The 141,113-nt window shown below is 45.6% G+C and overlaps 6 protein-coding genes across 7 annotated transcripts; 4 read left to right on the top strand and 2 right to left on the bottom strand.

The window, feature by feature from the left end:
- The first annotated feature begins 5,213 nt into the window (after positions 1–5,213).
- On the top strand, positions 5,214–17,506 carry SLC25A48 (solute carrier family 25 member 48). Of its 2 annotated transcripts, none has more exons than XM_086471072.1 (7): positions 5,214–5,259; positions 7,205–7,248; positions 10,600–10,671; positions 11,262–11,514; positions 12,780–13,028; positions 14,191–14,324; positions 17,384–17,506. In XM_086471072.1, exons 1-7 carry the CDS (start codon positions 5,214–5,216, stop codon positions 17,504–17,506), a joined length of 921 nt encoding a protein of 306 aa, XP_086327198.1. The 2 variants fall into 2 exon arrangements, with proteins under 2 accessions (XP_086327198.1, XP_086327199.1); XM_086471073.1 differs by having other exon boundaries at positions 11,262–11,528; positions 12,797–13,028.
- A 9,463-nt stretch (positions 17,507–26,969) lies between these two features.
- LOC104347706 (uncharacterized) lies at positions 26,970–29,306 on the top strand. Its single transcript, XM_009952815.2, has 5 exons — positions 26,970–27,077; positions 27,171–27,215; positions 27,319–27,345; positions 28,096–28,224; positions 29,199–29,306. The coding sequence occupies exons 1-5, from the start codon at positions 26,970–26,972 to the stop codon at positions 29,304–29,306; spliced, it is 417 nt and encodes a 138-aa protein (XP_009951117.1).
- Positions 29,307–53,042: 23,736 nt separating this feature from the next.
- On the top strand, positions 53,043–58,060 carry LOC104348515 (F-box/LRR-repeat protein 21). Its single transcript, XM_009953819.2, has 4 exons — positions 53,043–53,441; positions 54,886–55,008; positions 55,703–55,874; positions 57,250–58,060. Exons 1-4 carry the CDS (start codon positions 53,067–53,069, stop codon positions 57,891–57,893), a joined length of 1,314 nt encoding a protein of 437 aa, XP_009952121.1. The 5' UTR covers positions 53,043–53,066; the 3' UTR covers positions 57,894–58,060.
- A 3,174-nt stretch (positions 58,061–61,234) lies between these two features.
- On the bottom strand, positions 61,235–65,736 carry LOC104348514 (myeloid protein 1-like). The gene is made up of 7 exons (XM_009953818.2): positions 65,691–65,736; positions 65,087–65,219; positions 64,078–64,229; positions 63,412–63,582; positions 62,542–62,656; positions 61,826–61,977; positions 61,235–61,425 (listed from the first exon to the last, which is right to left on the bottom strand). Exons 1-7 carry the CDS (start codon positions 65,734–65,736, stop codon positions 61,235–61,237), a joined length of 960 nt encoding a protein of 319 aa, XP_009952120.1.
- A 6,247-nt stretch (positions 65,737–71,983) lies between these two features.
- On the bottom strand, positions 71,984–74,530 carry LOC104348516 (leukocyte cell-derived chemotaxin-2-like). Its single transcript, XM_009953820.2, has 4 exons — positions 74,479–74,530; positions 72,958–73,051; positions 72,670–72,815; positions 71,984–72,150 (listed from the first exon to the last, which is right to left on the bottom strand). The coding sequence occupies exons 1-4, from the start codon at positions 74,528–74,530 to the stop codon at positions 71,984–71,986; spliced, it is 459 nt and encodes a 152-aa protein (XP_009952122.2).
- Positions 74,531–105,001: 30,471 nt separating this feature from the next.
- On the top strand, positions 105,002–127,452 carry TGFBI (transforming growth factor beta induced). Its single transcript, XM_086470765.1, has 17 exons — positions 105,002–105,117; positions 109,516–109,614; positions 116,401–116,465; positions 117,352–117,509; positions 118,497–118,661; positions 119,159–119,305; positions 119,994–120,135; positions 120,702–120,914; positions 121,058–121,195; positions 121,440–121,585; positions 121,753–121,889; positions 122,409–122,539; positions 124,451–124,575; positions 125,533–125,635; positions 125,833–125,912; positions 126,291–126,315; positions 126,475–127,452. Exons 1-17 carry the CDS (start codon positions 105,002–105,004, stop codon positions 126,525–126,527), a joined length of 2,043 nt encoding a protein of 680 aa, XP_086326891.1. The 3' UTR covers positions 126,528–127,452.
- Positions 127,453–141,113: the final 13,661 nt, after the last annotated feature.

The following is a 141,113-nucleotide window of genomic DNA, read 5'->3' as shown; positions in this document are numbered from 1 at the left end:
CCCAGCCGCCTCTGCCAGGGAAACTTCCTGCTCTTTCAAGGTCTTATCAATAGCTGCTGTGTCGAAAATGAACCTGGGGGATGGGAGAAAGGAGCATGAGTCACAGCTGGCTGTCTCCTCCTGACAGGATGGAGAAAAGTGCCTTTTCTTCCATACTGTACCCGCCTGTTGCAGCATTGCTCTGCTCTCGGCTTCAAGCACATCCCTACCGAGCTTGTTCATCTCAGCCAAAACCTCCTTGGCTTGCAGGAGGGTCAGCCTTGCCTGGGTGGGAGTGTGGCTGCAGCTCGCCAGGCTCCAGATGTTGCTGCTTCTCCCGCTCTCCAGAAATTGTGGCAGAGGAAGACCTCGGTACACTGGAGAGGGCTGTTACAGCCCTCAAGCGAAGACGTTGGATGGTGCTAGGGGGCTGCTCATGGAACACTTGCCCTGACTGCTGGCTGGTGCTCAGCCAGGCTGTGATCCGGGGGGATATGTCGAATGTATCTGGGAAATCTCTTGGTCTCTCTAGGCTGAGGGTAGCCTGTCCTGGGAGCTCTGCTCCAGTATTATGCAATTGTATCAGCTGAGTCTTGCCTGCAGGTCTGGACACATAACTTCTCATGGGACATCAGCACTTCAGGCATTTGTCAGAGGTGTTCCTGATATAAAAGCATGAGCAAATGGCTGATGAAAAGACCAGAAGATTCTCCTCACTGCCCAAGTCTTCCTGGGACACTATTCCTGCAGTAAAACCTACCCAGGTCCTGGGCAAGGAAGGGCAGAGAAGAGATCTGCAGCTGTTCAGAGTGGGGCTCTCCATGCCTGTTTCCTGTGTCTCTGTAGTCCCTGATCCATTTTCCACGCACACTCCTGCAGAGAAAGCACTCAGGTCTTGCTGCCCACAGAAAGGAGCTTGTTTGGTAGCTCCTGGAGGGGATAACTATTCCTGCTATGTGGCCCCTGATATGTCTTCCTGCTGCCTAAATCCCTCTAATTGCTGTAGCCCTTGAAGTCCTCCTCTTATCACTGCTCGGATGTTGCTTCAGGGTGTTTGTGTACATTGCTTTTTAATTTACTGCCCTCTGCTTAAGGGATTCAGCCCCTCAAAGAGACACCAAGCGTTAGGCCCAGATGACCAGTAACTCCAGCCGCAGCAGTGAGGTTTAATGTTGTTGTACTTGTATCTTGCCCAGCAACTTAAGCCATTGTATGTTATTAATAGGTTAATATTTAAAGGGAAGTTATCCCTGGAGAAGCTGAATTTCCAGTGAAATGCATCCTAGCCCAGAAATCTTTTACAGCCGATCAAGAAATTTATAATCCCCTTTCATCTCTAACATATTGTCCCTGCTAAGTTGTTTCTTTAATTCCCAGAGTGGTTAAGTGCGAATCTACCACGAGTTACTGAGTCTGCCCCAGTCCCTGCACTGCAGTGCTTGCCCAGAGAAAAGGTATAGCTCCTGGTAAGATGGTGGGAAATTTCTTCCCTTTTATTAGTAGCATTAGAGACCTGTTGTAGGAAGAATATAAGCTGGTCAAAAGAACGTGGAATGGTGAAAAACAACGGGTTTGTGCTTGAGGAGGAGGCAGAATCAAGAGTGTTCAGGGTGACACAATCTCCTTGTTCCCCCCTTGGCAGGAGGAAGACGATTCCTCATCCCTAATCAAAACCACACTCATCTCCAGCTCTTGTGAGCAGCTACAAGCCCAGGCTGGGACACAGAGCAGCAGAGGGGATGGATCCCTTCCCAGTTCTCCATAAGGCACGGCTGCCTGTTTTCAGTAAAAGGAGATCCTCCGTCAGCTGGAGATGGAGGTGTGTGCACAGGTTTCAACGAACAGCAGTGTGTCTGACACTGTCGGCTGAGGATAAGAGCCACGAGCTTCTCAGCCCATGGGCAAGATTTGGCAGCGTGCTGAGAAGTATTTTTGAGTGCAAAGATGGCCCTGCTAGTGACACTGCCCAAAGCAGTGGGTCCCAGTTCACTCCAGTATAACAGCAGTTTGGCAAAATGCCTGCAGTCAGACCAGCAGCGGCACAGGTTTGCTTGTCCGTAACCACCGAAAGGTGCTGCAGTCTGCGTGGAAATGGCTCATCTGCTCCCAGTCCACAGCTGACAGTTGTGATAAACTCTCTTTTTGGGTTGCTGCCGCTTCACTTTTGGGGCAAACACCCCCTCACAAACTACAGAGGTGCAGGGTACCGAGGGGCCAAACAAATATTAACCCCTCCGAGCTTGTGCACGTCTCTGCCCGCTCTGGGGCTCGTTTGTAGGCTGTGGGCATTGCTAACAGCAGCCGATGGCAAGAGCCGTGAGCGTCCTGCACCCCTGCGTGCTGCTGGGGTGAGTGTGTCCACAGGTACAGCTGCAGGGGCAGGACAGTTCACCTTCTGTGTCCACCCTGGCTTCTCTGCCCTCCTCTCCTAGGTGAGGAGTCATTCACAATACAGCCTACGTAACTTTTGGCTTCAACTCTTGGTTCAACGTCTCACAAAGACCATTTCCAGTACTCTCCCTCAGTTAGCAGATGTTCTGAATTTGGCGTGGAAATGTGTTACAGCCAAAGAGAATTCGTATGATTAACGATTAATGCTTCCATCTAAATAGTTACGTCATTCAGCCAGCTTTTCTTCTGGCTTTGCAAGAAAATATGCGTGAAAACTGAGGACAATATCCTCTTTCTGTATTACTGTATACATAGAACCACATTTCTTCTACAAAGAAGAAAGCAAATTTATTTGAGAAAACAAATAACTGACAAGCTTCCACAGCACTTGTGCACACATGTTGCCTCCAACACTTATCCAGGACCGCAGCCCCTCTGAAACCCACGCTGCACCATTAGAGACCTGGTGCTTGAGGAAAACCCTCCTCATGGAGAATGTGCATTGTTATATACATTGAAAAATCTAAAGTTTCAGATGTAGATTATCTGAGCTGATAACCATGCCCTTAATATCAAATTTCTATAAGCAAGTTCTAGACAAAAGCTCCCTTCAGCCAACTCGGTGATAAGGTTTCTTGTGTATATGTGCATGCACATAAGGGGACATTGTTTTAAGGTCTTTTTGTGGAAAATATTCGTTTATCAATGGAAATTACAACATTAATTATTTAAGCAAAATTTTTAAATATTTGTATTTTCAGCCAGTATTTTGGCACTCAGGATTTCTTGCTTATGAACTATGAACATTTTCCATACTTACCACAATATGTAGACAAAATACATTTCAACAAAACACAATCTGGTTTTCCAGGAAGGCAACGCAGCAAACCTGATGCCTCTCTTTTTAGAAAGCCTCCAAAACCGACCCAAGGAACCACTATCTGCAGAAATCTGACCTCTATAGAACAAAATTCACTTTGGGCTGTAGGAAACCACAGCCAGACGAGACAGATGTATACATAGGGTGGTGATGGGCCAACGCATCTCTTGCAGAGCAAAGTCATGCCCCTGACCTGCTCTCGTGGAGTCGCTGAGCACAAGGATATCAGTGATCTGGTTAAGGACCAGAAGGATGTCCCGCTATCGAGTGGCTGGGTGCTATTCAGGCGCAAGACATTAGATTTACTGATTGAACGTGCCACACAGGAGGCACAACAGCCAGGCTGGATCAAAATCAGGTATTTACCATTCAAGAAAGAGAGCCCAGTCTTTGGTATTAATCAGAAAGGTATGTTAGGAATTGTCAGAAAAAGGTCTGGGATCAAAACAGAAAATACCTTTATGCTGCTGAGTGCCTGGTTCGTTCCTACTGCTTGTGGTTCTGGCTGCCCAGTTCAAAGAGTTAAAAAAAAAAGAAAAAGACGGAGGGGTGAGGAGGGTGAAAAGGAGTATCTTGCATGAAAGGGGAACTGGGAGTTGGGATTTCTGGGAAAGACAGGACTGAGGGAGAAGCAGGTGACAGAGGTATAAGAAAATTCCGAATGCTATGGAGAAGAAAGGGCGTAGGCAGCAATTGTTCATTGCTTGCCAAAATACCGAAATTGGGGATACCTCCTGAAAAGATAACACAGAAATCGGGGGTATGTCCCAAAAAGATGAGGCAGTGTGACTCCAGTGAAGCAAACGGACATGCTTTTCAGTTGAGTAAGGCTGTGTGAGTTACATTCTCTGTCTCTGGACTTGTCTCTTTGAGAGTTTATAGCACACTTCCCTAAAGCCCCCTGAGTTTTCCCCTCCACACAGAACCCCCCTCCCCTCTCTCCCGGCTGAAGGGGTGATGCTGCTTTGCCCGCTCCTCGTCGCGACCCCCCTCCAGTGCAAAGAGGAGCCTGGTCTGACCCCGCTCACCCGGTCCCGCAGGAAACACCCGCGCTGCCCCCACCGATCCCCCACCCCAGACCTGACCGGGACCCTCCCCACCCCGGCCCCGGCGGGTGTCTCCCCGCCACCGGCCCCTGCGCGGCGCCTTTAAGGCCCGGTGCGTGATGTCACTCCGGTTGGAGACACCGGGCGGCGGGCGGCGGGGCTGCCGCGGGAGCGCGGCTTGGCGGGACCCCTGCCCGCTGCGGACCCCTGCCTGGCGGGGACCCTCTGCCCAGCGGGGACCCTCTCCCTGGTGCGGACCCCTGCCCGGCGGGGACCCCTGCCTGGAGGAACCGCCTGCCCGGTGCGGACCCCTGCCTAGCGGGGACCCCCTGCTCAGTAGAGACCCCTGCTTGGAGGAACCCTCTGTCCGGCGAGGACGCCCTGCCCGGTCCGGACCCCCTGCCCGGTCCGGACCCCCTTTCCGGCGGGGACCCCCTGCCCGGTCCGGACCCCCTGCCTGGAGGAACCCCCCCTGCCCCGTCCGGACCCCCTGCCTGGAGGAACCCCCTGCCCGGTCTGGACCCCCTGTCCGGCGGGGACCCCCTGCCTGGAGGAACCCCCCCTGCCCGGTCCGGACCCCCTGCCTGGAGGAACCCCCTGTCCGGCGGGGACCCCCTGCCTGGAGGAACCCGCCTGCCCGGTCCGGACCTCCTGCCTGGAGGAACCCCCTGCCCGGTCTGGACCCCCTGTCCGGCGGGGACCCCCTGCCTGGAGGAACCCCCCTGCCCGGTCCGGACCCTCTGCCTGGAGGAACCCCCTGTCCGGCGGGGACCCCCTGCCTGGAGGAACCCCCTGCCCGGTCTGGGCCCCCTGTCCGGCGGGGACCCCCTGCCTGGAGGAACCCCCTGCCCGGTGCAGGACCCCCCGCCCGGTGCGGGACCCCTGCCCCGCCGACGGGACGGGCTGGGCGGCGCAGCATGGGCAGCCTCCAGCTGCAGGACTTCGCGGCGGGCTGGGTGGGCGGTAAGTGGTGCCGTGGGCTGCGGGCGGGGTGGTGGTGGGGGGAAGGCAGCAGCGAAGTGGGGGGATAGGAGCGTGCGTGGGAATGAAATCCTCCGGGTCACCTACGGTCTGTGCCTCCGACCGGCGTGCTCGTACCAGGGGATGCGCGGTTTGCTTGGCTGGGCTTTGGCTCAGAAGTGCAGTTTAATCCAATTTCCACGGGCGGGATACTTAAAATGTCAGTATCGGTACGTGTGATGCTGCTGTGCGCCCACAGGGCGGGGGGCGGGGGGCGCTGCCAGAGCCAGCCCGCAAGCCCCCGGCCCCCGCCGGCTCTCCCGTCCTTGCTCTCATGGCTGGAAGCACCGTCGGGCTCGGAGGGGAGCTGCCGGGGCTCGCAGGAGCCAACCCCGTGTCCCCCAGCCACATACACCCCCCCACGGGAGAGGCACCGCCTGGCTTTGACCCCGCGATCCCGACAGGGCAAACAGGCTGATGGCCAGGGAGGGGTATTGACCCCGTCTGCTGAAAATGCTGATCGCAAACACCGAGAAATTAAGATGCCAGAAAGAAAAAGAAATGTGAGGATCTGCAGAGGTGCCAGCCACGTAGTGTGTCTTACAGAACCGTATTTAACAGCTGGTAGGGGGCACAGCCAAGCTGCCCCACTCCTGGGGTGGGCTGCAGAGGGGCAATCGCAGTGCCAGACCAGAGCTCACGCCAGGCTCAGGAAGGGGTGTGAGATGGCTCATGGATCCTGACCGGCCAGAGGAGGTTAACAGGTTAGCTGACTCAAAAAAAAAACACCCCCAAAAAAAACCCCAAACCTCTGCCAAAAGTTTACGTGAGCAGCTGATTTTTGGATGGCGGCAGCCCGCGGAGGGTGTGCAGCACAGGGTCGCTCCCTCTGCCCCGCTGACGCTGCGCTATTGCCACACACCCCCAGGAGCGGGACAGGGCATCTGAAGAGCCACCAGTGCTCAGTGTTGGTGGCAGCAGCCAGTTTTCATGCATAGCACAGGTTAAGGTCCAAGAGGAAAGGGGACAATTTATAATACATTTTTGAGTAAAGTCATAATATGTTGACCAAGGACATGGTACCCTTTTCGGTCCTAACGCACTACAAGTGAGAAATTTCATGTAGTCTCTAAAGGACTTGGGGACACTGGTTTGCACAGAGATGCTTGCAGATGAGGAAGCAGCACAAACTACTCATCTCTCCACAACTACCCTAAACCCTGCCGGTGGTGTTTGCCACAAGCATACAAAACCACATTGTGGCAAGGCACACGGGCTGCACCATCCTCCTGGAGAAGGGGGAAACCAAGCCATGCTCTGCCCTGCCACAGGGTGTCCTGGCAGTGAGCAGCGTGGGTAGGTGGGCAGGATGGTTAAGGGGAATGGGCCAGTTTCTCCCAGAGAACCATGGGGAATGAGTCTGGATGGGATGGACAGATTGATACAGAGCAGGATCCTCTTTGTCTGAATCATCCCTGACACGTATCTCTACAAACTGGTCTTAAAATGGCAAAGGATAGGGGTTTCCAGTTCCCATCAGCAGTCAGCTCTAGGGCATCTCTATCTCAGCCAGGAGAAAGGATTTCCTTGTGCCTAACCTGAATCTCACCATTTTAAGGCTAAAATTTTGCATGAACTTACAAGAGTGGAAGAGGAGTTGTTCATGGACAGGATATAGGAATACAACACCTCCTCCTCTTGCTCAGATGCCTTTGAGATGTTAAATTGATGAAGTCCAGGAGACTATTCAAGGAAAGATGTACAAGTGTTCCTGCCCAGCTTTTACTGGTTGTCAAGAGTCAGGGCACTGTGCTGAGCATTGCTCTGGCTTGGCCCAGTACAACTGTTCCTATGGAAATCTCATCTCCTCCCCTATAAACACATCACCTCCTGTCCCGTCATAAAAGCTTCTTCAATGTTTTGTGTAATACTTTGCCTTCATCCCCAGGAGCTGCCAGCGTGGTTGTGGGCCACCCCCTGGACACGATCAAGGTAAAACGCTCTCACATCACCACCCAGACCCCCACCAACGGGGAGGTGGCCTCTTTCTAGATGGTGCTTCAAAAGAACTTCACTTCCCCCATCACCCTCTTTCTCTCCAATGTTAATTTTGAACAAAAAACTAAAAGAACTGGCTGATATATGCAAGTTCCTCCAGTGAGGATTAATGCTGAAAATTTAACCTGACCTTAGTTTGTGTGGTTTACCGAACAGTTCTGCTGATGTTTCATTGAACTTTGCCACAGACAAGTATTCAAAGGGCAACAGGGGAACTGTATTTGTTTTGCTGCAGGCACATTTTTACGTGTTTTCCTAGTGCTCTGGCAATGCTGAAATTTTATCCCAGGGCTATGAGATGCAATATATGCTACTCCTGCAAGACAATCATTCCTCAGAGGGAAGGATGTGGAGATGTGACATATTTGCTAGCCTGATGCAGACAAGCCCATGCACACACCAATACAGCCTGACACAACCACGTTGACCATCTGTACTGATGCAGAGATAGAGAGGAAGACCCTGATCCTTTCTTTTTGTACAGTGTGACAGGCATCTCTGGCCAGCTGCTTCACCTGCTCTGCCCACATGCTCTGATCTGGTTCAAGCCGTGTTGCTGGCACCAGGCGGGGCTGTCAGATGTGGCAAACCCAAGAGCCAGCGGTCCTCTTTGCACCTTAGAGACCCTTGGAGGGTGATGGGGAGGAGGCAGGGTCCACGCCACATCCCTTCCCCAGCCATCACAGTCATCCCCTCGTACACAGACGGCTCTCCTGGGATCAGGAGATGGCATGCCAGCCCTATGCTTTCTGAACTGCTAAGGTGGTATCAGCCCCAGGAGCATTGCTGTGCAAGGACGGGTGCAGACCCCATGCGGGAGGAGCTGCAAGGCTGCCTGCACCATCCCTGCGATGGGCAGGGCCAGGGCACGGACCAGGGTTGCCAAGGCAATCCCCATCTCAGGCTGGCCATCAGGGCGTCGTTGCCAGATTTGGGGGAGTTTGGCAAGAACTGAGAGAGGATCCTGCTGGGAAGCATTGAGTTTCTGGATGCCGAGAAAGAGCGAGCCCATCCTTCAGTGCTTACAAAGACAACTGTCAGGCTGGCCCCTCTGTTGCCCTAGGCTTTGGACATGTCCTGGGAATACCAAGTAGGCGGACTTGTTATCTTTCCAAATTTGGGGGAAGTGGAAAGGAAAGCTTTTATCCAGCACTAAGCCAGCAAAGGAGCAGCTCAACAGCATTTGCAGCCTCCACGGGACGGGGGGTCCTTCCCCACCAGGAGAAGAAGGCAGGACTGCATGTGCAGTTGGGTGGGGTATGTGGTATCCACACCACAGTTCCCATCAAGCAGGCCTCCTCCTTCAGCTGGCCCCTTCCCAGTGTCACAGCATCCATCAAACCCAAGGAGCTGTTTTTTTCCAAAGCCTTGCAAAACTCTAAATAGTTTTACATTTACTCACTTTTCATCCTCCACATTGGATTAATTTCCCCACTTTCTTCAGTTTCTGGGTGTCACCCAAGAGCCCTGTCACACTAATTAAAATGTAACAGGAAGGAGAAGTTTCCAGAGGAATCTCCATACCGGTATCAGTTCACAGAGATGCCAGCAGTGATTTCAGTGCTGGGTGTTAACAGCTTAGTGAAGGGGCATGTGTGTGAGGACCAGGTTGTGAGGACACTCAGTTGCCCTCAGTTAGTCAAAAAATTTATTAACTTGAACTTCTGAATACCTGGTTACTGTGTAAAAGAAAAAAAAACAAGCCCACAGAGGCAAAATGGAAATGTCTGGGCTAAGGGTTCAGATGAAGCCAGGAGGGAACACAGGGCTGTGCACTGCGGTCCCCCTGTCCTGGGGTGCAGCCAGCCTCCCCACCAGTCCCCCCCGGCCCTGTTACCTCTGGCGTGAGTCATGGCGTGCACCCGTCTGCCCCCACGGCCCGGGCTTGCCTGCGTTGCACAACGCAGGAGCCGGAGCCGGCATCTTCACGTACCAGCTTGTTCGTAACGGCTCAGTAAATATTCTGCTTTTGCTGCTGCCTTCTCCGTGGCCTCTGGCCAGGCACAGAGCAGAGTGGCGGTGCTCGATGCGTGCAGACGGCTGCATGGAGCAGCCCCAGGGTGAGGGGTGAGCCCGGGCTTCGGTCCTTCCTGCTCCCCGGCCAGGGTGCCACCACGGCACCCCACCAGCCAGCCTCTTGCAGGGCTCTGGACCACATAATTCTGTCATTCGACCTGCTATTTGCTGTCCAAAAGCTCTCCCCAGGCATAAACTCTGGAAAACGCACACTCCTTTGGACTTTAAATTCCCCAATAAAATTGCTGCTTCACCCTGGTGTAAGTTGGGGCTGAGCCACAGGAGGGGACCAGGCACTGTCCCTCTAGGCTTTGTCATTCCTAGCAGCAATGCTGAGGGACAGGACCAGAATTGCTGTCCCCATTCCGTAAAAACATCCTTGACAGAGCAGTCAGTGAGTGTGTTCCTACCAAAAATGAGCTCTGGCCTCTGCCAACGTTCGTTGCTGAAGCCTCCGGTCCTGCGAAGCGAACAGCACTTCCATTTCCTTGCACACCTCTAAGCCTAAAAAATGCATCTCTTGTTAGAATGTTTTTAGCACAAACTTGTGAGCAGCTTGAGTGAAAGATGATCTAAATGGTTGGGTATATATTTACGTGAGAAGGGGAAAGTACATACAGGCTTCGTTGTGACTTATATGCCGTTTCTCACAGCTGTTGTAGGCCTGTTGCCGAAGGCGTATAACCATTGCATTCCAGAAACAAAATGTTTTTGTTGGAAATGATGTAAAAATGTATTTTTGAGTGAAGCACGGAGCATTTCTGAGATGGAGCTGAATTATTTTGGCTCCTTTCAGTATTTCTGTCCTAAAATCCACCTTGGACGAGAAGAGCCCTGGAAGCCTCCCCAGGGGAGATTTCCTCTCCATCCTTCAGCCACACATCCCAGCCTCCACTGAGAGGCCCCAAATGGAGAAGACCACATCACTCCCCAGTTTCCACATAAATCAGAACCTTGTCAGTGACAGCACCGCACACCAGCAGTCTGCTGTGACACTGTGCTGAGCCAGGGTAGCCGGTCTGGACTCGAGAGCAGTTTGACAGTCATCGATTCCAGATGTTGCAGAAAGCTTCAGACCTCTGAGGTCCCATTTAGCCCTGCTTCTGGCAAAGTTCAAGGAGGGTGGATGCATATATATCTTATTTTATTGCTCTATTTTCTTTACAACTAAGGAAGGATTCGCTTTCAAAGCAAAGTACACACTGTTTACGTAGCATGAGCTTTCACTGTGCTGGGATTTTCATTGCATTTCCTGAATGTATTTTGCAGACTCGTTTGCAAGCTGGACAAGGGTATGGAAATACACTCAACTGCATTCTTACTGTGTACAGAAATGAGTCTGTAAGTACTTTATCTTATTTAAAATATGCTGGTAGAAAATGCAAATAGATAAATAGATAAATACATAAAGCGATTATACAAAATCACTGTTGACACCAGCAGTTATATGAAGACCAATAAAGTTGGTGCAAATGAGCCTGCAAATCCCTGCAGCCTTCTCTTGCTTAAGTCTAAGGTAACTATCAGTGACTCCTATAAGGAAAAGACAGATCCCTGGCATGGAGTGATGAATGACACTGCCCATGTCTCTGCATGGGTCAGGGTGTTACATCCACAGTGGCTCTTTTGCCCCTACCTGCCGGCAAAGACCTACTAGAGGTATTTTGCTGACTTTGGAGATGCCAGGACAGAAGCTGTCCATAAGAGGGACTTTTATGTGGGTTCCTGTGCTTTCAGCACACCCTGAATTCTGTACAATCTTTAAAAGTCTTTAGCAGTATGAATTAATTTTCATTTGCTCAGCACGTGCAAATACTTGGCTCCAGGAGATATCTGGGACTTGGATTTGCATTTCTGGCCTGATAGACAAGTTGGGGTTTATGCTGCTTAGTCCCGTTCACTCTCTAACTCCTGCTCCCCTCCCTGGGTAGTTGGCCGGCTTCTTCAAAGGCATGTCCTTCCCGCTGGCCAGCATCGCCGTCTACAGCTCCGTGGTGTTCGGCGTCTTCAGCAACACGCAACGGCTCCTCAGCCAGCTCCGCCACAGAGACCCAGCTTGCACGCCAGCACTCGCCGATGTGGCTCTGGCCAGCATGGTGGCAGGGTTCGTCTCCGTGGGCATCGGCACTCCCGTGGACCTGGTGAAGATAAGGCTACAGATGCAAACGCAGCCGTACATCAAAGGTAGGAAGCAAGAGGTTCTTTTTTTCTTTCTCTGCCAGTTCTTGGTGTCTACCAAGAGCTTTAGGACAACTTTGCTTAAAGGCCCGGCTCTCTTCTGTGTTGTGCCACTGCAGTTGAGCTAAAAATGCTTCCTTCTGCCTCAGGATGGACGCCATTCTGCTCACCTCAAGGGGAGGGTTTTTATCAATGACATTGATCAGATCTCAGATCTCTGCTGGCATTTCCAGCTGACTGGGATCTGTAACAAACACAGGGGCAGGTCTGCAGGTCTGCTCAGGACCAGGAGCCGCGGCAGCTGCCTTCTGTGGGGCAAGAACAGTGAATCCCCGGGCTATTGGGTTCCCTGGAGATCCCACCAGCAGCACCATGGCTGCCAGTGGTGATGCCAGCTCCCCATCTCCTGCTGCACACTCTCAGTTCCACGTACATTTGGCCATCAACACCTCTCTGTTATTCCACCCTCCTTAGTTCAAAAGCAAAAATTTCACACGTACATTTGAAAACCGCTGGCTTATTCAGGGCAGGTTTACAGGTAGCCCAGGTGCAGGCAAGATGGGTCAGGAGGGGCTGCTGACAGGACGGCAGTGGGCAGCTGTAACCTCTCCAGAAGCTGCAGGCAGAAAGAGCTGCTTCTGCTCAAGCCAGCAGCTGAATTTCATCACAGGCCGCCAGCATGGAGCAAACCCCACCAGAGCACGTGCACAGCCGAAGGAAGAGACGGTGCAGCTTCAGAGCTGAACAGCTTGGATTTCAGCAGTTCAACACCTTTCTCATGATTATAGTTGTGGTGTTTAACTGTGAAATAATGATATTTTTGTAGTGCTTTAATAAAAGAATATTATGTCCCTTTTTAAAACCCTCCATGCAACTTCGCGACCACATGTCCTTTCCAAAAGCAACTTGGTCTACGTGGGAAAGGCCAGACTCTGAAGATGTCAAGGCTTTCAAAGATGCAGCTTGGAAGCACATGTGGTTAAAATCCATGAAAATTGGGCACATAGCCTTAAACTCATTTGGAAATCTCACTGGACACATACCTATTGGGAGGCATGCAATGCATCTAAGAAAAATCTGTCCTGAAGTCTCTAAAAGTCTTTCAGAAATGGACCTAAGCCCTCTTTCTTAAAACTTTTTTTCCCATGCTACATACTGATCCCAGCAAGACAAAATGGATGGCAGCGATTTCTGTTTGATGGTGATGGGCTCTTAACATGAGTTCTGTAGCAATACATCTATTACAACAGTTCTATCTTCTTTTTTTGCAGCAAACATTAAACTAAAGCCCACAGTTCCTGGATTTCCTGTGTACCGAGGCCCAATTCACTGCTTTAAGACAGTCCTACAGAAAGAGGGGATAGCAGGAATATACAGAGGCGCAGGAGCAATGCTGCTGAGGGATGTTCCTGGGTACTGCCTCTATTTCATTCCTTACACGTTTTTCTGTGGCTGCATCACCCCTGATGGATTCATTTCCCCTAATCCCTCCTCTGTCTGGCTGGCAGGGGGTGTAGCAGGTAAGCACCTTTTTTTTTCCCACAACAGTGGCAAAACAAGGACAGGAAGGTTCCCAGGGCAGATCACGGGGGTAGCTCAGGTGCCACCACATCCTCCTGGTCACCAGGAGAGGACACGGGGCTGAATGACCTTCCTCCCGCAGAGGCAGGTCCCCTGGCACCACGGCTGTGCTTTATGACTTGGCAAACTTTATGGAAGTCGTGTTATCATCAGATCTTTATCATGCTCAGCGTCAGTGGGAAGGAAAACAGCCAGTGCCTTCATCTCCCTGGATGTCTTAGGCAGCTTGCATATCACCTTGCCAGTGATACACGGCAGCCAAGATGCCTCCAGAAGAGGACTTCAACCTGTTGGCTGCCCACCAGGAGGGTGTGCACCCTACCTGCATGCAGCAGAAGCAGAGTTGACTGTTATTGATCATCATCATCTTCTTTTTTCCTGTGTACACCTGCCAGTAAGACTGGCATGTGTGTCCCCCACCATGCATACATGCATAAGGTCACCCCTACACCCACTCCCCGTTTCTTGGCCATTTCTAAATTGCAGACCCCTAAATGCAAGTCAGGTAATGATTACAAAATGCCCTTTCCGTTTCTCCTGCAAATAAACAGAGCCCTGGCCCATCTGGACAGCTTCTCTAGTATGGCCCAACACTCACCTAGGTCCAAACAAACTCTTGTCTGTCCAACTGGGCCATGGCGACGTATCTCAGCTGTCTGGAGCCTGATGCTGGTTGCATGAGATGGACCTGCCTCTTATTTGCATTCTCAGCTCAAACTTTGCTTTTCAGCAGTATTATTTGAGGACTCCAGTTTTTCTGAAATCACCCCAAGCGGCAGCTTCCTGCAGCTCAGACTCTTCCCACGGCACATCCATGCTCCACCAGAAGCACGGCAGAAGATGTATTTGCACCTGCAGGAGCACCTCCTGGGCTGCCTGCATTTGATTACCAGCGTAATCCCCAAAATCTCAGTGCTTCTTCCAGGAACAGGGAACTTTGCTCCAGGAAATACTGTTCCTGTGCCTGAGCAGGGTGAATGCCCTGAAACGAAAATCCCATGAATACGATGCGGTAGATGAGAGGTGAATTTCTGAGTTCATTGACCTGCAGCCACGGAAATATAGACAAGAAATTGTTCAAATACTTCTGCATTTTTCTAGGAGTCATCTCCTGGGGGACTGCTACTCCAATGGATGTTGTGAAAAGTCGACTTCAGGCAGATGGAGTTTATTTGAACAAGTACAAAGGGACCCTTGACTGTATCTTGCAGAGCTACCAGAACGAGGGCTTAAAAGTAAGTGCTATTTGAAGTAAAATCCGGGTGTTAGGCACTTAATTTTCAATTGGAAAATATGATGGCTGTTACAAACCTATCTGCAGGGTTGAGAGACAGCTAAAGCTGATAAATTATAATAATGACAGCAGGTAATTATAGTGCAGATCCTTGCTAAATCATAATAATGAGAGTAATAATGCGCATTACAGCAATACAAAATTAATGACTGAGGGTCACAGTCTGCTGGTGCAATTAACTTAAGCTAACACTTCATGTCAGTGCATTTAATTGTGAATATGATTTGACTTATCATAAATCAGAGGTAGAAAATCTTGCCCCTGTGCTTCTACAAAATGCAGAGGCCAAATATTTCCCATTGACAGCGAAGTGAATGGGAACCGATTCCAGCAGGACCGCGCTGGCACCCCGGGTGTCTTTGGTTGCCTTGGGCAATGCTTTGGTGGAACTGATGCTGCGTTTTGCACTGCCCACCCTCATTTTGCACCAAGATAGAGTTGATTGAAAATGTTCTCAAATCAGAATTGCTTTGGTTTCAAATGTGAAGAAGGGCTGCATGCCAAAAAACCTTATCTCCTTTTTCTGACTTTGTCTATTAGTATAATAAAAGATGTTTGTTCTACCTGCAAACTTTGCCTCAGTTAAATGCGAATGGCAGAGAACCAGGGTTTGCAGCTTTGTTGCATTGCCAATGCATCGTTATGAGAAGCAACGTCTTCTGATATTGAACTAAATCTGTATTTAAGTTGTCATCAAAACCTCAAGTGGGCTCTTAGCTCCGAAGTATTAATTTTCACATTCTGAGGGAAAAAGAACAAGGTACAAAAAGAAAAATAACCAGCAAAATCAGAAGTCAATGTGATTTAAATATTTGTCAACACGCCACTATGTTATGTCAGCCGTCACAGGAGCCTGCAGTCTGGTTCATTTTTTGCCACTGAGTGAAAAAAGTCACAGTCATATGAAGCACAGGCACCTGGAGAGATGCTAAAGACCATGCTCAGACAGTCAGAGGAGGGTCAGGGTGCCCCAGGCGCTACGCAGGCCACCTGCCCTTCATGTTCAGTTTGGCATGCAGTTTCACAGTAAAACTCAGGGTGGCTGAAAAGGGAATTTCCATGTGTTTTCCCTTCTCTCCCCATCCTCATCCTACCCTCCTTGTCCTGCCTGAATATTAACAACTAATTCAGGCACTTAGTTTTTTTTGTCTGAGGTCTGAGCTGCTTGCAGTTTTTCTGCTCTCACGCCTGGCACCTGGACCAAAGCCGGCAACAGGATTGACTAATAGTTGATGGTGAGACTGGATCCTTCTCTCGTCAGGAAAATCTTTTGATATGTTGGCAGATATACAACTGATAAACAGCAAACCTAGGTCTGGATGTTTCCATTCTGGGACAAAGGAACAGCATCCGCAGTGCTGAAAATAACTGCCTGATGTACACAAAAAAGTGTAAATGTAGCCCTCTTCTTTCTTCATAGTCAGGTGTGTGCACTCTGTTGAGACAAATTGATGCCTCTTTGCTTTTCTTTGTAAATCATTATTATTTAACTTGGCCCTCTTGTGTTACTTTACGGATACTGCAAAACTTTGAATTTCCTCCCAGAAAATTCTATCTTTCCTAACAAAATAAACCACCCCAATGAATCAAGTAATATCCTAAATATCCCAATATTGTAATTCCGTGTTGCAAACTCCATCCTAAACTATGTGAACACATTTTGATTCTGTCTTGTACAAGTCAGCACCATGCACTGGATTTATTGGATACAAGATATGGTGTTTAGCAGAGCTCAGTATTTCAGGGGGAATGCTGGTTAGACACTTAAATCTATGGGCTTCTGGTCTTGGAGCCGAGATCTTCCACGCTTTCTCACAGTAGCCGTGGGAGCTTTGCCTTTGTAAAGTCTGGAAGGGGGCTTGCTTTGCTGATGTTACTTTTCATGTCTATTCTGAACTTCTGGTGTTTAGATTAGAGACCACAGTGATTAGCCTGGGTGGTTAACGGAGCGCTTTTGTGAGAAACAGGCCTGCAGAGACACTCCCTGCAACCATCATTGTGTAAATAGGCTCACCCCAGAGCGAGTAGTTTGTGCACACCCTTGCACATACCAGGCAACAGCGTTGGTAGCGAAGGGGGTTTTCAAAGGGAGACAAGCCCACGCCAGGAGCGAGGAGTGACAAGGGCCCCTCTCCACTTCCCAGAAAGCACTTTACTGTTCAAGCATTTAAAAGCCACACAGCCTTTCACTCTTTTAAGTGCCAGCATCCTTTCAAATATATATATTTATATATATATATATTGAGCAGAATGAGGAAGCCTGGCTGTGGATATTTATTATCTTAATGAAAGAGAACGCTGGGATATATATGAGCACCAAAGCTTGACCTTAGGAACACACATGTGAAAATATCAGCTTCTATTGAATATTTTTCCCAAAGCCAGTGGTGAGAGCTAGTTCTTCAGCAAGATACAGAGTAAGTCTAGTTTTCTGTTAATTGAGAAATTCATTCTATGCTCAGAGGTGAAACCTGCAAAAATAGTCTGCGTGGCACAGTGCCTGCATTTGGCTGGGCTGGCTTGCAGCTGCAACGCTCCCTCTCCGCTTCCCAAATGTCTTCTGCGCTCACAGACACAGCCCTGGGAGCCAGAGCATTTGCTGCAGGAAAAGCAACAGCCTTCTTGTCCCCTGGGGTTTGCATGGTCTTTGCACAGGGAAGGAGGGACTGTAGCTAGGGAGGACAACACGGTAAGATGTTTCAGGTTTCTTCCTTTCTGCTCTACACCAGTGACATGAGGCCATTTCTTTACCCTTCAGCTCTTGTAGCTCTTGCTGGCAGACACCGATGGGGTCCCATAGGGAGCACAGAGCACAAACCAGTGACTTTTGCCATTGCGTTCCCGTTCTCCAGACTTCAGCAACGACCGGCAGTGAGAGCATATCTTCTGAGCAACCCAGATTCGGATCTTCAGAATCCCACCATGACTTCATTCAATGTTTTCTTCTTCTTAAAACAGCCAGTGTATTCCTATGCTCTAACCTTTCTCCATCCCCAACAGGTCTTTTTTAGGGGCATCACGGTCAATGCAGTGCGAGGATTCCCAGTGAGTTCAGCCATGTTTCTTGGCTATGAACTTTCCCTCAAAGCAATGAAAAGAGAACAAACTGAGACCAATCCTTAACTTCCAGGTCAGCGCATAAAGACCCTCTAGCTTTATTAAAATTAGAGAATTAATATTTAAATCAAATGGAGTTGCAATTGTATAGATCCTCTGAAAGTCAGATAACTTTCATGGGTACCTATACCTGAATAGTCAAAGACTTTTCCAATTTGGGTCTGTGGGATCTGGAGCAGACAATAGATGTGCCAATGGATTTTGGTTTCATTCCAGATGTCCCGGAATTTCACTGCAACCTGTTCTGATTGTTCTGATTGTTTTGGTTAGTATGAATCAGAAGAGAAAATTTGAAAGGAGAATATTCTGTAACATTTTAAAAGTTCTGAAATATCATTCTCACTAAAGTCCCTGCACAGTATCCTTTCCTCCCCTGATCCATCCACAAAGACCTGAAATTAAGCCCTTTCAAAGTGTCTTGACTATCACCTCACAGTTTTACTCTTTCCCTCATAAACCTAGGGTTGCATAAAGGAGCAGCACTAAAAATATCTGATTAAAGAAACTTTTTTAGCAGTTACTCAAGATTATTCTTGGCAGTCTTTGCTGGTTTCTGCAGTACTTCATAAACCTCCTTCTTTCTTATTTCAAAAGTGTTGTCCAGAAGACCTGAAAGTCTCCTACTTTCCTGAGCCAAATCAGCAGTGTGGTGTTGGTGAGAGCTCAGCTGCTCTGACCGAAGACTCCTGTCCTGCACCTACAGCATCTACTTTCTCTTCTGCCACGGACTTAGTCCCTGGAGGACTCCGAAAACTGCACCAGCTCAATCAAATCCAAAGACCATTTTCTTACCAAACCTTTCACTCCGTTGTCTAAGAGCACCTTAATAATCCCCACGGTGGTGTTGGGCTTTTTCACCAATGACATTTTTCCCATTGAGCTGAGCGAACAACTTACTTCCCTTACCCTTGGGTGAGATACACCCAAACCCAGCCCACCCAACACCAGCCGAGCGAGCGTCTTCTGTACAACACTGCGTATAATGCTCGTCTCTTTTGTGAATAAGGAAAGGAGGAGGTGTGGTGGGTGTGCAGGTGCTTTTTGTGTAGGAAGTTCTGGATTCCCACCAAATCCTAGCTTGCTTTCAAGGATCAAAGAAATGGATGACTCCACTCATACGAAAGAATACTCGTGTTTTACATCACAGAACTTTCCAGTTTGCCACAATTTAACACATTTTCATGAAAAAGTGTGAAGGGCTTCAACAACTTCAGTTCATTATCCAAGGTATAAATTAAATTAGGGAACAGGAGGATGTTAAATTCAGAGACTAAGCTACTCCTTCTTTTCAGAAAATAATAAAACAAGTCCGCATTTCATATAGAAGGCTGCTAAAAAAAAATAGGTTTAATTTCCCTAACTTGCCTTGTGTAGCCCTCCAGGGACCTGTTAGAGGTATCTCATTAGGCCTCCTGATCTCCCTGACATGACAGTCCAGTTTGCCAACTGCCAAATCCTGCAGACGTCATTTTGCAGCCTCGAGAGACCACCACCAAAGGAAGTCTCTTTAAGGGATGCAGAGTTTATCCCAAACTATCCTCCAAAATACATGGGCCAGTTTCACACCTCCAGCTCTTTGCTGCAATCCCACTGAGAGAACTGGGGCAGACCCAGGTCTCTCTTTGGTCTACCTCAGCCTTTCAATTAATCCAAGACCTTTTACGTCATGATTATTTTTGTTTATGCTGTTAAATATCTCCATGCTTTATTTTCTAAGCATGGAGCTTCTGATGCCAAAACCCAAGAAGAACCAGCTCTGCTGGGACAAAAGGACTCTGGTGGCGCTGGCAGGAGAGGCTGAGGGGTAACAGCCTTGCACGCAGAGGGATGTGTGGCATGGGTGAACAGTCTGGGGCAACACTGTCCTCTGAGAAATGTATGGTTCCCTCCATCTTCCTCTGGAGAAGAAGAGCTCTAGCGAAAAAGCTCAGCAATGGCAGTTTTAGCAGATGCCCTCAATACAGGTTTCTGAAGACAATCTGGAGCAGCTGTCCAGCCTTCCTCCAAAAAAGGAGGAGAAGGAAAGAAACTCCTATGTCCTCTTCCCTGGATGAATGGAGGAATTGGTGACAAGACTTGAAGACCTCAGCAGAAAGTGACTAAAAACTGGGGTCTGGAGCAGTGCTCAGAAATGGGGTCCCCACCCTTGGGCTCCTCTTCACTGGAGCCCGAATTAAAAACCGAAGCGTGGCTTCCCCCAAAACTGGCCTTAAAAAGTGGGAGAAACAGCTGGTCTTGCTTCATCTCAGGACTTGCAGGCGAGGAGGCTCACAGTGTCTTTGAGCTTAGCAAGAATACAGGGAACTGTTTTCGATAAATACATAAAATTGATGAGCCTTCACATGAATATTTGTTGCTGGCTGCACTTAAGGATTCGTCCTTTCCATGTTACCCATTTTAATGCTTATATGTAAAACGTGTTCTTTAGATGCGTAATATCTTATGTCTCCCGGGACAATACTCAGGGAGACTGTTTTTTCAGTGCAAAGAAATGGTGTTGCTTATCTGCCTACATTATGTAAAATGGATTATGAATTAATTAAACTGATGAGGTTTGCAACAAGCTGTGTATCTTAATGAACCCGCCCTCACGGTGCCCGAGTTTGGTCTGTTCAGTGGCCCCCTGGGTGTAAAGCCCTGATACTCACATTGGAGTTGTATGGTGATTTTTCCTGATACTCTTCATCCAGTTAAACCTGTTTTGAGATGGATGCCCAGGATTTACTCGGACAAAACTCTCACGTAACACACACCTGCCAGAAGGAGCTGTTGGGGAGAGCTGTGGACTACCCAGTGTTGAAAGGGAACAGAGGGTAGAAAGCTTTTAATATAAAAACATGTAAAGCAAGTGGGATGTGAATAAAAATCTTTGGCCACATGATGGCATCCTCGTCCGTGGCAAGGCAGGGCCATGTGCCGCTCGCTGGAGCTGCCAGGCAATCTCTTTCTGTCTTGCTCCACTCAACCCCGAGTCCAGGTTTGCTGCCAGGCCAGGACACACTCCGTTCCCAACAGGCAGCCCCACATTGGGCAGCGTGCAGGTGATTTTGGGGTGACCCTGCCCTGCCAATGGCTTCCCTAGCCCAGCAGCGCAGGAGGCAAGCCCTGGACGCGCTGGTTAATCAGTGTATCGCCCCGTTAGCATTCGTAGACAAACCACGAGTGAGGCAAAGCAAGGCCAGGCTGGAGCACAAAGGTTTCAGGGTGACACCAGCCCTGGCCATTGTGCAGGAGGTCAGGCCGATGCTGGATGAGACACAGCACGGTGGGGACAAGCAGCTTTTGAGGCACTGCACTTTGTGGTATGGTTGTGCCCATCGCTGTGATCGATCACAGCAGATCCCTGCACAGGGAGCCTGATACATAATTTAGTCTTGCTTTTGAAGTAGTGAGTCTGTGGCTGTGTCATCAAGGAAAGAGGTTCCAGTGGTGGGGTTGGGTGATGCCACAGCAGGTCAGCCCCATGTCTCGAAGATGAGGGATGGCAATTACAATTTGTGCACACAGAGACTTGACACGTCTGTGTCTTGTGAGTGATTTTCTTTGTGATATATCAAATGCATTAAATTTTAGAGATAACATCCACATCATTATCCATTGATAGAAATTAGGATCTCTAAGGAATCCTCTTCGGCTACCTGGTGTGGGAGTTTAAAACAGTGCCTTGCCTGGCAAGCAAACAGCCATACATACAGCTGATTCAAATCCCCTGTATGGGGCACTGATGGCATATGTTGGCAATTTTGACCCTGAATTACACAAAAGAAAAATCTCCTGTGTCAACGGAATTCAGGATCCAGACCTGCTCCTCTGTCAGTGCTGTGGCCATAGTGACCTGCCATCGGTGGCATGTTCCCCAGCACCAGGCACACTGGAGTGGGAGAGGCCATCTGCTTGATAGCTTGTTCACAGATGCTCACAGAGCCCCACATTTCTAAGATAAATGGAGTAAATCCTAAAATTGATAAAAAATCAGAAGGGAGACCAGAAGGACCAGGGACACGTACGTCTGTGCTTTTCTCGCCTTGTCCTGACATACTCAGACCTGTCATGCCTCAAATAAGTCTGTAATTGCCTGACTTTCATGTCAGCTGGTGGTGTTCCAGCTCTTACAACACCCCATATTACTTAATGAGATGCTGACTGTGTAGCTGTTTTTCCCAGTTTATACACTATGTAGGGCTATGGAGGGGAAAAAAGGTAAAAGCAGCTAATTTCCCTATTTGAAAAAAAAATGAACAAACAGGAACCAATTTCCCAGTGAAAAGCTTTTCTGGAAAACAGACCTGACCTGGAGGAATATCTTTGGTGCTGGGAGAAGCTTTGGGATGCCCATGGGGTGGGAGCAGGCTGGGGTTGCCCTCCGGCAAGGGGGCAAGGAGGAGGCCACCTCACCTCCCTGTTTCTGCACACCCGTTGCCATTGGGCACCTATAATGCCCATGAGTCCTTCTCCCAGGCAGGGTGCAGCTGACACCCCGTGCAGGAGCTCGGCCCCAGCGGTTCTAGCACCTGCTGACGCCCTGCCTGTGATGGCTCCAGGCCAGGTCGAGATTTTCTCACACCTCGGGAGTCCTTGCCTGGCATGTCCGCACTTCAAGGGAAAGGGAGATCACAGTCTCCATCTTGGTTTCTCTTTTTCTGCTGTATTCTGAAACAGAGGAGTAGGTGACGTCTTTGCAGGCATTAAGAAACACATCTCCTTGGTTTATCTGAAGTTCTTCATTTTGTCGTAGAGGTTGTTACAGCACAGATTTCTCTCCTAGACATAGCATTCATGTAAGCCAAGAAGGCCAATGCCTGTCTTGTACCCATGAAGAAAAACATAGTCAGAAGAAATGGTGAGATCCAAGGAGACATGTGGGAAGAAGTTCAAGTTGCTAAATTGAATATAAACTGCACAAGAACATCTTCCCTTCTCTAAAGCCATCTTCTTCCCATATAACCTCCTATAGTGATGCATAGACTGATCACTGCCAACTTAGACAAGTAGTGTGTAAAGTATCCTTCCAGAGACAGGTTCCAAAAGGAATCAAGCCATGCAGTGAGGGGAAATTTAAGTAGTTACACTGACTTTCAAAGTGGTTTTTCTAAACTGTAGATCCTGCAACGGCTCCAGAATCAGACATTAACCAGCCTGTTAAGAGCCATACATGCAGCAGGAGAGTATCTTCTTAAGGGGGTCTCAGAGGTCCCATATGAGGTTTCACTGTAAGATATAAAATGCTGGATACATCAAGAAATCCTTTCATAGTATAGATGAAATACTAAGGGTACTGGACTGTAGAACACCAAATCTCTGAAAAGAATACAAAGGTCCTCTTGAGTGATAGAAGAATCAATGGATAACCTTGGGTCACAAGGAGAAACATTTGGAGAAACAAGAATCTGGCAACTGGGGAAGCACAGGCTGAGACTTCCCTGCTGCCGGCACCCGGTGCTTCAAGACTGGCACCTATAGCCTTGCCTGCTGGAAAACCACCAGGACTTACACAGCTCATCTTCATGCACTGGCCTGGCTCAAGGTCTATTCCCCCATGTTACAAAACATTTTAGCACTAATGTAGCCTTCTTTACACATAGTATAGAAAATCCTGCCAACTCTTATGGAAGAGGGACAGCCTATTCTTACTCATGCAACTAGGTGTGAACCAATATCCGTGCTTATCTCGTTATTAAACTGTGATTGCCGTATTTCAATCAAGCAGTCTGCACGTGGTTTTTCAATGCTTCCAGCATGAAAGGCAAACTGCAGTGAAGGGCTGGCTGGTGGAGGGCTCCAACGCAGCCATGAAGTGAATGCCTTGTGCTCTGTCTGTCCTGCATGTTCAACCTTCCTCTGCATGCTGCGCTGAGAGGGAAATCCAGCACGCAGGGTCATCTCACAGTGGGACAAGCAAGGAAGGGTGAGTGGACTTCTGATCTGAGAGCTCTGCAGTGTTTCTCTTTCCTGGTATGAAAGCTGTTAGGCCCACAAAAGAGGATGCTGAAGTGAAAGCAATGGCATCAGGAAAACCTTAAAATACAAGAGAACTGGTGACCTGGTGGACAATTCCTGCCGTATTCTGCTTACTTCTGGAGACTGTTAGTTGTGAGATGCAATTGCAATATGTGCAATGCCCAGCATTGCTGGCACGTTGCTGTCAGGGCTTTTTCCTTTTAGATGTCTCAGCTCTTGTTAAGTATCATTGCAACATGGAAAGCTTGGCTCCCCTGCTAGAAAACCCAGGAAGGCTCCAGTGACTGTACTACTGCACAAAACAAGGATGACTTGCAGCTCTGAAGGTCCCTCTCAGGTGCGCTCCCCCACCTCACAGCTCCTGAGCACCACTAGTTTTGGTTAGTTAGTTTAGATGGTTTAAAATTAATTAAAACTCTTCTGAAAGTAATGGGAGCTCCATTACCTACAGAAGCTAATGTGAGTCCTGAGGACGTCCTGTGGTCCATGCTAGGACAAAGCAGAGCATGTGACTGTCAGGAGGTGCCACTGCCCTCTTCAAGCTGGCATGGGAAACGTTCCCTGAGATCATCTGGATTTTACACCTTTCTGTCATAGGCAATCTTGCTATTACTGTGCTATGGTTTACCCTGTTGTGGAGGAATTAGAATGACCCTATTTTCCTTTACTTCTACACTAGCATATGTCATCTTTACCTAAAAGAAAGGGAAAAAAAATACTCCAAGCCACCTTATCTCTGAAAAACTAAACTATCAATAGCATCTCTTCATTTGTGGTCTTTGCAAACTCTTACATCTTGATCAGCGTACACAGCAAATGTAAAACAAGCTGGTATGTTATCTTGATGTTTTTCTTTCACAGGGACTCTTTTTCCCTACATTAAGAAAACCCAAACTGTACAGAGTTTCTTGGAAACACCACGGTGGGATGCAAACTGTCTTATGAGAACACAGAAGATCTGGAGGTTTATGATAACCAGGTTCAAATACTGATCTGGAAATTGGATGTTTGTGCAGTATTTTTGGTCAATCAATCAATCTATCATCAAAATAAGTGCATTAAAAGAGAATATATACCAATATAACTGCTGCTCTAGCAGCTGCTTGAACCAACACATGCAAAGTTCTTTCTCTGCCAGTTTGACTTCTGGTGATTTCTGATTCACTGTAAATTGAATACAGCTTCTCTGGTGACCTATTTGCCCTGGAGCAACAACAGCATGAGGTGGATGTCACTAAGCAATCAAATAGAAACTAAAATATGTAGAGATAAGGCTGGCACCACTGGCAGATAGAGACTGCGAGGAGGAACCGCAGGCTCGGGAGCAGCTCTGGAAGCTCTGCCATTCTGATTTTCAACTAGTAACAAAAATACAGATCTTGTCCTTCTGGGCTATAGGCCTGGGGAGAAGGTATCTGATACGCTCACTGTCCAGTGAACATAATTACACCTCATGTATGGAAGGTCCTAATTATGTATCTTGCATACAATTTATGCTGCCAATCGCTTTCACTTACAGAGCATGGCAGCTGCATCGAGACATCAGTTCTTAGGTGATGAGGCCGTAGAGACCCTGCTATGTATATTGGACTTTGTAAAATCCTTGCAAAGACAGAGCGTAGCAGTTACTGAGCAAAATGGGATTTCTAATGAACATACTTTCCTTAAAAACAAGAAGCAGTAGAATCTCTTGTCTGTCGTGAAGAGCCCCTTGCCCCTCTCTCTCCATGACTTGTTACTACATTCCCGGCACAACCTTGGCTAAATCAAAGATGCTTGTGAATTCTTTCCTTTAAGACCATGTAAAATCATTTTTTCAACCATCTGAGAAACCAAGTGTGCCATAAATGTTACACATAATTTATTTCTTTCAGGGATTTATGCTTCAAACTAATTGTTCTAGCTCTTGCTGTGAGGCTTTCCTGGCTGAAAGGGGGCAGCATGCCCATTGCTTTGCTTGACCAAAAAGCCGTTTCCTCAAGACCTACCTTTCACAGAAGTGTCTTTATCGCTTTTCAAGGAATCACAGGCTCTTGATCACAAATCAATTATTTTAGCCCTTCTCTATCCGCCCAGTGCCTTGAAAGATGCCACTGCCTGGCTCACGAGTGCCACCCCTCCCTGCGATATACTTTTGTGCATCTGTTGATCATAATGTAACCTGCTGCCAGCTTTAACTTGCCAAGGGAGGGTCTCTGGCTTTTTCTAGGTATTCCCTGGGGCCTGTGTGAAAGCTGCCTATCGTGAGGCACAATTCCCACACTAAATCACATGAGGACATACTTCCAAGAAAAGGCAGGGAGCATCCACCTCAGCCTAGAGTATGCAGGCAGCACGGCAGGGGCAGGAGCAGCAGGCAGGTCCTCCTCTGCTCCCCTTGGCATGTGGGCAGGCAGCAGAGCCACGCTTGGCCACATCAATCCTTTCCTGATAAGCAAATGCCAGAGAAAAACCAGCAAATTGCAACCTGATGTTTTCTCTTTCCAGGACAGTTTCCAGAAGGATCACGCTCATCCTTCAGCCAGACTGAGCAGCAGAAGGGTCAAGCTTTTGGAGAACATCTTTGAGGCATAACAGGATTTCAGGCATAACAGGAGGGAAGCTTAAAAGTCAACACTAGGGATCTAAAAGAAGTCTGAAGGGCGACCACTTGCTCTGTCAAGGTGTGCAACTTGAAAAAAAGGAAGCCTCTGCAGTCAGAGAAAGCTCAAGCAGACATTCAACCTGATTTGGTGACTCCATCTGAGAGAACTTCCAAGTTAATGCCATTTTGGTCACCTAGGACTACCTTTGCATCCACTCCTTTCTGCTTAAAAGGGAACAGGTGGGATGCGACATTGCAGTTAGTGTTTGCACCCTGAGGGCCCGATCTTCAGCTGCACACGGGTGCGCCTGCACTCCACAGAGGTGGGATCACAGTCAAGGACTATGGGATTGCTCTCTGGATGCAGCAGCTGTAGTTCAGCGTGACAGCTCCTCCAGGCACTGCTCCACTACTCTGTCCATTTGTCTCTCTGCTCAACAGACCCCTGCAGTGTTAGCAAGTTTCTTTGAGAAAGGTCCTGCTTTGAATCCAGGGGGAAGCCAGCTTGCAGCCTATCAGTTTGTCTTCTCAGGAACTTTGGCAATGCTGAACATTATTGTCTCTTCGCTTTCATGGAACTATAATTTACATAAGCACAGGAGACAAAACCCACATCTGAAAAAAAAATGCTTTTTTAGATTTTTAACCATTGTTTCCTGTTTGGGTGTGATATCATAATGTTCAAAGTAATCACTTCTGAGGAGCATTTGTGAATTTCCACAGTACTAAAGAAAAGTCACGGCAGTAGGTGACTCAATTCCACGTTTGATTTCTCTAAAATGCTGTCCAAGTTAGTGGGAAAAAATAGTGGGCACCTGGTATCAGTTTTATAATTGGGTTTTTCCATATTAGAATGGGAATTTTGTGAAGACTCAATTAAAAGGAGCGTCCTCCTATTCTTCTGTCATCCATCAGACTGAGTTGCACATGAACGCCAGCATGCTGTCATACATAATCTTCTCTTGTTTGCTGCTCTCTGTGCAGGCACAGAATTGCAGTTTCCGTGAAATTATCCGGTATACAAAACTTCTGCTTGTAAGTGGCTGTTTAGCACCTTAATTCTGTAAAAATGCATGCTTGTAAAGTAGATGATAATAAATACCGATTTGTCACTTGTTATTCTTTCAGGAGGAAAGTTCTGTAAGTTGCCCATGTAGGGAGACAGCTGTCAGTGTGAGTACATCCCTTTTGAGAATATCATGAAACTAAACAAATATGTACTTGTGTGCTGAATGCCGGCAATGCTGGATTTAACAGTCACTCTTTTCATTTTCAGTCATGTTCATGTCTTCCCATTGCTGAGGTAAGTCTATTTTTTTTTTAAGCTATTGTAGTTGTTAAAGAAGATCAGTATTAACCGAGTTTGTTAAGTTTGTTCACTTGGCTCTTACATAACTTTTGCTTTCGCTTATGAGGAAGATTTTAATACACTAGAAGCAGCAAAAATGAGCTTGATGAATAGCAGTGGGGAGGGAAAGCAGAAGTCCTCCCGGTATCAATGGGAGGTTGGTCTAGGTGACCTTTTAAGGTCCCTTCCAACCCAAAACATTCTATGATTCTATGATCACTGCAATCAGAACAAAGCCCAGAGTCTGGCAAAAGTCCTCTGTGGGCTTGACTTACAAATCAAAAGAAACAGGCTCTTGCCTTGAAAATCTCTGCAAGACCTTGTTTCATGCTTAGGTGCCTAAACACTGAGTGAGCCTGGTCAGGCCTCAGATTCTTAGCTCTAGGTGTATCCAACACTACTTCAGTTTTGTAAGCCTCCTCAGATATGGTGAAACCCAGCATTAGCTGAAACTATACTTCAAAGAGGTTATTTTTACGGTTTGAGGTTTTCTGAGAGATATGACAGGTGTTTCTTACAGCATACATGATGATTTGGTGTTTGACATCTGCCCTCAAAGTTCTGGTACCAGTTTTCAATAGAATGCAAAATATATGTTACAATTAATTGTGACATGCTGCCATGTTTAGCAATATATGTTTCTTCTTTCTGTAGAGAAACATAAAATTGCATTCTAGCTTTTCCAATCTCTTCTTTGTTTAACAGCCTGGCCATGAATTGGCATGCTTTGTGGAAGGAACTGAGCACATGCTGAAAAACAACATGTCTTCCAACACAATAACTGCAAGGCTTAATCTAACCTTTCAGACTCAGCTGGGCAGAAAACTCTGTGAAGTAAGACTTTTCTGACTTTTCTATAGGTCTTTATCTATCTTTTGCAAAAGAAACAATTCTTTACAATTTAAACATTTGTAGCTAAGTGTTTGCTTAATTTCAAATGTGTTTTAAATACTTATTTTATGCAGGAGCCAGATACGGTAGCTGTGACATGCATAAGGCAATGGAAGGTTATTAAAATTGGCAGAGGAAGCAGGGAGATGAGCTCTGCCCCACTGTGCCCTCTCCCTTCTCCAAACCCCTTTAGTATAAGGACCTTTCAACACAGATCTCTGGGAAAGGAGCTTTATTTAAATTGCTTTTCTATTCTCTTGTCTCAGAATGTGTTTCTCCACTAAACAGTAATGATATAAAACCAGACAGTAGATGTGCAGAAGCTGCGTGGCTGGGGACAGGCAGGCAGAGGGACCCTTCTCTTCTGGAGCACTAGTGCTACCTAAGCTGCAGTTTCTTCAAGGATGCTTGGGCATGAAATACTGCTGTGACCTGCAGCATCTTAAACTTGTGCTGATGCTCAGGAAGGCTCCTGGACCCCCAGATGCCTTTTCTGAGGCAGCGAAACATCCTTTATTTGCATACCGAGCAAAACCACTGTGTAACTCCGCGAGATGTGGAAGATGCTGATGCTGCAGTGTCTCGAGCTCCTTTAGGCTAGCTTCAAACTTGCAGGGGGAATGTTGTTAGAATGGCATTGCAACCCCAAGCAGACCCACTGCCCCAGTATTACCCAGCTTCTCCTACAGCTCTGCCTGCCCTGTTTTCCAGGTTGAAAGAGCCTAGTTTAAAGGACAGTCCAGTTGTCACCATGAAAAGCCACTCTTACAGTCACTGCTCAAGGAACAGTCCTTTAGGAATTGTTTTTGAAACCCATGCTTAGCTCCAAAGAATGTATATTTTACCTGTTTCGTATAAGTCCTTTATTTTTTATAAAATCTTTGGTAACCCCATCTTTGTTCTTTCTTCCACCACAGAGCCTGGCACGTGGTGATCAATGCCAGTACAAGACCAAGGGAAATGTGAAGGAGTTTTTGAATAAAATCTTGAGAACCTATCAAGCAATCAGTAAACCCAGAGCTTAAAAAAATGTTAAAAAAGCCTTAAGAAAACCCAAAACTCTTCAATAAGGAGGGTGAACAAAAAAGTTATTTATTGTATTTATTGCTCACCTGAAATATAAAAGGTAGAAATAATAACTGCTAAACCAATAAAACCACAATATACCTGAGCACCAAAAGTATTCAAGAGTCTTCATTTTATATGTTTTGTACTTGGTGAAAGGTTTGAACATCCTGTTTTCTTATCAGTGGGTGTTAAAATGCTTCTGCAAAACTCTGGTCCAATTATTTCACCCATGTGAGATGTTACAGCAAAATGCACATTCTGACCACTGTATGGCACCAGAAATATTTGTGGACTTGGGATTCAAGCAGAAATTCTGCTCACGCATGCTCCTGGCCTTCAACAGAATAAAAAGGCTCATTAACATCCATAGATCTTACTGAATCTATGTCAGACCTCGAATTTCCAAGTATCGCTTCACCAAATACTGATACTCAGTCTTGCTAATATTTTCCAAGTGCAAGTCCAAGCTATATCAGTCTTTCCATGATGCTCTGCTTTTCATACCTTTGTGCGTGCAGCTCACCAGCATTGTGTCTAGTCATAATCCATAGCAAGCATAAAATCTGAAAAATGTTGATTCATTTTTATAGATGAGCAAAGGAGTTCCCAGGTCCTAGGACTGCAGAGAGCTGTTCTAACCTGTGTTTTCAGCAACTGCAAGGAAAAAGAAAAGTCTTTGTCTAATACTTTTACTCCCAAAATTACTTCATTAGATTTATTAAATAGATATAGTAATTGTGAAATTGTGGCACAAGCAAAAGACACACCGTAAATCAGTTCTACCCAACAAAAGCTGGCAGGAGTCAAATGTAGTCATTCAGCTTCCAGTCAAATCACTTCTGCAAGACAGTAATAGGAAACTCTTGCACAGAATTTGAAAAAACAGCTGAACTTAAAGACATATCTGCAAGATATCTTATCATCTGATGCCTTGGTTTGCAATCTGCATGACAGAAATGATTGTTGTGTGCTTAAAGCATTCAGTGCAGAATTGTGCAACCTGAAATAAGTGCCTCCAGGGCCACCTATCACTGTACACGTAACCCCTGTGTCTGTGAGCTGATGCAAAGTGTTTGCTTGCAGTGCTGACCACCCCCAGACTCCTGTGATCTAGAGTCCTGGGAACATGGTTGTCCTTCATCCTTGAGTATTTTAGCCCTCTGCCTCCCCACAGGCATACTCGGATTTTCTCCGTGGGGCTTTAATGCCCTGTAAGGCTTTGCAAGCCCGAGGGCAGCCCTGTGAAAAGGGCTGGATGTCCCCTGGCAGGACTTCATCACTTCAAGATCACACAACATCACTTCAGCCAGCCTGGGCCAGCCCCTGAGCAGATCTGGGACCCAGCAGATGCTCATTGGCCTCTTGTCTCTCTCTTGAGTTTAGTTCACAACAGGGCTGTGAAACTGCCAGAAGAAAAGAAAAGGAAACTAATCCATTGAGTTACATAGTTACTGTAAGAACTATCTTTTTCTGTGATCTCAGTTATCTTTCTCTAGCAGCTCTCTAGCAGGACGAGTCATACTACACTCTGATGGAGAGGATGTGGCAAAGGGCAGGGGGCACAGAGGGGGTGAAGAAGGTCAGACATTTGGTATACAAGATGACTTGTCTGCACAAGTCGATTATATTGTGGAATAGATGAGGAATTGAAAATCAACTGTGATTTTAGGAAAAAACCCTTCTTCCAACCATTCAAACCTGGCCAGGCGTCCACGGCAAGGCACATGCTTGTTTTCAAGTCTATACAGTTCCACACTTGCCTTGCTTCTACAACTCACATCAGAAAAAGGTTTGCTTTATGATTTCTGAGGCAGAAACCTCAATATCTGAGGATGCACGACAGCAGTGGCTACTTTCTGCAAACTGGAAAGTAACACCATTACCTCTGTACACAGCACCTGTTTCTTCAGGAATGTCTGTCTCACAAGAGTCGAAGTGTTGGAAATGTGCAGACCAATTCTATACCACATACCACCACAATTACATGACTTTCCCCATTAGCATGAAGTAATGCTGAACTGTATGCTATGACTGACCCAAAAGAGCAGGAGAAGCTACTTTACTCTTCAGCAAGGAAGAATTCTCCCAATCCTGCTACACCAGCCCGCACACAACCCTTACTTTGAAAGGTTTTGCTGCTGACAGCAGTCAGCCAGAAACTGATTTACAAGACCTGCTGTTCCACAGTAGTATTTTCTTAGTTTGGGCATCCACTTAGTAGCATGGCTACAACAAAACTTCCAGCGTTGTCTTCAGAAACCTGGCTAGGACAGCTTTATATGCTTGAGTCTCCACTACAACACTCATCAAGGCAGAAGTACAGCAGCAGAGCCAAAGCTCTTGTGCTCCAGTCCGCTATCCCTGATTTTACATAACTCCATGGCCTGCTGCAGGACAAGCCCAAGCCCTAAGCAGTGTCAATGATCTAACCAGGAGCTGTCTCCAATGACATACGGGGGACGCTCATTTAGAAGATATTTTTAGAGGCATGAGAACAGCCCCAGTGCATCTGGTATGTTCTTGTGTTTTCCTGAGCCTCTTGCACCCCAGTAAGAACAAGTCTGGTATATGCCATGCTATGGGAAGGAGGGGCACTGGGCTGCTATTCAAATGCTTCCTAGTCATAAATCACACTTAATATTAAAAACAGTTTTATATATTAGCATAAGAAAGCTGATCTTATCTGGCTAATGCTCACAACACCCTCCTGAGGCATGTAGACAAGCCTTACTCTTCTAGTTTTACAGCAAAGGAAATAAGAGTTTGGTGAGATGGAGAACTCATTTCTCCCCAACACTCTGCATTTTACAATTGTCTGAAGACTGATAGCATTTGCTTGCAGAGCTCAACACACACCACCATTTAACATCGCCAAGACATAAATGACAGAACACATCAGGTGGCTACTGGGAAGTCTAAAGCCAGAGTAACTACGACTTCCAGTCTTGTCTTCCCCCAGATAAGCCTATATGTACCCACAGCTGGTTATAGCTCCCTTCCTACCTTCTCTATTGGTCTCCCACTTTTGATTCAATCAACTAAAGAATCTCCAAAAGTTAGAACTAAAACTTCCCAGGACTTTTAAGTGCATCTCTCACAAAAGCAACCATGGTGATCTATAAATTATAGCCTCTTCATGGACACATACTCACTCTAGTGTAAGTTGCACACCAGGCATCAATTCAGACAGCAATTTTTTGTCCTCTTATATAAACTTCTGTAAATAATCCTAAATGTTCACACTGCTGTTACGAAACACAAGACAAATGTTGTCTTCTTCCTGCTGAGACACAGAATGGATTATAGCTAATCAGCAGCAGCATGGCTTAGGCTAACGAGTGAAATGGCTGGAGGCAAAACGCTCCACTAACAACCTAGAATGACATAAGGGTCTTTTCTCCTGATACACATTCGAGCTTTAAAAATCAAAGATGCTTACAAATGAGCAATGTGTCTGAATTGCTTCTGCTATCTTAAATCTAGTAGTGTAGTAATACATGAAACAATCCTAAACTTATAATCAGGTTATCATCTAGAGAAAGTTACAGTAAGTAAGAAACTATATTAAAGACATTTTTCCATGTAAAATCATAAAATCATAGAATCACAGAATGGTTTTTCATGGAAGGGACCTTAAAGACCATCCAGTTCCAACCCCCTGCCATGGGCAGGGACACCTTCCACAAGACCAGGTTGCTCCCAACTCCATTGAACCTGGTCTTGAGCACTGCCAGGGAGGGGGCAGCCACAGCTGCTCTGGGCAGCCTGTGCCAGTGCCTCACCACCCTGACAGTGAAGAACTTCTTCCTTACATCAAATCTAAATCTTCCCTCTTTCAGTTTAAAGCCATTACCCCTCATCCTATCACCACAGTCCCTGATAAAGAGTCCCTCTCCAGCTTTCCTCTAGGCCCACTTTAGGTACTGCAAGGCCGCTCTAAGGTCTCCCTGGAGTCTTCTCTTCTCCAGGCTGAAAAACCCCAAGTCTCTCAGCCTGTCCTTACAGGGAGGTGCTCCTGTCCTCTGATCATCTTTGTGGCTTCCTCTGGACTCACTCAAGCAGGCCCATGTCCTTCTTATGTTGGGGACCACAGTGTTGAATGCAGTACTCCAGGTGAGGTCTCACCAGAGCGGAGTAGAGGGGGAGAATCACCTCCTTATCAGTGAAATTTGTTTTTACTCATGTCAGAAATAGCAGTGAGATTTGTTTTTACTCATGTCAGAAACAGCATCATCAAAAGGCTTCACGAGAAAACAGAAGTCCTTTATTTGTTTATTGCATTCATATTGCTAGTTTTTAATATGATAACTTTCAGACTAAATATACATCCAAGGGTAATAGGTCAACAAAAAGCCCAGGAGCGAGGGGAGTTTCCCCTGACTCCCCACAAAATTGGAATTGTAAAAGAGTAAAACAAGAGGGAAATCATGACTTAAGAGATGCAGATAATGATCAGCCTACTTGTGACTTTGCGAGCAGCTTGTGGGAGAGAAGAGAGATGTTCTGTTCAACATCGACTACAGGCAGGATATAAATCAGCCATTGAGATACAAGATTGTTCCACGGTGGCAGAAAAAGTTTCTCACTCTCATTTTGCCGTGCCTCCATACGCCTTACGTCATAGTATTAAGTAAAATGCAGTAGACAGGAAAGCATGAAGACTTAAAGATCCCCATTGACCACAAGGTATTTTCAGCAACCTAGTGCAATTAGAAAGAAAGGCTATGGTGTTTACAAGGAAGGAAAAGTGCAAACACACATTTAGTCATCATCACCTATTCAGAGGCAAGCACCCCTAAAGACTAGTTTCTTTAGCACATCTCACAATGATTTAAGAAAACAGGCATTTACAACCCAGTGATCCCCTTCATTGGTGGCTGACTGAGGCAGCAAAAATTGTGGAACAGTTTTGGGGAACAGGGAAGGGGGATTGAGGTGTTTTAAAGTGTAGTCCGCCTGCACCTTGCAAACTCTGTGATATTGATGGGCCACGGAGGACAAGATGGGCAGGCAAAGTATAATCTAATGCAGCTTTCACTATTCCAATAATCCTCTTACTGGTCTATGTGGCATTAAGAAAAGCTCTGTCTATATAGCACATATTCTGCATATTTCAATATAATGCCCCCATTTACACGGGGCATGAAAAGTGGCAAGAATCTAGCAGACTATTGGGTTTGGTGGGAGCTGCCACTCAGTGTTGCTGCTGGAGCTGTTCTTGCCACCCTGCACCAGCTTAGATTTGTGTCAAACCTCGGAACAGACTAGAAGACCAGAAGATCCTGATGACTCCTGCAATTTTTTTTTCCCTGCTAATTGCCTCCTGGAGGGGTCCAGTGGGTAGAAAATGTCTGGGCGTTGGAACAACCTGGTTACGGGGAACCAGAGTTTCCCAGGCAGTAAACTGAGAAATCCCCTTGCATGAGGGGAAACCACCAGGGAAGTGGAGCAGTGTGGGTGAAGCAGGGGCAAGAGGTGCCTACTGTAGGAATGCTGTGCTGTCAGCCCCACAACTGCAGAGCACAAGGCAACACCAGCTACCGAAATGAACAGAGAACTTTATCTTACTCTTATTTTATACTTATTTGATATAAGGCAGAATGAATGAAAGAATGAATGAGGAAAACCTCTGAATGTATACATGAGAGATGCATCAGGAAATCGTCAGCAGAGGCATATGGAAGTCTAGTCTGATACTTGTTTGATACTAGAGATATTTTATCAAAATGACATGTCCCAGCAGAGGTCACTCTCTTGAATACAAATACCTTAGGAAGACCTTATGTACTAGAGTTAAAATACAGACAGAATTCCTGCCATAAGCAAAATAACTGAAGTTACTGGCAAGTAGACTGACCAAAATATCAACAGAAGGTCCAAAAATTCTCCAGAGAAGTGGTCATTAGAAGATCCTGACCAGTGCTGACAGCTTTCCTACCTGCTGTCCCCAGGAGGCGATCTAATGACTAGAAAATACTTGGGCCTTGGGAACAACCTGGTGGTGATAAAGTTTCCCAAGCAGAAATCATGGGGCTGAAAACTGTCCAACCGACAAATAATCCTTTGTTTTCCAGCCAACTCTTCAGACAGCTGGGTGAAGAATGGAACTGTACCAGCATTGGGTGCCCTCCGTCAAGTAAGTTTAGGTTCATCATGAAATTGTACTTAACAAGTTTTCAGTTTTTGTGTTCACAAAGGGCAATTATTAAAGGTACCTTTTCAATCAAGACCCAGGTAAGTACTTGTGGCAACATGCCTCATCCTCTCCAGAGTTATCAATAATGAAAGGAAACCTGGTATAAATATGACTCCTTACAAGTCGTGTCTGACATGGAAAATATAATGAATGGATCTATAATGACTTCTTACAAGATCTAACTGAATCGTTTTCATACTAAATATATGATCTTAATGGTTGTGTCCTCAAAACAGACATACTTTCAAGGTCACTGGAAAACTTATGGAAATGTTTTTCATTTTCAGCAACTGAAAAGTAAGGAAAAACTCCTATTTTTGAAAGAGGTATTCTGAGAAAAGCTTAAGAGAATTAATAATGAAGACTAAATGATTTTTGTTCCCATTCAATTTTTCCTCAGTTTCTTGGAATTAACCAAACACTGCCACATGGTTCTACAGTTGGCACTCTTCTGGCTCCATTATGAAATGAAGTTCAGTTATCGCCATGCTTTGGTTTTACTACACACTTTGCTAACAATACATTTGCAGTCACCCCTACCAGAATTCCTGATCAAGGTGGAAGACCAGTTATTGCAGATTAATCCGCAAGGATGAGAGCGCCTAGAGCCCAGACTCACAAAATAACAGTATCCTATCACATACTCTTTTCCAAGGAGGACCATCCAGTCCTGTAATTTGGTTATAATTACCACAAAAAGACACAAAGACACTAATAAAGGGCATCTAAAAGTATATTAAGGCACAAACCAAGTCCAGAATCACCAACAGCACACAAAAATATAGCAGTTAAAAGGGTCTTCGCTTTTCTGACAGTGTGTTTGTGCTTACATCCAGGTTACGGTACCACGTGACAAATCCTGACAGCATGAGACATGTTCATGATTGTACACCTGCCTCCAGGTCTAACCTAGTTTTCTTGGACTAAACCCAGACTTTTAAGATCTTCAACATTAGATTGTGCAAACTTTCTTATCCTCACCGAAAAATTGTATGCAGGTGTGGTGCAATTAAATTAATAATTAGATTGATAAATCAGATGTGCAGATTATAAATAATGATTAGTTACACGTAAGATTCTCTTAAAAGTTTCAAGACTAGCAGCCCTACTATCTGTTAAAACTGACAGATAGCCATGTGATTCATGGCTCAGTAAGCAAGCTCAGGTGAGGAAAGGTGCCTTCTCCTGTCTACAGTGTCTTTTCATAAACAAGAATCAGCTTAGCAGAATCCACTCTCTGCTTCTTGAAACTTGCACATCTCTCCAAACATATATTCCCAGATCCCAAACAAGACACCTAACAGTTCTTCTAGGAATCAAGCCTATGGCACAGGGCACCTTCTCTTTTCTCAAGGGCCCCAAATTCATTGCAACACATCACCGATGTGTGGCCCAACATCCACTGCATCTGTAGCAGTGCCACCAGCCACGATGGGGATGTTCTTCATGACGCTGTATTTGAAGGGCAGCAGTTGTACAGAAAGAAGACTTGAAGGGAACTGAGGAACTCACAAGGTCAGAGGACAAAACAGACAATGTGCAAAACTGACATGATAATCTGAAAGATAAACCAATCAGGACTGCATTCTGCAACTACTACGCTATTATGTACGTCATGCTGGCATAGTGCAGAGGGTTTGCACCGCTTCACAGCCACGGGATAAGCTAGAGGGCCACAGATTTGTCCTTGAGACAGCAGTGCTTAACAAATCTGTGTGAGGGACAACACACACCCCAGGGGTGAGACATAGTTCACTTTCACACAGGAAGGTTGCTACTGATTCCTAGGAAACCAACCACCCTGAGCATCAACAACTCAAATATCAATAAATCCAGATCTAAATCCAGCTACCGAACCGTCAGGGGGTACCTTGTAAGCTGTGCACAGGCTGTCTTCTTTAGCAGTTGGACAGAAACAGCAGCAAGGTTTCCAAGGAAAGTTCCCATGCTGTGCTTGGTTCATCGGGGGCATTTATTAAGTGTTTTCTTGAAGTAACTTGCAAATACATTAGCAGGATTGCTGGCCAATTGCTTGACCAGTGGGAACATCAGTGTAGGAAGATCAGGTTGTGGAGTTTCCTTCTCTGGAGATATTCAAAACCCGTTGTGGTGGGTTGACCCTGGCCAGATGCCAGGTACCCACCAAAGCCGCTCTATCACTCCCCCTCCTTAACTGGACAGGAGAGAGGAGAGGAAAAAAAAAATAACAACAGGCTTGTGGGGTTGAGATAAGGACAGGGCGATCACTCAGCATTTACTGTCACGGGCAAAACAGACTCAACTGAAGGGAAATGTAATTTATTACCAATTAACTCAGAGAGGAGTAATGAGAAATAAAAACAAATCTTAAAACACCTTCCCCCCACCCCTCCCTCCTTTACCCGGGCATAACTTTGACCCCGATTTTCCTCCCTCCTTCCCCCCAGCGGCACAGGGGGAAAACAGGGAATGGGGGTTGGGGTCAGTTCATCACACTGTTGGTTTCTGCTGCTTCTTCCTCCTCAGGGGGAGGACTCCTCACACGTTTCCCCTGCTCCAATGTGGAGTCCCCCTCACGGGAGAAAATCCTCCATGACTTCTCCAGGGTGAGTCTTCCCACGGGTTCAGTCCTTCATGAACTGCTCCAGCGTGGGTCTCCTTCATGGGGTGCAGTCCTTCAGGAACCGACTGCTCCAGCGTGAGCCCCCCTCATGGGGTCACCAGCAGCAAACCTGCTCCAGCGTGGGCTTCTCTCTCTCCACGGGCCACAGGTCCTGCCAGGAGCCTGCTCCGGTGCAGGCTTCCCATGGGGTCACAGATGCCTTCAGGCATCCACTTACTCCGGCGTGGGGGCCCTCCACGGGGTGTAGGCAGTCATCTGCTCCACCGACCATGGGCTGCAGGGGGACAGCCTGCCTCACCGTGGTCTTCACCACAGGCCACAGGGGAATCGCTGCTCCGGCGCCTGGAGCATCTCCTCCCCGTCCTTCTTCACTGACCTTGGTGTCTGCAGGATGTTTCTCTCCCATATTCTCACTCCTCTCACTCGCTGCAATTCCTGCTGCGCAACCACTTTTTCACTCCCTTAAATACATCATCACAGAGGCGAAAAACGCTGTCGCTGATGGGCTCGGCCTTGGCCAGCAGCAGGTCCGTCTTAAAGCCAGCTGGCATTGGCTATATCTGACACAGGGGAAACTTCTAGCAACTTCATACAGACGCCACCCCTGTAACCCCCCGCGCTACCAAAACCTTGCCACGCAGACCCGTTACACCCGTCTGGACGCGTTCCTGTGTGACCTGCTCTAGGCTAACCTGCTTTGGCAGGGGAGTTGGAGCAGATGGTCTCCAGAGGTCCCTTCCAACTCCTACCATTCTGTGGTTCTGTGAAGATGTGTGACGTTAAGTTCTGAGGACAACATTAATTCTCAGGTTAGAAAGCTCTGGATTTATGGGTTTGTTTATTTATTTTAGAAATGTGAGCCTTGAGCAGTCTGGATACAATCCACACTGCTGCCACTGGCATCTAGCAGAAATTGAAAATTAATTAGTACTTGAGTCTTCTCCTTTAATGACTAAAGTTAACAACCAAACACTATGCGTGTACATTCAGTTCTGAGACAGACTGCAAGTACAGTCAAGTTTTGGCTGGCAAAAGGTGAAAGGTGATCCTGGGCTCAAAACACAGAACGTTAAAACCAAGAGCTGCCCAAAACTAGTGGTGAGAGTAATCCCTGCTGGTCAGGCTCTGCTGGGAAGGAGAGAGTTCTGCTCCGTCCCCGTCCTGACACTGTAAGTTAGTATTAGTTTTGAGATTTACAGAACTGCAGCGTGGGAACGGAGACAAGCCACAACCCATGAGCATATACCCGTGAGTGTAAGATACATACCCTCGAGTATAAGAAAGTTATTTCTGGGCCATTTTAATGGTCTTTTCTGCTGTCATGCCTGCCATTGTTATTGTTCCTTATTTCTATGAATGGTTTCCCTTCTTTGGTAACTAAAAGGCTCGGGTATATAAATATATACAGATTTATATATGCACACTTACGTGTCTCACACACACACATATCCTAACATATTCTCTTTCTTAGCCGGCGGCCTCCTCAGAGTTTTAATACAAAAAATAAATCATAGAGACTGATATTTGAGTTCCCTCTTGTGACCAAGCGATGCTATAGCAACACCTGAAAGTAAACGCAAAGTATTTATTTAAAAACGCAGACCTCTAGAGAGCAAAGAAACAATTCAAATTGCAGAGAACACGTCAGTTCTGCATTTTCTTGTTCACTGGCCACTGATCTAACATTTTCAAAAAATATTTTACACCACCTGTGCATAGTACAGAAAAGAATTAACAGAAACGTTTCTCTGGAAAAAATGGTCACAAATACGAATCAAAAAGGAAGGTAAGGTTGCTAAAGCTAAAATTTTATTTTATCTATGCATGAATCCTAGGGTGCACAGACAAAATCCAAAGAGAGTAGAGGAAACTGGTCAAAATCCCTTCTATATGCTTTATCAGTGTTACAGTTTTCCTTTCTGGCAGAGGAACCACAACAAACCCACTTCTTCCTCCTGCCAACTGGGCGAACAGATTTTCTCAAATCTGTGAAAAAAATGGGCACTTGCCAGCAGCAGAAAAAGGAAATGCAAACATGAAGAGAGCATGAATGATCAAAACACAGGGTTGAAGGGGAACTTAAATGGTCATTGAATCCCTTCTTCTGCTCTGAAGCAGAGTTTTGTATGTCTAGACCACCCTTGACCAAAATTTGGCTTGGCTGCCCTGAAATCTTCCAAAGAGAGTTCCGCAACCTCCACAGGTAGCCTGCCTGAGCTGTAACTCAGCTATAAAACTACCAAGCTTTTTCTAGTATTAAAACACAAAACATTTGCTGCTACTTCAGCTGCTAACTTATTATCAGTTATTTCTATTAGCAGCTATTTTTCTGATCAAATCAAATCTTCAGCTGTCTACTTTGGACAGCCTTAGTCCTCTAAAGTTGGTGTTTCCTTCAGTGTGGAAGGCATCTCTTTGTTAAAGCAGGTAATCAGAACCACAGTCACTACAGATGACATCTTAAAGATAATTTATTGTGTGCTCAACTCAAAGACCTTTATCAGAATGTAAACGGATACAGCCATTTCTGAAGATTTCCTTACTCAAGTCAGCCACACTGTGGAATTTACCAAATAGCTAATGACATAAAAAATCTGAATCAGAGAATGTCTTTTCTTTTTTTTTTCTTTTCCCAAAAATGGTAATCTATGTATCAACACCAGTAAACAGAAGTTGAATTAGCTGGCAATTTATTTTTAACCCTACTCAGATAATATTCCATCAGAGGATCAAACAGCCTGTGCTTTAGGGATTAGCGGGCAGTTACCTATCGAAAGTGTCAGGGCACAAACACATTAATACCCTAATCAGTATTAACGGCCCTGAGCAGCCCTACCTGGGGCCTCCCCCACACCCTTGCCCAGGGCCCCAGGCACCCATTTCACCTCAGCCCTGGCCCTTTCATCTCTCCCTGAACGATGCTGGAAGAGTGCTGGCCTCCAGCCACTGCCGCCCCTGTGCCTGGCCAGCCACCCTGACACGGCTCGCCCTTGGACCTGCCTCGTCACCAGGGAGTTGCCCGATGATGGGGACTCTTGGTTGAACTGGGCTGCCATCTCCAGACCTGCCTGGATGGCTGCGGTACCGCCCCGGCTCCCTGCCAGCCCTTGGGATGCTCTGACTGAAAATCTATTCAAAAATTTCAAATGATTGATCATTCAAATTTCAATGAATGAAAAACTGGTCTCTGCTAGTTACGGGATGACATTTATATATATTTAATTCAGAGATTAAAACACATTGGTCTAATGGGATTTTAATAAGATGCCTATTGTATAACACAGGAATACAGCATCTCCACTCTACATAATTTATTTTCAGACAAGTTAAAAACTACTAATATGCCTTTGTTGTGGCTCTTTCCACAGGAAGTACAAGAGCATCTGTATCAATAATTTTCTTACAGTTGTTCTGCAGTTTAATGGGCACTGTTAACTGCACCTATTATCAATTTTGTCTGAAAAACACATGCCTAGTATATCTATAAACCAACTGTAATATACCATTTTATATGCTCACGCCATCAAACAAAAAGATAGGATTACAGATACTTGGAGTTACTCCCTTTAGTGAATCATGATTATTTCTGGAGAGATCGTATTAGACTGTTGCTGCATTTCTAAAAGGTTAATATCTCACAAAGATTTGTCCATTTAAAACCATGGTTTAACTCTTTCTTATAAAGGAAGGCATTTGCAAACAGGCAGATAAATAAGCTACCTTTTTCACTAACTTTATTTCAGATTCAGTGTGGATTATAGAAACTTTTACAAAAGAACATGGGCGATTTCTGTTCTCAATACAGGTTGTTTCTTGTTGCCTGCCTGTGCAGCAGCTGGTGTCTAGCAGAGCAGCTCACAAGCCTCCAGCAAACATAACACACTAACCTACTTTCCGGGCATGCTCATCATTTGCCATTCTAGTCTGCTCAGTTCAGTTTGAAATTGTTAGAGCTGCAGTGTTTGATCACAAAGTTTGAGCGTTTGGTTTTTAAATCAAGAATGACGCTGTGTCACTGTGTTTTCAATACTGTTTGTGAAATACAGGGTTCTTTCTAAAATTAAAAGGAGCAGCTACAACATCATACTTGTTTGGCTTAGCATAGTGATAAAAATGCAAGCACTTCCAGAGAGAAGCAAGGCTGACCCAGAGTATCATTCAGCATGGAAATGATGGTGCCTGTGTGAAACTTTGGCCAAAGCCCAGCACCACGGCCCTCGCTGTTGTCTTTCCAGAGCTCAAGACAGCAAGCGTGCAACCATGACTACCCTTTGGTTATGTGGATTTGTCAGAATCGTGGTCATGATGAAAATGAAGCAGGCCTTGCATTAAAGTATAGAAGTCCTGCTGTGAAATTCAGTTATGCCAAAGTTAGCATGCCAAAAAAGCTGGTAGTGATTTCTCCTTGTGAGAACTACCTGTATGAACCATTGTTGTACAGCACAATATACTGCATGGCTTCCTACTTGATCTGAAAATAAACATCCTTGACTTTATTGCCTTCATATTTTTCTTTTCCAACTCTCTCCTCTCACTTCTGGAGTCCTCCTGTTGAAAACTAGTTAAGAAATGGACAGTAATATCAAGACACATGTCTTTAAGTTTTCACGCAGTTCTTGTAAATCATCCAAGCGCATGGTGACCGATTCTGATTTGACACATGTTCATTCTTTGGTCTCGGGGAAACTTTTGATTTCCTGAAAGCTTTCTTATACAAATTAACTCATGGATTTACTCAAACTTTTTCTTGATTACTATCTCAAAGCCAATGATAAAAAATGTGAACATCACTCTCAATCAAAGTACAGAAAGAATATTTTACGAAACATGCGAAATATGCAAACTATTCCTGCGAGCACCATAAACATGAGATGTGAGTAGAATACCTCTTTCTGTAAATCTGTCTCCAAGAGAGAGAACCACAGGCTAAGACTGACTTTGAGTGGCTGGATGATGTGCGCAGCGCACAGCAATGGGTTAGATAAGGAGGGCATACATCCAGCAGTTCAGTCTGCCTTCAGCTCTTTGCATCTTGTGTATGTGCTGAAGGATCTGGAGAGACAAGCAGCAGCTACCTGTCAGACACCTATCTGATACCTGGGAGATGAGTAGAGGATAGAAGCTCCTGGTGTGAGCCCATGTTTGTGCTTATTTCCTTCCAGTACTGACAAATCCATAGCTGATTTTTTTTCTGCAATGATGAGTATAGCTGTAAAGTGCAGAGAATTCTTCTGTACTATTCTGCACTTCTCTGTTTTCAGGTAGGGATACAATATGTCTCTGCCAGACTAGATCAAAAGAAAAGACTCTTCTATACAGAAAGCTCAGCGATTAGTCTATATGAATCTTTCTAAAGTACATTGGAACCTGTTCCTGTACAGCAGCCCAAAGATTATTGGCAATGCACCAAAGAAACCCATGACTGGTGGATTTAGATACCAGCTGCAAATCTGCATTAATCTCTGTTTACAATCTATCCTCTATCACTGCCTACTGATAGTAACTTCTAAGTTAAAGGTGTTTCTTGTAGCAGTATTTACTGAAAAATTAGTTTAAAAACACATACTAGGAACAAAAGACTTAAAAAATGCCTGGAACTTAATCTCCTACATCCTTTAGGGGCTGAATAAAACAGTCGAGCAACATATAGGTAAGAGAGGTTTTGGCAGATTTTCTAAACTAAATTGATTGTGTTTTGTCATTCTGGAAATTGTGTACTTTGAAGATGTCACTGTCACAGGATGAGAAATATTCCTTTCACTTTGTTCCATTAGCCCTTCAACACGCTCATTTTCTAGTTTTTCAGATCTGTGTGACGAAACTGTATGTTGATGTTACACAAATACTTGGTTGCATTTTGCCAGCTTTGCTTTTATATAGGGCTGGTACAATCTACCACTGAAATGCTTCACATGTTTCATAATATCTCTTCCAAAAAAAGAGGCCATAAAGGCTTGTTATTGGTTAATTATTTCTATATGCAAGAGCCAGGAAATCTGTGGTTATGTTTTGTAGCAGTTGGTAATAAAAGCTCAATTGTTCAGATATAACCAGAGTCATAAAGAAATACTGACTAGTGATGAGCTGTTACGTAGTATGTCTGCAGAGACAAAATCTGCAATTTTTTAATTATCCTTTAGGTAGTAAATTAAGAGGTGTACTTCTGGCATCTCCAGTTTGGACTTAGGATGCAGTGCTCAGCCCTCTGTCCTCGGCAGGGTGTTTTGAAAAGGCAGGCAGCGAGGACACACACAGCAAGCAGGGAAAGCCTTGTTCAGAAAGGGGCCCTTTCGGGCCAACAGACCGCTAAAAACCAGTAAAAGCTGCTCATACTCCATCTGTGTTTAAAGTGTGAGCACTCGGTAGGGAACTGACCACCCTCGCCTGGCTGGCGCTGTCCTTCGGGGAGGCAAGGGGCAGAGATGTGAGGCTGCAGAGAGAGTGTGCTGCTCCCGTACGGATTTTGGGCCTGGAAGCACCGAGCTTCTCCCCTGCAGTGCCAAAGCGCTGCTTCCCAGAGGGCTCCCCCCAGCTCAAAGGTTTGGGGTTACACGCACTTCACACCAGGAAAGGAGGTACAGATCACAGGGCGGAGCGGGAGACAGAGCCAGCAACAAGGGCCTCGATGGGCCTGGCCGGGAGGAGCTGCTCTGGAGGAGAAAGGAGAGGGCAGGTGACCGGGGGCAGGGTCGCTCCCTGCCTGGCAGAGAGGCACGATCGGCTCCGGAGCACCGAGGGGCTCCCCCTTCCCGCCCTCCCCATTTTAGCCGCGGGGCGAGGTTCGTCCCGGCGTGAAATGGCGCCTGCCGTCACGTGCCGCCACCACCGCCACCGCTCCGGGCCCTCGCACGGCGCCTGCGCGTTGGGACGGCGGGGCCGCTGCAGGGCGCCGCGGGCTCCTCCCCTCCGCGGGCGGCGGCGTGGCGGCGGCGAGGGCGCTCGGCGGGCCGGGAGGCTTCGGGGCTTTTGGTGGTGCCTCCCCCCTGCTCTGCGGCTGGCCCGGACCCTGCCACTGCGAGGGAGCCGCGGGGAGGCGGCGGTGAGCGGCGGGGCGGTTTGAGGGGGGGGACGGGACGACGACGGGGGACGAGACCGGTCGTTGTGCGGTGGAGGGAGGCCGCGGGGTCCCCGGGAGGGCGGTGCGGGGCCGGGCGGGCAGCTGCACGTTGCGCCTGGAGACCTTAATTCTCCCTGAGCCGTGAGGGGGCCTGACCTCAGCGGGGCTCCTGCGTACGTAAACCCTCGCCCTCAGCCTGAGGGCAGGTCACCGCCCCGGGCCGCGGTCAGGGAGCCGGCCGCCGTCCCTCCCTCCCTCCCCTCCAGGAGAGCTGCGGAGGACACCTCCGGGAAAGGTAATACCTTGGGCTGAGGGTTCAGGGGAGGCTGAAATTCAGAACCCCTCGGTGCAGGAAGGATTTGTTGTGCTTTACAGTCGGGCTGTGCCCTCTCCTGGGTCCCCTGGCTGGCCCCACGCAGGCTGGGTGTCCGACCGAGCGCCTTAGGAGCGGGGTGCTGGGGATACTCGGGGCTGTCGGTTGGAAAAGCAGGTTCTTTCCTAATGTGAAGAGCTTGCATGGCTTGAAAGTCGGGTCGAAACATGTTTAGAAAACCTGTAGAAAGAACGGTTGGGCTTTTTTCTTTCTGCCGTATAATGTTTGGGTAAGCCGTCCAAAGAGCTCTTGAAGAGCTGTGGAGCTTCAGATGTGTCATTTAGTAAAACAAGGGAAGTCTTGGGTGTTGTTCATCGTCTAAAAGCTGTTCAAGTGGGGGTGGCTTGCTTCTAAAAATAGTGCATCAGGAGAACACGAATTTTGCCACCCAAATAACTCTTAAAAAGTGACAATGTGTTTGGATTTCTTCAGATAAAGCTAGCGAAAGCATTGAGATGTTCAGCCGAGTGCTGTTATTTTCTAGGTCTCTGAGGTTTTGTCATAAACATATTAAAAATGTGATAAATCCCTTGAGAGAGGGACTCGGTTTTGAGAAAAATGAGGATTGATTTTTTTTAAAAAATAAATAATCCTGTTCAGAAGCAAAAATGCCACCCATTAAAAGATCACGGTGCCCTAAATGAAGAAAAAGCTTAATCTTGGAGCTCATCACACTGAAGGACTAGATCTTCTGAGACTGAAGCTTAAAATGCGTTTTTGATCTATGTTTTGAAACATACTTTGCACTTGAGTTTGCGGCTGCATCAGCAGCTGTGACAGCTTTCCAGCGCTGCCTTTGTTGTGTGCAGTGTTTGCTGCTCTCAGTCCCCAGATGGACTCTGAATTCTTTAATGTTGTGAGAGGGTGACCTTGATACTATCACCGAACTGGGATTTCTTAAAGACACTGGATAATGTGACAAGTATTTAAGCTGTTGAAGGCAGATCCATAAACATTATTTTCCAAGTGTTGGAAAGTTAAAGCCTAATTATCATGATGCTTGCTTTATCCCAGTGTCATTCCAGTCTTAGTTATTTAAAAGGCTTCTTATTTCTCATGAACGTAATTTTGCTGGATTTGTTTCGGTTTGGGATTTTTTTTTGGCTGTGTCTGTTAGAAACCTGATTTTATGGTAGTTTATTAATTCCTACTGAGTCCTGGTGTTGAGAGCCAAAAGAGGAATCTACAAATCAGAGGAAGCAGTTATTTCCTTGTGGCTTGAATCTGTGATATGTTGGGTTATAGTAATAAAACCTTTTTTGCAACTGACATTGTAGTGTGGGAAGTAGTGAACAGCCTTTAGCTTAACTGCGCTGCTGCTGACCACTTCTCAGAATCCCCTGCTGAGACCCCCGTGTCGTGGGAGAGATTTTAATGTCTTAATTTTAGCAGAAGTTTACAGTTCTGTTACCAGGGTAAGCTGCAGAAACAGTTATTTAACTTGAATTTTTCGGGATCACAGGACACTGAGGGCAAAGAGTTTGTAGAGCGCCACAGCTGTATAGGGTAGTGCACCAATGTTTGATACTTTACACGAATGAGGATATGAATATATTTGATAAACCTCATCAGTTATCAGAGTGTTTCATTTCAGTGACTGTGGTGCTGGTGTTTATCCTTGATAATAATTTGGGTAACTCTACCTTAGACTAACGATTCACTGTTATTTACATAACAGGCTTGTATTTGATTTCAGCTCTAATAACTAGTTATTTTTTTTGTTATAAACTTTTCTGCTTACATGAGCTGATGTGGTTTAAGCTGCTTTGGGTGGTTCTTGTGGCCTTGAACATTTAAAGGAAGCATCATTAGACTGTACACCTGGTTATTTTTTTTTGTTAACAAGAACTTTCAGAAGCTTTTTTTAATATAGTATCTACAATTTTACTACTTTTATCTGCAATCTAAAAGTATAAACTTTCTTCTGCACTGAGGGGTTCTAGGACAGGTCTGTGAATAGTCTGTGGTTAGGAGGGGAGTATTCGGCTATTATAGGTAACTAGTCCAAACCTTTGTGAAATTCAGAAGCCAGCTGAACTAGTAGCTAGCCTTTATTGACTACATTAGTAGAACTGTATTTGATACATTTCTTACCATAAAAGGATATTATTCCTTTTCTTAATTTTCAGATGTTGTTTTACTGCTAACAATTATTTAGCTTGCAGCCACACTGAGAAGCATGGGGAAGAATACTGAAATCCTGAATTTAGAACAGATGGGAAGGTGTACCTTTCCCTCCCACACACCCCCTTGATAGGCAGATCGTGAGGGTAGTTGGCACATAAAGGATAGAGATGCCTTGATAGTTTATCATGAGGAAGATTTCAGGGTTTTTTGGTGTGCTTTTTAGAAAAGCGAACTTAGGGATATTCTTGGGGGTAAAGCTTTGAGTGATTCCTTATGCTGGAAGACGCTGAAACACAAACCGGGCTGTAATGTAATACTAAAAGAAAACAGCGCGGAGGGAGGTGGTTTGAGACGCCTGCCAGGTCGCACAGGCTGTCATCTGCCTGCTGGGAGCTCGTAAACAGGGAGGAGGCTGCGGGTGGTGGGTTGTTGTTGATGGGCTGCGGCTCCTGCCTCGCTCCCTGCCCTGTGACTGCCTGTGCCCAGGGCTGTACCGGGGGGTGGCTTCAGGCGGCTGCACGTTGGGTGGGAGGAGGCTGTGCCATGTGGCCTCTGTTTGGAGCATCTGTCACGTAGTTCCTTAGGCCAAGAGACAGCCTTGCCGATGAAGGGCAAAAGGCAGGAAGATACATTTTGGGTTGGTTGGTTGGGTTTTTTTTCCTGTTTTCCATGACTCTTAGATTACATTAGTAGTTCTAGACAGTGTTGTTTAGCAAACTTCACTACTAATGGTAATAATAATGCAAATGTTGAATAGCTTCTTTTCGTTGGGCTGTTGGTCAGTACAATGTAAATGAAGTTGCAGCGCTTGTTTCCCATCAGTTTTATACTTTATCTGACCTCACATTTCTATTGATGAGACAGTATTTGCAGTGTGGGATAAGCTAGCTGGTGCCCTCAGGCTCCCTCACTAAAGCAAGAAAATACATGACTTGATGTCAATGTATTTTCACATCATTTTTGTGTGGGATGCAATACAAGGGTGATGTGTTTTTTCAGAACTAATGAAGGTTTTTGTGGCATTTTATCTGGACAGGAGGGGAAAACAGACAGATGCTTGTGAGTGCCCCATGGCTGCAGCTGCCTCAGTTCATTCATTTATTGCCTATTGTAACTTGGAAGCATTCTTTAGGTAAGAAAGCTGCGTCAGAATATGCTGTGCAGTTTATAAACTTAATACACTTCTGTGCTGAATCTTTAAATTGCATCTCAGTGTTTTGCACGCTCAATTATGATGTTATTTATGAATCTGTTTACATGTGTCATTATAAACCTGCCTTCTATGCGTTAGAAACTGGCAGCACTTCCGCAAATGAGCGTTACATGCAGTGCAGAGTTAGCAAAGGGACAGTCTGCTCACTTCACAGGAGAACGTGTGATGCTTCTACACTGTGTGTGCAATGCAAGACCACCATAAATTAGAAACTTCTTCAGATGCCCTCTACGAACAGAGTTATTAATATATATTAACTTCAGAATTATAGACAGGCATGACTATGCAGCTCATTTTTATGCTGTTGCTCAGCTCACACATGAGTACTTGCACAGATTTCAGTACTTGAGTTCGATTTTGCGTAGGAGATGGGGGCTGCTTCACTTGGTGTGTTCGTAATTAACACACAGACTACACCTGTCTTAAACTTTACAGCTGTAAAGCTGATATTAGCTGTGCAGTTTTTCAAAAGGTGATGATAGGACCTGGGAGAAGCTAAAACCTCTCCCATCTTTTAAAGTAAAATAAAAAAGTTCAGTGTTAGAAGGTTTCTAAAGGTGTTATTACTGGTTGAACACAATACTTCATAACTATTTTCAGTTTCTAAACTACTTTTTCATTTCAAATCTGTCATGATTTAGTAAGATTTGTGTTGCTGTTCCTAGAGCTTTCCATTAAACCATCTTCAAATAATGCAAGATGGGTAACTGAATTTGGAGGGCTTGGGCATACTTTTTTACAGCAGACCAAGATACTCTTGTACTAAGATACAGGGTAGGGGTTTTTTATTAGTATATGGGAGGATATTCATACACCATTGGTATGTTTTTCCAAATAGAGTTTAGTTAGCCAAAATCCTTTACTATTTTGTTTACTGTCAAGATTGTCATGATGTAGTAAGCATACTTTGGAGTAAAAGAAAGTAGTATTTAAAGCCAAGAGTCCTTAAATTTTGAAATATTAGAAGTCCTATCTTTAAGTACAACTATTTTGATTCCTCTGGTTTTGGTATACAGTAAGCTGAAAAAAATTAATGTTTCTTGTCCAGGTTTGTAATTGCTTTAGGTAATATTCAGGAATCCAGAGGTGTGTCTGTGTTGTATAAGAGTACTGATGTGACTAAAATTGTAGATGATGCAAAAACTAGATTTGTGCCAACACTTACACCTTCCCATTAGTTAAATTATGGTTTTCAGATAAAGTTTGGGAAAACGTAATTTGTCACAGTTTGTTGTTGTACTTCCACATCTGCCCTGCAGTGCAATGTGTACTGTTCATCTTGCTCTTTGCTCCAAAACTTACTTTAGTCCCTCCTGTGGGTCTCCCAGATGTTGCAGGAAAGTTTTTCTTTGCTTGTTGGCTTCACAGGTCAGTTCATCTTCTGGGACCCGTCCCTGCCTTCCGGGTAAGGAATCCATGCACACGGACAGGATGACTCAACAGTGGGATGGATGTTCAGATACCAGAGAGGTGCTGGTGACTTGACAAGAACTTCCACATTCTTTGGAGGTATGTCTGCATGTAAACCTCATTGAAGACTGCCTGGATTGTATCACATGGAGCTATAACTTGGGTAACTTCAGTTGTGTTTTTAAACATACACTGTTCATAGTTTAAGTAATCCCATTTTCACAGTAAATACTAGGTCTTTGTGTTTGGTGAAAACTTTGTGATCTATAACCAATGGAACCTTTTTTGGCTTTGCATCCCACACTGAGTAATACAATGTCATTTTGCTGGATTTAAAGCATTGTGGTACAGAGTGCTAAAACCAGAAATTCTAGAGTTATCGGGTTTAAAGGCATGTAGTGACATGAATGAGTTATGGCCGTGTTCTGTCAGCAAGAGCGTGGATACTGGGTATGCCCTGCATACCTTGTCACGTCTCTTCGTACGTCTGGGCTGGATATGCTGCATCTGGTCCATAGCCTGGGCTGTGGTTTAGGGGAATGCCCTTTCTGGTAGTTCTCAGGTGCTTAAAATTCTTTGTGGGAGCCAAAACAGTACCCATGAAGCTCAAATAAGAAAGTGAAAATTTCCATTTTTATCAGAAACTTACCTTTTACTGAGATGTTGCAGATTTGCATGGGAATAGCGAAAGCATTGAGAGCTTTCTCGGATGACAGCATCTGTTTAACTTCTTTTTTTTTTTTTTTTTTTGTCTGGACTTTAATTTTAGGAAATAGCTGAATTTGTAATTTCTCGGGGGGGGGGGGGGGAATATGTAAAAAAAAAAAAAGGCAGGTATTTGACTCAAAAGGCATTTAGCCTTTGCTAAATTTAGCAAGGCTGAGCAACTGAAGGAGAGAGTTGTGTAATGGTTAATTACTACATCCACACATAATGCTTTGGAATGCCCATTCATTGTGTGACTTAAAGCACTCAAAAGTCATAAAACATGGTTATGTGTTTAATAATTTGATAAAATGATCTAGTAGCAAAATGTTTATTCATGCTGGGCTCGCATCTTCCTTACATTAGTAACACTAATGTGGTGTTTAGAAATACTGCTTTGTTTTGGAGCATATTCTTCATTTTCTTTGACTTGCTGCCCTTGCTTGTTAGTGTAAGGCACATGTGTCTATTCAGGGAAGAAAAACTTCTGTTATTAAATATAATTTAAAGAGTGTGGCTAGTTTATCCTTCTGCATATATTGCCTATCACTGTTGTAAATGGAACTTTGAAGAGACTGAGTGGAGATGTCTGATGACTGCCAGAATAAATTGCTTGGTGATTGAGATAATTTGTCAGAAGGACAAACAGTAGCAAAGCTGGTCGTATGAACAGCTCTTGACTAATTGGCCAGGTTGTTCTTTCCCAGTTGTCCAAGAAGCCACATGCTTTTTTCTTTTTTTTTTTTTTTTTTTTTTTCATAAAAATGGAGTTACACTTGCATGTCAGACACATCAGCCAAACAGATCAAGTTTTATGAGCTGGGGAAAATGCCAGATACATTTTTTTTTTAATAGGATTTTAGCAGCTGTTGCTGGATTTTGGTGTTTCTCCCCCTAATGAAGATACTATGGAAAATTTTCAGTCCAGAAGCAGCATGCTGTGAGGGTTGCCGTGAAAGGCTGTTCAGTAAAAACAGACAATGTGTTCTGCTTGTTCTTGAAGAATGCCTGGTTGCTTTGAAAATTGAGCTTCAGACTGGTTGGGAAGAGATAAGGTCTGGCTGAACATCTAATATTAGGGCACTTGACAAGGGGCATCATCCCACTGTAAAATGAAGTGGCATTTGAAACAGTTAAGACAGTTGTTGAGAATTGACTGAATAACAGAATTCAGTCTAGAATAGGCTTGAGTAGATTGTGCTGCTTCAGCATGTGAAAGCAGAGCTTTGCCTTGTAGTGCTTGTTTCTGAACTCTGGCTCATGAGGCAAACATTCCTCAGTGAAGAAGGTTTGTGCAGTTTGCTGTATTCCAGGGTCACTGTCACTTTCTTCTGCTCAAAAACAGCATGCAAACCTTACTTTGCCCTGTTTCTGTAAGTGACCTCTAAAGGTTTTTATTGTTAGTTGTACAAACGTTTTTCCCTTGCCTATTTTAAAGGAAAACAAAAAGCCAGCAAAGCACAGCAGCAGGGGAGGCAGGCAAAGCTTTTGAATCTGACTCTTCTGAAGATGTCTGTTCAAAGTTCATCCATGTTTAAAAAGCGAGTTTATAAATTGGGTTCTGTAGATAATAAAACTCTTCTAGAAGTCATGAGTAGATTTTGTAGTTTGACTGCTGAGTTTAAAGTTAAACAGACACTATTTGCTATTGCTAAACGACATTGCTGTTTAATACCTTTTTTCCTCCCTACAAAGTACTTTATATACTGTGAAGTACTAACATGTGAAACTACAGTTGGTAAATTAATAAACCCAAGTTCTCCAGATTCAAATTGAGTTGTACAAAACAAAAGGTATTGAGAAAGAAGGTCCTTGCTAATGTCTGCACTGCATATTGACATAGGGGCATACCTTTTTTCATAGTAACATGCTATACTTAAATTTTAATAACTTGTTGTCTCTTACTGTGCTTCTCCTGCCTTCTCTTCCTTCCTCCCCTAATGGTCTGTATTTTTACAGAGACCTACTGTATGTGAGACCTTTCAGGAAGCTGTGCAGTTTGAATACATCAGACCGTTCCAGTACCTGAAACTCATGATGAAGAGAGCTAAGCAGAAAGCTGTGGTTGAAACTGAAGCTCCTCAAACATCACAGAAAAGCAAAAAACAGAAAACTTGTTTGTATGGCTCAGTGTTTGGTGAATCTGACTTACACGCCTCAGTGGACTGGGGACGCCTTCCGCACCATGTTATTCTGCGTGTTTTTCAGTTTCTGCCTTTAGTAGATCGAGCCAGGGCCTCTTCTGTTTGTCGAAGGTGGAATGAAATTTTTCACATCCCAGATCTCTGGAGGAGATTTGAATTTGAACTTAGCCAGCCAGCTACTTCTTACTTAAAGTCTACACATCCTGATCTCATTCAGCAGATTATCAAGAGGCATGCTGATCATCTGCAGTACGTCAGCTTCAAGGTAAGTCTTGGATGAATGGAGGCTTGTTTTGTCACGTTACTGTGCTTAATGCATGCAGCTTCTCCATGTCAGGGGGCTCAAGTGTTGTACCTGGGAAGTCTTACATTTAAAAATGCAAGTACTACAATGATTGATTTCCATGCACGCACACGGTTTCCTTCAGTTTTCTGCGCTGTAATCTCTACAAAGTGAAGAAAAAGCTAACATCGTGCAACATAGTGCTGAAGATTGATTGATAGGTTTTCAGAATATACAGAATACGTAGTTTCTGTGAATCGGCATTAGTGGCAATCTGAGTACTCAGCAGATTATTGTGCAGATAAATATTTCTTACGCATGGAAGCGTTTGAGGGAACAAGTTTGTGATGTGTGTAACTTGTTTGCAAAACAAGGCTATACAGTGAAGAATGTCTTTAATTTCAGAACCATGCTTTGAATAGGTGTGAGTGAGGGAGGTGCTGGGCCTGTACAGTCAGGTAATTGACATGTAACAGTAAACTCGATTTAAATGAAGGCTATGTTTGTACTCAGGACTGCATAAATGCCGTCATCTTTCATTTGAATACTTGATACTCTGTTTATCTGGGAAGATCATAGTTGGAATTACAGGTGCTTTGTTCATTTTTTTTTCAGAGGATACCACAGTTCTAATCTGTGAAGGAAAAGCAGAAAAAAGGATTGATACTAAAGATAGGATGAAAATCTGAAGCTTGTGTTTTTTCCCAGCACTGTTAGCAGTTTTACATTTGGAGATGAGATAGTGAGATTTGTTTGCACAGCAGTTCATGGATAATCAGTTATTAAATACCTGTAACTTCTCCACTTCATGTACCTGATCGTAATGAACTGGCTGGCATTATAACGTCTTAATGCAACTTTTATGCTTTTTCAGCTACTCTTTTATCAGCTACTGCAGAGGAGGAAGGTGAGATGAAATAGTGATTTGGCTAAAGTTAGTCATCAGGCTTAGAGATTAATTGAGAATCAGTTTGTTATTCAAGATGCAGAGGTGGTGTCCCTGCAGGTAAGATGGATTAGTTTGCTGGGGTATATCTAGGCTTTATCAAGCCTCTTTTTTGGCTCTAAGAGTCTAGAATTGGCATTTTAAAAAATGCGTACACACCACTGTCTGTCATCAGGCCAATACTAATTACAGTTCTTTAGGAAGGCATGAGGTTATTTGAAGGGAAGGCTTGATTTAATCTCTCTCTTCATGCTAGAAATACCCAGCACTCATACTCAGGAAAAGTTTCTAATAGTAACTTGCCTGAGCTCTTTTCTTGTCTTGAAGTTTCTAATTAACGTTGTGCCATGTCCTTATAGTAAAGGCGGTCTGGCGCAGTACAGAGGAGTGCGAGTGGAACTTGAGGTCTTAGGTATCCATGATACTGTTTTCTAAATAATAATAAAGAATGACTTCAATATTTTTAAATTGCTTTTATAGGTTGATAGCAGCACTGAGTCAGCAGAAGCAGCCTGTGACATCCTTTCTCAGTTGGTAAACTGTTCTATTAAGACACTGGGTTTGATTTCTACAGCAAAACCAAGCTTCATGAATGTCTCTAAGGTAATGTTCTACAAATGTAACTGGACTGACTTAAATCACTCTTAAACCGCTTGAGCTTTTGTATTGTGGTGTTACAGTTGATGGTGATTTTTATGAAACAATCTTTATTTATTGGTGTATCTTTAATTTGTGGCGTCCATTAGTATTAGGAAAATAATTGAACGTTGATTCCATTCACTAAATTTAGTAGTGCTGATGCTTGTGGCATGGAGAAGGGCAGTAATTTAGAAGGCTTGAGTTTCCTCATTTCTACGTTAAAAGATACAGTGACCACGTGCTGCAACATATTGTTAAAATATTTGGGAGATTATTTCTTTGACTCTAGGTTGTAGCAGAGTTACTTTCTGGAAAACAAAATAAATACCACTTTTCTGTAGATAAATTCTAGATATTTTAGGCTCATCAGTGTGTCCACTGATCCCTGTTTTGGTGCAGTGAAAAGATAAATCAGAGTGGATGACTTAACTATGGAGTGTAAAGTTGACTTTTGTCACATGCAGCAGCACATTTTTGAACATAGGTTTCCTATGTTCATGTGCAAATAAACCTTTCTTATTACACAAGGAGGGGGATGCCTAAGAAGTGATTATTTTTGTACTTTCTGTGCATGCAAAACCTGAGGTTTAGATGCTGAAATTCTGCCTGTCTTTTTATAAGAAAATTTTTTCCCCCTCCTTCCAATTTCTCTAAACAGGCTCATTTTGCTTCAGCACTGACAGTAGTTTTTGTGAACTCCAAGTCATTATCATCAATCAAGATAGATGACACGCCGCTTGATGATCCTTCCTTGAAGGTTCTTGTTGCTAACAACAGTGATACTCTAAAACTGCTAAAAATGAGCAGCTGTCCTCATGTATCACCTGCTGGTGAGTAGTGAATATTTAGGAACATGCGGTAGTAAAATATCATAAAAACAACAGTCAAGATTTAGTTTGAAACAAATTATTCATGTAACTTCTAGGGCTCTTCTTAGTCTCTTAGCAGAGGCCTTTTATTGACCTAGTCTTGGCTCTGGGTGGTTGGAAGGGGGAGAAGCATAATGCCTTTGTGTTACTGAATGGGTTGGATTAACAAAGGTGGAGGTGCTCCTTGCTTGACTGCGTCTTCTGGAATCCTGGGGATTTTTTTTACGTTCTTAGCTGCTTCAGAACCTCTGATGATAGGCCTTGAGGAGGAAAGGCCTCCAAAATTAGTGTGCAAGCCTTTAGCACATGTTCCAGGGACTGGATGTTCGCTGCCAGCTCTGCGCGAGGGTAACCGAACGTGTGCTGCTTCATGTGTGCAGCTTGTCAGCGTGACTAACTGGTATTCTGTGGGAACACACAGGCGAAATCCGTCATCTGTGAGTCAGCTACTGGTTGGTGGGATACAAGAGATGAAAGCAGTTGTCAGTAATTGTTTTGCCAAGATGCTGTGAGTTTTACCTACTGAGCAAAAGTGTTAATGCTTCGAAGTTTTATTAAAAAACTGTGGAGCGTATACAAATTTAAAAACCTAGACTGAGAGTCTTCCAGTTCCTGTAGTGCCCTCGTGTGTGCAGCTCTGGTAGTATGGACTTGCTCGTTTTAGCATAGGTTGATGCAGGGCGCGCTCCCTTTGAAATACAGGCTTGCCAGAACGTTCGGAGGGCTTTTGCGTCCAATCTCACTTACTTTTCTCCTGAACGTTGGTGCTAGGGAAAGGGAATCCTGGTCTGGTCTCTTTTTTTTTGTTTGGTTTTTTTTTTTTTTTTTTCCAGAGTCCACAAGAGGTGATTTAATCTGTGTACTTTGTATTCCAACAGATGAAGAGCAGTTGTGTTGTTTGTGTCTTAATTCAGGGAAGGGTCTGTTTTCGTATAGCTCTTAAACTAGGTTGCTGGTCGTCACTTAAATAGGATGTTTAGATAAATGCTGAAGAAAGGAGTATTAGGGAACAGTGGCAGCTTCAGCTGAATCTTACCTCATTTCAGTTGCTTCTTCAAAATTGAGGAAATTCTGCCCAGAGAAGGGCGAAGAGGAAGAAAGATAGGCAGATCAAAGAAAAATGCAACAAGTTAGACTTGCTGCTCCTACTGATAAGTGTTTTATCGCCAAAACCCCATAAAAAGATGGGAGTATCTAGGACTTTATATTTCGTGGGTTTTGGATATAGGTGTGACTACTCAAGGTGATAGAACTGGTACTTGCTTGAGCTTTACAGCAAGCAGCTGGGCTTATATTCACTTTTCATTTTACAGAGTAATTTGTTTTTTTTTCTCAGGAATTCTTTGTGTTGCTGACCAGTGTCATGGACTTAAGGAGCTGGCTTTGAACTACTACATACTAAGCGACGAACTGCTGCTGGCTCTTTCAAGTGAAAAACACGTTGATCTTGAACACCTTCGCATAGACGTTGTGAGTGAAAATCCTGGACAAGTGGAATTTCACACGATTAAGAAGCAAAGCTGGGATGCTCTTGTTAAACACTCCCCCAAAGTCAACATTGTGATGTATTTCTTCTTATATGAAGAAGAATTTGATGCTTTCTTCAGAGAGGAAACCCCCGTTACGCACCTTTACTTTGGTCGTGCAGTGAGCAAAGCAATGTTGGGTCGTATTGGCATGAACTGCCCAAGGTTAATAGAGTTGGTCGTGTGCGCTAATGGCCTCCAGCCTTTGGACGACGAGCTCATTCGGATCGCAGAGCGCTGTAAGAACTTAACAGCAATGGGACTTGGTGAATGTGAAGTAACTTGCAGAGGTTTTGTTGAGTTTGTAAAGATGTGTGGGGGCAGGCTTACCCAGCTTTCTATAATGGAGGAGGTGCTGATTCCAGATAATGACTACAGCTTAGATCGGCTTCATTTGGAAGTCTCCAAGCACCTGGGAAGAATGTGGTTTCCTGATATGATGCCAACATGGTAACTTCTCTACATTTGGGAGTAAACTGGTAGAATCAGGGTGTTGCTTTCTATGCAAATAAAGAATTTAAACAAAATGTAAAAACTTATTTCCAAGATTTGAGTTTTTCTACCTTGAGAACCTCTAGTAGTGTAACAGCAAAACATTCTAGGATGTTAATGGTATATTGAAGTAGAAATTAGATAAAATGTACTTAACACTTCTGAAAGTATGTCTGTAGTTTACAGATGCTGCAAACTTCAGTGAACTTGGGCTTCTCTGAGCTTCAGTTTAAATATTCTATTCACATTAAAGATTTTTTTTTTGTCCATGTCTTTGTTTAGTCTTTCTGATGTGGCCAGAAGGGGTCTAGAGAAACTTTTTTCCTTGAGCATATCTCTGTGGGAAGCTGGATACACCTTGGAGTTCAGTATTATTTGTCATGAAGTTTTATGCAGCTATTTTCAAAATACTCATGATATAAATGTAAAAGCTTGTACATTAAGCCCAGGTTACTCAAATATAATTTAGCTTAAACTCATGCTATTATGTTAAAATGTTGTGGTAAATGAGCTTATGCTTACAAAAAACCTTTCCAGTTTTTAATTGCACTTTAAATATTTTTGTCAGATAGCTAAACAGTAGACACTGCGTTGTGCAGTATGTTGGTTTTCTGTCTTGTGTGTGAAACGGATGGGAAAGAGACCTTGTTAAAATTGGTGATTTTCAAAGTTTGGATCTAGATTGATCGCTTGGGTGAATGACAGAGAACTTTGAAAACTGCTGGAGTATAAGGCATAGCTTCTGGATTTGGGAGAGTTCAGGTTGATGTCTGAATGCTGGTCCATGCTTTCACTATGGAGAGATAAGAAGGATCTCATAAATATGGCTAGTGAGAAGGAAGGATCAGGTGGACTACAGTTGTCTTTGATCGCTTTCTATCTGGAATCTTGAATTTGGAACACTTTAGTTGTTTGCCAGTTACGAGGCTGAAATGGCCTGTAGTAATCTTGCCTGTGTCTCAGCTGTGCTGTAAGCCACGATTTCTAGAGTAAGGGTTGCTGGAGGTGCTCCCGAAATTCTTAATTTGCAACTATTCAACACTTGTTGCTATTGATTGTTTTTTGAGGAAGAAGATTTTATTTTATTTCTTTATTTTCTTTAAAGGGGAAAGGAATGGTGAGTTGGTGTGAATTAGAGTATACATTTTTATGTGGATGTTTTGCACACTGTAAACTGAAATGCATTGTATACAGATTTTGCTGTAATTATTTTCATGCTGCAGTTGTTCTGTTTTCCTATTTATAGACTTTTTATAACAAGTCTACATTTGATTTGCTGGTGGGATTTGTCACATCAGATGAAATGTTAGTTTCTTCCACACACTACTTTACTGCAGAAATAACAGCTAAAGTGTTAAACCACCATTGTCTTGGACAGACTTGTTCCCAGTTGCAAGCTAAAGCATTTAAGGTAACATATACTATATAATGCCTGTCTGAATCAGTAATGCATTATTGCCAGTTGCATAGTTCAGAAGCATCTGGCTGGTTACTAGCACTTGTTACCCAAGAACTTGCTTCCATAATCAAGGGGATCACATTATCTTTTAAACAAAAGGCTGAAATATTTCTAAACAGTATTGGCTTTAAGATGTGTGGTTTGCTTTAAATGTAAACAAAATAAAATCATCTAATATGTGCACTGATACTAGACTCTTATCCATCTGTTGCACCACATCCTCACGTTAGAAACCATCACATGACAGTCTGGGGAGAGGCAGTAGAAATGTTTAACCCTTGGATTATGGGAAATAGTCATTGTCACTTCATGTTCTTGCCTTAAACTTGAGGATTCTTGACATGCTGAAACTAAAATGTAGTGTGAACAGGTCTTGTAGGTTGTCTATAAGTCCTGGAGCCCTTCATGTCTTTAGCCAACGTAACAGCATTAATGAAGTAGCAGACACTAGTGGCTACATGCAGAAATGTAGTTCAGGGGGAAACTGTTAAAATGATTCTTTGAATATTGTCCCTCTTACTAAAGCAGCTTTTCCATGTAGCCGTGAATGTTAGCTTGCTTCAGCTCCCAGCTTCTAGAAAGATAGGCCTGCATTTATTAGTGTTGTGGTTTTTGATGCAATGATTTTTGTGTGTGTGTTCACTCTAACTGATCTTAACAAGTAAGACTAATTGATACTTGAGTTTATAACTAAATGCCAACAAAATTGATGTGTTGGTCTCAACTGACGTACTGATTCTTCACTGGTAGTGTGGGAAGCTAATTTTAATTGAAAGGTAACATCTGACATTAGGTTAATGTTGAATTTTATAGTTTTAGTGTTAAGATTTGTTTAGTGTTGTGTTGGTGCCAATACATGCATCGTGCTTTGGGGATGAGTGTCAAAACACTGCCCTGTGCCAAGTAGGATAGTTCTTTTCCTTCTTAAGTAGGTCTTCCTGAACGGCTGCAGTGGAGATACTGCATTTGGGAAGAACCTGTAGATGGCTGCCTGGGCTTCCTCCTATTCCTTGAGCGGCTTCCTCCTATTCCTTGAGCGGCTTCCTCCTATTCCTTGAGCGGCTTCTCCTTCAGAGCTCTGCCCTGTCCTCCCTAAGGCAAGTTTTGCCTATAAAGTAAGACTTTTCCTAGTTTTACTGTCCTGCAAAGGCTTCCAAAAAACCCGTCTCCGAGGCGTATGAGGCAATGATACGGTTTGTTAGAATAACTAAAACCCTGAAAATGGAGTACAGAATTTACACCTGATGTGCTGAGGAGATTTGTAGGGTCACCAAAAAGTCCACGTTGCAGTAAGAAGCAAACCGTAATGCACCTTTTCTGCCACATGAGGGGGTGAGCTAGTTCTCATGCTTGTTGATTTTTCAGACTATCTGAGAAAGCTAGTGGTTACTCATTGCTAGCTTCCAGATTCGCTTGTAAATGCAAATTCCAACAAAAACTCGATTTTTTTTTTTTTTTTTATGTGGAGTCCCTTTTACCGTTCAATAGAGAAACTGATTGTTCTGGCATGACAACTCCAGACAACATCTTTTATGCCTTGTGGAGTCTTTCAATAAATTTCACTCTAGTTTTCCTCAGTTCAGGTGCCTTCAAAATCTAAAGTAATCTTGTTCAAGGCATGGTAAAGTTCTTCAATTAGCCTAAGACACAATGTTCACAACAGTTACAGGTACTTAAAAACCAGTACCTAACTGGAACATACATTAATGTTAGCACCTTGCAGTATTATGTAAGGCTCAAAGTACTGAATCAATAATAATATAAATTGTTGTTGTGCATGAGAAGAAAAAACAACTTCTGGATGCTGAGTTGAATTTATTTGGAATGCATGTGAAATTTCCATTTCACTCTCTTTGCCCTTTCCCCCTTTCGAGATTGCTAGTAGGATCCGAGTGATTGCAGTTCTCGACGTGAATGTGAGATGTGATCCCAGGAAATACTCTTTGCATTGGCAACATTTTTCCAAGGATTTGTCCCTTAGAAATTCTACCGTGGTATCTGATGGGATGGATGCAGACTAGTTTTACACAGAAGCCTGGTGGAAACAAGAGGAGGGAAAACATCAGATGACTGAAGCATTTGTTCTTCTGTACTAATTCTGTTTCAGAAGTAACACTTTCTGTCTTGTCCTTTCCACTGAGATAGCAAAAGTAGAAATACCAAAATAGCAAAGACACTGTTGTCATAAAAATAGAGGCAGTGGTTGGAGTTGTTGACTTGGTGGAGGGGCAAAGATGGGAGACAGGGAGAAGGTGGGAATTCCTGGTTTAGGGAAGAGCTTGAAGACATTCTCCAGAACTTGTTCTGCATGTAAATGGATAGAAGTTGCAGTGTATCAAAACATGTGCCTTGCTTAACTGCTTGGCTAGCTGCAAGGTGACACATCCTATAGGACCTCAAACCAAAGAAATACTAAAAGGAAAATTGCTGTTTACCTGCTCCCCTGATTTGGACTCCATCATCAATGGCATTTCCATTGTGGAAGATTTTAATGGGTCCAGAGAGCTCGCCAGAAAAGGGAGCGTACACGGTTGCTCCGTCAGCACAGATGACATCGACACCGACGTGCTTTCCTTTACCGTTGCGCCTGAAAAATGCGTAATTAGAGAAGTGTCTTGTGAGGACCGATGTTACATAGAGATGGATCTGAGTTAGCATGGTGCCAGATCTGGAAATGGGTTGTTTGTACTGAGACAGCGTTGACGTAGTTGTCTGGCTGAAGAATCTGTTGGTGTGGATGATGTAATGTCATCTAGGGTTGATGATCTGTTAGAGCTGCAGTTTTGCAAATCTGAGAGGGGAAAAAAAAGCCTTTCTTCCAAGCCTTTAAACAGAACTGTAGAGTCACAGAAGTGTTGGTTGGCAGGTACTGTGGAGGACATCAAGTCCAACCTTCCAGTTGAGTCAGGGCTGTTCCCAACACCAGGTTGGGTCAGGCACGGCTTAGTCTGAGTCATAAAACCCCCCAAGCACAGAGGTTTTATGAACACTGTGGGCAGCCTGTTCTGGTGCTGCGTCACCCCTGCAGTGAAAATGTTCCCTCATGTCCAACCAAAACCTTCGAAGCTGTAATTCTTAAGTGGATTAAACAGAATTCAACTCTTATTTCAGTAGAGGAGCAATAAAACCCGACATTTCGATGATACAGTACCTTGGAGCGCCGTAGTATCCGCAGCCGTACCTATCGCAGCCTCTTATCTCGTTTGTAGGATTCCCAGAGCACAGCGCTGCCCAGCGTCCGTCTTCTTGTGGGAACGGTGGAACAACTTTGAAATACAGAAACACAGCACGTCAAAGTTAACTTCTAGGTTCTGTTTAAGGCGTTGCATGTTTGTAACTACTGTGTTTTATTTTAGTGAGGTAGGAACATACTGGAATTACATCCCATGTGTTTTGTTGGATGTCTGCTCCACAAAATTTGTCATCCTTTAGGAAATGGAAATAGAATGTCCACCTAAGACTGGATTGTAATGCTTCTAGATTAGGGTTATCATATGAGGAACATGCTTTAAAGACAAAAATTCAGAGTCTCACCGTTCCTGGAGTGTAATCTGAGGGATGGGAAAAGACTCTGTTATGCCCAGGCTGATGGGACTGGACTCCTCAAGTCCTCTCCTCCGTTACTACTGATGTAGTATTTCTATTTACAAAGAATCTCCCCAAAGTCTGTGAGGATGCATTACTGAAAGCATTGCTAGCAGCTGACAGGGTACAAGCAGAAGAGATGCCCGACTTTTTTTTTGCCGTGACTTGGTGCTGCCATGTCATGGTGGCGGGCAAGAAATACAACTTGGTGAGCTGATGTGTTCTCCTTCCTGTACCACTGTCTGCAGCCCTGTAACGCTCTGTTATAGTGTGGATTTTCTTTCTTTTGGATGGTGCTGTCGGGGAGAACCAAAGACAGAGGGGACTACTGCTGTTTGATCTTGTTTTCCTTATTTGAAATTAGTAACTTCATTTTCACTGACGGTATTACTGACTCTGTTTTGGGGGGTTTTATTTGGTTGGGTTGTTTTTTTACCAGGTGTAAGCACATGAGTAGGATCGGAGTGGTCGCAGTTCTCAACGTGGATATGAGAGATAATGCCAGGAAACACTTTTTGCATTGGCAGCATTCTCCCGAGTTGTTGCCCTCTCTGGATTTGGCCATGGTAGCGGATGGGGTGAATACAGACGAGCTTTACACAGTAACCTGGAAGAGATGGGAGAGGAAGCGAGGTCAGGAAACATCAGCTGCATCTGCTCTTGGGGTGAGCAAGAAATGTGGTCAAGGTGCCAACAATCCTGAAATCAAAATTACTTGATTTGCTATGGAAAAGAGGAAAAGAGGGAGTTGGACAATAGGGACAGGAAAACATCCTCTCAGCAAAACTGAGAGCATAGTTCTGATAGTTTATTTTTACTATTTCCTTTTTTTGATTTTTGGGCTGGTTGTTTTCCTGCTACCTGGTTTTCAACTCCTTTCTTCCCTCCTTTCCAAGAAAAGCGTAGGAAAAGGACTGCATCCTGCTGCTGCTGACTTCTGATAGTTCAGAACAGTAGTGTAGTTGTGCTCCAACATAGGAGCTAGGGAGGGTGTAAGATAAATCAACACTTGGCTTGAATTGAAGAGCCACAGAAACCTTCCTCAAGTCAATAAAACGCTTACTTGTGCATGTTTCACAACATATCTGCTGTTTTTACTTGCCTGATCCCTGGATTTGGACTCCATCATCAATGGCGTTTCCATTATGGAAGAATCGGATGGGTCCGGAGAGCTGGCCGCTGAAGGGAGCGTACACTGTCGCTCCGTCGGCGCAGATGACGTCCACGCCCCCATGCTTTCCTTTACCGCCCTTCCTGAACACATAAATATGGAATTAGAGAAGTCTGTCAGGCTTAACAGTTAACACAGTGCTGTACCTGAAGGTTGTCGAGTCCTACAATGAAATTGGAAAGAAAGTGGATTCGATCCATCTTTTTTTTTTTTTATTGCAAAAGGTTTGTATTACTCTGGCCGCATTTAAAGAGGGATGAGAGTTCAAATTTTAAGCGTATTGTTAATTTCTCCAAGTTCATAGATTATTTCAGGCTGTTAAAGAAAAGCACCCCTCTTCTACCCTAAGTACATAAGTGTGGTGTAAAATAGAATCTTAAGTTTTGCATTTTCTCTTTTGGAAATTCCTAAGCTGCACGATGAGGACAGACACTTCTTATAGCACCTGGGAAGAAGAGGAGACGACAGGAAAATGCAGGGAAGGTAGGAATCATTCTATGTATGAAAGCATTTTTAAGGGAAATGTAACCTGTTCTGTTACGAGGTGCCTACTTAAAGACAACGATGCTGGCAGACCTTTGTCTTGTGTAAGTTAAACTACTTAGCTTCCTGTAGGCGGTTGCTGAATGTTGGTTAAATATCTGGTCTGTAAGCGACGAGAATAAATGACACAAATCCTTTAAACACTTTCCGCTTCCTTTACTCTGCTAATTTGTGTAATGGCCTCGCTTCTTCCCCTGTGCATCAGTTAGTAGCAGCGGTATCACTGCGCTTCTGCGAGATTGCCAGGTAACGTCCCAAAAATGAGTAAGAGGTCCCGCAGCCAACAGCCTTCTCCTGCTCTAAGTGTTAAACTCTGCCCTTTCTCCCCTGTGACCGTTTCATTTGGGAAAGCAGCAGCGAACCGCGCTGCTCCAGCCTCGGTGCCCCGCGGTGTTACCTGTCAGCGCCGAAATGGCCACAGCCGTATCTATCGCAGCCCCGGATCTTGTTGGCGGGATTCCCGCTGCAGATCTGGGCCCAGTGTCTGTGCTGCTGTTGGGGCGGGTGCGCGTCCAACTGCTGGGCAGAAACTTCATGTGCAAAGGAGGAAAATGGGGAAAATTCAACCATGTTCTTAGACAGAACAACGGAAAGTGTTAAGGTGCAAAAAAAAAGGGTATTTAAAGAGGAAGGTGAGCTCATGGGAGTCTACAATTTCAGAAACTAGGTAAAAAAACATTGCAGAACCTCCTATCTAGATTTGATCGCTTTATCTTGAGGTCTTATTTCAAAATATATTAAAACATACTTAAAAAATACACTAAAAGCAAAGCTATAGATAAATATTTTTAGTATTAGTTTGTGAAGTAAGTCAAAGTACTTTCATGAAACTTCTAAACCCTTCAATATGTGACTGTAATGCACACCTAATTCCGTATTTTGTAATAGTTATATTACCATAATTCTTCATAAAACTTGATTGATAAAACTTCGCATTGATAATTCGTTAGTGTCTGCCTAAACCCAGCCAAGACCGACTGCAATCGCCAATCTCAACTCACCAGCAACCACCAAGCTGACCAGAGCGACCAGACTGAGCGCTGACATCTTGTGGCTCTTCTTTGATCAGATCAATAATGTTGAGCAGTAGCTGCCTGGGCTTTTTATGTGGTTTTTGGAAGCCCAAGTCTGTTGTCTTGGCCAATCAGTCTTGAGCAAAGTCCTACAGCTCCGGGCAGAGGGTGTTGCCATATTAGGCACTGAGGATGTCTGCAGCCTCCAACAGTTGTTAGAGCTGGTTGGGAAAGACGGATCAAATAATTGGTCTCTTAGCACACAGTAACGGATGGAAACGAACGATCCCACATTTCAGGAAGCTCTGGTTGAACTGTTTCTTAACACCTTTTCTTCCCCCCTCCTGAAGCAAGGGTGTGCTGAGGCCAAAAATGGTAGGAACAAGAATATAGTCCAGAGGATTGAGCTGGAGGGAAAAGATGGGCAAATCTTCACGGTGGATGTAACCACTTGTCCTTCGCTGCTCCTTCCAGTACCTCCTCCCCAGGGCCCATTAGAGCTTTCTAACAGAGTGACAGAGAACACATGAAGGTGTAGTGTTTGCTGTAGCATGAGTATTCACTTGGGCTAAGAAACACAGAAGCTTTCTCATGGACTCATGTCTCTCTTCCCCTTCAGCTGAAATGATCACCTAGCCTGGACTTAAACCCATGAAGTGCTTTCCCTGAAGCCCTAGTTTTTGACAGCTAAATTCTTATTAAAACATTTTCAAGTTCTGAAACAGAGTTGCAAACCCAAGTTGTATGCTATAACTGACATGGAGTTAAAAGATTTTAGGCTTCAAAATGATTTGCTTGATTTCAGCTATTGCACTATTAAATGGGCTCCTTAGTGTCTCTTAATCCTTCAGCTTGATTTTTCTGCACTACTTACAGAAAAGCATTGGATTTTCTTTATGGACATGTCTTAGTTAATATGAAATTTAAATGGGTCACGGTTCTTTCACATAAACTATCCGATATTCCAAGTTACAGAAACCTCTGGAAGTCCTTCAGGCTTTATTCGGAGGAGAAACAGATGTCTCTCTGCCCCGCTTCTAGTCTGCAGAGAGCATCTGTACATTGTGTTTTCTGAAAATCTCCATGGAATAAGCAGCTGGAGACAAATTTTTCACTTATGGTTCCAAGCATTTTTTCACAGCCGATATTTAACCCCCAAACAATCTTTTAGCCCTCCCTGGGGTTGTTACAAGTGACTTTGCTGCTTTCTCCCCCACCTTGCCAGAAAGAACTGCTGGTTTTCACCCTTGTAGCCACCAAGCAAATATTTACGTAAACGTTATGTCCCCACAGTCAAGTTTTGAGGGGGCTTTTGGTTGTGATTTGCTTGAAATAATGGAGTCTAGGCTTACGAATGACACAAGGTGCTGGTAAGAGCTCCCAGTGGGTATTTGGGATTTGGGGATGCTGCTTACCTCTGAGCTGAAAATGGGGTATGTGGGTTTGTGTGACCCTTGCCAGAAACAGCATTCGTCGCTACAAGCTGGGAGAGCTCGTGCAACGTTCCTTCCAGCTTTCCAGGCTTATTCGTCTTCATTTGGTAAAAGCTTCTGGCAAACCCCCTCAGCTCTCCTTAGCAGAGAGAGTCAGCAAGGGAGGTGGTATGGGTGGCATCTTTCAGTGAAGATTGCACAGAGGCAGTAAAGTGTTTCTGAGCTTGGCTAACCTGATATTAGCTGCTGTTCCTCCTGGAAACAAAGCCATTTGAAAAGAAAGACTTTATTTGGATGGTGCCTGGCCATTCCCAGGTGAGGAGTCTCCAGTGGGGTTTCTGCAATAAAGACTTCTCTCAACCAGATTTTATTTCTGATTTATTCCTGACTGCTAGTTTGCACTAGTAGAGTTTTAAATATCTCATTATATAAATCTTAGCTGGGGCAGACCTGCCTTCAAAAAGCTAATGATTTGTATGGACTTTGTGAACTCACATGCTCCTAATTTTACCAAGAAAGGAATAGCAGCACCTCAATCTACTCTACATAGTCTTGCGAAGGAAAGGCTGGGTGTAAAGCCAGCCAAGCTGGTAGGCAGGAGAAGTACATCTGTGTTACAGGTGCACAGACACTGAAGAAGCTTTTCTCTGAGTCCTGTTTTGCAGTCTGGTACTTTGTAAAATGGCTCTAAGCTACCTGTTCTTTATGATTTTTTTCCATCTCATTTGCGCTACAGAGCTGACTCCAAATTGCTCCTAGCTGGGTACATTTTTTAATATTTTCTCCATAAGAGATCTTAACAACATTGGATCATGCTCTGTTCTTTCTAAAACATGTCATTTGCTAAAATAATATATCTAATGCACTTCTGGCAAAGTATTCTTAATAAAGCGGTATTCAAGTGTATGATATTGCAGTGGAGGTTTCCCTGCATGTTCCCCATCTTTCCTGGGTGAGCTGGAAGCTGCAGACCTCTCACCTTGGGCACGAGGAAGCTCTGAACCAAAGTTGGTGGGATTCCTGTGTTGCGCAACGGAGATGTGAATGTAACAGTTGGCAGGTACAGTTGTGAAAGACATGAACTGGCCACTTGGCACACACCAACAGAAGGATATGGAACAACCGGCCCCCGGGAGCTGCGCTTGCACCATTTCCTTCCCTGTGGCAGCGAGTGGGCAAGGAGCCGGAGCCAGCGTGCAGCGCTGCGAGGAGCACACGGAGAGCAGGGGGGCTGGCTTGGAAAGCGCTGGCTGCTTTCTCTTGCATGAATGGTGTGAGTTCCCTGTTTTGCCTCTTTTGTGTCCATAGGAACTTCCCCTGGCTGTTTAAGTCCCTTCGAGGTCTTGTTATGGACTGAGCAAGAGCAGAGCTGGCAAATGCGAGTGTTTGGGCTGGTATCAACAGGCAGGGAATGAGTTAAGCTTGATGCTGTCTGGAAGAAATCTCTCCTTTGCTATTCAGCCTTTCCAAAGATACGGTGATAAGTTACGTAGTGTTTCAGGAGGGTCTGCTGCCAGTTACCGGGGGTTTTGGGTAGAAGGTACCTGCTATGCATGTGTCCATAAACCTTGCAAATGTTAGGCTAGTCCTTCTTACCATTTTAATTATCTTAACGTTATCTCTTAATGAGAAAAGTCAGATGGTAAAATGATGAAATAAGGGATTTGGAGGAAAAAAGCCAGAAAACTGAGACACACCTGGGCAATGGTAGGTGGACCCTTGTGGTGGAAACATCAGCAAAAACCAAGGGCAAACTCTGAGCCAGAGCCCATCCAGCCCCCCAGCCCAAGCCTGTGGTTTCCTTCCAGCTGTGCTGCCGTCCTCCTTTGGTTGCCTACAAGTGAGGGCTGGTTTCTCCATCATTTCCTTTATGCATATTTCAGCTCCATAGGATTCAACCAACGTCCAAAAATCGACAATTCGGTCCATAAAGTCCTTCTGCTTTGCAACTGCTGTGGGGCTGCAGCCCCCGTGAGTTGGATAAACGAGAGCTGCGCATCGTATGTCTTAGTAATGTTACAGTATCATAACTGTGGGTTTGCCAGGCTTGTTAGGAGGCAATAAAAAAGGTAAATCCTCTTTCTAGCTGTATTTTACAGAACAATTGGCTTTGTCCTTCTTGGCTAGCCGTGTGTGTTCAGCATGGGAGCAAGTCAATGCTGAGCACTCGCCTCCCAGCTGATCTGTGTGCAGTATGTTACTAAAGAACCTTAAAAGCTGTTTCTCTGGAAAATGAATAATATTCTTTGTGCTTATCATGAAAAACCAAATTATGATTTAAAAATTAACTGTAGAAGAATTTACTTGTGCAATTAGTGGCACAGGCTTTCACAGTGAAAATCAAGCCGGCACAATGTAAAACAAATTACGCTCGCTATTTATTCTGATCGCTTGACGAGACTCAGATAAGAGGAATTACGCTGCAACAATTAATTAAGCTTGGTGTACACGGCTTATACTGTAGTAACGCTGGAGAATCAGTAGGTTGCGCTAGGTGATCAGCCCAAAGGCATGGCTGGGCATGTCACTGAGCAGAGGGGAGGCTGTAGGAGATCCGAGGGTGTTGCCTTTCTGCTTTGCGAAGCAGAAGCTGAAGCTGAGCTGGTGCGCAGTTCTGATTGAAGGCTCCATCTCGGATTTGTTTTGCCTTTATTAACGTACTTGCTAAGCTTGAGTTAGGCAGGTTTTAACAGGGAGGATTGAGGAACATAAAGTCTGTTTGCTACCAATGTCCTGTCTCATGTGGAGGACAAAGCTCTGGCTGAATCCTCCAAAAGTCCTTCAGTGCGGGGAAATAGAAGGGTGTAGTGTAGATTTGGGTTGCAGCCTTAGGCAGTCAGTCTGGGACCCTGTGGTACAAACTTACAAAATAAAAGCCATAGCAAGGAAAAGGACCCCTGCAGAACTGGTGCAGAAACAAAGCAATTCCCCGTTGCCCGAGTTTCCTAACTCTGTTCTGAAAAGCCTAGTTGCCCCTGTTGCTTCCCCCAGCACCCTTTCCCCTCACCTTGAATATTTCTAGAACTGTGTATTTTACCAGCCCTTTATTTCCTTCCCAGACCCAGCTACAAATTGTACTTTCCCTTCTTCTACAGCCACTTATTTTTTCACTAGACTGAAAAGATTTACTTACACTGTTTGCCCCAACTGCTCTGTAACCTAAAATAGAAAGTGGTATTTACTTTTTCTTCTCTGGTGCTGGGTGAGAGCCCCAGCTAAAATAGGAATTTTTAGCATATGGCCTCTACCTCTCTTAAGCACCTGCATCCTGCATCCCTGCAGCAAAGCACTGCACCTCCTGCGCTGCTGGGACAACTCACGTTAAATAACAGCTCCCTGAAAAGGTTTGTGCAACCAGCCTGGGGGACAGACCAGAAAAGTGCTGAGTGGTTGCCATCAATGTGCAGGTGAAAATGTTGCTTTAGAAGAGCAAAGCCGGTGTGTTGGCTGGAGGCTCAGAGCCCTGCTCAGTCAGCAAGGTCAGCTCAGTCTTTCATTAGTATTTACATGGACAAGGGGGACCTTGATTGGGACCTTCCCTTTTTAAGCATGAGAAGTTGATAATTGGGTTAAAACCTGGGATTTTAATCAAGCAAAACTTAGGTAGGAGGCTTTCTTTTCTGCAGGTAACCAACTTCATGACAAAAAAATTTAAAAAAAATTGTCAAAACTGGAGAACACTGGGACTTTTGCTGAAATGTTTCTGCTTTCAGTATAAGGGAAAGGGTTTTTTTTCTTCAGCAAACTCAATTGTATTGACTCGCTTTCAATGTCTGGCTGCTATCTGCCCCTGCAGGTTTGGACTGTGTATTTATACGGAGGTGCTGATTTTTCATTCATAGCAAAATTAAAGGTGGAATGTGGGGAAGGTGGACGGGACATAGCGGGTTAAGCTCTTTCCACAGACATAGCAAATATCTTTCCGTAGCTTTTTAAAAGAAACCAATCTGCTGTCAGGTCATACACAGCTCCCACTGAAGCAGCTTCCCTGCTTGTCTGAGGCTGCAGTTGTGTAAGTAAATACGTGAGCCTGGAGCACTTGTAGAGCACTTTAGCCCTTGGGACTCCCAGTAGCACATTGGTAGCATTGGCCTGAAAGCCTTGTCCTGTTATAAGAGCTTCTTGTCCTGGGAAAGTCTTCAGCTGATTTACTAATGGAAAGAAATGCCTCACTTGGACAAAAAGAAACCTGGGTGTGCCAAGGCTATCCTGAAGCAGGAGTCTGGGGAAAAGGAATGAGTTACTTCATTAATGTTGTTTTATGTTTTTGGTGATGGGCCCCAGGAAAGATTTGGGTTTCAGCTTTGTTTGGGTTTCAGGGTTTTTTTCTCCCCAGCTGCATTAAAAAAGCAGAACCCAGCCCAAACTCTGTGACAGCACCAAAGAAATTCAAAGCAATTTGTAGTGAAGCAGCCCTTTAATAATGTGATTTTCCATATGCAGGCTTAAGCGAAATATCTGGCTTATTGAAGAAATCTTCGTGTTTGGCTGCAAAGAGAGCAGAGAAGTCCAAGACAAGTGAGCTGCAGCATGGCTTGCTGAGGTGCTGCTGAGTGTCATGGATCCCCCACCTCCTTGCCCCTCGCCCGTTCCCCACTGCTTCAGCCTTCACCGACCAGTGCAATGATGTGCAGGATACAATAGCAGCTTTAAAGCACGTGTTATACCTTACTCTGAGTCTGTTTATGTTCCAATAACCACATTTTGTTCAGGGATGCATTTTGGGTGGAACAACCGTTTGAGGCTCAGCGGCTTCCACTTTACCAGGGTGACTACCTATGCCTGAGCAATTTAACGAATACACAAGTGGGAGGCTGAAAGCTTTGCCCCTGATGTGCAGCCACCCGTTTACAGGTTGGGAGTAGGATCTGTTAAGTCGCAGTTCTGGATATGGACATGGGACGTAATTCCTCGGTAGACCCTTTGCATGGGCAGCAAGATGCCAATTTTTTCCCCCTTCTTGATGGGGCCGCTGTACTTGACAGGTTTGATGTAAAACATCTTAATGCAGAATCCTGTTAACAGGGGAGAGAAGAAGGGGAAACTGTTGCTCCTATGAAATGGTTTAAAAGCCTGGCAAAGTCACAACGTTCAGTAGCAAAATACAAATGGCAATAAAATAATAAGAGATTCAGTAGCAGAAAAAGTTACAGAAAATGCTGTGATGGCCCTATAGCATCAAGGAGAGAGAGTAGGATAAGAAGTAAATTAACACGGAGGAGTGTGGGGAAGGAGGTTTAAGTGGGTAAAACTGCATAGGCAAGTCAGAGGCTGTTCCTTTAATTATCCAAAATGTGCAAAGGGACCAGCTTCATCCTTTGACTTTTTTGATAGAAGTGAAACGCTGTAATCCCTTCAATCAATTTTTCTGCCTTAACAGACCCTGAATTTCAAAGTTACAGTTTTCACTTGGATTCACATGCAAGTGCACTGCAGTTTGGGTTGGGTTCATGATTTTTGGCTCATGTTAAAGCTCTATAAATGAATCAGAGTGTTTTGCAATCAAACTTTTACGTATCTTTCAGCTCTGGTACCTGATCCTGAAAGCTGGACCCCGTTGTCGATGGCGTTGCTGTTTCCATAGGGCCTGGCCTGTTTGTCGATCTTCCCCGTGAAGGGTGCGTACACCACCGAGCCGTCCTCGCACACCACATCCACTCCCCTGTGCTTCCTCCCTCCTCTGAGGAAGAAGAGCAAGGTGGGTTAGCCTGTGGTGGGGCACCTTGCCAGCTAGAAACCCTCCTCTTGCCCATTTTTTCATGCTTATTTCTATTTTAAGAAAGTTTCATGCCCAGCCATCTCCTGTCATCCCAGCCCAGGACCTGGGGTCATTGTATCCACCGCAGCCCTGGGAGTCGCAGCCTCTGATTTTGTTTCCAGGTTGACTTGAGCAGATTTTTGCCCATTGTGCTGCAGCTAGAAAAGAAGAAAAGAGAAGAACTGAAGATGAAACCCACAAGCTGGAAAGGCGATTTCCCAGCTTGTGTTGTTTAAACAATAGCAAGGTCCCTTTGGACCTTGCTGTAACCACGGATCAGGCTTCAGGGAACTAGAAAGTTGTTCATCTTTTAACGTAAGTTAATTTTAGAGATTAAATGAAACAGTACTTTTTTTGTCTTATGCTTTGCCCAGTGATGTTTGAGGGTACTTAAAGCAGTGACTTCAAAGCAAAAATGCAGAACAAATAGATCTGGAGGGGACGTCGTGCAGTGACCCACTCCTCTCCCATTGCCCAGGGCAGCCGTGCTGAGCTGCCTTCACGTGGCAGGCGTGCGGCTGGAGCTACAGGGTGTCTTTGCCTGGAAGGTGACCCGAGCCACCCAAAATCCTGGGATACTGAACTGTGACTGTGAAAAACAGGGCTGGGAGAGACCCACTGAGCCCATTGCTATTCCCTAGTGTGGGACCCAGTCAAAAATACAAGCTGTACTTTTTCTAGTGGCATTTTCTGTCTCGCACTGTTTGAAAGTAGCAGCCAGTAGGGTAACATCCTCTTGGTTTTCATTCCAGACTCCAGCTATCATCACCCACAGACAAACCCAGGCTGATCCTACGGCCCTGGTGATGCCTGAGAGAGGAAAGACACCTATTTATAGGGGTGAAGGGGGGAAAGGCAACCCCTGGCTCGGTACCTTCTACACGGCTCTCGCAGCCCTGCTCCCTCCACCAAAACCACTAGGGTTTCCCGGGGGAAGCTTTAGCAAGAAGGGGGCTGGTGTAGCAAGAAGCAATGAGGTGAGGTTTATTCGCGTGCGTGGCCAGCTCAGCAGGCACCATCATCCCCACTGGGCTCTGGAAGTATAGGCAAACAGGGGAAATGGTGTGCTGGCACTGAAGATCTGGTGCTAAAAGGGTGCAGGAAATCTCTAACGCCTTTCTCAAGCAAAACAGCCCTTTGTTCTAGGTAGGCTGCACTTATTTTAATGAGTTGGGTATTCTTTGTGGAATCAAAGGTGATGACATTAAACACAGAAACATCTCTGGGAACACTCTATGCTCAGTGGGCTGATCTTTAAGTAGAAGTCTTTTAAGAAAACAGGCATGCTGTTAGGAATTGATATGCCTCAGCTGGTTCTTCCTTATTCAATCAACGTTATTACTCCAACAAAATTTTGCCACAAGTCTTTACCATATCTAAAAAGGATTTTTCCATGGAGGTCTCTACGCAATGGGAGAGGAGTTATTTTCAAAGGCAAAAAATGGCGGAAACCAAATCAGTTTGTAAATCCTTACAGATATACTTCATTAAAAAACAAAAAGAAGCAATCAAAACCCCCCCCCCCCAAAAAAAAAAAGCAAGCAGGTTCCAATGAGCAATGTTTACTAAAATTCAGCTAACTCACCACTGGAGATCACAATCACAAGGATGACTGCTGTGACTCTGTGCATTTTCATGTGCCTTGAGAGCTCTGCTTTCAAAGTGAAGGGTCTAAAATACTTTGCTTTCTATTTATACAACCCAGCAGAAGCTGCATCCAAATTTTTCCAGCCAATCAGAAAATTTATGTGGCTTCAGTTCTTTTGCTCACAGATTCAGGCCAACAGCAAGAACTGACAGCAGCCCTCGAGGTGTTCCACCAGCCTGGCTAATTGGCGGTGTAGAGGGTCCAATTTATTTAGCAATAGCAGCTACATGATTTTTCTTGGTTTTATTTACAACGAAACGACGCATATTAAACCCAAATTTTAAGCACAATTTGTAACTATTCCTGCCGGTTGCACAATCCTGAAGTTTCGCAAGACAGCTTGGGTGGAGAAGGGGAAAAGAGTTCAAGGGAACTTACAAAAATATCTGAGCAGATGGACACCTTGCTCTCCCAGCATGGTTGTTGCTTCATGGAAAGAAGTTCAGCCAGGTGGACACAGCTCTGCACCATGCGTCACACCCAACCTCACACTGGAAAAATCTAATTAGGTGATCTGCAAAATGAGAACCTCGCACCCCATTTTTATTTGAGCTTCATTAATGCATCCCAGATATTGCCATGTTGCTGATGATGAACCTTCAGCGTTAGCAGTGGGAGAGACACATGTTTACAATCTTCACGGTGCCTGAATGGAAAATGTTATAAACCCTATAATATTGTGGCTGAGTAAAATTACAGGAAACTGAAGAAGAAGAGAACACTGGAGCACGAACAAGGCCACCTCGAGTGTTGTTTCTGGGAAGGGAGGGAATGCAATGCCCTGGTTTACAGCCAGGAGCTGGAAGTTGTTTGTCTTCTCGGCTCTTTGGCCGCACAGGCTGTGCCACTGGGAGCCATTGACTGTTTTGTTTCTCTGAGGATTAAAACCCGAGAGCCCAGGTTAGATACAGCTTCAGCTTGGGGCTCTCAGCCAGGATGCTGTGCCCTCGCTGTCTCTCTTGTGTGGCACCAGATGGGTGAAGACTGGCTTTACACCCCAAACCAGAACCAAGAACAGTTCTGCTGCATAGGATTTAAACTCCATCTTTGCTGGAGATGGAAATGTCCGCTGCCAGTGGATGCTGCTGAACTGAAGTTGTATTTCACGGGAAAAGAAAGTGATCCCATCAGGATGTCTTCAAGACATGTGTGCTGCCTTCTCCTTTCCCTTTCTCCCAGTGAAGTATCATCCAACTACATCATGTATGTCTGTCATACAGTAACAGGGACAGGGTAACAGCTTGGCTGGGACAGAGCCAGCACCTGAACCCGGCTGAAGCCTGGCTGAACTGGGCTTCACAGCCTGGTGGAGCCCACGTGAGATGTTTCAGCTTTAGACAACCCACTGCAAATCAGCAAGACGAGGAGGAGAGTCATGCTGGTCCTGATACACAAGGGGGTTTAAACCTGATGCTGCCTTCCCACCACCCGCACTCACATGTGAATTCCTGAATGAGATTTTTCTCCAGAAGAAACACTCCTGGTTCACTGTTTTCCTGCTCATCAGATATTACATGTGGAGAGGGGGAAAATCCATTTAATGGAAACATTTTGAAACAATAAGTTTAAACAGAGTATATAGGGAAATACATGACAGTACCTACCTCTCTGTGCAATGCTTCTCGTGCCTCGGGCTCAGCTAAACCAATCCAGATAAAATAACATTATGTTTGTTTGTTAATTACTAATTTTGTTAGAGACCTACCAATCAAGATCAAGGAGGAGAAAAGAAGGAGTGAAGTAATTCTGTGCATTTCCTCAGAAGCTCAGAAAATGAGTTTTTTTCCTAATACTGTTACTAATAACTATCCTGAAGGCCAGATACTTTCTCAGCTTCAAGCTGCACACTCAGTCTAGTGCAGCGGAGGTGAACATGCCGTGGTGAGATGCAACAGGAAAACCCACCAGCTTCAAGGGCATTCTTCATACACAACAGTAAGGTCTCTCGGCTGTCAGCCCATGCCATCTCCAGGATTTCTCTGATCCACAAAAGAGCAGACGAACAGCTAACTTCTGCTCCTGTCCCCGATTAGTGGTGTCACCAACACATCTGGCCATGCAGACAGCAGAAAACGTGCACCTGCTCTTGTGTCACACTGGGGAATTTAGGTTAAGAGCTTTTTGGAAGTCTGGATTCCCAGGCTGCATATTGGTTTCTCCAGGGTCTTTTAATAAACTACTGCCTTGCTGCCTCTGGTGTGTGGAAGATAGGAAGACTGCGAAGGTCTGCAAAGCGTGGCTCCCTGCACCTCTCCATGACATTTTTTGGCTTTGTTTTGACTTTGCTAACTGAGTTGAAAAGTTTTTACAGAGCTAATTGAGTGAAATAAACATGGTAAATTGAGTAAACTAAGCATGGTAAATTATTTGCTGGCATTTTACATTATACCCTGAGATAAAGATCAGGGAGGTAAAGAGTGATTAATGCAGATTTTCGGTGAACTGTGCAAGAGGAGCGGGTACTTTCCTCACCTTCTCTGTGCCCACTGTGCTGCGTTTCACGGAGGTTACAGCCTTATTCTGTCTCTGAACAACATTCCAAGGATGAAACAATGCACACAACCCTCCACTTTCTTCACATCTTGCTTGTTGCTAGCTGTAGCCAAAGATTTTTTTTTTCTTTGTAGAAAAACCGGTTGCAGAAAGGTGGCAGCGATTGGCAGTTACTTAATTTTGCATTGATGGCAGGTGTGTGAAAGAGTTAAAGCAGGACAGGGGAGGCAAAACCAAGAGCAGAGCCTGTGCCATGCAGGCAGTGAAGGGCTCCTTCATCGGGGAGGAGATGGGGAAAACCCTGCAGGAGGTAAGTGGGGCAGGATGGGGCTTTTCCTATCTCACACGGTGCTGGGAGCCACTGAGAAATAGAGGTAAAATGTGTGTGGGAAAGGCAACCCTCTTTAGCAGTAGCTGCAGAGCCTAGATAGCATGTATGCCTGGAGGGGAAAAAAACCCACAAGAATCCCCTAAACACCACAGTTTTGTAGGCTCTGCAGGACACCCTGGGGTTTATGAATACCCATTCTGCTGCATTTGGGGGTAACACGGGGGAGGTGGGTGTCTTGCAAAGAGGTGAATAAGTAGCGAAATAGTAAACTTGCTCATGTGCGAGTAAGCACCACGGTGCAATCAAATTAAATGTAATTTGAATAAGACTAAATTGAAAAGACAATGATGTTAAATCCTATCTCCAAAACTCATCAAATTCACTAAAAGCAATTTCCAAAATTGTAATCATGCTGGGATCTAATAAAGTTTTCATTAAAAAGAAAGTGTTTGACTCAGCCTGTCACCTAACACCATTAGGTTTTTTTCCCCCCTGTTACAGAAGGGATGCAAATAGTTTCTGTTTTACCAAGTACCAAGGCATGACTGAGTTTGTTGGCAATGCTCTAAAGGCTGTGAATTCCCAACTAACTTATACTAAAAACGCTCTTTGCTCCTCCATCCCACCCCTTAAACTTTGAGCTTTTGGTGACACAGGTATGCTGACGCTCACAGCCTGCTCTGGTTTTTGCTTTACTGGGATTACATTAGCCTACAGGAGCCTTCTCATTTTCTTCTATTCACTAGTTGGTATGACCTGAAATACATAAATATGCTTAAAAGACCTTCAGATTCAAATAGAGTGAAATCCTGGGTAGGTTACAGTGAAGAAGAGAGGGCAGTTTGGTTATCTAAATATCAGGTTTTGGAAATATCCAAGTTTTGCAAGATTGTAGTTTAATTTCTAACATGAAATTAAGGGAAGTAAGCCCTGAGGCATGGTACTGCCGTTGTCTATTATCAACATCTTATTTTTCCTCTTTTTTTTTTTTTTTTTTTTGATGATGGCAAATGCCACACATGAGCCAGGAGGCGATGAGCTGTAACTCCATGTGGCAGCACGCTTTCCCTCTTGCTGTGCTGGGTTGTGTTGCCCATGTTTCCTAGAGACTGCCAAGCGCATAGAAGAGGGCCCGAATCAGTCAAAAAGCTGTCTATGTGGATAACAGTTTATTCCTTCTGTTAATTATGCTTATTAAAAAAAAAAAATTGGAAGAACAGGGCACTCTAGAGAGCACTCTGGTGTCCAAAAGCAGCTGTTTCTTCTGCCTCCCCTTCTCTGAAAACATCTTGGACCTTTAAAGAAACAGGAACTATCACCAAAAAGTCTTATTTTGATTAGTATTATTTCTTATATTTTTAAAAGGGAACATTTTTGTAATTAACATGTATTAGATTCCTGAAATGCAGCATCCAGCCCGTGTAATGGGCACCGAGGGAAAGGATGGTAATGAGACCCAATTTAACTAATGAGTGTAATTTAGGGAGGCTTTATTGCAGAGTTTCACAGGAAATACTTCAGAAACATTCAGCCTGTGGAAAAGAAGGGTTTTGCGGTTCCTCAAAAAGCCTTGCTTCAATCTGTAGAAGGACCTAGTGGGTTTTTATTAGTTTATGTGAGCAACTGAAGATGCCGTGTGCAACGATGAAAGTGCACTTGTCTCTCCAGCGCTTCCCCAGCCGAGGAGAGCTGCCCCCGGGCTGTCCCGAGGGATGCCCCTCCAAACCCCGGCAAGGGGCAATCTTTGACTCTCTGCACCCAGTCCTTAATTTACTATGTTGCTGGCTTTAAACCCTGCAGTTTACTGGGCACAGCTGCCTGTTGGTTCTTGCAGAAAAACATTTCTTTGGGGTCCTGTGTACCTGTCCCTGAGGCAGGGTGCAACAGGACAAGCTGCACAACCCTGTGTCCCTTCCTCCCCGCTGTGGTGTGTCAGCCTCAAGATGCCCCTTGGGGCCCAGGGTAATGGTCACTCTCTGTGTCTTCTCCATCAGTGGCCTCACCTCTGCTCTTGTCCTTTGCTGGGTTTGGGAGTATTTGGGGATTTACTTCTCTTTCTTCCAAAAAAACCTGTTGAGCAAGAGCTCATGTTGGCACAGCTGGGCTTACCCAGGAGAAGCCTGGTCCCAGCCAGGTCTTGACTTTTGGACACCTGAGAAACAGGGAATGGCATCACTGACCCTCCAGAGCATAAAGGTGTTCAGGAGATGAACTGGGCTGTGCAGGGGACGGTGGAAATGGCTGAGCTGCCACTGCCCTCTGATGGAAAGGAGGCGAACACAGTCCTGCCGAGCAGCCCGTCCTTATCGCCCTGAATCCTTATATCTGTGCATGCAGATAGAGATAAAATCTCTCACTCTGTGCATATATGTTGGCCATCTGTACTCCTCCTTCCCTGATTAAGGGAAGCCCAGCCCCAGTGCTGGGGTTTATGGGGATGCTCATCAGCATCCGCTCACTGGGACTGGCGTGAACTGGTATGTGCAGCCACTGGCTGCTCAGAGGTACTCTGATACATTTTCCTTCCTTTTTCTGCTTTGCATGCGCAATCCCTCCCACGTCCGTGTGCTGAGGAGGGGGTGTGCGGTGCAGAATGAGTCCCTTGCCTCCCCTGAGGACATGCTCTGTATCTGACAGGACTTTCTGTCAGCAGAGGTTCGTGGGCAGAAATGGAAAAGTTGCTTTGCCTTTCCTTCATTGCACTGTCTGTTTGTCCCTGCACCTCCTGCCATCCAAGGTCGTGCCCTAGCACCTTTGCTTTCATATGGAAGAAGGAAGAGAGACATTTATCTTACCTCAAATAGTTTAATTCAAAATCCCAAAACAGGTCTTGTGGTGCCCAGGACCCCGAATCTCCCCTGTCCAGGTGCCCCAGCCTCCAGGATCAGCCCACAAAGAACTTCTTAGTATTTTGGCATCAGCAGCACGGAAAACTGCAATATACTGGATATTTAAGTATGAAAGCATGCAAAGATGGTTATAAAAGTGATACAGCTGTTGTGGTGATGGTTACTGTTCTGCGTTCAGCAGACTTTCTTTTACAGTGTTGCTCGATTTTGAAAAGCTGCAGACAGAAAATGTGGTGGAGTCGTCGAGACTGGTTTTGCTGACAGGCAAAGGCAGATACCACCTATCCCCCTCACCTTCGGGCTGGCAGAGCCCTGCCCTCCCTAAAATAAAGACTGTGTGGGAATGGCTCCTTAGCAGGTCTCTGAATGGAAACCATATAATTATAAACCACTGTCTAGCCTAAAGCACTGGTAAGTGTTTAAGCTATCATATTTCCATGGCTTGTTCAAGGGTATTTTTAGTGTTGGTGGAAAAAAGTTGCTGACTCTAGGTCAAGTAATCCCTCCTAAAGTCTACGGTCCTGATTCAGGAAAATTAACCATTTGTTCGTTATGATGAAGCCTCTCCCCCATCCTCTGTCCAAGCCTTTCCATGGAAGAGTATAGGCCTGGAGGAAGAAGATGAGCTTGCATTAACGATCAAAGTCTGCTGCTGCTAAAATGCAGGTCTGTGTCTAAACATCCTTTCTCTTACACACTTCCATTGCACATACCTGCTTTTGCCAGAGTGGAGGCAAGCAGTGAAGGAGCTGCTCCCAGAGGCAGTGCCTTGGCTGAGGCTGCTCACGAACCCAGCTGTGCAGCAGAGCTGGCTCAGGAGCTTTGATTTGTTTGGTTTTAACACAAGTCACTCGGTAATGATGGGAAGGCATTGTTAAACTGCTGCTCACCCAGCAAAGAAAAAAGCCAGAAGTTGGGAGTTGGTGCGGTGTTTGTTATCCTGTTTGTGTATTTGGTCATTTGTTGCTCCAAGGTCACGGCTGATGGTCTCTCCATCGTGCCACTCTGGTCCCTGGCGCTCAGGGCTGCGTGGAAGCCCACTGAAGGAGATCTGTGCATAGGGTGAGTGGCTGGGCCCGCAGGAGGAGGAAAGCAGCAGGGAGGCCACGCTGGCCAGCACCACGGGCAAAGGGCTTAGCCTGCTTTTTCATAGGCGTCACGGAGGAGCAAACTTCCAGGAGACATCTGAGGAGGGTCATTGGGGGATGGAGAAGAGCTCTTCTGCACGCAGCCAAGCAGGGGACAGGACAGGGGACCGGCTGAAGGGTTTGCAGTCGGCAGTGGAGGTGAGCGATGCTGGCAGATTGGAGGTGGGTGCTGATGGCTTGACAGTACATGGGAGATGGCCAGTGTAGGGATGAGATGTGAAGAGCCATGAAGAGCCTTGAGATGGATAAAAATCAACGTGTCTGACGTAAGAGGGGGAGCCATGGAGAGAGGAGTGATGTGGTTAGGCTTACAAGCCAGAAAATGAGCCCAGGCTCCTCTGAGTGATGAGACAACCTCTGTTAGAGCCACGAACACTGAAACCAGAGCGGATGATTGAAGTCACCCAAACTGTTTTTCTAGTTCAAACTAGAATTAATCTCATTTAATCGAAATGCTGTCAATGAGTATTCGTCAGTAACTCTTTCTTCTGGGCAACTAACCCCAGAGTTGAGGACATGAGCATGTCCAGGGTCCCCCTCATGAATTTGAGGTGTCACGGCTGCTTTGCGATACCTTAAATGCCGCTTCCAGTGGTATCAGCCCCCCTCTGCGGAACGTGTACTTCAGGTTTGATAACTATGCTGCACCATTAAGAGAGGGTTTCTAAATAACTCCTTCTTGTGCCATTAAATCCACAGTTTACTCCCTGCCCTTGTATTTTATTGCTTGGGTTGCTGATAACTTTCCTGTATGGCTTCTCTTGGAAAACAGTCTTTCCTGCTAAGCATTTCCTTCCGTTGGCCTGTGAGGGTTAATTAAAACCTCCCTAGGATTTGTTGCTTTGATGCAATGAGGTCTGGGGAAGCTTTTTTTTTCCCTTTGAAGAAAGAGTCGAGTGCCTGCAGGTAGTCCGCACGCTCCTGCAGCTCTGATAAGAGACTCCTACTTGTTTGCAAGGTCCTTCTTGGACACACAGCTTTGGTTTAGTCGGTTGTATTGTGAAATGGGGGAGACCTGTGGCTCTGGAAAACCTCATGGACTAATGGTTTGTTATGGAAAACCCAGAATGCTTTATCTCAGACCAGGGTTATCCAGCTCAGGAGCTGGATGATGCCTTTCAGTTTTGCCCCGTTGCCCCTCAGAAGTAGACCATGTCCCACCAAGACCTCTGTGTGTGTGTGTGTGTGTGTGTGTGTCCGTCCAGCTCACACACACAGGGCTGTGGATCCCCAAAACCTGGTGCGGGGAGGGGGATGCCCTGGGCCATTTTGACTGGCCGGTGGATGCTTCTTGGGCAGCAAGGGGCGTTTGGCCCCTCTGGTGTTTCTGACCCAGATGTGCCCAGACCAGGAGTGTTGGATGCATCTCCCCCATTTGCTCCTGGTTGCTGCTGCAAGGCTGTCCCCTGAGCCACTTCGGATACCTAGGCTAAAAGATGTTTAATTATTGCTGAAAGCAAACTTGTCAGCTGCCCATTCACTCCTAGTCACAGCAGATGACAGATTTATTATTCCTGGTACCCAGAGCACAATTTGCACCACTGGGCATCTCGACCTGGGAGGAGAGCTGCTTTGAGCCGTTGTGGTTTCATCTGTGCTGTACAATTGGAAAGACATCTTCAGGAAAATTGAATTTCTCGTGTACAGGACAACCTATAATGTATGCAGCTTGTCTCGTTTGTCTAAAGGACTCCTCTGGGCAGTGTCCAGCAGAGGGTGCAGTGGCTTTTCGTGTCTGCACAGCTGGTTTTCAGGGAAAGGATGTCTTCATCCCTCGCTTCTGTTTATTCATTTTTTTAAAGGGAAAAAGAAATTGCAGGGCCCTTTTGCTATCTGAAAACTGAAATTATTTAATGCCCGTATCAAAACCAACCTCTACTTAATTTTAGAGAGAAGTATAGCAATATTACAGTTCATTCAGAAAAGACTCTTTGATATCTACTTGTGCGAAACGATGGTCAATAGGCAATGGACAGGAGGTTTATATGTGTCCTTTTATATTTAATTCTACATGCTTTCATGAAGCCTTTACGTAGCAAATTGTGTTGGGGTCGTTAAAGTTTTGTAATGCTATTCAGGGTGTGCTTTTCTCAGTGCTTGTAGCAAGGGCAGAGTATCGCTTTCCCCATGTTACAAGTTCTTGGTATTGCAGGTGCCACAGGAGAGCGTTATCTGGTGGATCATTTGAATCTTTAGGCTCTTGCTTTCAAAACGCACATACTATGCAAAATTAGCTCTCTTTCAAATCACGTACGAAACCTCTCCCAGTGCTCAGTTCCTGCTCCTTCCAGTGTCTGTATAGACTGACATGAGCTTTTTCCCTGGAATAACAAGGAACTTAATACCACAATTATGAAGCCCTCCTTTGTTGGACAGGGTTCAGAAGTTGCTTGGTTATGATCCTTATATCAACCAATCGTGAATAATTTCTCTGCCACCAAGGGTCAGCCAAACAGTGCCGGAGAATTGCCAAGGATCAAGCGGTTGCTTTGGCCAGAAAAGTCTGGTTTGATGCTTTTTTAAAAACAAACCAAACCAAACCCACACCCCCCACACCCCCCCCCCCAAAAAAAAACCAACCCCAAACAACAAACCCAAACGCTGGTCCTGCAAAAACCCAGCAGGCGTTTTGCCCCTGCCCCTGAAGGTGCAGTGCTGGTGTGAGTTGGGCAGCCTCGCTACGTGCTTGCCCAGGCACACTGCTGCCTTTGTACACCAGTGCCTGGTAAGAAATGGCAGAGGATAATTTCACTGGATTACAGACCAAGGCTTGATGCTGAAGGCTCAGTTGATCAAGGCCTTGTTATTCTCGTAGCAGTGGACTTTTGTGCTGAGTTCACCCACTGGCAAGCGGTGTGACACGAGTGCCAAGTCTCCAGAAGGTTCCCAACCCCTCTGTAGTGGTATGGGGATTTATTTATTTTATAGTGCCAGTTATGATTGACAGAAATTGGCATGGGGATAATGAGAACTGCTGCAAAAATGATCCGAGGGTTTGCAAAATGTGCTCTTTGCAAGCATCCAGCATGTAAAGTGTACATCTCCAATGGGATCAGGCTTTCGTGGTCTTTAGCGCAGCCTAATTGGATTCAGCCTCCTAATTCATGTCCATATTCTCTTCATAATGAGCTACAGATCTCATGAAGATTATTGACGGGATGTCAGTGAGTGTGTTGTAAGCAATGCACCAAATGTATTCCTCTTGCAAAGGAAGAATGAGCCAAGACCTCGGCAATGCTGTGGGCTGGCTGCACCCAGGCAGGGCAGCCCTCATCGCCTCGGCTGCTCTAACAGCCATGTGCATTCATCTAATGAGGGCCAAAAAGTGATCGAATCCCTGCAGGAGCTACACTGAGCAAATCAGCTCCCGTATCCAGACCTGCTGCTCCCACTGACATCTTAGGGCCATGCCAAGGGCATCAGCTCAGGTCTGGGTACGGCCTGGGACCGTGTCCTCTCCTGCTCGTGGCTGTTTGATTTATGTATTTACATTGACCTGTCTCTAGACATCACTAAAGGGTTTGCTAATGTGTTTGAAAAGCCTATTATTACTCTAAAAGGAGAAAATTTGGAGAAAATTTCCTCATTTTATATGTGCCAACATGATCCTTGCTGTTACCCCAGGACTTGGGCAGCTTCCACTGAACCTGCTCAGATGTGTTGGGCTCGGACAATCTGGCTGTAAGTAAGAGGCCCAAATTCAGTAGCTCCTTGACACTGTTCTCCTGGTAGACAGAGAAAATGAGTAGTTTCTGCTTTCTCCTTTCCTTCACCATGAATGGGCTGAGAAATTGGGTGAACTTGCCACATTTCTGAAAGATGAAACCAGCCAGATGCTGGTCAGTAGTCCTGCTTCCCCATTACTTCTGCAGTGAGTCAAAGCTGACCCAATAGGAAGTGGCAATATTTTAAATTTTGATGGTCATTTCTCTGTGGAAAGTCTGTGAGCCCTCCCTTTGCGGGGATGTCCATCCTTTGAGGATGTCCCAGAAAGCTGGGGCAGAGCAGTACAGAGAAACCTGATCTCTGTAGGAAGATGGCATCAAAGCAGGTTGGGATGAAATGGCAGGGGGCAAGATGAGATCCATTCAAGATGGATCAGGATTCACTCATTTCTCAAATTAAACACTTGTTTTTCTTCTTCCTTGGCTTCTGTGGCCCCTTGGTTCAGAGTGGAGCCATGGCATGTGAGTGCCTCAGCGACTCTGTTCCAGCAAATGCCCCATGGGATGCTCTGCATGATTTGAGATCCGATGGTGTTTCCAATGGGAGAAGGATCCAAAAAGAGTATGAAGACCCCTGAGAAAACTTCCTGTGAGGTTGCTTACAGTCTTGAGGAAACTCAAAATCTTATTCAGGCATGGGAGGAAGGGGAGGGGAGTTGCTCTTCTGCAATGAACTGGAGGTGTCAGCTTGCCCTGGGCAAAAGGCTGCCCACTGCTGAGCTCTAGCGACAAACAGTCCTGAATAACCATCAGCCAACTCTTGCTGGTAATTAATAGGTGACTAATTAATAATTGTATGTTGGAGCCTGTAGTGGGTATTTCCCTAATGACCAAAGCAAGCCAAAGCCATAGCGTGCAAGCACACTGACTGAGCTGCATCCTGCTCTCTCCATCCCTTCAGGGAAGGCAGCCTCACTCCACCGGCTTGCTGTGCTTCCTAGAAAAAAGTTCAAATCCTAATTTAACAGCATATATTTTCTTAAAAAATGATGAAGCTATGTTTTCCTACTGAAATGTTATTCCACCCCTCCCTGCAAGCAAGCCTTCATTTTTGTTCTCTTTGAAAAATGCACATCTTGTTTCAGCTCTGTCTCTGTCCTGGTCACCATCTTTTGCATTTGCAGTTAATTTCCTACTTCAAAGAAAAACAGAAATGTCTTTGATTTACTAGATTGGCTAAATTCAATATCTTTCCCAGAAACAGTGGCTCAGTGTTTCCTAACAATAAGTTTAAACTTTTGAATGATATAATTTCCTCACTTCTGACACTCATCAAAATCAGCATATTGTATCCAATTTGGTCTCCTTCATATCCCTGTGGCAAGCTCAGTGTAAATTTTATCCACTTTAAACAATAGTTGTGTTTGCCACACGGTGTCCTAAAGCTGCAAGGTCTGATTCGTGATATGAATAACATGCACAGTTGGACACCTACATTAAGTATGTATGATGAGATCACTTCCAGTAAAACCTTGAAATGCAGTAATGTGAAAAACATCTGGTTGTTGTGCGTTTGATTTAAAGTTGGAAGTCTTGGACAAAGGGACTATACATTTATTAATGAGTTCTGTGCTTTATGGAGGTTTCCATGCAATTTACTCATTAGACTTCAAAAGCAGGAAACTATACAACCTCTTGAATAAAATTAGCTTATTAGACATCAAAAGTAGGAAAATACACGATCTCTTGGTTGAAATTAATTATTGCACTGTGGGTTTTTCAAAAGAAGACTGAATTTAACGTGGCAGGTCCCTCCTATGAACCCACCACCGATGCAATAGGTGTGTGTGTTTACGCCAAAACAAAACAGGAACAAGGTTTGGACATTGGGAGTTGGCCACGCCAAGCCATGCCGATTCCTTAGCTGGAGATGCTGGTGCATGTACGAGGGGTAAGGCCAGAGGAGGGGATCCAGGGGCTCCCACGGCACAATCCTGCAGCCCTTGCCAAGTGTTTAAAGCCGTGTGGGGTGGCTGCATGATGTCTCTTCCCCAGAGCGAGGATGAAGCATTCTCTCTCCCATCACCCCTCACCTGGGTTGGTCGCTACCATCACCTTTGTGCCCTTGGCAGAGCCTGGCAGGGACCGGCGCGGGGCTCAGCTGCAGCCCGCTGCTCCAGGCAGTCATGCAGGAATGACTCGGTGTCTGCGTCTGCCCAACAAAAACGTACAGTGTGTTTGAGGCGTATCAGTAGCGAGCCCTGGTAACCATGGAAATCCAGCTGTTTAGCAAATTGTAGACAGGAAAATTCAACAAAGATGGCCAAGGAGATGAATTAGAGCTGCCCCTTGGCAAGCACGGCATAGAAACTAGTGGCTTTTTCTTTTTTCTTTCCTTTTTTTTTTTTTAATTTAAAAAAAAAAAAAAGTCCGCATGTGAAATTTCTAATTTTTCATTCATTGTTGACTGTCTGCTCTGAAACGTGGAAAATATTTGCTGGGGTGTTGCAATGTCTCCCACGTTTCGTTTGCGTTCCTGCCTCGCCTTGCCAAGGTGGCCTCTCCTCACACCGTGGGCGTCGCTGTGACGGGGTGTCCCTCTGCCCCCTCCTTCTCACAGAAATGTGCTCTTGGCAGCCCCAAATTCACATGCTCTGAGGGCAGATCCCCAAATATGGGGAAAAAGTTACTGGAAATGCTGCCAAGGGCCAAACTGACACGCAGAGGGGCTGAGGAAGCGTGACCTCTTCGTTTGCCCATCACAACTGGGTCCCTTCTTTATATATAGAAATATTTATATTTGACCTTTCTGTTGATCTCCCACTGTGCCCAGTTCCTCACCAATGTCCAGGTATGGCATTTCAATCATTTTTCAAATGTGGGAGCTGCAATGGCAGATGAACTCTAGACTGGAAAAATCCAAGAAATGCGGATTTTGAGATATCAGTGTTTCTGAAATATTTTTGTGGTATATTCTCTCTGATGCTGCTTAAAGTTGCATTAGTTTCTGCATTTTATTTGGTGCTGCTCAGGATTTTGCTGCATTAATCCATAGTTTCTTATAAATTGCTATAGATTTATACACTATATTGTGATTTTAGTCCCCATAACCTCTGCCATAGAGAAACACCGATGGCAAAACGATACAGCTCTGCAGCAGTCACTTCATTGTCCTTAGAAATATGGGCAGCCAACCAAGCCTAGTTTAAGCAGTTTATTTTGAAGAATAAGTTATTTTGATCTTCCCTCAGGCTGCCTTTTGGGGACGCAGATACACAAATCCTTTCACTTGGGCACAGTGGGGATAAATAGGACCAGTTTCCGTCCGGTGTGCAGTTCTCCACCAGAAACAACGGTGTAAAACATCAGGAGTTTTTTTTAAACCTTTTTCTGACCAGTCATTTTTAACCCAGTCTGTTCTGGCTTTTTATCTTTTGGATCCAGCAATGTTTCAAACAGGGCTCAGGTTTGACTCGCTGCATCCTTGTGCATGAGCTGGGGAAATGACTGAGAAACCTGCCCTCTGGATGTGCAGACTATTACAAATGGGCAATTACTGGAAAATATTCTTCTAATGAAACAGTCTGTATACAGTCTGACTCATCTAAAAGCAGACTAAGAAGACAAGTCACCTCTCAGGTTTAAAAAAACTAGGTTAGCCCCATGTATAAATAGTCTTTTCAAGTAGCCCCATTACTATATACATAAGGCATGTTATGCTGAGCCCACTGTGGGTCAGTTCCCATGAAAGCACAATAAATGCACAATAATCCCGCCTTCTTCAGAACATCTGCTCTACGTTTTCACATGATTTATGGTAATGTGTTGCAAAAATATATACATATGTGTGTATATATATATGAAAGAATAATATATTAGCAGTGATCAAAAATCCTGCTTATTACTCTAATGCCAACAAATGTATTTCTTACATTTCACAAACTGTTGTTCAAATTCCTACATGGCACACTTGTGTTATAAAATAAGAAGAAAATGGCAACTCCAATGATCTTCTTCAAAACCAACTGCACTTTATTTTTCTATACAAAAAGATCATGGAGAGATTTATATGCAATATTTCTTTATTCCTCCAGCTACCCAAGACTAAGGTACTTACCAGGAGTACAGATCAGCTTTGGACTATATGGAATCATTTGTCTTTATGTAATACCAATGAAGATCTCTAATTATTAAAGAGCTTACAGGATTTACACTATTAGCTCAGATTCCTCACACTAAGCTCTTCATTTGCTTTTTATTCTGAAAAACGTGATAGCCCTTTGAAGAAAGTGAAATGCTTTTTCTAGATAAAGAGAAACCTGAGCTATGACTTGGCAGGAAATTTTCTTGATGAGTGTCTTACTGGCTAGATTTCACAGTTTCTAAACTTTTGAGTTCACTTCTCCTCACTCTACTTTTCTTTCTTACTTTAAATTGGAAGGACTTTTTCTTCCTTCTTTTCTGCTTTTTACAGTCTAAGCAGAACATGAGGCGATAGCACCGGGGCCTAATGTTAGTGCTAGACTTTTCCCAGTGGGCAGACAAAATGGGAAAGCCAAATTCTAACTACAAAAAATGAAAAATCCTCAGTGAAGATGCCCAAGGGTCTAAGGCAGCACTTGGGCAGGTGAGATACTCTGCTGCTATCAGTGTGTATGGATTGGTGAGCACCAGTGAGGCACCTCCCTTTCATGGTGCTGCTGGCTCGTTAGTGTTGGCACTGCACTTGGATTTATAGTCAGGTGAGCCTGCTCATAGTGGAGAGCACAGGCTTGGCCTACGCTTGCGGGTCACCAGGGTGACAGTGTGATGATAGGTTGATTTGATCGGTTAAGTCCAGACATTGCATGGCAATAGGCAGTTGTGACATTTTCCCCTCTCTCTCCTCTCACCGTTCGTGCTAACTCTGATGATTTCATCCTCCCATGTGTAACACCCAGAGCCACAGCCTCGGGTCCCCTCCACGCCTCCGCCGGCGGCTGGGAATGAGAAGCAGCCCTCGAGAGCAGCAAGGAGCCTACTGTAGGTACCGGGATGCAGATGAATCATGGTCTGTAACGATGTCAGACGCCGCAATATGTTTCTCATTTGCTGAACTAAGGCTTTTACGAGACAATAGTGCAGTGTGTGCTATGTAAAAGGCAGGAGAGCTGAAGGATAGTGGGGAAGCCAGAGCAACAAGAAATAAATAGCCCATGGTAGGTATGGACCCTGCTTCCTTTTCTAATTTTTAGTTTAAATTCAGTCACTTAGATAGCATTGACTTATCCTACTAGTAAAATCAATATTGCCACACATCCCCCCTTCTTCATTTTGGCTACTTAGAGCCTTCCAATGTTTAGGAAAAAAATAATTATTCTGATTTTATTAATCATTCTTAAAAAATAATAATCAGCCATTATGCAACGCTGTTGTTCATTAATCCATCGGTCAGAACACACGGGCACATCGTTACACTCTTGCTGCTGTAACTGAGGAATCCAAAACATTTACTTGGTGGAGGTTATTAGCCCTGTTTTCAGTCCCAGGTGTGTGCTGAGGTGTGTTGCAAATCTGGGAGGCCCTGGTCAGACCCTCCCCCGGGGCTGCCACTTCTGGTGACGAACAGCCCCTGTTTGCAGGCTGTCCCCAGTCCATGGAGCAATTGCAGCCGCCACAGGACTCCCCGCACACGGGTGCTCAGATATAAACACTTAAACACTTCACGTAAATCCTCAAGTGCTCATAATGCCATTTTTTTGCACTGACTATTTTGGTTAAGAGCAGTATAAAGTTACTGCAAAATGAATAACCACTATTATAAGTGTCAAAGCAAAACATTTGCAGAGAGCTCGGCTCCCTGGTTTCACCTATCTCATTTTTCACCCTGATTTTCTGTCCTTCCACCCCACCTCGCTCCCCGAACTGGAGCCAATGCCTGGAGGGTGCTGCATTTTCTGGACCAGCTGTATCACTTACTGGAAAAGAATTGCATGGCTTTCGTGGGGAGGAATAAGGTTACATTTGTGTTTTCCACCATACTTGTCTGCACCTCAGGAGAAAACTGGGTTGCAGTCAGGCTCTGAGATATTTGCTCTCCATCACTGAGATGAGCTGTGGAGGAGGAGGAGGAGGGCGACTGGGGTGTACAGGAGGGACAGACTGGGAGGCTTTGAGACATTGGCAACTCATTTGAAGTCAAACCCACCAACTTTGCAGAGGATCTCTCACATCACACCCATTTGAAAAGCAGCTGGAGGCTGAATCCTTCCCAGGTTCAGGTCATCCATGTGAGCCCACCATGGCCAGCCCAAGGGAGCATTGCTTGAGAGCCAGTCCTCCAAATTTCCCCAGATAAAACCACTAGAAGATGCAGCTCTGTTCGACAGCGAGCCCCCAAGTGCTGATTCAGCTCATTGCCTCCCACACAGTTCCCAGTGATGATTTAATTCCTTTTTTTCTCCACTACTATCACATCCTTGACCCTAGGAAAGGACCACTAGCTCTCTCCAAAACAAGACCTGTCTCTCCTCCCCAGCGCATGTTAACACACGTTTGCTGGGCATGCAGAAGTAGGGTGCTTCATGTTTTCCCTAAGGAAATTTGGAGAAACCCATCTCCCAGAGCCCTCTTCTTCCCCTCGCCACCTAGGAGGTGGGTTTGTTTCTCCATTCTACAGCCCCCAGCCCTTCCCCATGCTCCCTGTTCCCTTCCCCAGTGACCTGGGGGTGATATCACTCATGGAAATTGTTCCTTAAAGCAAATGGACATAAAGAAAATCTCACCAAACCCCCACAAACCTGCAATATTGGGATCCCCCTGTGCTAACGTGTTCTCTTACAGCACATGTTTGTGCTGCTTTGCAATCAAACCTCCTTGTTTGGGATTATTACAGAGTTGCTCTGTTTTCTGTTTCACCCGTTTACGGCAGTTGCTTTGGAAGTGATGTTGATGCTGAAGCTGGTTTCACACCAGGCAGAACATCTCAACCCACAACAGCTCTGCAGCACGAACAGGTGAGCAAGGTCTGATTTTCTGGTTTATCTAGAAAATATCTGGTGCTTGTTCTGAGGGTGGACTCAGGAGCACAATTTCCAGAGGCATTTGCTAACGTACCCCAGTGCTTTGGGTGTCCAGATCAGGCACCTCGTACCCGATCACTGAGGGTCCTGCTGAGCAGGAACAGGAGGCTCCAACCCAGGCTGTGGGCTGGATCCTGCACAGGTCAGTGGTGAACCCATAAACAAGGAATAAAGCTCCAGGAGTTGAACCTTTCATCCTGTCAACTTGGCAGAGATTTGCCCAGATGACTTACATTAATTTTAATGGAAACTGTGTGTGGAAACCACAAGCTTAAATCAAGAAGATTAAGTCAAAAGAGCACATTTACATTCATAAATCCAAATGACAGACTCCAAGTGGATTTTTCTGCTCACTGCAAAGAACCCATCACTATTTTCAGCTTCTTAAAGCTGACACAATGCCCAACCTTCATGGGGACCAAGTTTTAAAATGTTTTTTGTAATTCAAAGGATAAAGGAAGAAACCTCCCCAAGTAGGGTCAAGTTAATAAGCAGCTACATTAAAAGAGTGGTTCTCAGAGACTTGAGCACAATTTTTGGCTTTGCATCTCACTGCAGCCTCTGTGCCAAGGTGGGATGAGCTGCTGAATATAATTTCCTTGCGGTGGTGTGGTTGGGAGCATGGCAAAGGATGTTGCATCAGTCCATCCCGTCTGCCCATCCCAGCAACAAGACTGGCACTTTCCATGGAAGAAACAGCCTTTCCTGGCCAGCTGCACTTTTTAAATTCTATCCATCAACTGAGAAGAAAGGAGGCGAAAATATAAACATCAGGAATCTCCACAATGAGTATTGTGGAGATTGATTTTTCTGAGGATACTTTCAACTTGGAAAAGTACCTCCTGAGCTTGTGAGGAGATGGGGGTGTAAGACAAATCCAACATAGCAATCAAAATGCTCTTGAAGAAGGGAGTGAAATTTAATGTATTGCAACAGGTTGAGAAAACCATGACATGTCTTCGGGCAAGCAGAAAGGAAAGGACCTTGCTTCCAGGCTTGGAGCCAAAATCCCGTTGCATCCTGTGCTTGAGAGGGCCCCTTGGCACACAGCTCCCAGCCTTCTCCATTAGCAAGACAGGAACATCACCACGTGGCTCTCCTTGCTTAGGAGAAAGAAATAGACAGCTGATTTTCTGATAGCAGCAGCTCTATCCTGACCTGTTCCCAGAAAGCTCTCCTACTTTCTATTTTCTAAAGCCATCCTGATCTTAGCATCTGCTTGAGTTCATACCTGGCTCTGTGTGGCTGGCAATGCCAATACAGAAAATACACTGTCTAATGCCACCAAGCTTTTGGAGAACCTCACTGCCTGGGGATTGTCAAACCCCACCAGCTGCATCCAAGTCTGGCACTTGCTTCTTCTCTGTAGATCCTAAAATACCTCCACAATGTGGTGCCTCGTGCCTGGTTTTCTGGTGGCAGCGCTGGGGGAGCTGAGAGCAGCTCTCGATGGCACTTGAGATGGGGAGCTCCTTGTAAGCCATCAGATAGCAGCACTGTTCCTGGGGAAGGAGTAAGAAACCCTCCCTGCCAAACCTGCTTTCAGAGCTTTCTGAGGGCGAAAGAAAAAGCTTTTCTGCCAGGAAACAGTAGCCATTGCTAACGAACAGGGAGCAACTTGTCATTAGGCTCTTGTCAATGACTGACATGTTTGTGGCTCTGGACATCTGGAAGGGATTTAGCAGAAAGGTCTGGTTCCTGTGACACTGCTAACATCCCCGGCTGATGGGTTCAAAGGGAATGAGGTAGAAGGAGAAAAGAAAACTGAAGATCCAAGGGCTGATTCTTGCCACATAAGAAATAAATAAAGGACTTCCTCAAGAAACAGGGTAAACAACCTAGCTCTGCAGCATCAGCTGCTTTATCTTGCTTTTCCTTTCTGTTATTTATTGGAGGTGACTACAATGCACTGAAAGCAAAACATGCTCAGCCCCACAGGTCTGGGTTTCTGTGGGGTAGTGGAGGGCTCAGGGACTCTCCCCTATGCTGGCTCCCAGCCACCTTCCCCTCTGGGACTGAACGTTCGGGGCTCAGCGATGCTCGTCCTGGGGAGGTGGTGAGCAGAGCTTTAACTAAACCCCAAACCACCAGCTGGTACAAACTCTCATCCAGATTTTGTGAGTACTTTGAGGCTCAGACCTATGACCCTGCCTTTGGCCCAGCCACCTCGTGCATCTGCTCAATGGCATGACCCACTGCTGACCTGGGACAAATGTGGGAGTCCTCCCACTGCCGCAGACGTGGGGGAGAGACACGGAAACCCAGAGGTTTTTTTGGTGTGACGTAAAACCCAAGACTTCTGGAAAAAAACGTGCAGAGAATGAGACATTTCCCAAGGCCAAATCTGGTGTTTGGTGGTTGGGGCTCACCTGGGCTGTGGGAGACACGAGCTTCCCTCTCGGGAAGCACTTGGCTGCAGGTAAACGGGCTGCTCTTGGTTAGTCATGCTCAGGAATTACTCAATCTTACATAAAATTGCAGAGCCAAAATCTAGTTCAAAGTAAGAGATGTGACCTGACTTTCCAACCTCCTTGATGACTTGGCTGTCAGGTTCCTCTGGGAGTGACCCAAATTTCCAGCTGAAAACGCAACACATAATAAATTAGTTGCGCTCTTTCCCTTGCATCAGTCCTGCCCAAGATAACCTTGTCCCTAGACGCTGGGCTGCTCTACACTGTGTACTGATAAGCAAAATATTTTAAGTTGTTTCACATAATTTCACACAATATTTGGAATATTGTCATATGCATGGCATGATTCTCTTTATGTAAGGAGAAAACTGAAGGAGTGTAGCTGGTCTGTGTGTTTAATGTGCAGTCCTAAAATATGCCATTGGATGCCTCATGTTTTTGAGATGGTCTTTTTTTAGTACCCTCTGGGCTAAAATAATAAGGGTCTGTCCGGGAGCCATGAGCCAGTCTGTTAGCTCAGACCTCAGTAGGATTCAGATATAATTCCTAATTTGGGCATTCCTGATCCAAAGAGTCTCTGCACGAAAATGGCCAGGGAATTCCTTGGTTCTTCAGTTCAAAGTGTAAATCACCAAAGGCCAGTGACTGGCTAATGAGCAAGCCAAAGACACCTCAACCACCTAAAAAGTATTCCCAGTGATTGGCTCAGAGGATCTTCTGATGACCTTTAAAAAACCCCATTTTATCTTATTCTTTTTTTCGCTTTTGAGAAGGGATTTTGTTTACAGGAGCTTTCAGGGAGTTTGACAGTTGGATTTTGACAAGTTCTGAAAACTCAGAGCAACAGGTGCCCAGTGCCAGTGCTGGAAATGTAATGTTGCACCCTGGCAGCCCTGTTGTGCTCTGGAGCAAGCCTTTGTGCATGGTCATGGGTGTGTATTTGCACATCTCATCCCTAAAACCCTGCGGTTTGCTCTCAGTGAGCCCCAGGCAGGGAGAAGCACGCTTCATCTACCTGATTTGGCCTCTAGAAAAAAAGGACAGTTTGGGATTAAACAACCAAGACCTCATCCTGGGAGTTTCAGATTGCTGCAAGGATTAGGACCATATGACTGGAAAGCCTGTCTGACAAATATTTGTTCCTGCTCATAGACGAAACATCTCTCCTGCAGCAGCTGGAGCGAGCGAGCGTTGCCTTCCCGCTTCTCCCAGCTTCGCAGGCACGCTGGACTCCTGGTGTAAATTAGTCCATCCCTCCACTATAATAAAAGAAGAAAGCAAATGTGTCCGCTTGCCAGCTTCAGCGTCAGAGAGTGATGAGTGCAGATGGTGCCAAACCATTCTGAAAAGCAGACTTAGAAGAATTAAAAACTAATAACGAAGAAATTAGTCTGTCTTGATTGCACTACAACTGCCAGACTAATCCTACTGGAATCCTCCCAGGCCAAAGCATCGCTTACTTACTATCTCAGTAGCTGGCAACTCTGCTTTTTAAAACAAGTGGTGGAAACAACTTTGGTTTTAAGATGCTCTTTATTCGTACTATGGTTTTGCTTCATTTGAATAACAGATTTCCAAGCACTTTGGGATAATGCTAATACAAAGTCCTATTGTATCACACTAAAGAAATCACTTCTCTGATTCTTTCCATAAATGCCCAAAGCTGAGTTCCTCTTTACCTTGCCTGAGTGAGAAGCATCACTGAAATCAAGAGGTCAGTTTGCCTAAACAAGAGGAACTGGATTTGGCCCAAGATATCTTGCTTTACAATGTGCTATGTCTCCTATAAAAATCCATGTCTCCAGTTTCTCTCTGCTTTGGACTTGCCAAAGTCCTGGTGCATGTTCAGACATCTTCTACGAGACCAATTCCCACACCTGCATTTCTTGTAAAAAGCAATAAACCTACGTGCATGTGAACCTCAGAAATGTGCCATGCTTTGCTGGATAAAAGGGCACATGCCGCTCTCAAATACTTGACTGGAACCTGTAGAAAATGCGGCTCCTTGTATTTTATGGAAAATAAGCTACGTGGGCCTGGCTAGTTGTAGAAGTGGTTTATCCAGGAACATATGTCTGTATGTTGAACTTGCATAACAAAGGCATTTATTTTCCATTCAACCCTCCTAACGCATATTGCAACAGCAGTTCTCAGCAGTGATGAGGAAATGGATCCAAACTGTTCAAGCTCTGCCTGGCCCTTTATCAAGGAGCCTTTAGAAGCACTGTAGATTGTATTACTAAATCATTCCCTCTTAGAAACGATTACTAGCCTTGTCATGTTATCTCCTCAGCTGTAACTACAAACCCACTGCAACTAAATTAAGCCATGTGTCCCCTATAATTCCTTGCAGTGATGGTGAACTCACAATACTTAACCGAGAAGTACGTGTCCACACGGTTTTTGTGTTTGTCAGTGCACATGTACACAGATAGAAACGCTCCAGAATCATGGGCTGGGGTGAAGCTCTGCTTGGCTTACAGCCCCCCAAAGCAGACAGGATGGGATGTCTCCGCCTGAGTTTTCTCACCATGAGGAAGCAGAAGGAAAAGGTGGAATCCAGACATGAAGGAGCTGAAGAGGTATATAATCACCTTCAGTGCAGAGCCTCAAAGCTGAAGAAAGCCTGAGAAGGTCTTTTGCTGCCGCCAGTGCGATGCCAGGCAGGAGAGCATGTCGAGTGGGGTGGTTTTGCTCTTGTACCTGCCACAGTCCAGCCCCGTGGCAATGGGTGCGGAGGTGGCCAGTGCAGGAAAGCTGGGGCAGGCAGAGTCTGTGCACGAGTCCCTGCTACTGCTGGCACCATCCACCTCCCGGTGGAGTCCCTGCTCCTGCTCATCCTGCCTGTTGCCTCCAAAAACCATCTGACCGCTGGAGAGCCTTTGCAGCCCACGAACCCAGCAGGAAGCTGGACCTGCAAAGGGGGTCCCAGCGTGCTGGGGCAAAGGAGCTGCCTGGCTGGCTGTGAGCACTGTGCTGGGCTGGTGGAGGCAGGAGAAGAGCTGGTGCGTGGGAGAGGGAAGAGCTTTCTTTTTGGAGCCAGTCAGCTGTAACGTCAAACTTTACCCAGCAGAAATTGGTCCAGGAGTGTGTAAGTGGATCTGACAGCTCAGGTCATCTAGTCCATCTCCCCATCCCAGTGTTGGCTCGGTGCTAGCTTTCCCCTCCCAGCAGACATCTGTCTGAGCTGTTACTGAAGGCAAGAAGGGAGGTTGTTCAGTTTCCTCCCCCGCCAGCTGCAGAGACCCTCTCCAAAGTCAGGTCTGTGATCACCCAGGAGGAAGGTGGTTGCTGGGTCCGAGTGCTTGGTCTGATCACGGTGGGGGAGGGCTGTGCCTCCTCGGTGGTGGCCAAGCATGAGACATGACTGGGTGAGATGTTCCTCTAGTGTCACTGAAGTTTGTTCTCTCTTCATTACAAAGGGTGACCATGTTTTCCTAAAGTTTATTACTGCTCACTTGGTCTTCTGTCCTGCTCTTTGTTATGTGCCTGCTTCACCTTGGTGCTTGAGGAGGCCGTTGTCTGAAGAATGGAGTAACCAGAAAAAACCACCAGCTCTTGTATAACTTTGCAGAACTGGGATATTAGTGGTGTGCAAATGCTACGTGAAACAGCTACCAATCATTTTTATATTATTATTATTATTATTATTTAAGGCTCTTCCTCTTTCTTCTCTTAGATGGAGCTTCTCTTCCTGCTGATGAGGGCATGACTCAAACAAGGCATTGCGGCCTTCAGAAATACCCTGCTGTTCTCCAAACTATTTCTTGACTTCCCAGCACTTTGTGATTCTAAATATTTTTAATATGCTCCTAACTGCAAGAGCCCACAGGGTTTCTATAAACCCTCGGGTTTACTTCAGAGATATGGATAGTGTGCTGGAAAATGTACTTGCACTTTCATACTCTAATGTCTCTTTTCCTTTGTTTCATTAACAACCACATGAAATGTATTGAGAGATGATTGTGCAGAGGCCCTGTGATCAGTGGGTAACGACCACCTTGTCACGGTGAGTGTAGCATATTAAAATCTTGCTGAAGAAATTATTGTGCTGAGCTACAGAGCGACTTTCGAGGTTGGTCTTGAAGTTGGAGTTTTGTCATGCTTTCAGTGAGCTCGATTTCATCCCAAGTCTATAGGCTAACAGAAGTAGCCTTCTGTCTTTGCATCTCCAGTTATGAGATGGTCTACTGACATAATGTAGTTTGTGTATCTTTTTGGCAGGCAATGGTTTCTTCTGCCTGCTCTATTTAACTGAAGTTAATTAGTATCTTGGGTTTTGTTTTTTTGTTTTAGGAAGTTCCAATATATCATAATAAACTAAATGAATTCAGATTTCAAAGCTTAGCATCCCAAAATAACACTCTGTTGTAATTTGGCTCAGGATGTTCAAACGTTTGCTCTCTTCCTGCATTACAAAATGGCCTACAGCCAACCTCAGCAGATTGCCGCACTGACGTTGGGCGTCTATCAGACCTTTAAATCAGTTGAAGCAGGCCAGAAAAAACTTGCTTTTATCCATTTTAAGGTCTGTAGACTCTGCTCGTCAAGTGGTTTGCTCTCCAGTGATGGCACAGACTTTTCCATGGTTTATGCAGCTATGCATGGAAATGAATACTCCCCAGAAAGATATGTCAGAATAAGATTTCTTAGGGTTTTTTGACTTCATTGCTGGCTTGCTGAAAACAAGAAGATAAATTGCAGGATAAGGAATAAAATGAGAACATGTGAGAGCTAGAAATGCCTTGTGGGAGCTGTTTTCTATCTCTCTTTTTTTCCTTTTTCATATATGGACGATATGACTAAGTGACACTGAATTATTCCCTGAAAGCTGAATTGCTACTTCTTGTGACTTCCTGCTCTATAATTTTACTATATCGTATATCTGCAATATGGGGCAGGGTGAAGGAAGGGAAAATAGAAAACAGATGAGGGGATATCAGCTTGGCCCCGTAGCACTAGTCATGAGCTTCAATGGGTTTATTTTGTGCGTGTGCCTGTCGGCGTACGAGAGAGAAACAGCAACGGAGAGGCGTTCTTAAAAAGATTTATCTCTAAGTATCTAATGTGGGAAGATAATGACAAGCCTATGTGATGAGGTAAGAGAATTGTTTTGTTTACGCCAGAGAAGATAAAGCACATATTTCTTCCATCACAATGATATATTAAAAGGAAGCAGAATATTGTGTGTAATTGCCTTTTTGGCTAGCGCTCCCCGAGGCCCCTGAGGACACAACAACAGGGTGCCTTTTAAAGCTTGCGAGCTAACCCAGGGCAGCTACCCTGCTTCAGCGCTTGTGGGGAGGCAGTTTAGCACCACTCAGGGTAGATTAATTTGGCCAGACCTAACAAGACATACAGCAATAACTCGGCCCTTAATCAGAAAGGAGAGATAAACCAACCAGTAACTGTACCCGATTTCCTTCAAGCACCTTTTTTGGTCAGAATTGGGCTTGTGCTGCCTTTGCCATGGAGCATTGCGGCTCCTCCCAGGTGAACACATGGTCTGTGAACTGCTGGGTACCCAAATTGTCTGTAGCTTGTGATGAAGGCCCCGTAGGGATGCTGTAGACTGAGGAACTGGCAGTTTCGTGCCTTTTGACAGGGCTAAGTTGGCTGTGCCCCCGCAGCAGCGAGCAGCAGGCTTTCGCTTTCTCAGGCTCTAACGAAGCACTTGTCCCTCAGACTAAATTCAATAGCCAAAGCACGTTTCATTTTTGCTTCTTTCTGTTCTTCCCCACTCTTCCTCCCCCAAACACTACCCTGATTTTTATTTTATTCTGACTTTCCACCATATGTCACAGCTCTAAGGGGCTGGACAGGCTCTTCTGTGGTTTCAAAGACAGCTCACGCTGCCTGCCACTGTTCCAATTGCCGACCTACATGTTACTGTACATAATAATAACACTTTACACATACGGAGGGCCTTCTGGACACAGTTTTGAGTGGAGCTGGAACATAAATCCCATGAATTCCCCACCGTGTGCAGCTGAGGCAAACGGGATTAGTCCTCTCCCTTTTTCAGCAGGCTCTGGACATATCAAATGGAGCTGTCTACAAAGAGAAATGAAGAGGATTAAGTGATCTTTATCGGGATCTTTTTACAAGGCTGATGTGTGAAAGCAAGAGTGTGGTGTGAAGGAGCATCTGCCACATCATTAACACATAGGACATGGAAAGAAGACCCAAAAGGCAAGTGCAGAAGCATTTGGGGCAAAGAAGTTGTTCAAAAAAGACCTTAAAAGACACAGAAGAGAAATCTTTTCCCTCGATACTAGTATTGATGTGAAAACATAACAAAGTGGGAGGGTAGGACAAGATGGGATAAATTTTATACCAAGAAATTAACAGGCTTGTGGTTAAGGTTATTTCCCACCAATTAACTCATTTCTCTGCCATACTCCCTACCCAAGCCAGGCACAAACTGTGAGTGCTGCTGTTGCCAGAGAATATTTTTCTGTGATATTCTGATTCTATCGATCTGGATAATTTTTTGTTTGTTTCAGCCCCTTTTGTGCTGGAGCCACTCAGGTCCTGCCATGTCCCATGCAGGGCTGTGCCCCCAGCCGCAGCAGCGATCCATCAGCTGGGTGTTACACAAACACTCCAAGAGCAAAATGAATGAAAGTTCATCTATTTATTCTTCTGAATAAATTCTTACTGCGTTTAAGACAAGAGCACAACAATATTTTCAGTGCTTTTGCTCAGAGTCTGTGACAACAAGAGTGGAAGCGAGTCTGGGGAACAAAATCCAAACTGAAATCACCATTAACTAGAGCTAGAAGTGAAATGGGGATTCAGCCTGTTTCAGGGATGCAGGTTTTACCAAATGTCACTAAATCTCTTTATAATGGTGATTATTGCTTGTACTATTATGAGGATAGTAGAAATTTAATATGGCAAGCAAATACAAAAAACCTTTTAACTCTATGCTGTTGATTATTTCTCCTGACACTATTACTAGAGAGGTAGAAAGTTGTTTTTTCTCTAGAAGATCGCCTCCTGGCCTTTCTGTGCAGCTCATAGAACAAAGTAAAAAATATTTATGGTTTTAATGATTCAGTAATATCAGCCTTCAGATTTGTTTATACAGGAAAAGCTTTTTAAATAATAGATGTTTATTATTGCTGAAGATTTCTTCGTTTTGGCTTAGGGAATGTCTTGCCATTCCTCCCTTTTGGTGGAGCAGCTGTTATTTCTGCTTATTGCTTACTCTGAAATGTGTATAGAAGTGTCTATTTGTGTAAGTGCAATTTTCTACATGATTGATTTTAGAGTATTTGTATGAGTGTGCAGAGAGTCCACTGCCCATGGATTTCATTTCAAACTAAACATCCGTCTGAAAGCAGAGGTTAAAACAAGTGCAAGCCAAAGCAATGGTCATTCACAAATAGGTTGGTCACAGTCTGATAGCCTAGTGTATTTGAATATTTCTTTGCAACAGTTGAATCACTCTCAAACAGATTCACAGTAGCTAATTGAAAGCTTAGTCAGTACAGGGAGTCCTGCTGGAGAGGAATAATGAATAAGGATGCAGTGGAGAAGAACGAGGAGGCAGCAGGACCGGGAAGGATGGATGGGGAGGAAGAAAACCAGCAGTGGTAGATAAAACCAGTGAATTTGCCCATAGGGTTTGTGGGAGATGCTTTTCCATGTGAGCTCTCTGCCGCCCAAATGGCAAATGCACTGGCTCTGCCCACCTGCCTGGGCACCGAGCTCTTTCCCATCCTGCCTTTGCCTTGCTCTGTGTATCTCCACACAACCAATCCAGACTTTTGAGGGCAGGAAAAGCACTGTGTTCAGAGGACCCAGGATACGTGCCAGCAGCTGGGCGTAGGAGGCGTCAGGGCTGCCCATCCTCCCCTCTCTCAGCCCTGACCCCTTGCAGCTGCTTGTCCCTCCTCACCCGCAGTTGGCTTGGTCTCCAGGAAAACACTTCGCTGGGAAGAAACTTTGCCAAGTTCATTTCTAACATTTTGGGTTCAACAAACTTCTGCTGACTACAGTGCGGGGTTTGGTGTCCCAAGGACATCAGCCCTCATTTTGGAAGATCATAACAGGAATCCTGTGGTGATCCTGGTGAGCTCAGCCTAGGACAGGCAGCCCTGTGCTCCTGGGGGAAGATGCTCTTCTGAGGATCTGGGGTTTCTGTTCCTTGGGGGTGTCCAGAAGAGAAGCTCACAGGTCTGTAAACCAGCTGTGCAAATGAGAGGAGGCGTTGCTGTTCCCCAAATGGCAGCCTAGCATGGGGGAGATGAGGCAGGAGCAGATGTCCAGGTGCTTGGCCCTGCCACCACATGGGACCTTCACTGTTCTTCTTTACAAAGAAATTGCAACTGGTTGCTGGTTTTAGAGGATTCAGCAGCTGGCAATGCCTTTGCTGTGATCTCCCTCCTCTTTTTGTTTCACTTTTTAGGAGCTTTAAGCCTTTCCCTGGCAATAAACTATGATAGTTGGTAGAGGAGGACTCGTTCCCTTCTGGGCGACAGGGTCTAACACTGGCCTGGAAAAATGGAGATCAGGCTTCACAGCCCTAAATCTTTTCCCAGAGCCAGGGAACAAAGTCACCCCTTTCTGGGGAGAGCATAGACCAGTCCTCCTTTTTACACAGAACACTGGAGGCACTCACAAAATACCTCCATCTTACAGAGCTGCAGCTGAGAAAGGCTTGGGTTAGGCAATACTGAAGAGGGTTCAAAAACTCACCGTTTTCTCAGGAAGACCTGAAAACTCTATTTCTTGTCTTTTAGGCTGGAGTCATGAGCATTTGCAGGTAAGACTTCATGATTTACCTACTTAGATGGAGGCAGCAATGAGGCACTCCCTGGGGAAAGGAAACCCGACTGAGGCATGGTTTTGTGTATTTTATCTGAGAAGCATTAATGCTGTTTACACTAATTGGATTTATTTACTGTACGGAAAAAAATCTTTGTAAATTCAAAGTGTTTATTATTGCTAAAGACTTCTGTTTGGCTCGGTGGCTGCTTGCTGGACGTGTTTCAATTGCCATCCTTTGCCGAGCAGCTGCCCTTTCTGGCCACTGCCCAGTCTGCAAAGCCACATGAGGTTTTTGCAGAAGTCTGTCCCTAAGGGCAAGTGGCTACAAAGGACCCCTTCTGCTTCCCAGGAGGATTTATGGAGGAGAGAGCCATTCAACTTTGGTGTCAATCCAGTCAGAGCAAATCCATTACAAACACTGGGATGCTGCGGTGAGTCAGGTTGGATCAACTGCGGGCCAGGTAACTTGAGTGTTCCCTGCGCCTTTGTGCATGGCATTGCACGAGGAGCATCAGTTGCTTGAGCTTCGTGCACATTTTGGGCCCTTCAGGACTGCTACAAGGGCTGTCTCCTGGGAAGCCCATAGTGATGAGCACAGTGACAGCCTCAAGTGAGGGTCTGACTTCTCTGCTGGCATTACAAGCACCAAACACCACTCTCTGTGGCTGGAATGGAGGTTTCCCATGGGAGCTGTTAGGATGACTGTGACACCAGGGCTGGCTCCTAGGGGCCTGTCACTCTGGCCACAGCGAGCCAGCACCTTTGTGGCTGTGATCCTTCAGAGCAATGGGATGGCATGTGGCTCGCTGCAAAACTCACCCCTGGGTTTCACCCCAGAGCTGTACTCAACATGAGCAACCTACCCAAGGGGGCATGCCAATGGCAGCCTTACTGCTCCTGCCCTGCTTTAAAAGAGACCAGGAACAGGCTGCCCAGAGAGGTTGTGGGGTCTCCTTCTCTGGAGACATTCAAAACCTGCCTGGACACGTTCCTGTGTGACCTACTCTAGGTGGTCTTGCTCTGGCAGGGGGGTTGGACTGGATGATCTTTCGAAGTCCCTTCCAACTCCCAACATTCTGTGATTCTGTGACCCCAGACAGCACTGGGAGATGCTGGGAGGGGGGTATGACAGCACTGGGAGATGCTGGGAGGGCAGCATGGGGTGGCATTCAAGGAGGGTGTGGGGCAGGGCTGGGCTGGCCGGGTGACAGCCATCAAAGCTCCCTGGGGTGGGGAGTGTGTGTCTGTGGGGGGGTCACAGAGGGGCTGAGATCGATGAGACCCCCCCGGAGTGTGTCAGTCCCACCACCCCGCTCTGAGTCTCGACTGGGTGGGAGGATGGAACAACACGAGTCCAGAAGAAGAAGAAGAAGAAAAAGCGATCGTGGATGAAACGCTGAGCTGCAAAGGAGGACGGAGGACGCTCCTGGCCCCTCTCTGCTCCCGCAGACCCGGGACACGGCGGGCGGACGGACAGACAGACAGACAGACGGGTGGCTGGGCGGATGGATGGACGGATGGATGGATGCCCTTCCCGGGGGGCGGCCCCCTCTCCCCTCCTCTCCCCTCCCTTCCCCTCCCGCCGGGCCGGGCGGTGGCTCCGCTCCCCCCCCCCCCCCCCCCCCCCCCGCGCCGCCGCTCCCCGCCCCCGCCGCCGCCGCCGCATTTAACGGGGCCGCGCCACCGGCCCGGCCCGTCCCGTCCCGTCCCGCCGCCTCCCGGCCATGGCGCACCCGCCGCTGCCGCTGCTGCTGGCGCTGGCGCTGGGCCTCGCCGCCGCCGCCAAGTCCCCGTACCAGCAGGTCCTGCAGCACAGCCGGCTCCGCGGGCGGCAGCACGGGTGAGCGCCCCTCCACCGCGGGGTGGAAAGGGGGGGAAAAACAGAGGGCAAGGGGGAAGGAGGGGGGAAAACAGGTTTTTTCCCTACGTTTGTTCAAATCCCGGTGGGAAAAGGCGGCCCCGCGGAGGGGGGGAGGCGCGCCCGTCGCTGCGCTCCGCCGCGCTGCGGCCGTCGGGGTGTGGGTGCGGAGGCGCCGCGGAGCGCGGGGCCGGTGCGGGGCACGGGGGAGCTCGGCCTTGCCCCCGGGGGAAGCGCTGGCTGGGTGCTTGGTTCCGCGGAGAACGGCTTTTTTCTTTCCTTCCTTGGAGAACGACTTTTTCTTTCATTCTCGAGTCACTTTCTTCTTCGGGTAACTTTCCTCCTTTCTCTCAGGATGCTTGATAGTGCAGATGTCATTTTAGACCCCTCAGTGGTCCTTTATCAGTCTAGCATTAAGGAAAAAGGGGAAAAAAATCCCCAGATTTTGAACGATTAAACATTTTGTGGAAGGAATTCTCGTTTTTCATGAGTTTACAGAAAAAGAAAGAAAATTGATTCAATGGCAGAGGAGTGGCTCTGTGGAGTAAACACCAACTTACTCTTTGAATGGAACCCCCAGTAAGTCCTGAAAGTTTTCTTGACAAAAGTAATCACTTACTTACTCATAAACCTTCCAAGATAAGGGATATCCAAAAAATGCATGTAGACCTCTCTTGGTAGATGGACAGTTTGTCATGGACTGAGTAGTTTGAGTCTTCATTGGTAGGTAGAAAACTAACCCAATATTAATAGTTGTTCCCGCTGTCTTTAAAATTTATTGGGAATTAGGAAGGGTGAAAGGATGACAGACCTTTCAGCTGGCTTCCGTCTCTCAGGATGGTGACATTGATTGAACTGTAGCTTCCATTTAAATGGATTGCTGAGGGCAGGGTCATGAAATGCTTTTTTAAAATCCCCAAGACTGAAATATTGCAATTTGATACATTATCTGCCGGGGATCCAGGTCAGAATTTATGAAAAGGGGTGTGCTGTTGGTATGTCTAACCAGGTACTGAATCCAACAAACAAATTCTGCACTGACGTCTACTTCTAAAATCTCAATAATGACAGAATTCCAGTGATTTACATACAAATACAGGGAGTCTTGTTCTTCATATCTACGTGATCTGAAACTAAGTAACTCTCCAGTTCTGCTGATAGCCCTGAGGCAGAAGTTTGCTCAGACTCGGTAAGTTAGTGCAATCCCAGTGTAAATCAGTGCATTCATCTCTGCGGAGAGAAGCCTGTTACTCCCTGTGCAATCAACAGAGGCACTGGGTGAGATGTGGTTGCTGGTCCATGCTGGTGCCCAAGATCTTTGGAAGATGGAATGAATTAGTGTGCCAGGGTTTCCAGATGAAGTGAAGTTACGCTGAGATAAACCCGGTGTAGCTGACCAGAGCACTTTGCTCACTGGTCCCTTTCTGATGGAGAGAGCAATTTATACCAAGCTAATTTTTAAACATGAACTGAATTTTGATTAATTGATTAATGACGTGCCAAAGAGATTGAGCAACACAAAACCAGCCAAAAAGCTCTTGGATGTGAGGCCCGTTGTTTTGCTTGCAGGAGGGCGCTCAGGAGGGATGTGCAACCAGGGCTGCCACCCTTTCTGCTCTGAGCATCCCCGCACACCGTCAATGCTCCTATTGAGCCGAGAGCGAGTTGGGTGGCAGAGCTTGGCTCTGCAGCAAAACTTGTACATCTTAATTAACTTTTTTTCAAGTGAATCAGCTCAAGTCTGGGAGAGCAGCTGAGAAGCACATAAAGAGCGTTTGAAGATGAAAACCTAGGAGGGCTCTCCCCAGACCCACCCGGCTTTGTGGGCACTACGTGATGCTGGGGATCTTCATGGGTGCAGTCACGGCAGGTAGCTGGGACCATACGGAAGGTCCTGCTCTTCTCTGCCCCTTCCCGAAGGGCAGCCCCTGCCCCAGCAGCAACCAGCTGCTGCCTGCCAAGTGGAAGGCTTCAGCTGAAGGGGAACAATAGGCAGTTTTATCCTCGAGTCAGCGCGGCTGGCTGGGAACGGCATGGCAGAGGTGATGAACTCCAACGAGGAGAGGGGAGAGTGTTGACAAATTCATTTTAAGCCAGACTGGGCAAAGGACCAGAACACGCACCGCGGGGAGCTGCTACTACAGCCTGCCTGTGGGAATCATTGATAACATGGCCCTTGGGGGGGATTTTTCTGCACTGAGGAAAACTGGGAAGAAGTTTTCCCCTCATAAGTCAGGGTGGGAGCAGCAGGCCTGCGGAGCTGCGGTCCTGGGCAGGGAGGAGGGAGCAAGGCAGAGCCGGGTTTGATGCTGTCCTGGAGGCGCAAGGGTTTTCTTGGCAGGCTGCTCCAGGGAATATGGGGGAAATGATCAAACAAGTCCTTCAGTAGCCAGGCTTGTCAAGATGAATATTAGAGGGATTGTCCACTGCCGTCAGCCAGACGCTGAAATCGAGGCAAGGTTTGGAATTTCGATGTAATTGGAACCATATTTTGGCACGGCGGGGCCGGGGTAGCCGAGGTGGGCTGAGTCAGAGAGCACAGACGTCTCTAAGCAATGATTTGGCGTGGAAATTACTGAGCCTGAGCCAGTTTGCACCAGCTGAAAGTTTGGCTTTGTGATTTCTAACTTTTTTTTTCAGTAGATTCTTTCTCCTTGTCCATTGCCTTGTATACAGAAAGGGAACGAAATGCTTTCGTGCAGAAACAAACTACCATTACTGGATATGGCAGTAGGGAGGGTCATGGTGGGCCTAATTCCCCCAGGTCCCACGGGTGCTCACTTTCCCCTCGGGGCAGGACGAAGGTGCCAGGGCCGTGCAGGGTCGGATCCTGCCTGCGCAGGACCCTGCGGCAGCCACATCAACAAAGGCTCATTGAAGGCAAGCCAAGCTCCCGCTGAGACTGGCGCTGGACTTAGCCAACATATAGGAGACCCTCACATTAATTCATGCTAATGATGGGCGGGGTGGCCCGTTTTGGAGCGAGCCGAATTTGGGACGCCGGTGAAAAGCACGCACGGCCGCAAGAAGCCTTGGTGGTTGGGCTGCAAACTCTGCTTTTGTTAATTTTGGTGGGCAAGCGGGCAGCGTCTCGGTCAAACCCAGCGTGAAACAGGCTGCTGCCTGTTTTCCTAAGCAGATCAACAAGACCTTTACAACAGCATCTCCAGGCCCCGTTCAGAGTTTCGTTTGCGCAAATGAAGACTCTGCCTTGGACGGTGCAGAGCACTTCGGATGGGCTGAAAGGATGATTTATGTATTTTGCTTAATGATTTGTTTTCCCTCCATCTGCGTGGCAGCCAACACTGTGCATACTTTTGAGGCTGCTGCCGCAACTGGGGCATGGTGTTGGTGTTGGGAATCCAGTCTTGGTAGGGCTGAGCGTCCTCAGCTTGCTTGGGTGTTTGCTACACCTCTGGCCCAAGCCCAGAGGCAGTCGGGGTCCTCGCAACCCAGATCCATAAATCATATCTCATGCACTGACCATGTGTTGCCCACATCCGTGGCCAGGGCTGCTGGCCACAGACCACAGAGATGGTGAGCCAGGCTGAGCAGGGAAATGCTCTGCTGGCCAAACCAGCAGCAAGTAAACTCCCAACTCCTGTTTGACCACATCTTTGCTCGCAGTGATACCACTTCTTAGAAAGCTGAAAGGCTGCAGTCAGCTCTCAGTGGGGTTGGTCACAGATGTGATGCCAACCGTCTGCTTTTCTGGTTGAGAAGGAGCTCTCGGTACCTTATGGGCTGACGTAGCCACTCTCAGTCTGTGCTGTCATACCTGTGTGTGTTGAAACCGAAGTGGGAAGTGCCATGGCTCATTTTCCCCATCAGCAGCTCAGCATCTGTGTCCAGAATGAGCTGAGTCTATCATACAGCAAAAGTACCTGTTCTGCTTTTGGTGCAAGTGGGTCCATAGGCTGATAAATATCTGTTCTTTTTTATGTCTTAAACAATAAAATAATGGGGTTTTTTTTTGGAAGGATTTGAATTATTGCATAACTTTATCAAGTTTTAGCTGGAATCCCGAATTGTCTGTAGCTGTTCACCATGAAAATACTGACCAAAGTATTATTTTTAACTTAATTTCTTTATATTTTGGTGAGAGGTGGAATATGGAAAAAAGTCAAGATTTGGCATTCAAAGTAGACAAAGATACCCTGGCAGAGTGAAGAGAGAACTCTTTCACTGCTTCCTTCACTTCGTGATAGTCACTATACACTCAGATCCAGCACGTTGACTTGCAGCTCCCAAAGTTTCCTCCCTTGCAACCCCAGCAGGGCTTTTCGGGTGCTGTCAGGTGGGGTCTAGCTCCGTGTTGGGGGTCAGCACCAAGAGCAGGGAGGCTTACAGGACCCTCTTCTGCTTTGTTGTTGCCTGTAGCCCCAACGTGTGTGCGGTGCAGAAGCTGATCGGCACGAACAGGAAATACTTCACCAACTGCAAGCAGTGGTACCAGAGGAAGATCTGCGGGAAGTCAACGTAAGTCCCCGAGTGCCGGGCAGGGTCTCTCTGAAGACCCCGTTGTGGAGGTGGGTGCTGGGTGGGAGAAGCAGACGGTGTGACAGACATGGGATGCCAGAGCCCGCGGTGTTGGCTTAACACGTATATGTGTTAAGAATTATTTTAGCCTTTTACTCCCTAAGGAATACTAGTGGGTTTTCTCAACTGGCAAGCATGATCCTAAAACACTCAGATGTTAAGAATGGAAAGTACCATGTAAATACAAACCCTGATGGTTTATTCTAATTGCATTTCTATATATACTTACAGAGCTCTCAATGCTGTAATGAAGTGTGTACCAGATGTTTTCTAGTACTTAGCTGTGTCTCTCTCCATGCTAGACTCAATGCTGCTGAGCTAAAAAAAAAAAAAAAAAAAGGGCATTCCAGATATTGGAGAGAACATAAAATTCGTCTACACATGTTTGCTTTGGAAAGGAAAACAGAAATAAGGGGAAAGAGGTGTCAGTTTTAGCCAGCACTCTCTGATGACTCCACCAGGAAAGTTAATGAGACTTGCAGGCCAATTCCATGTTTAAAATTGCAAACAATAATATTCAAGTAGCTGTTGCATAAAGTATCTGTGTAAGCAGCCTCGGGACATTCTTTTGAAAGACGTAGTCAGCAGATAATTAAGGGTATGCATGCTTGACTATCTGCCAGGCTGTAGATCAGGAGCGGGGAATCTTTTCCCTTGGTGTAGGCCAAACTGGGCTTTCAAGACACATTTGCTGGCCCACACTTTAGCATGCACCACAGCGTTACCCAATATCAGTGCAAAGGTGCTGGCTGTGGGGAGCGTCGCTGTGGGCCAGGTCTGGTCCGGGATCGGCAAGGTCAAGAAGAACAAACAGCAGAAAAAACACCTCCCGTGTTTCTGATAGTGTCCGATGTGAGTTGCGATGAGATTTATAGGAACATGCTGTTCTTTACTGCAGAATAAATAACTTCTGTTTCTGTAGGCAACAGCAGACTTTGAGATCTTGAACTGTGGTAAGCTATATTGCTTTTATTTTGGTTGCCTGCAATGGCTGAGCTGTGACGGCTGGCAGTCGGGATTCCTTTCATGTGTCTGATGTTGGTATTGTGAGGAGGGAGGCCAAACTGGAGACTTCACTGCGCGTAGCTTTTGGCCTGTCATCGTGCTATCAATGAATTCGTCTAAAAGAGGAAAACTGTGTACTTCAGGAGGATATATTGCTTGTGTACTTCAGGAGGATATATTGCAGGATGTACCACACAGTGAGCATGTATAGTAGTTTCCTTCACGTACATTTGTCTTTACAGAAAAAAAATGAAACAAAAGGAGAGGCAATACTGTAAAAACCAAGCAAACAATGCCTTCCCCCCTCCTTAATTCTACAAAACTGCCAAATCTGGGAAGACTTAATTTGGGGTTTTAGAGTTCAGACTGTCATCTTGGCCCAATGGTAGCTTTTTTGACGTAAAATGGACAAGATTATGGCGTGGCAATAGGTATCATCATTGCCTCTTCTGATAACAGGGTAGCTTAGTAGGTCTCCAAAGAAAACATGACTCAGCTGTGGATGTGGGATAGCTTTGCTGTTTTAGTCACTGAAAAGCAAAGTGATCCAGCCACGGATTTCTTTGGCTCTGAAGCATATGAGAAACTAACCTCACGTAACCCAAATGTGCAGCTGTATTTGGCAGGGACAAACTCATCCGCTTATCTCCAGAAAGAGGTGGAACAACTGGCATCTGGCAGTATTTCATTATTTCATTTGAGGAGATGGGGTGATCTCTTCTAACTTCATTTTCTCTGCTTTTACCTGAGTGTCTAAGCCAATGATGCTCACTGAGAGAAAAGCACACAGAGCATTAACCTGCCTGTTAACCTATGAGATAATGTTCCCATTATACACAGAATTTGCTCACTATTCTTTGCTTTGCATCATCTCCACAATGGGTGTTATTGTCTTCTCTCCTCCTAGTCATTTTTGAGCCTGGGCCCTACTTTGCCCTTTAGCAGTGCTTGTGCAGAACAAAAGGCACGTGCCTTGACTCAGATTTTCCAGAGGACCTTGGGACAGCTCTGATTACAAGCGTTTGCTGGTGATGGCTCCCACTGGACATGGTGTTCCCGGCGTATGGAAGCAATCAGGAGTCATTTGGGCCATAAAGGACATGATGAGTTATGCTGCAGCAGTGAAATTCTTAAACCAGTGTCAGGGGCCTGATGCTGTGCCGTGCTCAGTGCATCAGCACCCAAGAGAGTACGTGGGCACAGTCGGCGGTGCTCAGCAAGAACCTTTGAAACTGGCCCGTTGCATGGGACTGAGCTGCTCCATGAGAAATTTTGAGAATACCAGATGCCTTTAAATCCCAGAAAGAGTCAGGATTTGGCATGTTCATTGGCATAACTGGGTGGATCCAGCTTTTGCTTGGGATCCGTAGTCGGAAGTGGGCTTGGTCCTCCGTTGGCAGGGAGGTCCACTCCATCAGCCCCGGGGGTATGGTGAAGCTGGATAAGCATGGTCATCTCTCTCCTTCTGAAAGGTTTTTCCCATCTGTGTGAAGAGCAGTCCTTGGGGTAGGAGATGCTTGACCCATCTCACCTACTTCACATTTGACCTGGCTGTTATCCTCCTTATTTGCTTAAGGGGTCGGTGGTGCCACAAGTTGGATGTGTGTTGCAGGTGCAAATACGTGGCTCTAGGAAGGTAGTTTTGACTGCTTTGATGTCTTTTCTTTTCTTGCTCTAAGCACTGTTTCAAAGAGGCAGTAGGGAAGGAGGTCAGTGAGAGACCAGGTACTGCAGAGAAGCAAAGCTGAGCCCCTGCAGAGCCGACTCAGAGCAGGGAAATTCAACCCTGAGTGAGGAAGGCAGAAAAGTTGCTGCAAGCCTGTAGCACAACTTCACTCCTTCTTGGATGATCACATCCTGCGTCGGGAGATGCAGAGCAGCAAGAAAAGCCAGCTCGAAAAATGTGGCTGTGCCTGGTCTTTAGTCTCGTCTCAAGGTGCATCACTTTTGGGTCGTTCTCCAGGCTCATGGCTAAGAGCGCTCACCGTCAGCCCAGGGTGCAGAGGGCGCCGTGCTGAGTTGCTCCATAGCTCTTACCAGAAATGAGTAGGTCATGGCTGTAAGGCAGGGGCTTGGTGGTGAGGCTTTGCAGGCTTGCTTCTGGAGCAGCATCTTCTGGTCCAGGGGGGTGGAGTACTCTAGCGGGGCTGGATGTGCGTGATGGAAACTTCAACTCATCCATCAGAAAAGTACTCTTACCTCTTCATCTGCTTTTTTCTTTGTTTTTCTTCTCTTTGCTGAAGTATTGGCTCACACAGTTAGGGAGAAATTAGATAGAGGATTTATGTACATTCTTTATCATTGCTGATGAAGTGAGATAAGACAGTTGGCAAAAAGTCTGACACGGCTTTGATTTTAATGAGCACTGAAACAAGATTGTTTTGGTAATTAGGTAATTTTCCACTGTTGGTTATTCCAGAGCCAAGGAAACAGTTTATTTAGAGTATATTCTCATCGTTGTGCCTGTGCTTTTTATATTTTTCTATCATCTCCCTTATGCATTGGACTCATTTTTCCAGAATTGGGGTTGCAGTTGAACACGTCCCCGCTCACTTTTTTTGTCTTGAGAATGGAAAGACAACTTACATAAATTTACTTTTTTATTATTTTTTGAGGAATTACTAGTGGCAGTAAGCTGCCCCTTAATATGTTCCTTTTTTTTTCCTTTTAAATTAACTTTCCTTTTCTTGTCTGATGTACTTTCCTCAATTCAGGAAAAAAAAAAATTACTCTCTGGCACTTATTTTACAAAACCAAAACATGTGGGTTTTATTACAGGAAATTATTACAAATGGATCTTTATTCACTAATATATGCCTAAGCTTATTTTTATTACCTTGAAAAATGCACTTAAAATTTAATTTCAGACCCTAAGAATGCAACAGCACTGCAACAATGACTAATAAAAGCCAGGGAGCTCGCTTCTGCAGTCAGACACAGATAGACATTTAAGTAACACAGTGTTTCAAAACCAGAGGCTGAAAAACTATAGGTTTGACTCCACATTACTCAATGAGGAGGTCAGGAAATAGTGGTCAGAGGCGTTGCAGAGTGGATGACAAATGCTCTTTGTATGGGGTATTGCTTATTTAACCCACATCGCTGGCATCTGCCGTGGCCCGGTGTAGTGGTCTGTAGCCACTCAGCAGACACCAGAAGCAGGGATGGACTTGGCAGCTCCAAAGGCTTTTGTGCAGAACCTGCAGTGCAGTGGCTGGGAGGTGTTCAGCGGCTTCTCCCCTGAGCTGTTTGCCCCAGCTATGTAAGAGAAACATGCCTCCCTGGGCAGCAAACCATGGCTCGGGCCCAACTGGAGGAGGTCATGTCAAAGGAGCAGCCTTCCTCCCATATGGCTGGGTAGGGTACTGTAGCATCGAGATGCAGAGTCCTGCACGGCTCTGCTGCTCCTCCCTGAGGGCTGGAGTTGGCTGCAGGACCAGCTGGGAGGATGCCCTGTGCCCAGCCCTGAGCAACCCCTTCAATGGTGCCCATGTGCTTTTGGGTGGGCTGGGTGGTCTTTTGCTTCCACCAAGTCCACCAGCCATGAGAGGGCAAATGCCTGAAGCTGAAGCTGTTTTTTACAATCCTCATCTCTCTGGCTCCTTGTAGGTGCAAACACTTGGCTGAGCACCTCTGTGTTCACCTGCCCTTTGCAGAAGTTTTCTGGTGCTCAACTCAAAATGCTGGCATGCCAAATGCATACCAGATGATGCTGGTAGGTCACCTCCAGTGGGTGAGGGAGACTGGGGGCTTGAAGGAGCCCTTGCATGGATGGAGCTGGCCCCATTACTGGCCTCAGTGCTTCTTGCCATTAGCTTCCCTTGTGGGGTGGTGCTGGAGATGCCTCCGAACCCTCCGGAAAAGCAGGCGGCGCGGTCCCTCCATCCCTTCCCAGTGCCCTCTCCTCCTGGCAGGCGCCTGGCTGCTGGGGCAGCCCAGAGCCGGCAAGCCCCGCGCTGCAGGCTGTGTGCATCAGCCTCCTGCCCCTTCCTCACAGCTCATTAATCTCCGATCGATCTATAAATAAGCCTTTTAAAGCCTACATCAGCACTCAGGAATTATTTATGCTGAAGTCTGGAATGATTTCTCTTTAATCAACTCTTCATCTTTGATTACAGGGCTGAACCAAGGGAACTGTCTAGACTGGATTTAGTTTCTAGGGTGAAAAAAAGAAAAATCGGAGGTAGGGGAGGGAAGTGGTGGGGGGAGAAAGTGTGTGTTTCTAATGAACATGAGACGGGGGGGGGCTGGGGAAAGCGGAGCAGCAGGGTGTTAAGATCTCCAGTAGTCAAAGGAAGAGATTGCTTTAGGCAAACTCTTTCCCACATGGAATATATAATGTCTAGACAATCAGTCTGGGTTTGCTTTGTAATTCTCTTAGGAAACCGTGACACAGAATTTATTTGCTTCTGTCACAGAAAAGCAGGTATTTGTTTCACTTACTGGCTCTTAATTACCCTGAAGAATTCCCTCTTAAACCCCAGGCATTTCCACTGTTTGTTAACAGTGTTAAAATGATGACAAATATCTGAAGCTTGAGGATTTTCCTTTCTCTTGGAGTGAGTCTGCTGAGGCTCGGCGATACAGCATCCTACTTGTCTGGAATCCAGCTGGGAGCACAGAGGAAATGCTTGTCTTTGGGAGGAACACCTATTCTTTCGCTGTCTTTAGCCCATCAATCAGATGGCCTTGCTCCTTTCACACAGAGCATAAGAGCAAGAAGTGAAAGAACCCCCTGTGAAAAATAAACGGGCAACTTCTGGACAGATTTTTTCCTTTTTTTTCCCTCCCTGTTAATATTGAAACATATTCCCTCAAATAGCCAGCTTTGGGAATTAAATGACTTTTATCTCCCGTTTTGCTGCAGACGATGGACACAGCATTCAGGCAGCTCTTGGCTTAATTAGGGGCTTCAAATCTGCAGGACAGCCCTGAGTCTCCGGGATGGGCTCTCTGGCCCCTTTGGTTTAACTGGGGGATAGTGCTCCATCAGAGCAGCAGTTTGCTGCCAGCCAGAAGGAAATGCTGCACTGAGGGTGCTCTCATGGACGTACCTGGTGTTAGCAAAGGTGGGCGTGCTGCACTACTGCCCGGGGTGCCCGTGGATGCCCGTGCCACCACCAGCGAGGTTGGTCCTTGCAGGGCTTATCCCAAGCCTTTCTGCCAGTGCATCCAAGACAAGGGATGCCCCTTCCCCTCCAGGTCTGTCTTGTGGATTTTGGCTTAAGTAAGCAAATAATTTCTGGTGGTGGACAAGAATGGGTTGAAATGAAAGGGGAACGCTTGGCTGGTTTGGTAAAGCAGCTGTACAGGAGTTGCAGCGTGTTGCCCAAACAGTGATCAGCCGTGACAGCAGCAGTGAGGCGGGGAGATCCCCAAATCCCAGGGGAAATGTGCCCAAATGATCCAGCACTTGCAGTGTGTCGCGTCAGTTATCTGTTGGGACCGTGGCATCGGTTTCCATCCGCTGTTTGTACAAAGACTCCTGGAAAGTGTGGTTTTGGAAAGAAATGGTGTCTGCTTTTGTTCGGTGGAGAAATGGGCAACATGCAGCCCTGAAGGAGATAAAAATTGTGGTTTGTCTTTTGTTCAAGTCTGTATTTCTGATGAAGAGTCTGCTTAGAAACATCACCAAATATGGATGGACACAGAACTATAGCAAATAGAGAAAAAGCAGTGAGATGCTGTCAGTTAATCTGCTGTATCCATCTCTTATTTCAGAGTAATCAGTTACGAGTGCTGTCCTGGATATGAAAAAGTTCCTGGAGAAAAAGGCTGCCCAGCTGGTAAAAATATGTTTGACATTTTTTAGACTTCTTAAAATTATACAGATGCCTAGTAAAGGGAAATGTTAGAAAATTACTCAAAGTGGATTTGATTTTTGCAATTTGTGCACAAAATTGCCATGAACAAGTCGAAAATGGACTCAGCGGAGCACCAGCTGAGTGCCAGATCAGCTCCAAAGCATGCAAAATGTTCTAGACAACTTAAAACCTTGGATATAATTAAACTTAATCAAGCATGGGAGGGCCATAGGGAACTACTTATTTCAACAAGTAATATAGCTGTATTGGAAATGCAATACAAAGGAATGATAAAGGAGCAGACAGCTCTGCCAATCTCTGCTCATTTTTGTTTTGGCAAGCATGAGTTTAGCAAATTGCCTTTAGGAGAAAATACAGTTCAGCCACTGGTGGGGGTTGGGAGGTAATTAACTGGGTTTATTGCAGAAAGACATATTCTGCTTTTGCTTTCTGAACGCTTCCTTCCCCAAAAGTTTGATGCCGCCCAGTTAATCACGTGGGCTGGTGTGTATGGGTCAGTGGAGGCTGAGACCAGCGGTGAGCTGCCAGCTCCGAACACCAAAAGCCTGAGTGCAAACAAGGGTTGGGTGAGAGCAGTGAATATCTTTGCTTGCCTCACTTCACATCCATATAAATCCAGGGTGACTCCATTTAAACCTGCAGAGATGCAGTAGATCCTGGATTACACTGCTGTAATTGAGGCTGGAGCTGTCAGGCTATGATTATTTATTATCTAATTAATGAACAGATATGAGTTCCCTGATGTGCTTCATTTCCCCAAGCGTTCTCACCAGCAGCTCTCCTTTAATTCAGCTCAGTGTGGGAAGGATGAATGATGTGTTGGGAACATAATCTTCTCTTCTTTCAGCGCTGCCGCTTTCAAACATCTATGAAACCCTGGGAGTTGTTGGGTCTGCCACCACACAGCTCTACTCCGACCGGTCTAACCTAAGGCCAGAAATCGAAGGACCTGGAAGTTTTACAATTTTTGCCCCGAGTAATGAGGCCTGGGCGTCCTTGCCTGCTGTAAGATAGAATTCCACTTCTTTCTATTCTTCCACTGCCTTTTCCTAGGGGAGATCCAGCTCTGCAGGGGTCTGGATCCATCCCTGTCTAGTGGAACAGACACAGTCCTGATGTGGGAAAGACTGTGAATTTCTAGGATGGGAATCGCTGTACTGGTCCATCGCCTCCAGAGCTTTGTTTCTGAAAGACCCAGCACTTAGAGAGATGTGGATGCTCTCCAGCGGGTGAATGTAAAAATTGCTACATTCAGTTTTCCTTGCTTTTTACCATTAGGGATTGCAGTAAGACCTGCAGCAAGAGACTTTCCATCCATTTTGTTTTTTCTTGTTGACCCTTACTTTACTACTCTGGTTGTTCTTAAAAATTTGCACAAGTAGCCAGGCCCAACTGGAACCTCTGTACACCTGCAGCCTTTCCACATCAATGTGTTCCTATGCTCAAATACGTATAAATTTCCTTTACATTGGTTTCGATTTTCTAACTCTGTGTCCTGTGAAATTTTGACTCCTGAAATTGTCACTGCTGTCCTGCTGGTGCTTTGATCCCAGTGGACCATCTCTGTGAAAGGGGAGAGTCTTGACTGGATTGTATAACCCCAATCCAGTTACATCCCACATTTAAATCCCTTGTCCATAAATATGTCAGAACAAGCCCAAACCTCCCGGTGTTATTTGTCCTTGCCCCTGAGTGATGCCTTTTGTTGGCTTACTGCTCATTTTGATGCAGTGATCCCACATCAGAGCTTGCTGCCATCATTCCTTTGTCTGCCAAGGACCAGGGTGCCAGAGCTGCTAGCTGCCGTTGTAAGGCAAAAGATAAAGATTTATGGAAGCAGAGCTCTTAATTTGCACAGATGGCTTAAGGCTGAATACATCACTTAATACACACACCTTGGAAGCACCTTAGATGCAGCCAGACCTCCTGTCTCTCTTTAACAACTGGCTTAATTGCACTCATCACGGAGAACTGAATTTCTCTGATTTTCAGGAAACTCTGGATTCCTTAGTCAGTAACGTTAACATTGAGCTGCTCAATGCCCTTCGCTACCACATGGTGAACAAACGGGTCCTCACGGATGATCTGAAACATGGGACAACACTTAGCTCAATGTACCAGGACCTGCCTATCCAGATTCACCACTATCCCAACGGGGTAAGACATTTGTATTAAACCTACCCGTACCGGGCTTGCTCTTCTGCTGCCTTGCACCCCCTACACTGTCCTTGGACCTCCAGGACTCTGTAATGCTGAGGTTGACAACCATTGATTTAGGATACATATTTAGAAGGAGTTTGTAGAGAATATTTATAAGCAGATAGTTTCGTCGAAGCTGTTGCAGGGGAGTTGCCCCCACATTGCTGTGTAGCAGTATGCTTGCCTAAGCGTTGGTTCTTGCATATTTTCTTGGTCTTGATGATGCAGGGTAGACAAAACCACTGATTATTTTCAAAGCTCTTCAAACATGAAGTGTTCCAAACATTCTTGATAGAGCATTCTCATTCTTTGTGTGTTTTTTTAGGAAACCACATTTCTGCCCCTGCTGATTCCATATGATAGCGCATGTGGCATTTGAAATAGAAAACCAGCAGAGGCTGCTTTACCTTCTGGGTTTAGTGCACATAATGCCCCGTGGCTCTTTCCCTCTGCAGATCGTGACTGTGAACTGCGCCAGGCTGTTGAAAGCTGACCACCATGCCACCAACGGAGTGGTTCATGTCATCGACAAAGTCATTGCCACCACTACAAACAGCATTCAGCAGATCATTGAGACTGAGGAAAGCCTGGAAACTCTTCGGGTGAGTCCACCCCACGTGTGCAGTTCCAGCCCACGATGTTCAGTCATCCCACTGCCAGTGAATTGTCATGAAAAGCTTGCCAGTGCCGAGGTGCTGTGACGCTAAAGCTGCCGATAAAATCCTTGTACCAATATAGTTTATTTTGCTTTAGGAAGTGTTTGATATCAGCGCAAGCATTATGAGAATAATTGTCACCCTGCCATTGCTGTCAGTAAAGAGATGTGGACTGAGTCTGTCTTGTCACTCTTCTATGGGAGTCTTAGCCTTAGGAGATATTAACTGTTCAGATTTGCTGAGTACCAATTTGTTTGCCTTGGTGTTTGCTGAGTTAAGGAGTAACTTAAAAAGCACAGGGGTTTTGCAGTTAGCTGGCTGTGGGTTCTGATGTGAATTGTTCACTGAAACTACCGTGACCCTTCCCAGGCATATCAGTGTATTCGAATTAGCTCTCAGTCTTGCCAAAAAAGGGCTCTTGTACTCAAATTTCTGGAGCACGAGAGAACCATGGGGCTGGGTCAAATTTATAAAGGGACCAAAGTGCTGAAAGAAGCTATTCAGGATTTTTTATAAGTCCTCTGAAATTATAAAAGCCTTAATAAATCTGTCCCTTAGTGTGTGCCTGGACAAAGTTACTGACCTTTGTATTCTGGCTGAATGTCTTTTACCTTCTCTCCCCATTTCTCTGAAGGCTGCTGTGGCTGCCTCTGACCTCAACAGCTTGCTGGAAAGCAAAGGCCAGTACACGCTCTTGGCTCCAACCAACGAAGCCTTTGAGAAGATCCCACGAGAAACACTGAACAGGATCCTGGGGGACCCAGAAGCCCTGAGGGGTAAGCGCTTGTTTACTGAGCCCATTGAGAGACTGGAGAGTATTTTTCAGTTCTTCTGCATTCCTTCTGAAGGACATTTGAGCGGCTCCTCGACACAGCTGCAGTAACAGATTTGACAGACTCCAGCGTTTTAAACAGGACACTCCAGACTTCTTTGGATGTAGATATGATAGATGTGTAGACACGGCAGAAAGAGTGGTATCCAGATATGGAGGAGGGAGCTGAAGCAGTCCCTTCTCTGAGTTTTCCTTTAGCACTCCTGTATGCGATGGTGATTTCTATCAATCCAGCAAGATGCAAGAAAACTGGTATCTAATCAGTGTAACTTCCCCTGACAAATAAGTCGAATAACCACACAAAACCTTTTGAAGGTGTATAGAAATTACGCTTTTTAGGCACTTCATTCCACACGCTGCTGAATTAAACCCAGCACAATTTAAAGTGACTGTGCATCTTTTGGAGCGGAGCCCTGTACAGGAGGCCCTTGCCATTGAACGGGATCCCTAAAAGCTGCAATAATTTCATAGCAGATTTTTGCAGCTCACTCAGACACTTGCCTCTTACAGACCTGCTGAACCATCACATCCTGAAGTCAGCCATGTGTGCTGAGGCTATCATCGCTGGCCTGACGATGGAGACTCTGGAGGGAACAACCTTGGACGTGGGCTGCAGTGGGGAAGAGCTGACCCTCAACGGGAAGCCCATCATTGCCAACAAGGATGTCCTGGCAACCAACGGCGTCGTACATTTTGTTAATGAGCTGCTGATCCCAGACTCAGGTACTAGTGTCTCTCTGCATCTTTCTTTCTGTTGCCTGTCTTTTGCCTGTTTTGCCAGGGAAATGCTGGATTTAGAGGCCATTTTGTACTGATGGGTGGATTGCCTTTAACGTGAGGTTACTATGTGTTGCTTTTCTTTTCAGCTAAGACTCTGTTTGAGTTGGCACAAGAATCTGAAGTTTCCAAGTCTACGGACTTTTTCAGACAAGCTGGTCTTAGTTCTCATCTAACTGGCAGTGAACGAGTGACCCTCCTTGCCCCAGTGAATGATGTGTTCAAAGGTAAACTGGGGGGTAAATCCCTTTCTTCCATCAGTTTGGGCCACAGATCTCCTTCAAACAGTCTTCAGCCAAGTTTCAGTGCACAAGTATGCAAATCCTCTCTCAAATGCCTCAGCTATAGGCAGTGGCACCTAGCTTCCCAATTAAAAAACTGATGTGGGTAATACTCTATATTTAGACTTTTTTAGTGTCTCAAGTGCCATTTTAAGTGAATCACTGGCTCTTTCCATGCTTTTTGCTGCAGATGGACTCCCTGTTGTTGACAGCAACATGAAAAACTTGCTTCTGAACCACATTGTTAAAGACCAGCTCTCCTCTAAATATCTTTACCATGGACAGAAACTACAGACCCTGGGCGGCAAGGAACTGAGAGTTTTTGTGTACCGCAATGTAAGTTCTTGCAGTGTGCAGTGCTCTACACAGCTGAATGATGCTTGATGTCTGTAATGTTACAGCTGTCATGGAAAAAAGTGTCACTGAGCATTGTGGAAAGTATAAAAATCTCTCTTTTGAAGCACATGCTAAGGAAGTCTTTTTTTCTGCCATTTTCTTTACAGAACCTTTGCATTGAAAATGCCTGCATTGCTGCCCATGACAAGAGAGGAAGGTTTGGGACCCTGTTTACTGTGGACAAAATGTTGACTCCACCATCTGGCTCAGTGATGGATGTTCTTAAGGCTGACCATCGCTTCAGGTGACCTTTCTGCTCTTCCTAAGTGCTAGTTAGGAGCAGAAGCGCTGCCAAAGCAGTTTCTAAACATTATGGGTCGTAGTCATGACTATATATACGTTTTTTAAACATAGAAACAGCATCCAAAAGCATGGTCTCATCCCTAAATTATAGGGAGTGAGACTTCAAATAACCCTTCAATGAATTGTGAGCCAAGAGTGTGTGGTCCCCCTTAATACAGTAAGAAGCTGGCTCTGAAGCCAGCTCTGACCATCAGAGCCACTGTGGCCAGATCTCTCTGCCTCCTCACTACCATTTGGTCCCCAAGGAGTCAGCATTCCCAGGTTGCTCTGCCATTTCTCAGACGTTCTGGTTAGACCTCACAGGCTCATTTCCTACCTCATCAACTTTTTGGTTAATTGATTTGCTGGACCCCAGCAGGACTATGCAATTGTACCTTCACAGCTCTCTTTTGAACACAATTGCTCAAAGACCAACAAAAGTAGTTTATAGTGAAGCATTTTATGCATGTTTGCTTTGCAGTACGCTGGTGGCTGCAATCCAGTCTGCAGGTCTAACGGAGAACCTGAACAGGCCGGGCACCTTCACGGTGTTTGCTCCAACGAACGAAGCTTTCCGAGCCATGCCCCAAGGGGACCTGAACAAACTAATGGGTGAGCATTTTTAGAGCATTTAGATGAAGAGCTGCTGTGTGTTATTGGCATGAGATGGGGAGGAACAGCTGAGTTTCTCTGCCATATCTCATTCTTTGACCCTGTCTGTTGGAAGCATGGGCTTCCTACACAACTGATTTAGATAAGCCCTATCCAGCAGAAAGCTGAGGGTGCACAGAGCGGCACTGAACTCTCACACGAAGCGTGGTCATGGGTTTATGCTTTTCTTCTGCTTGGAAGACATGTTTGTAGTGGGTGCTACAAGCTTACTGTGACTAATTTGGCTGTGCTGGCTGGTGTAAGCAAGGTAACTCTAAGGTGTCTCTAGAGGAACTGATGGGTGAAGTCTCTGCCTTTCTCCGGGGTGAAAGAAACGAGACTGTGTCTGTCAACCACACAGAATCAGGGTGTCTAAAGTAAATTTTGCAAATAGAAAACATGGTCCACATTCAGCCTCAAGTTACACTGCGTGAAATTTAAGTAGTAAAAGGATGGAGCTGTTGCTCCATCTATGTGTACATGGAGAAAGCGGGAAGTCCAGTCTGATCCTGAGAAGACAACAAATACTCCAGCCTAGCACAGACGAAGACCAATATCCTGAAAAGCACAGGCGTGCAGGCTGGGTGTGGAAAAAAGCATGGGAATGTTTAAAAACGCTCTTCTGGATAAGGAGCATGATCTTGTATTTTGTTCATGTTGAAAACTGGCTGCGGTTGGAAACAATGCCAGGTATGTGAGTGTAATGACTTCTCGTCATTAAAGCCCAACCAAACATTGACATCATAATTCGGGAAGCATCTGCCCATGGTAGCTGGTTATCCTTTTAAGTGCAGGGATGAGGAACTGGTAATACCAGACTGCACATCCAGTCTAGTGCTTAATATATAAATATTTCAGAACTGTTTTGCAGCTATTGTAAACGGCTGCAGGAATGAAGTATCCCAGATGCGGACACTTCAGATGTTCTTCTTTTTTCGTGCAAATATTTAGCTTATGCTCCTGATGAAGAAGTGAATCATGCTGGTGAGGATGTGCAGCATGAACTGTGGCCACCCTAGAAAGACTGTAATGGAAAAAAAACCCTCACAGTGTATTCAGACACAAGCATTGGAAGAAAAAGTCCCCCTTGTAGATGGAGGCCATCTTTTACACTAGCTGTTCCCCATCACCTATCTGTGGGTTTTGTCAGTGACGCTGCATCCTCTAAAGGAGAAGATGGAGGGGGGCTGATGGCCCATGCTGTGCGTGTCACTGCTTCGTCTGGGAAATAGATGGTGAAGGGGAAGCATCACATCTTCCTAAAATCTGTTTCAAAGCATGGCTAGATGAGTAGAGGCTCAGTGGAGTGGGGATCAGGCCAGCAATCTGCGAGCCATCGGTGACGTTTCTCCTGCTCTTTTCCCTTCCTACCCAGGAATCCTACAGTTTCAGCCATGAAGATTATTGCCAAGTGAAACTGGCGTTGGCAAACTATTAGCATTTGCAAATACCAGAGTGCTCTATCTGTTTCCTTATTTCACATAGGTCTTTTTTTGCACCCCCCGCCCCCCTGACTTCCTTGGGAAGTGAAAGCAGCAATGATTTCATGCTGTGCACAGTGAGAGAACAAGGGACTGAAAAGCCAAGAGAGAGGGATTTCATGTATAGGGCAGGTTTGGAACATACCAAGGTGGGACGCTGGGAGAGTGTTTCTCTGGACTTGCTGGGTCCCTTTCCTGGCTAGGCAGGAATGGCCTCAATGTCCTAACCAGCTCCAACTAAGGTCCTTCCACCTGGTCTTTTCAATTTTACTTTGCTTCCTTGCACTTTGAGGAAATTATGTTGTTTTCCATGTAACGTCATTCCGGCACATGAAATACGGGAAGCCAGCACTGATGCTGTTTTGCAAACGTAAATGTTTTCTTCCCCCAGGTAATGCCAAGGAGCTTGCCAACATCCTCAAGTTCCATGTGGCTGACGAGATCCTGGTGAGTGGCGCAGTCAATGCCCTTGTGAGGCTGAAGACCATGCAGGGAGATAAACTGGAAGTCAGCATGGTGAGTCACCTTGGATGGTGCTTTGTGGTCAGCAGGGCTGTGGTCTGTGTTTAGCTGTCCATGGGGAAGACCAAAGTACCTCTGTGCTCGTTTGAATGGTGTGGGAACCTCTTCTAAATGCGCTCACAGACCCACCAAACTGTTTTCTGGGCTGTAGCGGAGGGATTGTTGCCATGTGTTCAACTGAACAAGCTGGCAGTCCTGAAATGTGGTTTGCTTCAGCTTTCTCCCCAGAAGACCAATTGTAAATGCTTTCCAGGAGCTGTTATAAATTTAATCCTGAGTCATGGGGGAAAAAGCATAAATAAATTAAACGAATAGCTCGTTCAGCTAACACATCTTTTGTAGCATAACAAAAATAATCTCTGCATGGGCTCCCTTAACGCAGCAGGATTTATTTAGATGTGTAATTTCATTTCACAAATTCTGCGCTACATTGAGAAAACGTAGGATCCTCTATTGAGGAAAAAAATATATTTCAGAAAATAAATAACTCAAGACCCGCTCTGTGCGTAAGGAAGGAAATGCAGGACAAAAATGGGAAGGCCAGCGTTTCCAAGGGCATTGAAATAGCCAGCTTGCGTGCTAGACTCTTCCCGTATCCAGTCCTGATCTGCCCTCTCCTGATGCCATCTCCGCAGCCATCCCTCTTGGCACGAGCAGCAGCGCCCGCTGCCACCAGGCAGCCGGTGGATGTGCTTTGCTGCCGCGGGACAGCGTTCCCAGCCAGAGTGCCGTGAAAGTCCGTGCTCCAAACCCTGCCAGCCACTGCAGGACGAACTGCTCAGGCTGTAATTTGGTTTTATTCTCCTTAATTGGCAAGAGGACTGAAAATGCCTACAACCATCCAGTAAATGAATGAATGCAAAGTGAGGGCTTTTTTAAAAAAATTGGAAAATGCTGATGACAAAAGTTTCTCACTTTCTACTTTTTTAATTTTTTCCTTTTCCTGAACAGAAAAACAACGTGATACACGTCAACAAGGAGCCTGTTGCTGAAAGTGATATCATGGCCACGAATGGTGTGATTTATGCTGTGAACTCAGTCTTACAGCCGCAGGGTAGGTCCATAGTTAGAAATAGCTAGAGCCACATCATTACAGCCGAGCTGCTTTGGGAGGAAGTGGTGACACATCGCAATTGCTTCAGTTTATTGAGGAGGATTAGTCTGTTACGGGATTTTCAACACAAAATAGTAGGAGGAAGCAGCCTGTGTGCTTTGAAGATTATTTCAATGCTATCTATGTCCCACCTTTAGCTTCAAGGCCGCAAGAAAGAGGTGACGAGCCTGCAGATCCTGCATTAGAAATCTTCAAACAGGCCTCTGCGTTATCCAAGGTAAAAGACAAAAAAATCTCTCACTGTAGAACTACTGAAATTACATTTTGGTAATGGTGGTTGAAGATAATGTCACATTCAGACTTTAACTTCCAAAGACAGTAAGCGTATGTGTTGCATGGAATGACCAATGCTCTCTTCTTGCATGATTGAATTATGTAAGAAATAGTACATTTTGCAACGTGAAGCCTACAGTTTGCAACGTGAATGTAACCTTGGTATGGTGCTATGTGTGTCAACGTCCGATAATGAAGAGCCATTCATCCATAGCTTTTGGAGACTAGGGATAAATGTATTGACATGCAAACTGTTCTTATACAACAAAGCTCTCAGAGACTTGTTGTATTTATGCAAGCCTTATATTTTCCTTACATGCAGGTTTCTCAACGGAATCCTCGACTAGGTAAAACAACTTCTTTAGCTTGTTTCTAATTTCCATTGTATGTCCCTGTCCCTTAAAGAGAGGTTTATTCTGTTGTCTTGCTCCAAGTATAACCGGGAGGGGAGGGGACAGGGAGATGCTATGTGTCTGTCCCACCCAACTCGGTTTTCTCCTTGGCAGCACCCGTCTACTCCCGGTTACTAGCGAGGATGAAGCACTCGGGTGGATCCTGAGCCACATTGTGAGCAACCACAGTCAGCGCCTCCATCCCATCCGCTCCGGCTGACAGCTAAAGAGAAGGACAGAATCATTCTTAAAAACCAAATATCACCCTTAAATTTATTTTTGTTTCATGAAATTGATAGGAAAAATGAAAAGCCATATATATATATATGTATATATATTTTAAGACCATTTTTATTTGGTTTTGACATTAAAGTTCCCAGACTGAGGATAGGTTTTGAGGGTTTTTTACAAAAAAAGTAGTCACTGATTTGCAGTTTTTAACATACCCAGCTTTGGGGTTGATACGTACATACAAGGGCAGGTGCTTAATTCCGCCCTGGTTCAGGAACTCAGAGAGATGCTTAGAGCTCACCTTGGTGCTGTCTCACTGGGGGAGACTGAAAGGGGCTGAATTAAAGCCCCTTTTCCAGGCTCCCAGTGGTACCTACTGGCACTGCAAACTCCAGGCTCCCGAAGTGGGAAGCCAGGTATGATCTCACTGAAAACCCCCTCCAAACCAGTGCCAGAATTGGGAAATTTTGGCCAGAATGTCTTGGCAGGAGTTGTGTCTGTTCAGCTTTCTGAGCAAATACATCACCCAGGGCCAACTGTATGGCTGGGTAAACAGCAAGTGCTTTGGAGGAAGTAAATTTCTTGAATTTATTAACCTTTACCCAAGCGATTTGTTTTGTTTTGTTTTGTCTGTTGTTTTGGGTTTTTTTTAACAAGCATGTGTTTCCTTCTTCCCCTGTGTTTTAAAAGTCTTCCATGAAATTCTAGATTGAAGACTTTTAACAAAAGCCTCTCTATTGATATTGAGGAAACTGTATAATTATAAGCTATGGTTTGAACTGTTCTGGTTTTTTAATTGGGTTTCGTTTATGCCTATGGGTTTAACTGTGCTGCGTTTTGTTCATGAGATTTGAAATGAGAGTTCTCCCTGGCTGAAGCCTTCCAGTAAATGATTCATTTTTAATAATGGTTGGTTTTTTTAATAAAAAAATCAAAAATATAAATATGACAAGTGATGATAATGCTTGTTTGGTTTTTTGTTTGGTTTGAATTGCCTGATGGCACAGTTTGACCACCTGAGCACTGGGAAGGAGAGGGGTCAGATTTGGCCAGATCAATATTAACAGATCACTGGAATGGAACGGCAAAGCATTTCTCCCCTCTGATTCTGGCCTATCATCATTTTTCGGTGGTACTTCCACAAGCAGCCACTGTCAGGCACGTCAAGGAGCGCAGGGCAGCTGTGCGTATCCCTCCCGCTGGGTGCTCAGCCACCTTCGCCCACAGCTCCAGCTCAACACTCCATCCTACAATGCCAACAGCACTTATTCACCCCATCAGGGCTTTGTATTCACTCCCTGGCCAGTTATTACCGCAGTGAAACCCAGGATTATGGCAGGGTGGGGTGGGTGGGAAAGGTATCAAGTGCAGAGTACAAGAAACCAGATTGTTTAGGTCGCTCTGGCTGAGAAACACGCTGGTAATTTTTCTTCTATTAAATGCCCAAATTGAAATCCCATATGCTGTGAGCCATCTGCATAACTCAAATGTGTGAAAAACAATCAAGTTCTTCTTTTATTTCCTTTCCCCAATCTCTCATCTCATCTATTTATTTTTCTGGCATGATGCAGTCCCATTATTTAAGGCTGGAGTAGTGATGGGGAAGCCTTTGAGCCGCCTATTCCCAGCAGCCCATGAAGGAAGAGTCCTGTCAGGGGACTGGTTCCTAGGGGAGGCTCAGCTTTTTGTAATTAGAATAATTAATTACTAACTCCTACAAAAGCCTGAGAGAGAAGGGAAACCAGCTTGCATCTTGCTCAGTAGTAGCATGTGGTTACAGAGTCTTGCATTTTGTTTTGTTTTGTTTTTTTTCTTTTCTCCTCCTTGATGCTTTATGACTAAGTGATATAAAGTCGTTCACAACTTGGGAAAGTGGAAAGTAGAGCTGATCCTCACCTAGGGGAGTGCTGCTTGCTGGTACCTTGCTGGTGTCTGGTGTGGTGGCTAATTAAGTGTTTCTTTGCAAAATGAAACCACTTGAGTAGGTAGGAGTAGGGGAAACTTTGCTCAGATATGCTTAGTAACTACAAGAAGTCCCATCTGCTGAAAGAGCTGTTTTCATCTGGGAATACAGCCCTGGCTTTCCACTGTGTGGCTAGCAGTGTTGGGGCTAGTGGTGATGCGGCAATGATCTCCTTGGTGTTTTGCATGTGGCCTGACTTTGCTAGGCTTGCTTTAAGTGGGGACACCAGGTTTACAAGTCCCAATAGAGTTTACAGTAGAGAGAGGTGTGTTACCCTTTCAAGCCAGTTCCCTTTTTGCTCTTTGCTGTTGTTTACCCTCTCTGGCCCTCTGGCAGTGCTTGCTCCCTTGCTCCTCCTGCTGCCTCCTCCATCCTCTGAGCTGCCATGGGGTGCCAGCGGCAGCTCCCTGCAGTGCTGTGGATGCAGGGCTGGTGTCCCTGTTGTGTTGCCTCTGTAATTTCCCTGGGATACCCATCCTGGGAAGCCATCCCAGGACACCTTCCATGGGCTCTTAGAAGCCCCCCAGGGCTTTAGTGTCTCCTGATGATGGTTGATGTTGGTGGAAACACTTGAGAGGACTTAATTCCCTCCCTTTCGCTGCTCCAAGTTGTTTTCTTACCCCACTGTGCTCAAGAAGGGTTACCTGAGTGGCTTAGATCAACAATGGCAGTGGTTGAGCTGCTTTAGTGGTCAGTGGAGACTGCATCTCTCACTTTGGCTCAGCAACACTTTGGGGATGTTCATTCCTGTACCTTACCCCCTGTGAAGTGAGGCTGGGTGCTGGCAGTCATCCCACCAAGGGGAGTGAGATGTTATTGCTTCAGCCTTCGAGGGGTGCAAAGGAAGGAAGCAAGAGGAGGGCAGCTGGAAGATGGGGAAATGAGGAGTGCTGAGGTGATGGGAATATAAAACTTATCTGTCACTTTCTAAAGAAATATATTTTAATTTTTTTTTTTAATGTGACAAAAGGTGGAAGTGAAAGGAAGAAGGAAGTTGCTGGTGCTGAGGAGAAACAGAACTCCCCTAGGGAAGTGCTGGCTGAGGGACAGACAGCTCCTGCAAGCCTGGCTGGGTGTGGGAACCTGAGGGATGTCCCAGCCGAGGGCTGTGGAGGGATGGAGGAGCTGGGGCTTCCCTGTGTACCCATCCCATCATGTAGCTCCAGGAGTCTCCAGATAGCAACGCTCCGGGGGTGGGGGTGGGAAGAAGCAAAGCCTGATTAAGGCGCCGCTGGGCAAGGGTGCGGGCTGCTGTGGCTGCATAGTCCCTGGGGCAGCCTCAGGATGAGCGGCGTTTAGGATTAACCTTCTCGGGGCAAATACCACTGGGGTGTTCAGCACAGAACCATATTGCACCAGTGGGTTTTGTTTTTTCATGTTGTCAGAGCATTTCCACCTGAAACCCATGGCATGTGGGTGCATGCCACCGTGAGCTCGAACTGGGGCCACCCTCTGCAGGAGGTCCCTTCAGAGGTGGGGCAAAAAGAGCCAAAGTGAGTGCAAATAAGAGCCTTTTTGGAGGAGAATCTTGATTTTTTTTATTTTATTTTATTTTATTTTTTTTCTTCCTTTGGAGTCAAGAGTGTTTTTCTACTGAGAATTTGCAGGAATGTGCAGTCGCCCTTGTTTACTTTTTTAGAATAATGATTCCTTCACTTGCACTGGCTCCAGTTCAACAAAATAATTAAATGTACGCAGCAATCTATTTAGGAAAAATACAGCAGCTTTTAAGTGTGTGCTATGAGTCCTGAAATGCCGCTGATGCCTAGCGATCGTGGCTGGGCTGATGCTGGTGAGTAGCTCCTGTGCTGGCTGAGGTTGTGCTCCTGGGTTGCAGCAGTGAAAAGAAAGCAGTGCCTCTGAAGGGCTGCGAAAGCAAATGTTGAGTGTGAAATGCGGCATTCTAGGAAGTTTAATGTGGTGGCTTTGCTCATTCACATTTTGAGACACAAGCCAGAGATACTTTTCTTCTAGAAAATTCTTTTCCTTTCCGGTGACCTTCTGCAAATATATTTAAAGCAAGAGAAAAAGCAGTGCTGTGGTTTGTCTCAGGAGAGATTTCACATGCAGCACCGTAGTGGAAAACATGTGCTCTTCCAGCATCACGGAAATCTCAGAGTGCTCTTTGCTTGGCTTACGAAAGAGGTTTGGAGTTGACCTGCCCCAAGAGCTGGGGCTTGGGGGGTGGGTCAGGCTGAGAGGGCTGCGAGGTGGGCGATGGCAGCTCCCTGCGCCTCGTTATGTGAAAAGTGGAAAGGCGAAAGCCTTTGCGTGTGTCAAAGGCCAGGCAGGGGCTTGAACGGAGCCAAGGCATCGCAGCCAGATGTGCTACAGAAGGATGACCCCTGAAAGTCAAACCTGAAGGCAGGGGTGAAGCCACCCACATGCTATCGCTGGAAGAAACTGTACTGCCTGCATTTCTGCTGCACACAAATTCTTGTTTCCACACATGATTTATTGGAAAGTCATTGTACCTGTTAGCTGTTGTCTCAGGAGGAGCAAAAAGAAAAACTAAGGGTAGTATTAATGCTGCTGAAAGATGGGCTCGAAGGAGCAATCAGCATTGGAGGCATCCAGCTGTGGCTCAGACAACTCGCATTTTTTGCTTCCGAGTCCTTTTTGGTAACACATTTGAGAGATTTTGCAGAAATCTGTAAATTCCCCAAAGAAAAATATTTACGGGGACTTTCTTTCCAACAACGAATGATGCCATTACTGCTTTGTAATACTTTTATTATTAAATACTTTGCAAAAGATCAGCACTTTTCCTAGGAGAAGTCATTTTGTGCAAGTGCAGAGCGGTACCAAGTGTCCAGTGAGTCATGCAGGACGCTGAGCTGCATGAAGGCATCCTTCTTCATAGAATAACTTTCCTAAGGATCAGTTATCACCTCCTGGAAAGGAAGGTGACAGGAAAGGTTTGTTGGATGCTGCCACTCATGATATACTGGAAAATTCTTTACAGAATTGTCATGAGCTGGCCCAGGCACCTCTCTTTCCTGGAACACTTAGACTTGACTTTTCTTCAGCTTTTCAGACAGCTTGGCTGCCTCTTAGGCTTTTGACTTGCCACCTGACTCTCTGTTCAGCTGGTCTTTCCAATGGGACTTCATCTGACTTCTGAAGTCACGCCTTCATTTTTTTTCATGCGCGGCGTGTGCATCAAGCCCTGTTATCTGACAAATGCAAAACTGGTTATATTTTAACTGTTACTTCTGGGAAAATAATTGAGATCTCCTCTGGTTTGGAAAATAGCTGTGCAAAACCTGGAGGCCTTCTGAGGGCATTCGCTGAAATTGTGGTTCTGTGGAGGCAGGAGGATGAACTCACAGACTTCAGGATTTCCATCAGTGCTTCTGTGGAGGTCTTCTGGCTCTCTGCCTTTGTCTCAAAGTTTACAGTTGGGATAAGTAACCTTTTTCGGCGACTGTTATGTGGAAATCCCGTATAACCCTAAAGTATTACAACACTATCTTTGTACACACAGCACTTGTGGTGTTACCAACCTCCATGAAGAGGATGGCTCTGAAGAAAGGTGAAGTATCATGACAGTGACAGCAGTTGTGACTTTGTAATTACGCTTCATTTTATAACACTAGCCTGAAGACATGTCCCTTTGCTGTAAACTGTAGGCATCCTAATCCCTGTACCCAGCATGGTGCGTGTTGTCCGAGCAATGCTCTCAGTGGTGTTGTGGCTTTGGACACTGGACAGGCTCATGTGGTGATGTGGCTTCCAGCTTGGAACTGGCTTATGTTGGGCATCTCAGTTCGGGCTGTGGACAGAGTGCCCTACCAAGTCTGTCTCTGTCTGGTCCTACTCCTAGACAGATAGCAGATCCACACCCTTCCTATCATGTAGACCCCAAACTGCTCAGATAGAAATATTTACAGACTCGTCCCTGACAACGGTACATCCATCCCTGCGCTCGCGCTGAAGGGACCCAATTTTGCAATCTTCGCTCACGTGAATGGTAGTGACACACCCCGTTAATCACCCCTGCGGATGTGCCCTGGCACCAGCAAGTGATTAAACTAGCAAAAGTGGTTGGTTCCCTTCCTTAGCTCCTAACTAGAGAGCAGGAAAAAGTGGAATAAACAAACCAAAGCTGCAGAGTAGTCACGCAAGGCAAAGGGAACCAAGGAGCATCAGCAGAAAGTGCTCCAGGACAACACCATCTGCGAGCACTTGAGGTTCAGGAAATGCTGCTCTTAAAGAAGTTCATGGTGCTGTTGCGTATGGCCGGAAACAGACTGGGGGTGAGGCTGTGCAATTATGCCTTTTATTTGCTCAGCACATTTTGCCTCTTTTTATGTAAAACCAGCAAATGAGGAACTTAAAGTCACTTCTCCCATAGAAGTTTTTGACTGCAGAATTTAGGGGCTTTCTTCTTTTGGGCTGCTTCTACCTTACATTCTTGCTGCTGTTACCTTGAAATCTTGGGAAAGGGTAATAAAGGGATTCAAGCTTTTCTGAAATGCCTGTGAGGCTACAAAGGCCTCTGAGTTAAGGTCCTAAAAGATGGGACACTGACCTGGACCAGTGCTGAACAATGAGCTGTAGTATTGCTGGTTGAGCTGTGCAGGCTCAGACGCGGTCCTGTGCTGTGCCCAAATGGCTCCTGGTGGAGATTTGGGGGATGCTTTGCATTGGGTGTGCAGACAGGGCAGGAAAGATGCTCAACCATTCCTGACTGCCCAGGCTTGGGCATGGGAACCACGTCCCAGATGTGTGACCGCTGGCGCTCGGGCACAGTGGAGGGGCTCTGGGGCTGCCCTGGCTCTACACAGTGAGAAGGCAAGACGTAGGGTTGAGGAGGTAAAAACCAGACAGTCTGGGGGGAAGCAACTCACTGGCACGTGTGTCCTCTCCACCCGCCATTCCTCTGAGTAATCTCTACCCTGCTAAGTACCTTTACAGTAAAAAGGGCAGCTGCTCTTTCAGGTCAGTGGTTTCTGAGGCAATACCATTGCCTCATTGTTTATCAAGTCTCCTGACTCCTCAGAGTGAGCTGGCTCCTTGGGAAGCCACGTTCTCCTGTTCCTCCTCTGCCTGCCACCGGGTGATGGCACTGAGGGTCAAAAGCACATCCATGCAGCATGCTGCTCATCAACTGCACCAAAGTCTTGCTGAGTCCAAGGAGACTCTGAGATGTTTGGAAGCTTTGTTTTTTTAAGGACCAGAGCAGTCCAGATCATATAGAATGCTATTTTAAAAAGATGGGAAGAAATTGGCCCTGGGAAACCCTGAAGTGAGATGGTGGTTGCCTGGCAAGAAATAACCTGCCTTTGGTTCAGCAGAGGTGAATGCTTCAGAAAGCTGTGGGAAGACCTACCTGGGAAGTCAAAGGGTTCTCTTCATCTGGGCTCTTCCTTCTGCCCTTCACTTTGACTTGCATAGCTTTAGGTCATATTAACAAGAACTGCGGGAAACTGAGGCTGGGTGTACCGAGGGAGAGCATGAAATGCTGGGATGTATGGGTCTGATGGGCAGGGAGGGGTGCTCAGCATGGAGAAGTGTTTCTGCACAGCACAACTGGGGATGCTCAAGGGCATAAGGGAGCGAGGGAAGCGCAAGGAGTAATGCCTGGAGTAGGTGGTTCCAGGCCTGCTGACCAAATGTTCCTCCTGAGCTACTATATTTGGATACCACAAGCAAGCGATTTCACTTTCCTGTGAGAAAACAGACCCCCTAGAGTTACGTTGCTGGCTGCTGGTGCTCGCCTTGCAGCACACACTGAGCAGCAACCCCTCTTCTCCCACGGGTCACCTCGGGTGGCACGAATTCTGCCTGCGAGCGAGGGACTGCAGAGCTGCATTGCTCGCTGTTTAATTGTAACCAGATTCCCCTAGAAATGTCTGATGGAATATTTATAAATATTATAGCCAGCAGCTGCTTGTGCCAAACAGGAAATTTTAAGCTGCACAAACTTTTCCGTGTTTCTAAGTGGGAAAAGTAAACTGTAGCTAAGACCAGTATTTAAAAAAGAAAAAAGTCTAAATAGCAACAGGCTTCCACTGTTCCATATCCTGAGAGAAGTTCACGATTTCTTGAAGTCTTGGTCCCTTCCAGCTAGGCCATTTTCTATAAGCAGGACGTCTGCACAGTGATATAGAAGGTGGCTTTAGGAAAGCAAACAGGGTTATACCTCCACACAGGCAGTTGGGCTGTATGATGTGACAGCCCTGTGTACAGGTACAGTCTTTAAGTTAGAGCCACCTCACAGTGGGTAAGGGCCTTTGGGAAGCTGTCAGGAACGGTCCATATGTTGTACATGCTCCCATGGTAGCTACTGGTCTCAGGGGACTGGGGTTTTAAGCTGTCGGTTAATGTAATTTCAAGGGGGGGAAAAAATACAAAACTTGAATGGAAAGCAATGAGTTGAGGATAAGGCTGGTGGGAGTGGTGGCCACCTGAGGGAAAGGAGCCCTGTTTTGTCTTGCACTTCATGTTTTGGGCTCCTCGTCCCCCGTCCCGTCCCCCCCGTCCCGTCCCCCCATCTTTTCTAGGATTTTCTGGTTTCTGCTCATTCATTACTAAGTATTGAGACAATACTTTGGCTCATTAAAACATGGAAAAAATGTAACACTAAATCTTTGTGGGATTATCAGTTTTAAACAACCTCTGCCATTTATGAATTCACTAAATTCATCTTCACACAAAAGGCATTATTAAGCTTTTAAAAACTGATTCATGTCATTTCATAGTCAATGGTATTGAAATAGAAATGAAATAAAGCAAATGTCCTCAGTGTGCATATCAACACTGAAATTGTATTCTTCAGTTCAAGTACTTTCAAATTGAAGTGGAGAAGTACAGCTCTAAAACCTTGAGCCTTTTGAAGAATGAATTATCAGGATAACTCAGGCTCTACCACCCCCACTACTACCCCCACAATTTTGTGAGCTCCTCTTTCAATTAAACTCTGTTTGCTATGGTACTTTAATGGATTGAGAAGAGCTTTCTGATGCTGAGACTTTTTTGTTTGTTTTGAATTTCTGGTTGTTCGTAGCAAATCCTTATCCACTTTTATGTGAGTTAATTTTCTTTGAAACGTGTCAGTGGTGTGTGGTGAGCTTGGCTATAGGGTGCATAGGCTGAATTGCACTTCACTCTGAGTGGTTTTTCATAGAATCATTTCGGTTGGAAAAGACCTTTAAGATCATCGGGTCCAATCATTTTTGGTGAGCAGTGTGCATTTTAAAAGGCAAAAAGGTTGTATGAGGAAATGAAGTTTTAAGGATTCCTGTAAATTTTAGCAACTAATAGTAGTAGGATCTCAAGAAAGCTTTATTACAGTATAGAATGTGGACTTCAGCAGCAAATTTATTCATAGCTTTTCTATTTGAATGGATTCTATCTGGTTGAATTCTGGGTGGGAAATAAAACACCCAGGTGAGCCCTTGATTTTATTACAAGACTGTGATGAAGGAAGGTCTCAGCCTGGTGTGGGGTCAAGGGGAGTGCTGCTGGCTGGATGGTCAGACACCCCCGTGGTGTTCGGAGGTCCCTGCCAGCTTCCTTGGGAATGTGGTGGGCTACGTTGCCTGCTCACTATCCAGAAATTCATGACATGAGAAAACTGCAGGAGTTTCATCGCTAAAATCCCCCTTCCCATTCTGCTGATCACCTCTGCATGTTGCTGCTAAACTCTGCTTTTAGGTTTGGTCTTTCTCACTTGTTACCCAGGCACCCTGAAAGGATGCACGTGGAGCAAAAGAAAGGGTTCAGTCTCCTTCCTTCATAGGCAGGTGGTATGGGCAGTAACCCTGCCTATGCTTTCCCCAGGCCTAAGAGAAAACATCCCTTTGCAATTACTTTTTCTTTTTTTCACGCTGTCACTGCAGATACTATATGGAAAACCAAGCTGAATTTTTCATCAGCTCAAAGACACCATAGCATCTGAAGAAAAAGGTGGGGACCTTTGAATAGCATCTTTTGATCACAGGGGTTTTACACAGGATATCTCGCTAGTTGTTTGTCACCACGTAATCAATCCTCCAGCTCCCTTCAACGCTGAATCCCCGTCAGTGCACGGGTTTGCCAACGCACAGTCTGCCATGCTTCAGTGACTTTTCCCTCGGGGATTGCTCGGAAGTGTGTGTTTGGCCTGTTGTGGAAAGTCAGTATCTATCCTAGGACTTAAATCACCTGCATCAGAGGCTTGACTTCTGCTTGGGAGTCCCGGCTGAGTATACGTGTGACGTGCAGAATCCTTGGCAGCTCCCTGTTGCTGCAGCACCCTCCTGTTGTACCTGTTAAAGCATCACTGGGTTTTCCTTTCCCTGCTTGACAGGAGGCACCAGGCTGCCCTGAGCCAGAATAGGCATGACGGAGCATGAGTCACGAGTTCTCCATGTTCTGGTATCTGGAACAAGTTTTTGAGTCTAATTTAAACCAGACACTTAGTGGGAAAGAAATGTGCCACTGAGCCTCTGCAGATGTGTAGGCAGTCAGGAGGGGCACATCTTAGCAGAGAGAAATGTTTTATCTCACTCTTAGCTAATGCTTATGAGGCCCATGTGTCACCAAGTGAGGCCTGAAAAAGCAGTTAAGGCATTTCACTGCCACTGGGTAAGTCTCTGAGCTCTTTGATACAGATCTAATAGTGTGAGACTGGGGCACTCAACTGGTTCCTCTTCCACGCATACCTTCCCTCCAGAGCCATGGCTTTTCAAAATCCTTAGTGATGGCTTTACCCAACAGTTGGTCAAAGCCTTGATGGGAATCTTGCATGCATAGACAAGGAAACGACCCAAGGTCGTGTGTTTCCCTGCCTTTGTGCATCAGCACCGTTGGAACAGCCTCAGCTGTCCTGTGACTCTTGTTTAGACTCAGATGTCTCCATGGTCCATGTCTTTCTCTGACCTCAGGGATTCAGCAACATCTCAAACACACAGATGCAAGACAAAGCAATTGAGCTGCAGTCAGATGCCACTGCTGTCACAAGGACGTCTATTTACAAGTCTAGTTTTGAAAGACCAGCAATTAAACCCATTTTCTGCACAATTGATGAGAAAATTCTAGCTGCCTACCACTAAGCTCTAAATAAGAATATGGTTTAGAAGGAACTTTACTCTTCCCAGAACGTGGTGCTGTACGGCTTTGGACCGCACATTACTTTTAAGTCTCTGCCCATCAGCTTGGATGGGCATTGCCTGACTCCTACCCATTTTTTTTAATTTTATCTTACATAAATAAGTAATAAGGTGCTATTTGGATATTTTCCTCCCAGCCTCCATGTGATTCATAGAGAATGACAGGAACAGAGCAATGTCAAGAGCCTCTTTTGCACGGTTTGGGGGAGAACACCACATGGGATAGACAACCATGTCCTAAAAGGCAAAGCTGACTCACTCCAGACCAAGACAAACACTGAATCATGAACGCGTTGGCCTGCACCATCCACTGCCAAACACAGGATTACAGATAGTTCAGAGTGAGAGATCACCGTGACAGCTTGAACAGCAAGAGGAGAAAAAAGTAGCAAGCTGTAGATCTAATTCCAGCTGCCCACTGCAGACTGGGTTGTTTAAGGTAAAGGCAAAGCAGAATGTCCATAAAGAGGAAGAGGAAAGCAGGTGGTCAAAGCACTGCATGCCAGGTGCCCGCTGAGGTGGCATCACTCCATCTTGCCTCAGGCACTGGAGCTGCAGCATTTGAGGATCTGGTCTGGAATGTTTATTACATTTAGCAGCAAATTAGATCTGGTTTAGGAATTTTCCAGTTAAACCCTTCTTTGCTGGGAAACGTTGACTCACTGAACCCAAAACTTTGAGAGTATAATGATAATGAGAAAGCTTTATTGTTATATCCTGGGTGGGATTTTTGGTAAGAAAGATGGAGACCATCGCAGCATAGCTCACAGTTGGGCTTAAGAAACTGAGATTGTTATTCCAGGTTGGATTTAGGCTAGAGAGGAGCTCACCCATACCGCAGGTATAGCTTGGTGGTTCCCTCCCACCCAGTGAGAGATCCAGGATGTCTCCCAGCTCCTTGTATGGACTCAGGTAGTGCTGTGAACTAAATACTGGGGAGTATCTCAGATGGCTGCCTCCTTACAAAGGCCAAGGTGGTTCTTGAAGACTGGAGGAGAGGATCTCCCCTGACCAGCCATGCAATACTCAATGGGCTGCTCATGAGGCATCCCTTGAGCACACAGAACTTGCTTTTCTGCTCCATGCTGGGGGCTTACCTAAGCGAGGCTGTCCTGCTGAAAGTGTGACAGCCCCTAGAAAGAGTTTACCCTGTTGATTAATCAAAGTTCCCATTAGACTCTAAAAACTGGACCCGTCAGAAGGAAAGAGGCTCTGCTGCAGCTGAAGGCTGTGGTCCAACCTACTTGTGTCCATGCAACAAAATGCAGCTCAGGCTGTAGCACAGGATGGCAGGCTTGGAGGCAAGAGTATAGCGACTATCAGCTCAGGTCGACAGCCTGAGCACCCACATCCTAGTAATTCTGGGGTTGTTAATTGTATGGTTTGCAGCATGTGTGCCTTGCTGGGCTGACTTAGCCCTGACAGTAGTGCCTTTTGGTGACTCTGTGCCGCACATTGGTCCAAAAGCAAAGACCAATTAGTATTGGTGTATTAGTATGTATTAGTGCTGCTGTTCCAAAAGAGCTCCACCCACTAGGGATCTATTCATAGATGTACCCTTGAGTAATCTACTTCCAGCCCACTCCTTTGGGGAAAGATGTCTTTACCTTCTGTTGCCTTTGTTATTTTTAACCAGGGCCAGGACTCAAACAAGGATATGCAAATGTGAGATCGTGAGCAGCACCTGCTCACAGCCCTTGCAGTGGTGGCCCTGGCCCTGCCTGCCTAGAGTGGGTGTGAGACGGCTTCTGGTTTGGTCCTTCCCTTCCCCATCTTGACTCTGAAACCTCGGCATCGTGCTTGGGATGATGCTGAAGCTCAGGTACAAATGCTTTGGCTAGTGCTGTCAGCCATGCAAATCTGCTTCACCATTTAAGCAAACTGTTTAAATAGATAGATATGTACTTTAATGTATCTAATATACACACTTAAATATACAATACAGTACTGTAATACCACTGTTACACCTAGAGCAGCAGCTCCATCCAGGTAGTAAATGCATGTTCACATTAGTGTGGCCTTTCAAACCATGGCATGAGGTCTATTTGCGAACGATTACCTGTCTTTTGCAACTATGTGCTGATGGGATGCAGACGTCTAAAGTTTTGGTCTCCAGTGGCTGTAATTGCTGCTAGCGTAACACTGGCAAAGACTCTGGAATTTGTTCTGCGTTTCATCTGTCAGATTTTAATGAGGGTTTTTCCTCCATCACTCTACATTTTGCACATACAGATGCCTTGCATTTTATGAGCCTTATGTAGAAAACGTATCACCACTGTAAGGCAGTAGTATAACTATGCTTACTATAAATTCCATCCACATTCTTCTGGTTCTAGTAACCTGTTTCTGCAGACTAGATAGCCACATCTCTGGCAGTCAAATATATCGCAACCGTGTCCCTCAATTAGTGTAGAAGCAGAATTGCTGTCACTTGCAGCAAGCCTGTGTTTTTGCTTGTAAGAGGGTGACTATAATTGGAACCACCTGCAGTCACTGAAGCCAGGAGCCTTTTGGCTTCAACACAGTTTTGCTGAGAACACTAATGCAATTACTTACATGAACTAATCTGTAAAGGATGTTTTTCTGTTGTCTCTGCATTAATTATTTCCAGCTTATGGCATGGAAATGTTCTTGGCCCTGGGAGGCCAAGGGGAGAAGGGAAAGAAGGAATGTCAGAAGCAAATGGAAGGTTTGGATGAACATAGAAGGTACTTGAGGTTTTTCTTGCTACTCCTACATTCATTAAATCATGGGAACAAAGGTAAAACTATTTAAGTCACACTTGGTAGAGCAGGCCTTGGTCTGCCACAGGGCAGCTCTGAACTATTGTATAGCTGTAAAACTTTCTTAAAGTGGGTCGTTCTGGTCTCCAGGCATTTCTTGCTGCTTGGGAGCAGGTCCTCAGCCTCCCTTCTGTCACTGGTGCGAAGAACTGTCTCTAGTAAAGGCGTCTGCAGGATTCCTCTCTTCCCAGAGATCCTACAGACAGACTTGCTGCCCCAAGGTGGCTGCTCTGGGATCCTGTGTCCTCTCTCAGGCAGTTTTGCTGCTCCCAGTACCCCAAATGTGGGCACTAGTAGCTTTTAGCCCAAATATTCGACCCTTGGGAGCTCATGGAGCACCTTTGGCACTTTCTTCCTCCTGTTGCTGCTGAATCTGTGTTGTTCGGCTTTGGCTTCCTCACCTGTGATTTACAAATGTCAGCCCTTCTGTCTTCATTTGATCTGTCTCCTCATCCTCTATCTTGCCTGTCTAGGCTATAAGTGTTAAACATTGCATTAAGCTAGCTTGGCAAACAACCTTCAGAAGAGTACCCTCCCTGCTGGGTTGTCAGAGCAGCTTTGCCTTCAGAGAAGCATCTACCAATGTGTGTCTTCCCTCAATCCATTTTTTTGGTAAGATCCATTCCTTTACTGTTGTGTTCCCCTCAGAAATGCCTACTTTTCTTTTTTTTTTTTTTT

The sequence above is a fragment of the Leptosomus discolor genome, chromosome 10 (assembly GCF_034619465.1).
Source record: "Leptosomus discolor isolate bLepDis1 chromosome 10, bLepDis1.hap2, whole genome shotgun sequence".
Classification (NCBI taxonomy): domain Eukaryota; kingdom Metazoa; phylum Chordata; class Aves; order Leptosomiformes; family Leptosomidae; genus Leptosomus; species Leptosomus discolor.
The sequence above is the reverse complement of the archived record's forward strand: the minus strand, read 5'-3'. Positions and strand labels throughout refer to the sequence as shown.

Coding starts and splice junctions, on each gene's coding strand:
- TGFBI (XM_086470765.1), top strand. CDS start 105,002: ATGGCGCACCCGCCGCTGCCGCTGCTGCTGGCGCTGGCGCTGGGCCTC. Junction 105,118..109,515: donor CTCCGCGGGCGGCAGCACGG/GTGAGCGCCCCT, acceptor TGTTGCCTGTAG/CCCCAACGTGTGTGCGGTGC. Junction 125,913..126,290: donor AGGCCTCTGCGTTATCCAAG/GTAAAAGACAAA, acceptor CCTTACATGCAG/GTTTCTCAACGGAATCCTCG.
- LOC104348516 (XM_009953820.2), bottom strand. CDS start 74,530: ATGAAAATGCACAGAGTCACAGCAGTCATCCTTGTGATTGTGATCTCC. Junction 73,052..74,478: donor TGTGATTGTGATCTCCAGTG/GTGAGTTAGCTG, acceptor CTTCTTTTCTAG/CTGCAGCACAATGGGCAAAA. Junction 72,151..72,669: donor GGTCCAGCTTTCAGGATCAG/GTACCAGAGCTG, acceptor CCCTGTTAACAG/GATTCTGCATTAAGATGTTT.
- LOC104348514 (XM_009953818.2), bottom strand. CDS start 65,736: ATGTCAGCGCTCAGTCTGGTCGCTCTGGTCAGCTTGGTGGTTGCTG. Junction 64,230..65,086: donor GGCCATTTCGGCGCTGACAG/GTAACACCGCGG, acceptor TTATGTGTTCAG/GAAGGGCGGTAAAGGAAAGC. Junction 61,978..62,541: donor GGATACTACGGCGCTCCAAG/GTACTGTATCAT, acceptor CGCATTTTTCAG/GCGCAACGGTAAAGGAAAGC.
- LOC104347706 (XM_009952815.2), top strand. CDS start 26,970: ATGAACGCCAGCATGCTGTCATACATAATCTTCTCTTGTTTGCTGCTC. Junction 27,078..27,170: donor GGTATACAAAACTTCTGCTT/GTAAGTGGCTGT, acceptor TTATTCTTTCAG/GAGGAAAGTTCTGTAAGTTG. Junction 27,346..28,095: donor CATGTCTTCCCATTGCTGAG/GTAAGTCTATTT, acceptor TTTGTTTAACAG/CCTGGCCATGAATTGGCATG.
- LOC104348515 (XM_009953819.2), top strand. CDS start 53,067: ATGATGAAGAGAGCTAAGCAGAAAGCTGTGGTTGAAACTGAAGCTCCT. Junction 53,442..54,885: donor TGCAGTACGTCAGCTTCAAG/GTAAGTCTTGGA, acceptor TTGCTTTTATAG/GTTGATAGCAGCACTGAGTC. Junction 55,009..55,702: donor GCTTCATGAATGTCTCTAAG/GTAATGTTCTAC, acceptor TTCTCTAAACAG/GCTCATTTTGCTTCAGCACT.
- SLC25A48 (XM_086471072.1), top strand. CDS start 5,214: ATGGGCAGCCTCCAGCTGCAGGACTTCGCGGCGGGCTGGGTGGGCG. Junction 11,515..12,779: donor AACGCAGCCGTACATCAAAG/GTAGGAAGCAAG, acceptor CTTTTTTTGCAG/CAAACATTAAACTAAAGCCC. Junction 13,029..14,190: donor GCTGGCAGGGGGTGTAGCAG/GTAAGCACCTTT, acceptor GCATTTTTCTAG/GAGTCATCTCCTGGGGGACT.